Genomic DNA, 131,739 nt, shown 5'->3' with positions numbered 1-131,739 from the left:
ACCAGACACCTAGGTATTTGTAGTTGTCCACATATTCTAAGTCAGAACTGTCTAGAGTAGTGATGCTGGATGGGCAGGCAGGTGTGGGCAGCGATCTAAGTGTCACGTGATCTGTCACATGATCTCAGTATATATACACCTGTTCTGAAAGGCCCCTGAGTCTGCAACAACAGTAAGCAAGGTGCACCACCAAACAAGCGGCACCATGAAGACCAAGGAGCTCTCCAAACAGGTCAGGGACAAAGTTGTGGAGAAGTACGGATCAGGGTTGGGTTATAAAAAAATATCAGAAACTTTGAACATCCCACGGAGCACCATTTAAATCCATTATTAAAAAATGGAAAGAATATGGCACCACAACAAACCTGCCAAGAGAGGGCCGCCCACCAAGACTCACAGACCAGGCAAGGAGGGCATTAATCAGAGAGGCAACAAAGAGACCAAAGATAACCCTGAAGGAGCTGCAAAGCTCCACAGCGGAGATTGGAGTATCTGTCCATAGGACCACTTTAAGCCGTACACTCCACAGAGCTGGGCTTTACGGAAGAGTGGCCAGAAAAAATCCATTGCTTTTGGTGCTCGCCAAAAGGCATGTGGGAGACTCCCCAAGAATATGGAAGAAGGTGCTCCGGTCAGATGAGACTAAAATTGAGCTTTTTGGCCAAAAAGGAAAACGCTATGTCTGGCGCAAACCCAACACCTCTCATCACCCTGAGATCCCATCCCCACAGTGAAGCATGGTGGTGGCAGCATCATGCTGTGGGGATGTTTGTCATCAGCAGGGACTGGGAAACTGGTCAGAATTGAAGGAATGATGGATGGTGCTAAATAAAGGGATATTCTTGAGGGAAACCTGTTTCAGTCTTCCAGAGATTTGAGACTGGGATGGAGTTTCACCTTCCAGCAGGACAATGACCCTAAGCATACTGCTAAAGCAACACTCGAGTGGTTTAAGGGGAAACGATTAAAGGTCTTGGAATGGCCTAGTCAAAGCCCAGAACTCAATCCAATTGAGAATCTGTGGTGTGACTTAAAGATTGTAGTACACCAGCGGAACCCATCCAACTGGAGCAGCTTTGCCTTGAAGAATGAGCAAAAAAACTAGGCAAGTTAACTAGGCAAGTCAGTTATGATCAAATTCTTATTTTCAATGACAGCCTAACAACAGTGGGTTAACTTCCTTGTTCAGGGGCAGAACAACAGATTTTTCCTTGTCAGCTCGGGGATTCAATCTTGCAACCTTTTGGTTACTAGTCCAGTGCTCTATCCACTAGGCTACCTGCCGCCCCAAGAGACATATCCCAAGAGACTTGCAGCTATAATTGCTGGAAAAGGTGGCTCTACAAAGTATTGACTTTGGGGGGGAGTGAATAGTTATGCACGCTCAAGTTTTCTGTTTTTTTGTCTTATTTCTTGTTTGTTTCACAATAAAAAATATTTTGCATTTTCAAAGTGTTAGGCGTGTTGTGTAAATCAAATGATACACAGTCCCCAAAAATACATCCATTTTTATTTATTTAAAATACCTAGTACAACATACACATTTTCTGGTAGGAGGACTGTGCCAACAAAAATAAGCCATTGGTTCCCATTAGGAGCGGGGAAACACATACACACAGGGGGCTGAGTGGACAAAAGGCCCAGATAGAGGGCCTGGGACCGGCACAGACACTCCACCCCACATCCCTGTGCATGGCCCTCTCCTCTACCGGCCCTAAGCTCCTGTTGTTTCAGTAATTCTTGCTCTGTTGAACTGTCACCAGCATGCTGCACGGAACTACATTTACATCAGCCTCCTTAATGTCAAGAGCTGTGAAATAAAGTAAGGCCTATTGGTTTGCTTTTGAGTTAAGTTTTTATTATGGTATACACCGTCCAATGAATTGCTTACTTGCAGGTTCCTTCACGACAATGCAACAACAATAAGAAAATAGTGCTGAAGCAGCAATGCCGGTGTTCAGCTGTGGGACCACTGTGTCACCCTAAGACAAATTGGACACATGGCCCTATGACGAGCTACTTCTGTACTGTTTACCACTCTTGCCAAATATCAGAACTCAAAATCAAACTGATCATGCAATATATTTTTTATGTATTTTGAACAATTTGTAATGATACTTTAAACAGCATTTCCAGAACCACTGGACAGATCGGCACCAAAATGCAATATTTTCCAGCTTGCATTAATGTTTTTTCCTGTCCAATATCACCACCATGTGGCCAAAACTGAACCATACTTTCAGGATAGCTAGACTCATGATCCTGAGCATGTGTGCCAAATTTGTGTCAAACAGATCAAAAGATACAAACATGTGCCCATTATTGCGCCACCATGTGGTCGATCTGAGTCTTCACAGTGTTTGGAAGACGTATAACAATTTGTTACAATTCGAATATCCGTGACTGATTTCTATGTATTTATGTGCAAGATCACGCCCATGTGAATGCATATTGATCAATAGCGGCCATGTTGTTTTAGTTACAAGTCTGGAAAATATTGGGTTGGGAGAACTTTGTCCATAGATGCTACATATCACATTTTGTAGCAGACCGGTCATTCAGTGCCAGAAGAGTAGCGTTTTAAGTGTTCTTCACAAAATTCAAAACGGCAAAAAATCCATCATGAGGGGCATGACCTTTCAAAGCTTGCATTTTCAATCGCTTTGCTATAGCACCACCATCTGGCCAATTGTCATGGCATTGCATGAGAGGGTGTGGCCCTTGGCCCTTTACCGTTATGGAAGTTGCACCTTACACAGAACCCAAACCGGCTGAGCGCATGCGCCATCGTGCGCTATAGTGCATAAATGTATTTTGCCCCCCCACACCAAACGCGATCACGACACGCAGGTTAACCTGTTGGGGATGGGGGCGCTGTTTAGACTATTTATGCTAATTGGGTAATTTTTGAAACGGCTTCCCACAAAATCCTTGATCGTACAATATGCATATTATTATTATTATTGGATAGAAAACAGTCTATAGTTTCTATAGGAGTTGAAATTTTGTCTCTAAGTGGAACAGAGCCCATTCTACAGCAATTTCCCTGACATGGATTCAGATTTCAGAAATGTTGGCCACTGTTCTGAAGTCAGTTAAAAGGGCACTGATATTGCTATGACTATACGGACACTTCTTACGTCTTCCCCTGGATGCCTTTACGTGATGACGATTCCAATGGGGTCGATTGCGCGTTCACAGGCCCTATAAATCAAAAAACCCTGTAGCTAGCAAGTCTTTTCTTGGTGCGTCACGCGCGTGGAGGACACCGACCCTCTCCTGTTCCAAGCGTTAGTTTAGCCTGTTATATTTCTCCGGTCATCTTTTCACTCGTTATAGGAGTTAAAAACATCATAAGGTAGTTAATTTAAAGCGTTTTATAGCAATTTATATCCGTTTAGTGCGATTTTGGGACATTTATTTTTGCAACGATGTGAATAGTTGGGCACGCTTTTCAGTTCATCCCGAACGCAGTTGGCATTTCCACATGGCAAGAGGACAGCTTTCCACCAAAAGACGATTACTCCCAAGAAAGGATCCTTTGCCCAAGATACTGATGGAAGAACAGCTCAAGGTAGGACATTTTTATTATGATAAATCGTGTTTCTGTCGAAACATTTTAGTGGCTTAGGACGCCATGTTTTTTGACGTAGCTTCGCTTGGCGCAAACTGTATTGAAAAGTAAGGATAAATTAAAAAATGTAATTCCGCAATTGTATTAAGAATTAAATTGTCTATCAATCCCTGTCCACCCTATATTTTTTAGTCACGTTTTTGAGTATTTATGTATAAGAGTAGATCACTGTCTAAGTGGCGCAAGGACATTTTCTGACCAGCTTGTCTACATTTCACATTGTCTAACCATGATTTTGGTGGCTAAATATAAACATTTGCGATCAAACTCTATATGGATTGTGTAATATGATGTTACAGGAGTGTCATCGGAAGAATTCTGAGAAGGTTAGTGAAAAAATTAATATCTTTTGGCGATGTTGACTTTTATCGCTCACTTTGGCTAGAATCAATGCTGGGCTGCTATGTGCTATGTGCTATGCTAATATAACGATTTATTGTGTTTTCGCTGTAAGACACTTAGAAAATCTGAAATATTGTCTGTATTCACAGGATCTGTGTCTTTCGATTTGTGTATGCTGTGTATTTTTACGAAATGTTTGATGATTAGTAAGTAGGTAAACACGTTGCTCTAAGTAGTTTTTCTATTCCATTTGTGACGGTGGGTGCAATTGTAACCTATGCCATCTACCTGAAATATGCACTTTTTTCTAACAAAACCTATCCCATACCATAAATATGTTATCAGACTGTCATCTAATGAGTTTTTTTGTTGGTTAGGGGCTATAAATATCTTAGTTTAGCCGAATTGGTGATGGCTACTGGTGTTGGTGGACAAATAAAAGATGGTGGATTATGCTAATGTGTTTTTAGGTAATAGATGTACATCTTTACATATTGTGTCTTCCCTGTAAAACATTTTAAAAATCGGACATGTTGACTGGATTCACAAGATCTGTGTCTTTCATTAGCTGTATTGGACTTTAATGTGTGAAAGTTAAATATTTTTAAAAAATATTTTTTTTTGAATTTCGCGGCACTGGTTTTTCAGTGGGGGGGGGGGGGGGGGGGGTGTGCCGCTAGCGCCACGCTGATCCTAGACAGGTTAAAATATCAAAACAAACTCTGAACCAATGACATTAATTTGGGGACAGGTCGAAAGCATTAAACATGTATGGCAATTTAGCTAGTTAGCTTACACTTGCTAGCTAACGTTAATTTGTCCTATTTAGCTAGCTTGCTGTTGCTAGCTAATTTGTTCTGGGATATAAACATTGAGTTGTTATTTCACCTGAAATGCACAAGGATCTCTACTCCGACAATTAATCCATACATAAAACGGCCAACCGAATCGTTTATAGTCATCTCTCCTCCTTCCAGGCTTTTTCATCGTTTAAATTATATGGTGATCGCATCTAAACTTTCATTGTATTAACACGACTACCGGCAAAACAGTTCGTCTTTCAATCACCCACGTGGGTATAACCAATGAGGAGATGGCACGTGGGTACCTGCTTCTATAAACCAATGAGGAGATGGCACGTGGGTACCTGCTTCTATAAACCAATGAGAAGATGGGAGAGGCAGGACTTGCAGCGCGATCTGCGTCAGGAATAGGAATGAGTTCTATTTTAGCCCTTGGCGTCGCAGACGCTTGTTGGCGCGCGCGAGCAGTGTGGGTGCAATAATTGAGTAACATGGATTTCTACATTTATTTTGCCACGCTCGCGCACGCGACGTGTCCGGTCTGGTCAGCATGTTACTAAGCATTTCCATTTCATGGGAATTTGCATGTGAATGTGCCATTACGGAAGAAGAGGAATAATAATCAACGGCAACAAATACAATAATAAAATATAAGAATACGAACATAAAGTAAATGGCTCAGTAGAATAGAGTAAAAATTTGGGCATAAATACACTGAACAAAAATATAAACGCAACATGTAACGTTGTACGGAGAAGCAGGATGCAGGTGCAGTCGGTGAGTTTAATAGGAACGAACATGGAGTGAATACAAAAACAAGAGAAGTGTCAGGCTTCCAGAGTGGCACATCGGCAGTGCTTGATGCGTCACTACAAACCAGGGTTCAATCCCAGGCTGTGTCGCAGCCGGCCATGCCCAGGAGACCCATGAGGCGGCGCACAATAGGCCCAGCGTTAGGGGAGGATTTGGCCGGCTGGGACGTCCTTATCCCATGTTTCATAACCTGAAATAAAAGATCCCAGAAATGTTCCATACGCACAAAATGCTTATTTCTCTAACATTTTGTGCACAAATCTGTTTACATCCCTGTCAGTGAGCATTTCTCCTTTGCCAAGATAATATGACAGGTGTGGCAAATCAAGAAGCTGATTTGGGTGATTGTTCCCAGGACCTGTGTAAATAAAAGGCCACTCTAAAATGTGCAGTTTTGTCACACAACACACTGCCACAGATGTCAACATTTTTGAGGGAGCGAGCAATTGGCATGCTGACTGCAAGAATGTCCACCAGAGCTGTTGTAAGAGAATTGAATGTTAATTTCTCTAACATAAGCCGCCTCCAATGTCATTTTGAAGAATTTGGCAGTACGTCCAACTGGCCTCACAACCGCAGACCACGTGTAACCACGCCAGCCCAGGACCTCCACATCTGTCTTATTCACCTGTGGGATAGTCTGAGACCAGCCACCCCAGACAATTTATGAAACTGTCAGTTTTCAGAACCAAATAATGTATGCAAAAACTGTCAGAAACCATCTCAGGGAAGTCTTGACCTGACTGCAGTTCCGTCATGATACACTAGCACAGGATACCACGCGGTGAAACATCGCTTCCCATTCATTTTAATGGAAGAAAAGTGGTGAGAAGTGGAGAGGGCGGGGGACCTTTGGGCGGTGCGAAGGTGGCGTGGGAGGCGGTGAAAAATAGAAACTTTTGCCAACTTTATGCAAATCACCAGCGGCGACCGTTGGGCGATGACCAGTCATATCGAGTGGTTCCCATGATGAATTTGACGCTATGCGACCCAAGGCTGGAGACTTTCTTCGGCAAAGATGGCTCACAAAAATACTAGGATAGAAGCAAATGTAAGTGATTATAACGTCATAATGAATCATTCAAAAAATGTACAGTTGACAGGAATATGTTAGTTAATGTAGAGACAAACGATTAAGCATATTTTTTTATCATAAAGTTAATTTACAAAAATCGCGATTTAGCAAGCTAGCTTACTAGCTAACATTAGCCAGCTAGCTTTGTGGGTGTGTGACATGAGTATGAAATTGTAATTCTGGTTGTTTCATGTTTTAGGGACTCCTGAAACAACCGGCAAACCAGGCTGTCGTCTTGTAAAACAGTGGATGTAAAGAATCTAGCTAGCTAAAGCATTTATTGCAAATTGAATGTACAATTTTGTAAGCTTGCATTGCTGATATTTGCCATGCAATGCAGATAGATGAAATAACGGAGCTAGCTATGTTCTTTCTTATGGTGCAGTGGAGGATAAAAATACCTGTATGCCTATGGATGTGTAGCTAGCTATCTAGCCGATCTGGGTATGGACCCAAGCATTTGGTATACATATTAGTTCAGAACTTGGCTATGAACCTCAGCTATCATAGCCAGTTGTATCAACTTCAGAGCAGTCTGAATGACATTAATGAAGTCTATGGATTGAGTAGAATATAATATAACTTTGTGCCAACAATGCAAGACGTATATACATGTAGTTATTACCATGCATGAGATTCCCACATTGTAGTCCGTACATTGAATATATTCACTGATCATGTACTCTACCTTGGCAAATAAAGGTGCAGTTCAGGTATGAATGTCTTTGAGATTATTTTTCAGTCATATCCAATACCAGAAGTATCAATTTCCAGTCTTTGAATGATGCTGTGTCTGCATGTATGTATTACAATTATACACTTCAACAGTGTTTACCAATCTTGGTCCTGGGACATCAATGGTTACACATTGTAACCAATAGACTAGAAACACGATGTAACTAGTTAACCTGTTGGGGATGGGGGCGCTGTTTAGACTATTTATGCTAATGTGGCTAATTTTTTAAACGGCTTCCCACAAAATCCTTGATCGTACAATATGCATATTATTATTATTATTGGATAGAAAACAGTCTATAGTTTCTATAGGAGTTGAAATTTTGTCTCTAAGTGGAACAGAGCCCATTCTACAGCAATTTCCCTGACATGGAGTCAGATTTGAGAAACGTTGGCCACTTTTCTGAAGTCATTTAAAAGGGCTCTGTCGTTGCTATGACTATACGGACACTTCTTACGTCTTCCCCTGGATGCCTTTACGTGATGACGATTCCAACGGGCTCGATTGCTCGTTCACAGGCCCTACAAATGAAAAAAACCTTTAGCTAGCAAGTCTTTTCTTGCTGCGTAACGCGCGTGGAAGACACCGACCCTCTCCTGTTCCAAGCGTTAGTTTAGCCTGTTATATTTCTCCGGTCATCTTTTCACTCGTTATAGGAGTTACAAACATCACAAAGTAGTTAATTTAAAGCGTTTTATAGCAATTTATATCCGTTTAGTGCGATTTTGGGACATTTATTTTTGCAACGATGTGAAAAGTTGGACACGCTTTTCAGTTCATCCCGAACGTAGTTGACATTTCCACATGGCAAGAGGACAGCTTTCCACCAAAAGACGATTTCTCCCAAGAAAGGATCCTTTGCCCAAGATACTGATGGAAGAACAGCTCAAGGTAGGACATTTTTATTATGATAAATCGTGTTTCTGTCGAAACATTTTAGTGGCTTAGGACGCCATGTTTTTTGACGTAGCTTCGCTTGGCGCAAACTGTATTGAAAAGTAAGGATAAATTAAAAAATGTAATAACGCAATTGTATTAAGAATTAAATTGTCTATCAATCCCTGTCCACCCTATATTTTTTAGTCACGTTTATGAGTATTTATGTATAAGAGTAGATCACTGTCTAAGTGGCGCAAGGACGTTTTCTTTACCAGCTTGTCTACATTTCACATTGTCTAACCATGATTTTGGTGGCTAAATATAAACATTTTCGATCAAACTGTATATGCATGTTGTAATGTGATGTTACAGGAGTGTCATCGGAAGAATTCTGAGAAGGTTAGTGAAAAAATTAATATCTTTTGGCGATGTTGACTTTTATCGCTCACTTTGGCTAGAATCAATGCTGGGCTGCTAATTGCTATGTGCTAAGCTAATATAACGATTTATTGTGTTTTCGCTGTAAGACACTTAGAAAATCTGAAATATTGTCTGTATTCACAGGATCTGTGTCTTTCGATTCGTGTATGCTGTGTATTTTTACGAAATGTTTGATGATTAGTAGTTAGGTAAACACGTTGCTCATTGTAATTATTCTAGTCCATTTGTGATGGTGGGTGCAATTGTAAACTATGCCATATACCTGAAATATGCACTTTTTTCTAACAAAACCTATCCCATACCATAAATATGTTATCAGACTGTCATCTAATGAGTTTTTTTGTTGGTTAGGGGCTATAAATATCTTAGTTTAGCCGAATTGGTGATGGCTACTGGTGTTGGTGGACAAATAAAAGATGGTGGAATATGCTAATGTGTTTTTAGGTAATAGATGTACATCTTTACATATTGTGTCTTCCCTGTAAAACATTTTAAAAATCGGAAATGTTGACTGGATTCATAAGATCTGTGTCTTTCATTAGCTGTATTGGACTTTAATGTGTGAAAGTTAAATATTTAAAAAAATATTTTTTTTGAATTTCGCGGCACTGGTTTTTCAGTGGGGGGGGGGGGGGAGTGCCGCTAGCGCCACGCTGATCCTAGACAGGTTAAAGGCTGATTTGTAATTCATATAAACAGTACACTACACTTCCTATGCATCAAGTAAATACTCTAAAACCGGTTCATCTCAATATCTAATGCCCTTCATCTGCATTGATCTGATAAACACAGGATAGCTTCAATGCACATCTGTTGTGCACTATAAAAACAGAGGAAGAAAGAGGTGGCGGTGAGATAAGGTGTAAAAGACAGAAAGGGAAAGAGGTAAGAACAGGAGCAGGGAAGGCAGCATATGATTAATGAATCAGTGCTACCCAAATATTCTGTCAGTTCATCACAACTACATAATAGTGTCTCTAGTCGGCCCGAAGGTTATCTTAACCTGTCTAGGATGAGGGTGCCGCTAGCGGCACTCCCCCCCCACCCCCACTGAAAAACCAGTGCCGCGAAATTCAAAAAAAATATTTTTTTTAAATATTTAACTTTCACACATTAAAGTCCAATACAGCTAATGAAAGACACAGATCTTGTGAATCCAGCCAACATGTCCGATTTTTTAAATGTTTTACAGGGAAGACACAATATGTAAAGATGTACATCTATTACCTAAAAACACATTAGCATAATCCACCATCTTTTATTTGTCCACCAACACCAGTAGCTATCACCAATTCGGCTAAACTAAGATATTTATAGCCCCTAACCAAGAAAAAAACTCCTCAGATGACAGTCTGATAACATATTTATGGTATGGGATAGGTTTTGTTAGAAAAAAGTGCATATTTCAGGTAGATGGCATAGGTTACAATTGCACCCACCGTCACAAATGGAATAGAAAAACTACTTAGAGCAACGTGTTTACCTACTTACTAATCATCAAACATTTCGTAAAAATACACAGCATACACAAATCGAAAGACACAGATCCTGTGAATACAGACAATATTTCAGATTTTCTAAGTGTCTTACAGCGAAAACACAATAAATCGTTATATTAGCATAGCACATAGCACATAGCAGCCCAGCATTGATTCTAGCCAAAGTGAGCGATAATGTCAACATCGCCAAAATATATTAATTTTTTCACTAACCTTCTCAGAATTCTTCAGATGACACTCCTGTAACATCATATTACACAATCCATATAGAGTTTGATCGAAAATGTTTATATTTAGCCACCAAAATCATGGTTAGACAATGTGAAATGTAGCCCAGCTGGTGAGAAAATGTCCGTGCGCCATATTAGACAGTGATCTACTCTTATACATAAATACTCATAAACGTGACTAAAAAATATAGGGTGGACAGGGATTGATAGACAATTTAATTCTTAATACAATCGCGGAATTACATTTTTTAAATTATCCTTACTTTTCAATACAGTTTGCGCCAAGCGAAGCTACGTCAAAAAACATGGCGTCCTAAGCCACTAACATTTTTCGACAGAAACACGATTTATCATAATAAAAATGTCCTACTTTGAGCTGTTCTTCCATCAGTATCTTGGGCAAAGGATCCTTTCTTAGGTCTAATCGTCTTTTGGTGGAAAGCTGTCCTCTTGCCATGTGGAAATGCCAACTGCGTTCGGGATGAACTGGAAGCGTGCCCAGCAATTCACAGCGTTTCAGAAATAAATGTCCCAAAATCGCACTAAACGGATATAAATTGCTATAAAACGCTTTAAATTAACTACCTTATGATGTTTTTAACTCCCATAACGAGTAGAAACATGACCAGAGTAATATTACTCCCTCCACTAATGCTTGGAACAAGTGCGGGTCGATGTCCTCCAGGCGCATTACGCAGCAAGAAAAGAGTTCCTAGCTACAGGGTTTTTTAATTTGTAGTGCCTGTGAACGCGCAATCGACCCCATTCAAATCGTCATCACGTAAAGGCATCCAGGGGAAGACGTAAGCAGTGTCCGTATACTCATAGCAATAACTGCGGCCTTTTAACTGACTCCAGATCAGGGGCCAAAATTTCTGAAATCTGACTCCATGTCAGGGAAATTGCTGTAGAATGACTTCTGTTCCACTTGGAGACAAAATTTCAACTCCTATAGAAACTATAGACTGTTTTCTATCCAATAATAATAATAATATGCATATTGTACGATCAAGAATTTTGTGGGAAGCCGTTTCAAAAATTACACGATTAGCATAAATAGTGACAACAGCGCCCCCATCCTCAACAGGTTAAAAGCGGGTGAGGTGGCGAGGATGGGGCTGGGGGTTGGCATCCTCTCACATCAAAACATATCTGCAGACGAGAGAGAGAGCATGTTTAAGCCTTGTTTTTATTTTTTATTCTAACATTGTTAGTCATCATAATAATCAGGAGGAGAAATGCAAAACTGACCTTGGATCATTAACTATTATTAACTATTGCATCTATATCTGTGTTTCAATGTAAAGACTCTCTTTAATAATACTTCCTGTTGATCTGACCAAGTGACCTCTCTTCTCTGATCACGCTGTGCCCTCTATATAGCCAGTTCAGATGTGGGAGGGGTTCACCGACACAGCTGATATAACCTAGAGGATTTAGGGAGAAGAGGAGATAGGGATGAAGTGAAGGAGAGAGACTGTTATTGAGAAAATAAGGTAGTTAAAGTGACAGTGTTCAAAAGGAATCTGTGTGTGTGGCCTCACCTGGTGTCCACACCACACTAAGTGGCTGCAGAGTACTTTATGCCGAAAAACATGAACGGACACATGAGGACAAACAATATAGCGTAGTTATAGAAATAATGAAGTGTCTTACTATTCTCCATGGTTGGCCCTCTTGCCTATTTTTTGAAGGTGGAAGGAGCCAGTTTTACACCTGAGCCTGCTTATTGCACAACACAATCTATCAATCAGATTGATATATGAGTGTGTAGAGGTGTGGGTTATAGGGGGTCTAATTGTTCTTTTTTTTCTTCAATATAGGTGATTGAAAATAGCCTGTTTTGTTTTTGTACAGACATCACACCCTTACCTAAACAGCGCCCTCACCTGAGAAGTAGAAATCAAAGGGAGAGAAACTGGAAATTTAATAACTGCAGTTGACATAGCTAAGTAAATGGAAGTGTACTCTTACTGCAATGTGAATGGCTCTTAAAAGAGCCTTTGGTTGTGCATAGTGTAGTCTATGTTGCCAGGGAACAGCACATATCTGCATGTGTAGCATGTGACAAGAACAGGATCATATCAAGGATAGCATCACAAACAAATACATAAATACCACTTGAAGCTTGATGATGTAAGAAATTGTAATAGGGACTGGAAACTAGTAATAACTACATTTCAACATAAGTCATCTTTTATACAAAATACACATACTCCTCATTTCTCTTGGACATATGCTGGACTTATTAAGACACCAACTACAGACACACATAATTCCCCTCCCCCATGATAACCACAGACACACACAACTCAGGGTTGGAGCTCAAGACAAAGAACTATCTCAGGAACCAATGAAACGTGGACACCAGGCCTGTTCAGGACTACCCAAGACTCAGATCGACCAATCGGAAGGCCAGACTCGCAGATCTACCTACTTTGCTTGTTGTCTATATAATACTGTACAATTGTTGAAACTACCTCTTTTCCGGACGGTTCAATAAGAATCAGACAGAAAGAGCCTTGCTGCAAGATTTTACTAAGATATCTTTACATGTGATTAAACGGCCTTATTATAAAATTATCCACCTCGTCCTATTGTCTCCTCTTGTTCTCCTGTCAACAGTAAACGTTTTACTAACAGACTTGGTAAGCAGAGGATGGTTTCATCTTTGAATTCGGCCCAATAGAAAATTAATCGGACAGGAGACGAGAGGGAGAAAGATTCCAGAGGAGAGGTGACTTTTTCAAGGGAGAATCGCGATTCAACCCACCCAGGAAACTGATCAGAGAGCTCGAAAATAAAAGGTGAGCAGATGCCTGTTTAATCAAAATCTGTATATTGTATTATAGTCAATATCTAAATTCAATGATCAGTAGTACTGTGGTGAGTGTGAATTGTTGCTAAATTTATGTGGAATTGTTTAGAATTTAAGGCATTGTGTACAGATATCTAAGTATTAATAGGTCAAAGACTTATTCACATAGACTGGCACTACGCGGTATGCTGATCGAGTAGGTGTACAGTGAAGAATAAGCTTTATAACGATTCACACAGTCGGGCCATATTTGACAGTCGATCAGATAGGGGTTACCGTGAAGAATCCATAATTAAAAGATGGGATCCAAATAGCCGGGCAGTAGTTAGATTTGGCAAATCAGCTAAGTGTTACCGTGAAGACCCATAAAAAATATAAAAAAATATATATAACGATTCACACAGTCGGGCCATATTTGACAGTCGATCAGATAGGGGTACCGTGAAGAATCCATAATTAATATAATACGATTCAAATAGTCGTGCAGTAGCTATATTTAGCTAGGTGTTACGTGAGGAATCTAATGTGATATTGCATGTGTAAGTTGTGTTGTACAAATACGATTCAAATAGTCGTGCAGTAGCTATATTTAGCTAGGTGTTACGTGAGGAATCTAATGTGATATTGTATGTGTAAGTTGTGTTGTTGCAATGTGGGGGATTGAACGTTCCACGAGACCGATTGCTACTAATTAGCCATATGCTAAGTTGAGGCTGTGCTAGAGTGACCGCCGTGTCAATGTGTATGTTGCTGTGAAGCAACTATTTTCTGCTGATGAGTTGACCTGATTTTTCCCTCTCGTGCTGTTGATAAATCCTTAAGGGTTAGAATTAATTTGACAATTATTTTAGAAGCGCTAGAATATACTAGTATGTTGTCCCCAAAGGAAATTTCTTAAATGTTTTGGCAAAGTATTTAATTAATCGGAAAAAAGTTAAAATTAATCGAAAAAAGTTAAAAGTAATAATATCTTTCGAATAAAAGATCTTATAATTGCCATTCCAATTATATCAGGAGCGCTTGAATTCATTAGTATATTCTTCCAAAAGGAAACTTCTGAAATATTTTGCCAAAGTATTTAATTAATTGAATAAGCGAAAAGCAATAATATTTTTATTATAAGTACCTAAAACTGTCATTCCAATTATATCAGGAGCGCGTGAATATATTCGTATATTGTTTCAAAAAGATATAGCTGAAATATTGTTGGAAAACGAAAATAATTCATCGAATACACGGCAATAAAATTCTTTGTCCACGCGGGTCGAACACGAGACTGGGGGGGGGGGTTAGAGAAAAAATACATCGCTGGTTTCGATCAGTGACGGGCTAAAGTATACAAAGATAATAATAGACCCAGACATAACTTAACGACAAAATGACCACGACTATCGTCCCCAAACACAAATTCAACGAATATTTAGATCAGAGAATGAAAGACAGAGCAGGCGGGAGATTACATTACAAACCCGTTAAAAGAATTTGGGAAGAAGTGAGGCTGAGATGGACGCAAGCCGGTTTCCTTAGTGGAGTCGCCCCATCAAAAGGGCAACTCCTCACTATGGAGAAAGAATTGGAGGAAGCAGTGAAGCAAGGGATAGAATGTGAAGTTGAGAAGAATAAGAGTCACTTATTTAAAAAGGCAGGAACAAAGCAAAGGGAAAAGGCAGAGGCTGAGATGAAAATAGGATTATGGGCGATTGAGGAAATTAGGAAAGCTCTCCCTTACAGGAAACCTGATACGATGGGGGTGGGCACTGGAGCACCAACTGACACCAAAGAGGGCAGGCCCAACAATAATGACGCCCCACTTACCACCACAGCAGCCCCATCGGCCCCAATCCATCTCAGGGGCACTGTGGGGTTAATGGCAATTTCCCAGGCTCAGTTCAACTCCCATGTGCATCACCACATCACCCAATACAATAAGGATAAGGGAGGGGCTGAAACACAAATCCAGTCCCTACAGGTACAACTTTTGAAACTACAATTGAAAGAGGCCCAGAAAGGAGAGAAACCCAAGAAACAGATAGTGGCTGAAGACCAACAAGAAATCTCACAAATTATTGAAAAAACTGTTTCCCGAATGATACAGCAACAACAACTACCCATCTTCACCCAGCAGGGACCACCTATACACCCACCCCAGGAGCAGCCATTCCAACTGCCGTATGCCTACCCGCTTCAGCCATACCCTTCGTCGGAACCACCACTACAACCCTACTACCCACTACCACAATCAAACTATTCACCCACATGGGGACAGCCCCAGAGGTACTCTGGATCTTATGGAAGCTGTCATAATTGTAAACAAGCTGGGCACATGGTGCGACAGTGTCCGCACCCAATAACCCCGGCCCAAAGCCAGTTTCTGGCCAAAAGGGGACGAGGATACGCCCCTAGACCAAGGGGGAGTCAGGCCAATGATGTATCAACCACGTGCGGCCCTTCAACCCGCATACAATCACCCCAATCCAGACCCGAATCAGCAATCACCTCCCCCTTTTCAGGGCATGGCTGACGAATATGCCCCATGGCCCTGAAGCTGCTCACCACTAACCTACACTCATCATTGACCTGGACTACTGAAGCATCAAAGGCTTTTGCACTCTTGAAAACAGATCTCTAAGTGGCAGTAGCCCTAACAGCACCTGACAAAAAAAAAAAAAAGTTCCATCTGGATGTTTCTGAAAAAGAAGGATTTACATCATCCATCCTTTTCCAGAACCTAGAGGGGGAGAGTAGAGTGTTGAGGTATCACTCCTCCAAACTGGACCACATTGAAGAAGGGCAAACCACATGCTCCAGGTATGTGGCTGCAGTGGCAAAAGCTATTGGAAAAACAGCCCACATGATAATGTGCCATCCATTGGAAATCCACACCCACCATGGGGTTGCAGCATATCTGATGAGCAAAGAATTCACGTTCAGCGCTGAAAGGAAAACGAAAATCCAGAATAAATGCACACAATCACACATCACATTTGTCAACACTGACAAAAACATGGCAGACGCACTCAATGCTGAAGGTCTACCCCACTCCTGTGCAGAAAGAGCTGCACAGGAACTGAAACGGAGACCTGACCTGGGGAACGAACCACTCACCAACCCGGACCTATGGTTATACACAGATGGATGCCGCTATAGAGGAGAAGAAGGGAACATAGCAGCATACACAGTGGTGCAGCAGCTTCCGAAGGGATCACACGTGACTTTGGAATCTGCTACCATCCCACAACCTGCATCAGCCCAATTAGCTGAAATCATAGGTTTGACACAAGCACGGAAAGAGCTGCAGGGAAAACTGAACATCTACACCGACGCAGCTTATGCTCATGGAGCAGTCCATACGAATGGATCACAATGGCTGAGACGCAACTTCACCACCACAGGAAACCTTCCAATCAAACACAAGACACAGATGAAAAAACTGATTAAATCGGTCTCACTACCTGAGAAGGTGGCTATCATGAAGTGTAAAGGACATCAACAACTGAAAAACAGAGTCAGCGAGGGAAATGATGCAGCTGATAAAGCAGCCAAGAAAGCTGGCGGATACACCCTGAGACAAATGGTACTACGGACCCAACCAGCTCGGACTGAGCACACAAAGCAACACATAAAAGAACTCCAGGCCACAGCAGGACCCTATGAACACTCAGTATGGGGACAGAAAGGGGCCACCAAAGGACCTGATGAACTGTGGAGATGCCATGATGGCAGACTAGTGGCCCCTGCAAACCTCTGTCCAGAACTAATACGAGAAGCTCATGGGCCCACACACGAAGGCAAACTAAAGACTTTACAGAAGGTGTCCCACATCTGGTGGCACCCCCACATGAAAGACATGACAGATTTGTTTTGTGACGAGTGTAGTATGTGTGGTAGACACAATCCAAAGAAATCATATCAAACGCCCATGGGTTCATACCCAGTCCCAAATGCTTGTTTTCAGGACATCAGCATAGATTACACAGATATGGGGCAAGACAATGTGACAAATGGGAAAAGGTACCTGTTAGTTATGGTAGACAGGTTCTCTAAATGGGTTGAGGCAATACCAACAGCAAGGGAGGATGCAAAATCGGTCATTAAGTGGCTGCAAACCGAACTCATGTGTATTGTTTAATGACAAACGCTCCATGTACCAATAGGGTCGGATGTGTAAATGTCAACTGATTATTGGATGTTGTTTAATGATGGGGTTAGTGTACAGGCCACAATCTCATAAGTCTCGTGGAACGCGCCAATCAAATGTATGTGCAGGTTTGAAGTTGATTTGGGTTGAAGTCCTGCCCCTGGCGTTGCTGGCCATGATAGCCTCTCCAGGTGCAGGCACCCATCTCTCTCCTCATGAGACAATGGCTGGAGGAGTCATGCTGGGTTCACCAAGGGAGGGAGGTCATATGCCCGCCCTTGATGTACAACAAATTGTAATGTCTGATAATTGATGGAACTTTCTGCAGCTCTCTCCACACAGATTCACAAGGTCCAACGGGAAAGCTGACGGGAGATCCGGCACCACTGAAGGAAAAATTGGTGACTGGGTGGGGTGAAAGTCCACAAGAGAAAGTGGCTAGAACCCAGGTGGACTGGACTGTACGAAGTGAGGGAGGTTACTTCACACTCAGTCCAGGTCAAAGGTAAATCAGGCGCACCTTGGCACCACCTCACACATTGCACTCCAGCCCCAATCCCTTCTAGAACACTGACAGAAGTCAGAGCTGATTTAAACAGCTTAAATTCGATTCCAAATGAAGACATTCCTGACTCAGGTGATGCGGATTCAAACTCCGCCTCCCCTGATAAAGGAACCTCGCCCAGTTAGAGGGATATTTCTCCCTCCCTGGGCAAGGCTAGGGATATCTGGCCCCTTATTTGTGATATTCCTACTGATATTTGGGGTGTCCCTGGGCACTTTCACATGGTTAATAGAATAACTATAACCGGATCCCCATGGATGTATGTCACGGACACTCTAGTCTAACTAGGTAATAATAGATTAAAAAATTTAAAAATTAAAAATTAGAAAACAATAGTTAAAATAAGAAACTAATATAGCTCAAATTGAGAAGGTTGAATAAGAGTGGGTGGAGAGCTGTGCAGAGAATGGACAGAAGATGGCAGTATTGCAGCACCCAATGGTCTCCCAGCCGACGGGGGGCCTGGTTGAATGCTGGTGACATAATTTTGTTTTTTGGAGTAAACATTAAGGTTAAGGGTTTCCGTGTTCCCAGAGATAAGATATCTTAAAAGAATACACTCATATTGGAATAGGAGTTTTACTTTCTGAGTTTTATTTAGGCAAGGGACTTTGAGAAGATAAAGGGTTCTTTTGGTATGTATAGATATGGTATGGAATACGAATGTAGGTGTAACCTTTTGACCTATTTTCTGTTTTCATTGCATTTTCCGGCGACTTGATCACTCGCGGGGAAATGTAGTGAGAATAATGAGATTGTGTCATTTGGGATACTAGTTTTGAGGTAAATTGATTATAATAGAGTTTATAACTCTTGACCATAAGGTAAGCATTTGTATTGGCCAATTGAAGATAGAGATAGGTTAATTAAGGTTATGTAAGGACTTTAGAGATTGACACTATAAGACCTGTTGTTATTTTAAATCCATGCAGATAAAGTCAAAACAGTGAGACACTTAGTTAATATTGTAAAGGAACACATAGTTGTTATTGACTATTATTAGAAAAAGGCAGACAGATGGGTCTACCCCGCACTGTTGAGACCTTGAAGGTTTGAGAGCAGAGTGGGGAGGGTGGACCAGGAAATGAGCAAGGTAGGCTGTGAAATAAGATAGGAGAGAAAGGGGTTAACATATATAAGCAGCACAGATACATTTCAAAGTAGATAAGTAACTTGACAGAGAATTGGAAAAGAATAGATATGAATATACGCCCAAGGGAGAATTGGATATGCGGGGAATAAAAGGGACGTTCTTATAATATGATGTACTAAGTCATTATTTAGAGTAGGTAAGGTTGATACCTGGCCAGAGCCAGGTATCAAACGAAGGAGGGTACATTGTGGTCTAGGAAAGGATGGGGCCTATTGGATAATAAACGTATTTAAAATTAAAAATTTCTAGTTAACCAAACCTGTATGTCCAAGAGTTTATGCATTGCAGGTGAATTAAGGGAGAAGGTGAATCACTCGACCTGGGGGCATATCGCACTTGGAGGGTGAGACACACTGACACTGCCGAATGATCACAGAGTTAAGGAGAAGAACCGTTGCTAATAGAGCTCGGGGATCAACTCCTTAATGAAGAATTCCCTGCCCCCGACCTTTCCTCACTGTGTACGTTCATAGAAGTGAAAGTGTTGTTTGATCTCTGGCTGATGATGTGTTCTCTGGGAGAGGGTGGGGTTTTACAGGACTGCTTGTAGTCCTGAGCTGTCTGATTAGGATACAATGGGGATGTTACCATCGCGGTGCTGCCAGAACCACCACCAGTTCCAACGGACCAGGGTTCAGCCGGCCTCCTCCACCACTTCAAGACCAAGTCCCACGCCATCACCTAAGCTCTCCAATCTGGTACAGATAATAAATATAAAAGACATCTCAGATAGTGAACATTTGGGGACTGAAACTGGTTATGAGGAAAGGGAGAATATGTGGTTGGCCTACAAAACACTTAATAGAAAGGACTGTGTCGTATGTGGACATGCCAGACCTATTCTGGCTGCTCACCCATTTGTCCTAAGTAATGGGGAAGGTTGGATGTGCATATTGGAAAGTTCAAGCCAAATTCAACCCTGTGTAAAACTCTGAGTCTTGTGTTCCCAGAAGTCCCTCCCCAGAAGGTACCGTGGGGAGTTAAGGCATATGGGGGACATAACAGCTGTATCACTGGTACAGGTAGAGGTATAGACTATGGAGGGCTCCCTACTACTACCTGCATCACTAATACCACTATTAACTAGAGGTGTTGCTGATGTATGGTGGATGTGTGGACCTGCCAGGCGGTTGACCCCATTTTTGAAAGGAAATTGTCGTTGCTCATGTGTTTTGGCCAGTCTGATACCACCATTGCCTATTATTATAGCTAATCAACTTCTGGGAGCTACACATGACACAGAGGCTTGGGACCAACCCAGGAGACGCCAGAAACGTGACGCTCCTTGGTCCGAGGGTACAGATAACATGCACACCAACCTGTTGGGGGTCCCAATAGGGGTCCCCCACGAATTCCAGACATTAAACAGGAATGATGGCCTGTGGCATCTGATGCCCATCATTGGCCCAGCTATTGTTGATGCTAAAACAAAAGGTCTGGATCAATTATATCTACTATAATTAATGATGATTTGTTAAACACACCCACACAGGACTTACAGGGATGGCTGAACAATTGGATGCTACCTCACAAACCAGTAGACACAATAGACTAACACTGGACATAAGTCTGGCCAACCAGGGAGGTGTATGTAAAAAGATTGTAGAACAGTGTTGCACGTTTGTTCCTAACAATACTAGTCCGGATGGGAGCATTTCAAAAGCTCTGAGTGGGTTGGCAAGGTTATCAGTGGAGATGAAGGGTCTTGCAGGTGTGGAGGAGAGTGGACTGTTCCCCTGGCTGGGTGGTTGTTTTGGTAAGTACACTGCAATGATGATTACTGGATTTCTGATACTAGTTGTTGTTTTTCATTTCTGTGTTGCCTGTATCATACCTTGTTTGAAGAAGTTTGTTACAGATGTGTAAGGGGCCTCTGGTATGATGCCGTTGCTTGATGCTCCAGTTGGAGAGGCTGATACGAAAACGAGCTTCCGCAGGAGAGTGGGCTGACAGAGGAGGACTCTTGATTTGCTGTAGTTGATGTTGTTGAATGAATAAAAAGTGATGTTTGTCCTCCCTGTTGTGAAGGTTTGAAGTTCCCGGGTGGCGACGAGCCCACCTGGTACAGGTTGTATAGAGGGATGGACCTGAGGGTTTAACATATTCTCGTTTTTTGGTTTACTAATGTGTGGTTGGCCATTCCAGGTGTAGTTATTGGAGTGGTCTCCTTTTTGGTCCTTGCTCATTTACGATTCAACTTACATTGATGCTATTGGTGTCCCTAGGGGGTGCCAGATGAATATAAACTGGTGGACCAAGTGACAGCTGGGTTTGAATCTTCTGTCTGTTGGTGGTGTACAGTTAGTAAAAATGTGGACAGAATTAACTACATTCATCTTAATGTCCAGAAACTGGGCAATTGGACTCAACAAGGCTTCGAGGCGGTCCATGGACAATTGGCAGCTACGTCCCTGATGGCATTTCAAAATAGAATTGCGGTTGATATGTTATTGGCTGAACGGGGGGGGGGGGGGTCTGTGCAATGTTTGGTGAACAGTGTTGTACTTTCATTCCCAATAACACAGCTACGGATGGGAGTCTGACTGTAGCATTGGAGGGACTTCGTACCCTTAATGGTAAGATGAAACAGCATTCTGGAGTGGACACTACTATGTGGGACTCATGGATGGATGCTTTTGGTAAATATAAGACGCTGGTTTCTTCCATCCTAGTATCAATTTCTGTTTTTGCGGCCATTCTTGTACTTTGTGGATGCTGTTGCATTCCATGTGCGCGCACGCTTGCTAGCCGTGTTATAACTGCCGCCATAGACCCTAATCAGGAAAGGGCCCAAATGTTCCCATTGCTTGATGATGGGGAAGCTGGACCGGTCTATCTATTCAAGGACTAAGATACTTTTATGTCACGTCTCTTGTGAGACGTGAAGAGAGGGAATTAAAAATTTGTCTTCTGACAAATTTTATCCCTTAGCTTTGTCTTTTTTATACTTTTATGTCACGTCTCTTGTGAGACGTGAAGAGAGGGAATTAAAAATTTGTCTTCTGACAAATTTTATCCCTTAGCTTTGTCTTTTTTATACTTTTATGTCACGTCTCTTGTGAGACGTGAAGAGAGGGAATTAAAAATTTGTCTTCTGACAAATTTTATCCCTTAGCTTTGTCTTTTTTATACTTTTATGTCACGTCTCTTGTGAGACGTGAAGAGAGGGAATTAAAAATTTGTCTTCTGACAAATTTTATCCTTTAGTTTTGTCTTTTTATATACTTTTATGTCACGTCTCTTGTGAGACGTGAAGAGAGGGATTTGTAAGAAATTGTAATAGGGACTGGAAACTAGTAATAACTACATTTCAACATAAGTCATCTTTTATACAAAATACACATACTCCTCATTTCTCTTGGACATATGCTGGACTTATTAAGACACCAACTACAGACACACATAATTCCCCTCCCCCATGATAACCACAGACACACACAACTCAGGGTTGGAGCTCAAGACAAAGAACTATCTCAGGAACCAATGGAACGTGGACACCAGGCCTGTTCAGGACTACCCAAGACTCAGATCGACCAATCGGAAGGCCAGACTCGCAGATCTACCTACTTTGCTTGTTGTCTATATAATACTGTACAATTGTTGAAACTACCTCTTTTCCGGACGGTTCAATAAGAATCAGACAGAAAGAGCCTTGCTGCAAGATTTTACTAAGATATCTTTACATGTGATTAAACGGCCTTATTATAAAATTATCCACCTCGTCCTATTGTCTCCTCTTGTTCTCCTGTCAACAGTAAACGTTTTACTAACAATGATGAGTTGATCATTTGAATCAGCTGTGCAGTGCTAAGGCAAAAAAAAAATGTGCACCCCTTTGAGTCCCCAGGACCAGGACTGATAACCACTGCTCTTCATTGGGACCTCTTCATATGTAGACAGGCTTTAATAGCCCTCTTTATCCGAGGACAGAAAACCTCACAAGACATTCTACTCAAATTACACTGCACTGAATATTGTGTTACAATTATCTCCATCCTCACTTCTAGGGACAGGAACTACACAAAAGTACCAGCCCTATCAAGAATAGCCTACTCTCACTTTGACAGATGGGGTGGCTTTCCTTTCACCCTCCTCCATGGCTGTTAGTTAGCTACCTACAAATGCATTTGGAGTTTGCTAGCTAATATGAAGTTAGGTAGCTGGTGATATTTAATTAACTTAGCTAGCTATCTATACAGTATGTGAAGTTGGCTAGATAGCTAGCTAGCCAACTAGCAAGCTCATTTTGCAGCTGATTTGAGTTAGCATGCACTGTAGCTCGTTAGCTAATAATACATAGTTTTTTTTTTACATTTTCTAAATGTATTTACTTACTTGAATAGGTCCTCTCAGTCATGTGGACAACTAGAAACAGGGCAGCAAAGTTTGTTTGTTACCAGAGCGTTTTAAAGGATATTACTTTTGAACTACAGTTGAAGTCGGAAGACTACATAGACTTAGGTTGGAGTCATTGAAACTAGTTTTTCAACCACTCCACACATTGCTTGTTAACAAACTATAGTTTTGGCGAGTCGGTTAGGACATCTACTTTGTGCATGACACATGTAATTTTTCCAACAATTGCTTACAGACAGATTATTTAACTTATAATTTACTGTATCACAATTCCAGTGGGTCAGACGTTTACATACACTAAGTTGACTGTGCCTTTAAACAACTTGGAAAATTCCAGAAAATGATGTCATGGCTTTAGAAGCTTCTGATAGGCTAATTGACATAATTTAAGTCAATTGGAGGTGTACCTGTGGATGTATTTCAAGGCCTACCTTCAAACTCAGTGCCTCTTTGCTTGACATCATGGGAAAATCAAAAGAAATCAGCCAAGACCTCAGAAAACAAATGGTAGACATCCACAAGTCTGGTTCATCCTTGGGAGCAATTTCCTTACGCCTGAAGGTACCACGTTCATATGTACAAACAATAGTACGCAAGTATAAACACCATTGGACCACGCAGCCGTCATACCGCTTAGGAGATGCGTTCTGTCTCTTAGAGAGGAACATACTTTGGTGCGAAAAGGGCAAATCAATCCCAGAACAACAGCAAATGACCTTGTGAAGATGCTGGAGGAAACAGGTACAAAACTATCTATATCCACAGTAAAAAGAGACCTATATCGACATAACCTGAAAGGCCGCCCAGCAAGGAAGAAGCCACTGCTCCAAAACCGCCATAAAAATGCCAGACTACGGTTTGCAACTACGGTTGCACATGGGGACAAAGATCGTATTTTTTGGAGAAATGTCCTCTGGTCTGATGAGCCAGACCTGCTGTTTTCAACTCTCTAGAGACCGCAGGAGCGGTAGAGATACTCTTAATGATCGGCTATGAAAAGCCAACTGACATTTACTCCTGAGGTGCTGATTTGCTGCACCCTCGACAACTACTGTGATTATTATTATTTGACCATGCTGGTCATTTATGAACATTTGAACATCTTGGCCATGTTCTGTTATAATCTCCACCCGGCACAGCCAGAAGAGGACTGGCCACCCCTCATAGCCTGGTTCCTCTCTAGGTTTCTTCCAAGGTTTTGGCTTTTCTAGGGAGTTTTTCCTAGCCACCGTGCTTCTACACCTGCATTGCTTGCTGTTTGGGGTTTTAGGCTGGGTTTCTGTACAGCACTTTGAGATATCAGCTGATGTACGAAGGGCTATATAAATACATTTGATTTGATTTGTTGTGTGACAAACTGCACATTTTAGTGACATTTTATTGTCCCCAGCACAAGTTGCACCTGTATAATGATCATGCTGTTTAATCAGCTTCTTGATATGCCACACCTGTCAGGTGGATGGATTATCTTGACAAAGACCAAAATGCTCACTAACAGAGATGCAAACAAATTTCTGCACACAATTTGAGAGAAATAGTATTTTTGTGCATATGGAACATTTCTGGGATCTTTTATTTCAGGTCATGAAACATGGGACCAAGACTTTACATGCTGCGTTTATATTTTTGTTCAGTGTAGATAATGACTTGGTCGCCAATAGCAACACCCCAAAATAAAAGGCTTTAGATGTGCCAGGTGCACCTGCAACCACAACAATTCAATAGCACTTGTTCCTATGCTTCCTGGCTGATGTTTTGGTCACTTTTGAATGCTGGCGGTGCTTTCACTCTAGTGGTAGCATGAGACGGAGTCTACAACCCACACATGTGGCTCAGATAGTGCAGCTCATCCAGGATGGCACATCAATGCGAGCTGTGGCAAGAAGGTTTGCTGTGTCTGTCAGCGTAGTGTCCAGAGCATGGAGGTGCTACCAGGAGACCGGCCAGTACATCAGGAGACGTGGAGGAGTCCGTAGGAGGGCAACAACCCAGCAGCAGGACCGCTACCTCCGCCTTTGTGCAAGGAGGAGCACTGCCAGAGCCCTGCAAAATGACCTCCAGCAGGCCACAAATGTGCACAACTGCTTTAAACAAACAACTCTTTTTGTTTGTTTAAAAGATACTTCACCTGTGATAGAGACACCATTGTCCTCAATGGTACTCCCGCTGGCTTTGGTCTTTGTCATGGTAGCAACTTAAGTTACGCTGTTACTCCTTGCAGTTCCAGACGGGGCAGGTCGCAGGGAAGATTGAAAACAACAACAACAAATACAGGGATCTAGACAGCCACAAGCTCGGGATAATCTGTGGTCCTTGCCACAAAGAAAGCCCTGCTAGCTTGATAGGCTGCTAGCTAGCAGCTAGGTTATCTGTTACAACAAACAGCTCCTCAGACCTGGCCTTGGTCGGCAGGATCACTGGACAGACAGTAGCGGTCCCAGCAACTGATGCCAACTGCAGAGTGGGATCCAAATTCAAAACGTAGATAGCTAGTAACCAAACTTTTTCAACAGACTTTCAAAACGTTCCAAAACTACAAACTTTCCAAAACAACTAACCGAGCTCTCCCTCATTGAGAGTTCAAGAGGAAGTGACGAGCGCCGCCGGACGTAAAAACTGAAGACGAGGAGGGAAAGATATTTTTTGTCATTCCCATAAAAGAAATTAGTGTTTACAAAATGACAGCCGTGCCGGGTGTATAAATTGAGCATTATTGTTAGGGCAGGACAATAGTGCTCAGTGTGTTTTGTTGTGGAGTGCCAGAGTGATTTAAAGCTGCTGACTGTACCAGACGCTTACATTGCGCTCGCCTCTCGCTGGCTCTCTCTCCCTCCGTCATTTGTATGGATGAGCACAATCTGTCTGCCTGCACGGTCTGGTCACAGCCTGCCGCTGCCTGTCTGCCTGCCAGTCACCCACAATGGGCACATGCTCTCATTCGCTCTCTCTCAATTCAATCGTCTCTCCCCCATAGCCCCTCTCTCTGATTCTTTCTACTTCATTCACTTACTTAATCTTCCTCTGTCCTCTCCACAAACACACATCTCTCTCTCTCCCTAACTCCTCTCATACGCTCCATACAGCGTCCCACCTGAGTGTAACAGTCCTGAGTGTAAGAGTCCTGAGGGCCTCCTGGTGTTTTAATTAACTAGCTGGTGGCTGTGACTGAGCAAATGAGTCAGGGATGGGAGGAGGTGAGAGGAAAGTAGAGGAAATAGTAGAGAGGAGAAGAGAGAATAGGAAGAGAGGAGAAGAGAGAGGAGGAGGTGAGAGGAAAGTAGAGGAAATAATAGAGAGGAGAAGAGAGAATAGGAAGAGTCATGACAACGATAGTCAGAGAAGTTAGCCAAACAAAGCACATTCAGATGGTACCAGACTATCTGCTGTTATTCACTAAGACATTCACAACAACAGGTGGGTCTGGTCTCGATGGCAGCCAACAGTGATAAAACAGAAGGCACCAGAATACAGGGAGTTGGAGGTACACACACACATCCAGAACAGACTTCCTGGCAACGGGAGGGGTTGCTGACCTGGAGTACCCACCACAATAAACACACACTCTCACAATACATGCATGTAGAATAATCGTCAGTGCAGTGAACACGTCTGGCCGGCTACATTCTGTCTGCAGAACCTTCTGTCTGCATGCCTTTTGTTTCACAGTAAAAACACACAACTGATCTTGTTGTTTGTGTTGTTAAAGTTTTGTTCAGACCAAAACATTTCCTTTTGTTGTTTTTGTTAGAAGTTAAAGGTAAAACAAAACTCTGAGGTCCAGGAAAACTACATAACAATATGGCTGATGGAATATACATTTTTTTGTGTGATATATCGCACCATGTTGATACTCTTGTCTACTGTTCATGAAAATAATGTGATTGGCATTATGACACCCATAACACATTTCCCTATCCATCTCTCACAAGCCTATTTAAAATCATGACAAGCTGCAAGCATATATGATTTTATCCAGTTGGGTTGCACAATGGTAAAGGAATGGGAATATTCTGTAAGAGTCGTTTTGTCCCACCGTCTCTGTCGCTTGGTATTTTCCGGAACATGATCTAGGCCTACTGAAACTATTTTTTGTCCGTTGCCTGCCTCTCCCCTGTTGTTCTCTCAGCCTCTTCTCTCCAGACTGCTTTTTGTCTGACTAGTCTGGGCATCAATAGAGCATGCGCGGTCGCCATGTTAGCAAGTTCTCTCCTCCCCGACGTCACTAGTTACCACAGCCACACATTCATAAACACCGCCCATTTCTGACAATTCTCTTCATATTTTAAACATAACCTCAACCGTAACTACACTCCTAATATTATGCCTAACCCTAACCTTAAATCAAGCACAAAAAGCATTTTTGTTTTCACGAATTTTTACGATATAGCCAATTTCACTCTGTGGCTGGGGTAACTAGTGGAAACCCTCCTCCCATCAGTCTCGTCACACTTCAACGGTTCGAGCCACAGTGCAAGAACAAGAAGGCGGACTGGCTGTGAATAGCTTTTGGAAGAGGGAGTGATACAGCAAACAGTGGACTAGCTAACGTTAGCTATAACAAAGACTTTTCAGAATGGATTAACCCGTTTTGCGAGAGAATTAAGTGGATATATTCTCCCAAGGACAACCTTATATCGGTAAAGGATTGCTTGTTTTCATTTTTTGCTTCTGAGAAATTCAATAATGCAACTCACCACAGTGTGTGGATAGTGATGGAGCTAACGTTGCACTTCTGTATCAGCTCTCGCTTTGGATGCTTGCTGTTTACTCAGTTTGTGTTATAACAATTTATTTTACCCATTGAGATAATATAGTACAACGACGAAATGCTGGCTTGTATGTGAGAACATACGCGTCTGTAACTGGCTAGCAAGTCCATACGCTTACGTTAGACTAGCTAACAAGCTAGTTAGCTTGTTAGCATTTCGGCTCGTCAACTGATTGTCAAACGCGAGCATTCTCCGTCACGAGGGGAGACGTTTTAGATATCCCAAAAAGCTAAATGTTTGAACCTTGTCTTTAAAACAGATTTATTTTTTGTCGGTTGATATTAAGTTATTGTTAAATATCAGTCTTTGTCAAAACGGCGGCCCTAACGAAGTGTAACGTTATCCCCTGGAATCTTTCAATATGCACCATCCTCATTCTGCAGGAGACTCTGGCAGCGTCAGAAAGATGGCGCACCCGGCGAATTTTCCAAGAAGGGGTAATGTTAGCAACATTAACACCGGCGCCGGGACTGTTCCCACGATGTCAACACCGACTATTTCAGCTGTTAGCAAATGCCACGTTCCCACTGAAGACTACCAATCCCCCCTCTTGATGCAGTCTCAACCTCCTGTTGGATCATCCTCCCCTGGGCCTCAGCACCCTCCCCACAGCCTTAACCTGCACTCCCAGCCACAGCCCCAGGCTCTCTCCTCTGGGTCTCAGATGATGATGAAGAAGAAGAGCGGCTTCCAGATCACCAGCGTGACTCCAGCACAGATCTCTGTGAGCACCAACAACAGCATTGCGGAGGACACGGAGAGCTATGATGATCTGGATGAGTCTCATACAGAGGATCTGTCCTCTTCAGAGATTCTGGATGTCTCCCTCTCCAGGGCCAATGACATGGCTGGGGGTGCAAGGAGCTCCTCGGAGGAGACGCTGAATAACTTTCATGAGGCGGACACCCCCGGGGCCATCTCCCCCAACCAGCCCCCCCACTCCTTGCCCCAGGGACCCCAGCACGGAGCAGCACGGATGGTGAACGGAAATGTGCACCACTACCATCACCAGAGGCAACATAATCATCCTCAGCAGGCCCTGGCTCAACCTCATTCCTCTGACCCCCACTTTACCCCCACCTCTGGAGGGGCTGGGGGTGCCCTAAAGATGCCTTCTACCATGGAGGTACATCTGGAGAATGTTTCAGTGGGTTCTGCCAGTGTTGCTACTCAGCCTGTAGCAGCTGTCTCTCTCCCTGGAATGCACAGCTCTGCTGCAGTAGCTTCCGTTAGCATAGCTAATCCCCTGACCAGCAATGTTTGTAATGTGAATATGTACAGCTCTTCCAATGTATCTGTGATGGGAGGTGTTAGCACCAGTGCAAGCAGCAGTGGTGGTGGCTTCCCCCCTAGTGTGATGAGTTGTGGTGGGGGGGTTGGAGGTTTGATGGGGAGTAACTTTGGCAACCCCAATGTCAATCTGATCCAACACCAAAGCTCTGGAACTGTGAACTCGAGCATCAGTATGACTTCTGCTGCTCCCAGTGGCTCTGTGGTGTTGGGGCCCTCCAGTGGCACACAGGGTGGAGGAGCTGCCATACCTCAGCCAGGGATGAGCTCCTCGGGCATGGCTCTAGCCTCAGTCCCCTCCTCCCAGCCCCCCCCAACCCCAGCTCCTGCCACCACTAGCTCCCGTTTCAGAGTGGTCAAGCTTGACTCCAGCTCAGAGCCATTTAAAAAGGGAAGATGGACATGTGCTGAGTACTATGACAAGGAGACCCCAGCTTTGGCCCCTGCCCCCTTGTCCTCTGAGGCTACTGCCCCTAGTGGCCGGGTTGTGGAGAGCATGCAGCCGTGTGGGCCTGAGAGTGTGAAAGGGGGGTCGGAGAGGGAGAGCACCGGTGGGGGTTCAGTGAGCAGCACAGTCAGCACACTGAGTCACTACACAGAGAGTGTGGGAAGTGGAGATGCTGGAGGCCCCCCATTACTCCAGCCCCACCCTCACTACCAGGACTACTCCAACCCCCCTCCGTCCTTCCAGACCTCCCGCCCAGGTTTCCCCATGGTGGTGTCCCACCCCCAGTCTCACCTGCTGACCACTGTGGCTCCCTCAGTCCCTGCCAGCGTTCACCAGCCTGCCCCCATCAACATGGCGGGCCTCCAGACCACCATAGGCCACCCTACCACTCCTATTCACCAGCAGCCGCTCACCTACGCCCAGGCAGCCTCCAACCCGGCTCCTGGCTCAGCTCAGAGCCTAGTGGGGGTGCTCCAGAAGCAGATGGGCTATGCTCTTACACAGCAGCCTTCTGCGACTCCCCAGGTAGCCCCGGTGCACAGGCTGAGCCAGGGAGGGGGCATGCCTCCAGACTACCCGCAGCCCAAGGCAGGCCTAGCCCAACCTGCTGTCCCACAGGCCCTGCCTGGATCCGGGCAGATGATGGGAGTCTCGCAGCAGAAGGTGGTTGGCTCCATACCCCAGCTCCAACCCCAGGGTCTCATCCAACAGCAGCCCCAACAGACCTCAATCCAGGCCTCTGCTGTAGGAGGGGGGTTAATGCCTCAGATGGGCCCAGGAGGAGTGACTGGGTTTGGGCAGCAGCCACAAGGACACTCTCTTCCCCTGGACCACCAACATCATCAACAACAGCAGTCATTCCCAAGCAAAGCCCAAGGACTTGCCACCCAGCTGTCCAACACTGCCCCCCCTAACCAGGGCTGTCTAGTCTCCAATGTGCTTCCTCCTAACCCCCAGAGTGACCCCCAGAACGGCAGTGGCCTGGCCCAGTCTCACCCCCAGGCGCAGCCACCCGGGGTCAGCATGCCCCAGGACTTCAACAGTGCCCAGGCCCACACCCAGGCTGTGGCTTCCCAAGCCAGTGCCCTGTACGCCAGCCTGCCCTCCTTCACCACCACCCAGCTGGAGGATGCCCAGCGCCTTCTCTTCCAGGACCAGTCTGCCCTGCTGGCCCAGACCATGGCCAAGCTGGCTGGGGAGGGTGGCACTGCGGCAGGCACAAGCCTGGGGGCTGAAAGTAATGCAGCCGCCGCCACGGCCGTCAGTGCCTTAACCTCCTCTGCCGGACTCTTCAAAGCCGTGGAAGGAGACGATGATGGGTGAGTCCCAAATCAGTGCCTTTAGTATATGTTTTTGATCGATTGATTGATATTGGAGTATAAAAGTGACAGTATCTCCTACACTAGTAGGCCAGCTGATCGACACATCACTAAAGAGATTGTCCCATGTTGTCTCTTTTTACCTTCAGCATGCTGCTTTTAACATTCCTTCCATAATGTTGTATCTGATGTGCTGAATGACATTTAGACCATTTAAATGTTTAGTCAGCATTGGCCTTAAAACACAGTGTCCTGGACATGACCTTGCATTCTAGCCTGCGGGGGGAGTTCTTCCTAGTGGAGTGATGCAGCCGGCTGAGTGCCTGGTGGTGGTTAGGAATTGTTTGGATTGGGTGAATCCAGGTCGCCACGGCAGCACTGTGTGTGGGTGAGTGGGATGCCAGACAGTGTGTGTATGTGAGATGGCAGACACAACCATGTGTGCGCTCTCACTGTCAGAGAGCTCTATGCTACTCCTTAGACACTAGACAGGGCAGTGCTCAGCTGGAAGTGACATTTTGTATACCTCAAACTGCAGTGACTCTGCATTTTAAAACACACAGACTAGGGATTTAACAAATGGACCATTTTGCTTGATGTTTAAACTACAATGTTTTAAAATCGGTTTTCTGTTAAAAAAAAATCCACTTCAAAGCAGAATAATGGTCCTATTAAGTATGTACAACCGCTATGGCCGGGCAGTCATATGCCGTAGCTGAGGCGCTTTCAAGGGTATATTTGTTCATAAGGGTAAACTACCGGTACTTATTTTTAAATGCCGACATGAAACCTTGTCTGGAGATAGTTTTGAAGCGCCACTGAATGGGCATTTTACTTGTTTGTAAAGGAATGCCGCTTCTGAAGCGGGACTAACGTCCATCGCTAGGCGGACAGAATTTTCCATCAAATAATCTAGACCTGCTTGCACTTGCTACCTGCGTGCAGAGCAGACCACTCTATCCTAAAAAAGTACTTTTAAAATTAGTTAAATACCGTGACTTACCAAGACATTTAGTTGAAAGAAAACACATCTTCTGCTAGCAATCGTCTTCTAAGATTCAGTATTTTTGGAACAGAGGAGACTTAGTTGCTGTACTTTAGAGAACACAAACACTCACATCTTTCATAGCGAGCTAGCAGGTGACGGAGAGAGAGAGAGGGTTCGGCCACCAGGAATGCTGTAATTTGCAGTTTCTTGGCTTACATTGCAACTTCAGTCAAGCAGGGCCTATCATCAATGAATAGGCTAGGATATTTTACACGCAACAGACCGAAGACTGAACATACACACACTAATTAGCGAAGAGAAAGAGCAGGTGAGCCATCTGCACTGTGATTTTAATTTTGTGGGGACAAACCACCCCAAAATATTGTTTTTCATTTGGGTATTTTTCTTAATGTTAACTTCTCTAGGTTAGGGGGCAGCATTCAGAATTTTGGATGAAAAGCATGTCCAAATTAAACTGCCAGCTACTCATCCCCAGAAGATAAGATATGCATATTATTAGTAGATTTGGATAGAAAACACTCTGAAGTTTCTAAAACAGTTTGAATCATGTCTGTGAGTATAACATAACTTATTTAGCAGGCGAAACCCCGAGGACAAACATTCCGATTTTTTTGTTGTTGTTGAGGTCACTCTCTTTTCAATGAGGTTTCATTGGGCAACCAGATTTCTAAGGGACCTGCTTGCAGTTCCTACCACTTCCACTGGATGTCAACAGTCTTTAGAAATTGGTTGAGGTTATTCCTTTTGTGTAATGAAGAAGTATGGCCATCTTGAAGGAGGGTCACTTGAAGTGTCCTGTTTGATAGAGGCGCGAGACCAGAAAGCTAGCTACAGTTGGTTTTAATCCTGTATTGAACACAGATCATCCCGTCTTCAATTTTATCGATTATTAACATTAAAAAATACCTAAAGTTGTATTACAAAAGTAGTTTGAAATGTTTTGGCAAAGTTTACAGGTAACCTTTGAGATATTTTGTAGTCACATTTACATTACATTTAAGTCATTTAGCAGACGCTCTTATCCAGAGCGACTTACAAATTGGTGCATTCACCTTATGACATCCAGTGGAACATCCACTTTACAATAGTGCATCAAGATCTTTTAAGGGGGGGGGGGGTCAGGAGGATTGCTTTATCCTATCCTAGGTATTCCTTAAAGAGGTGGGGTTTCAGGTGTCTCCGGAAGGTGGTGATTGACTCCGCTGTCCTGGCGTCGTGAGGGAGTTTGTTCCACCATTGGGGGGCCAGAGCAGCGAACAGTTTTGACTGGGCTGAGCGGGAACTGTACTTCCTCAGTGGTAGGGAGGCGAGCAGGCCAGAGGTGGATGAACGCAGTGCCCTTGTTTGGGTGTAGGGCCTGATCAGAGCCTGGAGGTACTGAGGTGCCGTTCCCCTCACAGCTCCGTAGGCAAGCACCATGGTCTTGTAGCGGATGCGAGCTTCAACTGGAAGCCAGTGGAGAGAGCGGAGGAGCGGGGTGACGTGAGAGAACTTGGGAAGGTTGAACACCAGACGGGCTGCGGCGTTCTGGATGAGTTGTAGGGGTTTAATGGCACAGGCAGGGAGCCCAGCCAACAGCGAGTTGCAGTAATCCAGACGGGAGATGACAAGTGCCTGGATTAGGACCTGCGCCGCTTCCTGTGTGAGGCAGGGTCGTACTCTGCGGATGTTGTAGAGCATGAACCTACAGGAACGGGCCACCGCCTTGATGTTAGTTGAGAACGACAGGGTGTTGTCCAGGATCACGCCAAGGTTCTTAGCGCTCTGGGAGGAGGACACAATGGAGTTGTCAACCGTGATGGCGAGATCATGGAACGGGCAGTCCTTCCCCGGGAGGAAGAGCAGCTCCGTCTTGCCGAGGTTCAGCTTGAGGTGGTGATCCGTCATCCACACTGATATGTCTGCCAGACATGCAGAGATGCGATTCGCCACCTGGTCATCAGAAGGGGGAAAGGAGAAGATTAATTGTGTGTCGTCTGCATAGCAATGATAGGAGAGACCATGTGAGGTTATGACAGAGCCAAGTGACTTGGTGTATAGCGAGAATAGGAGAGGGCCTAGAACAGAGCCCTGGGGGACACCAGTGGTGAGAGCGCGTGGTGAGGAGACAGATTCTCGCCACGCCACCTGGTAGGAGCGACCTGTCAGGTAGGACGCAATCCAAGCGTGGGCCGCGCCGGAGATGCCCAACTCGGAGAGGGTGGAGAGGAGGATCTGATGGTTCACAGTGTCGAAGGCAGCCGTCACGTTTGAGCAAGTTGGAACCGGTGTTTTTCTGGATCAAACGCGCCAAATAAATGGACATTTTGGATGTATATCGACGGAATTAATTGAACAAAAGGACCATTTGTGATGTTTATGGGACATATTGGAGTGCCATCAACAGAAGCTCGTCAAAGGTAAGGCACGAATTATATTTTTTATTTCTGCGTTTTGTGTCGCGCCTGCAGGTTTGAAATATGCTTCTCTGTCTTTGTTTACTGTTTTGCTATCCTCAGATAATAGCATCGTTTGCTTTCGCCGAAAAGCCTATTTGAATTCTGACATGTTGGCTGGATTCACAACCAGTGTAGCTTTAATTTGGTATCGTTCATGTGTGATTTAATGAAAGTTAGATTTTTATAGTAATTTTCATAGTAATTAATTTGAATTTGGTGCTCTGCATTTTCTTCGGCTTTTTGCCAAGTGAGACAGTAGCGTCCCGCCTAAACTCCGATTTTTGGATATAAATATTAACTTTACCGAACAAAACATACATGTATTGTGTAACATGAAGTCATATGAGTGTCATCTGATGAAGATCATCAAAGGTTAGTGATTCATTTAATCTCTTTGTGCTTTTTGTTACTCCTCTCTTTGGCTGGAAAAATGGCAGTTTTTCTGTGACTTGGCTCTAACCTAACATAATCATTTGGTGTGCTTTCGTCGTAAAACCTTATTGAAATTGGACACTTTGGCTGGATTTACAACAAGTACATCTTTAAAATGGTGTAAAATACTTGTATGTTTGAGGAATTTAAATTATGGGATTTCTGTTGTTTTGAATTTGGCGCCCTGCAGTTTCACTGGCTGTTGACGAGGTGGAACGCTACCGTCCCACATACCCTACAGAAGTTAAGGATCCCAATTTTGTTTTAAACGTTCACACCCCTAACACAGACACATAGGTACATGTACAATAGAGGTCGACCGAGTAATCGGAATGGCCGATTTAATTAGGGCCGATTTTCAAGTTTTCATAACAATCGGTAATCGGCATTTTTGGACACCGATCATGGCCGATTACATTGCACTCCACGAGGAGACTGCGTGGCAGGCTGACTACCTGGCAGGCTGACTACCTGTTATGCGAGTGCAGCAAGGAGCCACGGTAAGGTGCTAGCTAGCATTAAACGTATCTTATAAAAAACATTCAATTTTAACATAATCACTAGTTAACTACACATGGTTGATGATATTACTAGTTTATCTAGCTTGTCCTGCGTTGCATACAATCGATGCGGTGCCTGTTAATTTATCATTGAATCATAGCCTACTTTGCCAAACAGGTGATTTAACAAGTGCATTCACAAAATAATCACTATTTTGTGGAGCGATGGATAACGCTGCTTCGAGGGTGGCTGTTGTCGATGTGTTCCTGGTTCGAGCCCAGGTAGCGGCGTGGAGAGGGATGGAAGCTATACTGTTACACTGGCAATACTAAAGTGCCTATAAGAACATCCAATAGTCAAAGGTATATGAAATACAAATCGTATAGAGAGAAATAGTCCTATAATAACTACAACCTAAAACTTCTTACCTGGGAATATTGAAGACTCATGTTAAAAGGAACCACCAGCTTTCATATGTTCTCATGTTCTGAGCAAGGAACTTAAACGTTAGCTTTTTTACATGGCACATATTCCACTTTTACTTTCTTCTCCAACACTGTGTTTTTGCATTATTTAAACCAAATTGAACATGTTTCATTATTTATTTGAGGCTAAATAGATTTTATTGATGTAATATTAAGTTAAAATAAGTGTTCATTCAGTATTGTTGTAATTGTCATTATTACAAATACATTTTTAAAAATCGTCCGGTTACTCGGTATCGTCTTTTTTTGGTCCTCCAATAATCGGTATTGGCGTTGAAAAATCATAATCGGTCGACCTCTAGTATAGACCTAGTTTTTTCAGTACCTGACAGAGCGTGCTGTAGCAGATGTCAGTAAGATGATGTTGAGTGGCTGTGTCAGTGACACGCCTATACTGCCCAGGCAGCTCCACTGTCAGAGAGTTCATCAGCGCAGGCAGCAGCAATTAATGAATGCTTACTCCGTGTTAACCCCTCATTACACACACTGCTAGGCTGCGCACTCAATCAGGGTGTTACGCCTTTGTCAATGCGTTTTGGTACACCAGAAGTACATTTGTTTCCAATGGAACGCTGCGTTTGCCTTGCAGCATTGCGTTGCAGTGCGTTCTGTGTGGTGCATATGTTAGTTTTATCGAACGTGTGCATCAAACTGTATGCGTAGACAGCTTGACAGAAATGGTAGCAAAAGGTGAATGCTGTTTCCATTTTACCCAATGACGCTGTCAGTGTGATCTAGGCGTTAGTGTTTGGAGATGGATAACTAATGACTGCTTTCTGCCTTCTAAATTTGGGTCTCTATTGTACTAGGATAATTGACATCATGCCTTCCATCGTTTTCCCTTTCGTCGTTGTAATGCTGACCGTGGTCAGATCTTTTTTAGCCCTGAAATGCAAAGTATATTGAGTCATATTGCTGACATACTTTTCTGTTTAGTTGGATCCCCAAAACACACAGGCCTAAGGTTTCATCACGTTAGCATCTTTGGTTGCAACCCCTGCAAGTACCCACTGCTCTCGTCCCTTGCCAATAATTCTCCTTGTTTACATTTTTTTCATTTTCACAGCCCTAACTCTGATGTTGGACACTGATAAAAACCTCTCACAGCGAATTGTAATGTTAGTTTGGACTGTTGTGGTGTTTCTTCTAGTTCACCTTGACTGATACAGGTGACAGTTAGTGTTTTGTAAAGGACATGTCACATAGCCTACCTACACTGAGGATAACGGTGCTGGTGAAAACCAATCAAGGCATAAGAACAAAATGTTACCTGAAGATGACCTCTGGGCTGTTCCAGTGTAATAGATGTGACATTTGCACACACAATGAGAAACAAAATGTCTTACATAATTGACACATCAAGCATACATGTTAATGTGTATATTTGTAGAATGGGGTATTGTGTGTAGATTGAGGAAAAAACACAATTTAATCAATTTTAGAATAAGGCTGTAACGGAAACTAAATGTGGAAAAAGTCAAGTGGTCTGAATACTTTTACATGCTGACCACACCACTTGCGTTGCGTATGCGAGCGTTGCAAAATAAATGTACACATGTTATTCAATCATTGCACCCACACTGCTCGCACACCTTAGCGAGCGTCTGCTAAAGTAGAAATGTGTTCTATTTGTGACGCTCAATGCGCTGCAAGTCCGGCTTCTCCCAATACCTCATTGGTTTTTAAGGTCATATACCCACAGGCCAGCTCCTCATTGGTGTTTCGGAGAATATACCCGCGTGGGTGATTGAAAGATGAACTGACGTCCACACTCCAGTCGGTTGTAGTAATCCACCGTAAAGTTAGTTGCCAACTGCCATGTAAAGTCCAAAGAAGTTAAAAAAAAAAAGCCTGAGGAAGAGAGATGACGAGAAAGGAATTCGGTTTACCGTTTAATCTGTGGATTAATTGGGCTCCCGAGTGGTGCAGCTGTCTAAGGCACTGCCTCTCAGTGCATCACTGCAGTCCCTGGTTCGAATACAGGCTACATCACATCTGGCCGTGATTGGGAGTCCCATAGGGCGGCGCACAATTGGTCCAGCGTCGTCCGGGTTTGACCGGGGTAAGCCGTCATTGTAAATTTGAATTTGTTCTTAATTGACTTGCCTAGTTAAATTAAAAATAATAAATTTTCGGAGTAGAGGACATTGTGCATTTCAGGTAAAATAACAACCCAATGTTTATATCCCAGGACAAGTAAGCTAGCTAGCTAAATTGCCACAAATGTTTAATGCTTTTCGACCTGTCCCCAAAATAATATAATTGGTTCAGAGTTTTTGATATTTCATCCTGCGTGTCCTGATCGTGTCTGGTGTGGGGGTACAAAATCAACATGCGCGCGTCCGGTTTGGCCAGCATGTTACTGTGTTCGGAGTTTGTTTTAACCAATTTATTGATTAGATTATGATATGGGCTATAGGGCAGGCCCTATTGTTTCGTGTATGCGATGCATACATGTCACGTAAAGAGAGCAAGGGTTGAGGGAATAGGGAATGTTTTTCGTAAACAAATTACGGTTTTTGGTAACAGAACTTTTCAGTCAGAAATGGCTGTAATTATGTTGCAGCTTCAGTAACGCGGACAGCATGATAAACACTGATGTTCTGCAGTGGTAGCTGCAGCAGGGAGGAGTGAGTGAGACAACGGGTCCTAGTCACATAGTCACTCGCTGTCATTTATTTTAACACAGTGCAGCAAGTCTGAGCCCGGCTCAATCTAATCAATTGCGGTCGGACCCCCTCTAGCCATTTGTATGTCTTATTTCATCAAGCATTATCTCCTTCTTTTTATCACTGCATGTATTATTTCATCAAACATTATCTAATTATTTTCGTCACTGCGTATAGTTGATTTGATTAAAAAACAGGATGTGTCTATATATAAAACCAAAAAGTTTGTACACATTATAAAACTTGACCATTCTATTGGTCAAAAGAATACTCTGTCGACAAAGATTTTCTTTAGTCGGCGACAGCCCTAATATTTGCCACTGCTCGATTTTAAAAAGAAAAAATATATATATTTATTATTGGTCAGCCAACAAGTCGATTAATTAGGGTCAGTCCTAAAACAAACTTAGCATGACCGGTGAAAGTTTCTTATGGATTAAGACCTAAATTATGTTTATGGATTTAAGACTTTTATTATGCCATGTGATCACATGCAATGCCCCAGTTAGCAGAACAACGTGTGATTGCAGTTCATGTAAGAACGTGAGTAATACCAGAAATGAATCACAATCACACAGAGTAAGATTGACCGCTGGCTAGTTTGGTAACATAAACACACTTCAGAAGCAGTAGGAAGGGCATGAACATTTATCATAATCGCGTTGTGCAGTGATGCTAACTAGTCCATGAACACGCTATGAAGTGTTCATAACTGTCCCAAACGAACAAAATTACAATTCACTGTGAGGTTTTTATTATTATTATGTCCAACAAAATCAGAGTTAGGGCTGTGAATGTGAAAAAGTTAGCTTTGCACAGAAAGTTTGCATACAATCGTACTCAAAATGCATCTACAGTAACATTTACTCAAAAACAATATGGATGAGAAACACTGCCTGTCAGAGTTTGATCTTTACTAGATTGCATAATTTCGTACTCGCACTCAATGGACTAAAATGTATTTGATATTGTTTCATTAACCTTTCGACTTGTCAGAAAAACAGGGGGACAGATGTGAGTGCCAAAAAAAGTTGTGAGCCATTGCCAAAAGCTATGAAATCTGGTTGACTGAAAATCCTTATTTTGAGACTTTGTATTCTACTTTATATTAAAAATAACATTCAATTTGGCAAATATAAAGGCCAAATGTAGCCTGTACTTCAAAAGACACACATTCAAAGTAAATATGAAAGTAGTTTAACCTTTTCATACGTGAGTTCCGAATATATCTCTAACGGTCGTACCAGCGTGAGTTGTTTAATGCACGTGATGTCAGGATGGACTATCTGTTCCAAAATGTGATTGTTACGCATTTAACACACGCTGCCTGCTAATTATGTATAGGCTATGTTTCAACTTGTCAATTTCAAGTTATTTTCGAACAAGTTGTATTTTCTAACAGTTTGAATTGATGGTTGTTCCGCCTCATTCATTCACATAAGTAGCCCATTTCAGTGTTGCGGACAATTTATGTTTGAGGCTTTACTGAGCCGGATAAACTTAACTCTTCGAGGAGAGCCCTTCCCCATTTCTTCCGCACATCAAGTATGCAGACATTTGCTCATTCTTGCATGAACTGGCACATTTTCTGGTTGGTGCTCGCATTGGCTCCATTGTTGTTTTCCTTACAAATAATAACTTAGGACTTGTGTGTGTTCCTATCAAAGTAAGTGCCTTATTTTCTGTATATAGTGTTGTTTCTACTGTAGCATGAAGTATGTGTGTATGTATGCACAGTTGAAGCTAAATTGAAATACTCATTATAAAAAAATTATGAAAACTTAAGTATTTTACATAGGTTTAAAGATTAACTTCTTGTGAATCCAACCACGGTGTCAGATTTCAAAAAGGCTTTACGGCGAAAGCATACCTTACGATTATTTGAGAACATCGCCCAGCAGACAAATCATTACAAACCGTAACCAGCCAAGTAGAAGAGTTGCACAAGTCAGAAATAGAGAGAAAATTAATCACTTACCTTTGATCTTCATATGGTTGCATTCAGAAGACATTCATTTACTCAATAAATGTTTGTTTTGTTCGTTAAAGTCTCTCTTTATATCCAAAAACCTCTGTTTTGTTCGCGATTTCTTCAGTAATCCACAGGCTCAAACGCAGTCACAACAGGCAGACAAAAAATCCAAATTGTATCCGTGAAGTTCATAGAAACATGTCAAACGATGTTTATATTCAATCCTCAGGTTGTTTTTAGCCTAAATAATCGATAATATTTTAACCGGACAATAACGTCGTCAATATAAAAGGTAAACAAGAAAGGCACTCTCTCTGTCGTGCACATGAGAAAGCTCTGTGACACTACAGGGTCCACTCATTCAGACTGCTCTTACTCCCTCATTTTTCAGAATACAAGCCTGAAACAATTTCTAAAGACTGTTGACATCTAGTGGAAGGCATAGGAACTGTAATTTGAGTCCTAAGTTAATGGATACTGTAATGGCATTGAATAGAAAACTACAAACAAAAAAAATCCTGCTACATGGATGGATTTCTCAGGTTTTCGCCTGCCAAATCAGTTCTGTTATACTCACATACACCATTTTAACAGTTTTTCAAACTTTAGAGTGTTTTCTATCCAAATCTACCAATTATATTCATATCCTATTTTCTGGGCTTTTCATCCAAAATTCCGAATGCTGCCCCCTACCCTAGTGAAGTTAACTCCTTTTTCAACCACTCCACACATTTCTTGTTAACAAACTATAGTTTTGGCAAGTCGTTAAGGACATCTACTTTCTGCATGACACAAGTCATTTTTCCAACAATTGCTTAGACAGATTATTTCACTTATAATTCACTCTATCACAATTCCAGTGGGTCAGAAGTTTACATACACTAAGTTGACTGTGCCTTTTTAAACAGCTTGGAAAATTCCAGAAAATGTTGCCATGGCTTTACAAGCTTCTGATATGCTAATTGACATCATTTGAGTCAATTGGAAGTATACCTGTGGATGTATTTCAAGGCCTACCTTCAAACTCAGTGCCTCTTTGCTTGACATCATGGGAAAATCATAAGAAATCAGCCAAGACCTCAGAAAACAAATGGTAGACCTCCACAAGTCTGGTTCATCCTTGGGGGCAATTTCCAAACGCCTGAAGGTACCACATACTATTGTTTGTACAGATGAACGCAAGTATAAACCACATGGGACCAAGCAGCCGTCATACCGCTCAGGAAGGAGATGCGTTCTGTCTCTTAGAGAGGAACATACTTTGGTGCGAAGGGTGCAAATCAATCCCAGAACAACAGCAAAGGACCTTGTGAAGAGGCTGGCTGAAACGGGTACAAAAGTATCTATATCCACAGTAAAACGAGTCCTATATCGACAACCTGAAAGGCCGCTCGGCAAGGAAGAAGCCACAGCTCCAAAACCGCCATAAAAAAGCCAGACTACGGTTTGCAACTGCACATGGGGACAAAGATTACTTTTTGGAGAAATGTCCTCTGGTCTGATGAAACAAGAAATAGAACCGTTATGTTTGGAGGAAAAAGGGGGATGCTTGCAAGCCAAAGAACACCATCCCAACCATAAAGCATGTGGGTGGCAGCATCATGTTGTGGGGGTGCTTTGCTGCAGGAGGGACTGGTGCACTTCACAAAATAGATGGCATCATGAGGAAAGGAAAATTAGGTGGATATATTGAAGCAAAATCTCAAAGACATCAGTCAGGAAGTTAAAGCGTGGTCGCAAATGGGTCTTCCAAATGGACAATGACCCCCAAGCATACTTCCAAAGTTGTTGAAAAATGGCTTAAGGACAACAAAGTCAAGGTATTGGAGTGGCCATCACAAAGCCCTGACCTCAATTCTATAGAAAGGATTGTAGGCAGAATTGAAAAAGTGTGTGTGTGAGCAAGGAGGCCTACAAACCTGAATCAGTTACCCCAGCTCTGTCAGGAGGAATGGGCCAAAATTCACCCAGCTTATTGTGGAAGGCTACCTGAAACGTTTTTCCCAAGTTAAACAATTTAAAAGCAATGCTACCAAATACTAATAAGAGTGTATGTAAACTTCTGACCCACTGGAAATGTGATGAAAGAAATAAAATCTGAAAAATCTTTTTCTCTACTATTATTCTGACATTTCACATTCTTAAAATAAAGTGGTGATCCTGACTGACCTAAGACAGGGAATTTTTTACTAGGATTAAATGTCAGGAATTGTGAAACACTTTAGCCAAATACATTTAAACTAAGTTTATGTAAACTTTCGACTTCAACTGTAAAAGTCTTATTTAGCTATTAACTAGTTTTGCACACAGATTTCTCAACTGCCTAAAAGACTGCCAGTCTGGGCCGAGTCTGTGAATCCACCTTTGACCCAGGCAGCATCTCTGTTGTGAACGACTTCAGATCGCTCTGGACTGAACCTTTTTTAACGGGAGCATGTTTATCTACAATACAATTAAACATTTTAGAAGTGGTTCAGAGCCAACTTTGGGTCAGGTATAGATGCAACACAATCAAAGTGACAAATATAGGTCACAAAAGGCCTGTTCATTGAAATGTTTAAAATGTATCTTTTTGATTAAACGAGGATTGAAGCGAGGCATCCGTATATCCCTGGCACATGCAATGGGACAGTGGTCACTAATATCTTAAGCAAATACCCCACTCCCAGCATATTTCTCTGGAGTATTTGTAAATATGTGGTCAATCAAAGTCGATCTCGTAGGGTCCTTTAAGTTTGGACGAGTGGGCTTTAATCAGCTGTGTCAAATTTTAGATTAGTACAAAAATCATTTAGACAATCAGTAGTACAACAGTTTTACAATGCAAGACGATACCAGTAGCTTCCAGCTTTAATTGTAGTCTTAACTTTCCTTGCTAGCTTACAGCTGAATTCACTACCTTGTAGTACTCTGTTTGCGATTAATATGCAAACCATAATGCAAAATGTGCTAATTTCAAAGCTGACTGTCATCAAAAACTTTAATTCACTTCGTCTTCCTCACCACCAAAAATCATTCACTGACTGCCTTTGCCTCCCGTCTGGTTTCAACTAGATTCCAAAGCCAAAAATTCAGATTCCATAGCCACATTCAACCTCGAATGACGTCATTCATTTCTTAAAAACCAATCAGTCTAAGCCCTGTCTACTGCTATTGAATAACAGATTCACTACATGGATCAAGACGCCCCCCCACCACCACCACCACCAAGGAAGTTTGTTCTGAAGTGTCTGTCCTTTATCTGAGAGATGTAAGAAAGAGCAGGACATCTTGTTTTGTTTTTGGCAACAACAAAAAAGTACAAAGGTTTAAATGTAATGATATTGAACTCAAAAGATGCCCAAAGATTGAACACAACAGTAGCTGAGTTTCTGTCTGGATCAAGTGCCATTCTGTGACTGGCTAATATATATATCTCTATATGTTTTTTGTGTTATGGTATTGAGTATTGTGATACTAAACTTGGTATCTGTATCAAAGTTAAAATTCTTGTATCGTTAAAACACTAGTGTGTGTCTGTTCCTGGAGCTCTGACTGCTTTTGCAGGACTGAAACATGATCTGGAAGCCAAAACGGCATCAGCAGAGTCAGTCTCACTGTCACCTGCCCTGCCTGTCTTGTCCTGTCCTTACACAACCCCAGCTGTCTGTGTTGACAGCAGTATTGAGTTTATTCAGCTGACGTATGTGGTTAGCTACCTCTTGTGTTTAGATCCCTGGCTTTATACTAATTATTCCCCTCTGGTTTATTAGATACTAAAATACTTCTCATGGTCTGCAAGCATTGATTATAGGCCTCCTTATTAGACTACCATAGCAGTATACACATTGCGATTAGTCATAAATAGCAACGGTGGAAAGCGACACAATGATGTTATGTTTATGGTATTAGTTGGGATCCATTAATTCTGGAATATGTATCTTCATGTAGCGTATGTGTTGCTCTCTCTGTTATTATACTACCAGTGTTGGAACCCAGACAACAAACTTGGACTGTATTATTTCCATTTAGCAGTCATTGTAGGCCTAAATTAATTAAGTACTGTTGCAATACTCCACTGTCTGTGCTCCAGAGGGGTATACTACAAAGCAGGATCAACGAGTAAGCCAGCTAACCTTTAATAAATACCAGAAAAAACGATTGGTTTTCTGAATCATTTAAGAAAGCTTAAGTTAGATATGTGTTTTTGGTTGAGTCAATGAGATCACGCCCTTTTCAAACTTGTCCTTCTAAAAAAAAAATATTTTATTTTAGAATATTTAGACAAGTTGGCTAGCCCAACTCATTGGGGTGGCAGGCAGCCTAGTGGTTAGAGCGTTGGGCCAGTAACCGAAAGGTTGCTGGATCGAATCCCCAAGCCGACAAGTTAAAAATCTGTTGTTCTCCCCCTAAACTAGGCAGTTAACACCCCAGTAGGCTGTCATTGTAAATACGATTTTGTTCTTAATTGACTTGTCTAGTTAAATAAAGGTAAAACTTTTTTTTATTTTTATGTAGGGAGTAATATTTTCCCCCAAATCTACCAAGGTTCATTACCGGGAATAATTAATATTTGTTCAGAGTTCTGGGGAAACTCACTTCCGATTTTTGAAATGTAAAGCTTTTAAAACCAAGGTATGGTCACTTGGGGTTCTCCCAAAATAAGATAGTCCCTGCGTTACATTGCTGTCTTGTCTGCGGCACTATGTAAAGATTGCACAGCAAGTGAAACTGATATTTAGTCATGTTAGAGTAACTTTGATCGGCCATAACATTGAATTGCGTAACAGGCCGTTCATAAATTCAGAGCGTTATGTTCCTCAATTCAGAGCATTTCAGCAGTAGGCCTAGCCTATCTCGAAATGGTGCGCTCAGGACGCACAAGACGCACCCCGAGTAGGCTATAGCGTTGTCGAATCATATAAACTTTGTAACGGCAGTCAAACAAAAGTAAAATGACCAAAGTTGCTAAGCTTTCTAGATAACCTCCAACGAATGACAGAATATCTCATATTTGACTAAATCAAGTTGATTATACAGATAAGATAGCAGATCAGCTCATAAATAACGGGGTGATGAAGAGAAATTGTTTAAATATCAAGATATCTTAACAGGGACCAACTATGTTTAAAAAAAAAAATAATAATAATAATTGTTGATCACACATTCTCTACCAAAACACTATGGGCAGCAATACGAGGCAGCGCAGAGAAACGGGGGAAAGGATAGAGGTATTTTGGCATGCATTGGCGAGACGTGCTTTGATAATGCAACCTATGGATAACAGAATAAAGTTAGGAATTTTCATGTGAGACAGGAGTCCGAATTTTGGGTTTCAGTGGGATTGGGACGATAGGAAAATATGGATAAATAATACACTTGATTTAGACTACATTGTTGGATGATCAGTTATTGATGAGCGAACTAATAAATGAGCTACCACTTCCACTTGTCCAGCCAGAGCTCAATTAACCAAATATACAGACAGAGATTCAGTGAAACATTATCACATTGATTGATTCAGACAAGTCACAGGTTTTGGTTGGGAGTAGGACAGGCTACTGCGTGAGTGAAGAGCAAAATCCACTTTAATAACAACAAATGTTCTAATCAGCTAATATATGAGCAAACTAGAATAAAGATAATCATTAGCACTCACCTCAATTTAGCTAACATTTTAGCAGCCTAAGTGCTACTAAATATCCAAACGAAGATTCAGTGAAAACAAAGATCTGACATTGATTGATTTATGTAGACGAGTCCCCCACGCTTGTCTAGAAAGCAGCGTGATTGGGGCTGTCCCAATCAAAACAGTGCTGAAATGATAATCTAGGCGACCACACACGACTATTGTTTTAAATAAGTATAACGGTTGTATATGACTAAGAGTTTCTGTATAAGCAAGAATTTGATACATGCCTTCAATTGCATTAGCCTGCTATTCCAATGTTTTCATAATTCAGTTGATCATAACTAAGGTGAGTTTTCCTCTGTGCTTTTTCTAGGCCCAATGGTTTCCTCATCTCCTCACTTTGTTGCTGCCTGCCTCTGCCACGTTGTTCTCAACAACAGTTGAAATCAATATAGCCTACTGTTTTCTTAATCATTTTATTTTATCGGGTTCAGGCTCATTTCTGTGATGTCGGACCAGGCCTGGGCTTCAGCTTGCCGGGATCGTGTCGAACCGGGAGTACATTTTCAGTTCTGATGAGAACTCTAAACTTTGTTCGGGTCTCGTGTGCAGTCTGGCAGTGTCAATTATGCATGTGCTTTGATTTTATGGTGAGTTTGTGTCAAGTAAATACGCTAGGCTAATGTGCTATTTTATTCTTTGGCAATCTGCTGCTGCACGTGTGTATCTATCTCTCTCCTTCTCTGCTTCCATACTACATAGCCCAGAGAACACTCTGCAGCGACTTGTGTGAGTGGCCAATTAGTGAGTGGCCTCTTTGATCCAGGTGCAGATGTGCCTTTTCTTTCTGACTTTATTTCTCTCTGTTTTGATGATATCTGTTGTTATTCAAGCCGTAAAGGGGATCGATTGGTGCATGTGCGTGTGTCTAGGCCTAGTTATTGCTAATAGGTTATAATGGACTGTTTGTAGTCTACCTTTCATCTGAGGCTTTAGAGCTTTAGATAGCATAACACCCTCCTTCACCAATAGATAGGAGTAGGAGGAACCACCTTTATATCAAGCAGATGTGGGATGCCATTTTAGGCTAAAGCTTTTCAACAGGCACAGATCCTCCTTTTAGGCCTTTTACCTCTTTGAAGGGGTATGACATTGTATTGTAACTTCTAATTTGTGCAGCGTTTAATTTAAACTTCAGTCATTGTGAATGAAACGTAGAGGTAAGTCACTCACTCTGTCCCTCTTTGTCTAACCATCTCTCACCCCTCTGTCTGTCTAGTCCCGTCTCTCCCTGTATTAGTATTGAATGGTGTTGATAGAGGTCGTCTGTTAGCTCTCTGAACACTGATGTGCTGAATCATACCTGGAATTCCTGTGACCAATACGCACGCTGTCTGGTCCTGACCCAGGAATGTACTCGTGCACATAAGAACACACACTTGCAATGGATTACTTAGCACGTCACACAGCGTCTGCCTCAACCTACCCCACCCCCCTCTCTCTAACGCTCTGTCTCTGTGAGCATGCTGCTGCCTTGAGTGAAGGCCCATGTGTCTCTGCTGCTCTAGTGAGCAGGCACAATTACATTTCCCTTCCTTGTGTCACCGGCTGAACAGCCCCAGTCTAACCTTGTCTGTCCGGCCCGTGGGAAATGAGGTCACTGGGGGAGACAATAGCTTGGCACAAAATAATTTATCCCCCTCCTTTCTCTCACTCTTTGTCACTTGCTCTCTCACTTCAGTCTCTTAATTCTTGGATTTTAGTTTTAGATTAATTAACTTCTTATGGCTGCATCCCGCTACCGGGATCGATATGACAGCAGCCAGTGAAAGTGCAGGGCGCCAAATTCAAACAGAAATCTAATAATTTAAATTCCTCAAACATACATGTGTTTTTATATCATTTTAAAGGTAATCTTGTTGTTAATCCCACCAAAGTGTCTGATTTCAAATATGCTTTTCAGCGAAAGCACCACAAACGATTGTTAGGTCACCACCAAACCACAATAAGCACTTCCATTTTTCCAGCGAAAGATAGCAGTCAGAAAAAGCAGAAATAGAGATACAATTAATCACTAACCTTTGATTATCTTCATCAGATGACACTCATAGGACTTCATGTTACACAATACATGCATGTTTTGTTTGATAAAGTTCATATTTATATAAAAATATCTGAGTTTACATTGGCGCGTTACATTCACTAGTTACAAAAACATCAAGTAATTCTGCATAGCCACATCATTTCAACAGAAATACTCATCATAAATGTAGATGATAATACAAGTTATACACATGGAATTATAGATATAACTCTCCTTAATGCAACCGCTGTGTCAGATTTCAAAAAAACTTTACGGAAAAAGCAAAACATGCAATTATCTGAGACGGAGCTCAGAACAATAGCCAAATTAGACGCCATGTTGGGGTCAACAGAAACCAGAAAATACATGATAAATGTTTCCTTACCTTTGAACTTCATCAGAATGCAGTCCTAGGAATCCCAGGTCCACAATAAATGCTTGATTTGTTCGATAATGTCCGTTATTTATGTCCAATTAGCTACTTTGGTTAGCGCGTTAGCGGTAAACAATTCCAAAGTCAAAGTGCATCCACTATAACGTGACGAAATGTCCAAAAGTTCCATAACAGTCAGTAGAAACATGTCAAACGATGTACTGAATCAATCTTTAGAATGTTGTTAACCTTTTCTCAATAGGGGGTGCTGTTTTCACTTTGTAAAAATTGCTTTCCCAAATTAAACTGCCTCGTACTCAATTCTTGCTCGTACAATATGCATATTATTATTACTATTGGATAGAAAACACTCTCTAGTTTCTAAAACCGTTTGAATTATATCTGTGAGTAAAACAGAACTCAAGTTGGAGCAAACTTCCTGTCAGGAAGTGAGATCTGAAATCAGGCAGTCTGTTCTAGGGTCAGTTTATTAATTTGCATGTATTCTATTGGTCGACATGCACTGCATACGCCTTCCCCTAGATGTCAGCAAGTAGTGAGAATTGGAATGGAGTTGCTAGGCAGATCTGAGGCCATATAAAGGGTCTGGCTACGTGGGGTACACTCTTTTCAACATTCGCCATGATGCAAGACAGACCTCAGGATGGCGTTCTGGAAAGCTCTCGTTATAGGCCTTAGATATATCCGGCTCTGATTTTAATCGATATAGGTGTTAAAGACATCATTATGTAGTTATTTTAAACCGAGTTATATCAGTATATTGCGATTTTCGGATATTTCTTTGTGCTGCGTTATAGTGAGTTGGGCACGTCTTCGCCACATGGCTAATGTTTACTGCTAATTCCAAAGTTGAAGGCGACAATCTACAACCGAGTAACGATTCTTCTGGACAAAGGACAACTTGCCCAAGATTCTGATGGAAGCTCATCAAAAAGTAAGAAGTATTTATGATGTTAATTCGTTGTTCTGTTGAAAAATGTCAAACTACTATTCCGCCATTAATTTCGGTGCGGTCTCGCTTTAACGCACGCACGTATGTCGTAGTAAAGTTAATTTTAAAAATCTAACACAGCGGTTGCATTAAGAACTAATGTATCTTTCATTTGCTGTCCAACCTGTATTTTTTTGTCAAGTTTAGGATTAGTTACTGATTAGAATAGGTGCCTCTCCCAAGATTTCTCCCGACATTTTGTTGGCAGCTTGGCTACTATTCTCATTGTATAACCACGATTTGTGCCGCTAAATATGCACATTTTCGAACAAACTCTATATGTATTGTGTAATATGATGTTATAGGTCTGTCATCTGAAGAAGTTTGAGAAGGTTAGTGAAAAAATTAGTATCTTTTGCTGGTTTATTCGTTATCGCTATTGTTGGCTTGAATCAATGCTGTTGTGTGGTTGGCTATTGTAGTAAGCTAATATAATGCTATATTGTGTTTTCGCTGTAAAACACTTTAAAAAATCTGAAATATTGGCTGGATTCACAAGATCTTTGTCTTTCATTTGCTGGACGCTGTGTATTTTTCATAAATGTTTTATGATGAGTATTTAGGTAATTCACGTTGGTCTCTGTAGTTATTCTAGTTGCTTTGGTGAGAGTTGTGATGGTGGCCGCAATGTAAAACTAGGATTTATACCTGAAATATGCACATTTTTCTAACAAAACATATGCTATACAATAAATATGTTATCACACTGTCATCTGATGAAGTTGTTTCTTGGTTAGTGACTATTTATATCTTTATTTGGTCGAATTTGTGATAGCTACCTATGCAGGAAAAAAATGGTGTAGAGAAAAAAAAGTTGTGTCTTTTGCTGTCGTGGTTAGCTAATAGAAATACATATTGTGTCTTCCATGTAAAACATTTTAAAAATCAGAAATGATGGCTGGATTCACAAGATGTGTATCTTTCATCTGGTGTCTTGGACTTGTGATTTAATGATATTTAGATGCTAGTATTTACTTGTGGCGCTATGCTAGTCAGCTTTTTTACTGATGAGGGTGCTCCCGGATCCGGGATTGTGACCAAGTACATCTTGAATAACGTTCCAACCGGAGAATTACATTGACTTCAGAAGAGCGGTGGAACGGAGGTACTCATGTGAAAGCATGGTCAGCTCGTGGCAGACCTGACTAATTCCTGTCTCCTTTGGCCCGCCTTCACATTAGTCATCAGACAAAGTTCTATTGACTGTTGACATCTAGTGGAAGCCGTAGGAAGTGAAAACTCATCAATATCTCGCTGTAATTTCAATGAGAGCTTGGTTGAAAATCTGCCACCTCTTCTCACGTTTTTCCCTGCCATATGAGTTGTTATACTCACAGACATAATTCAAACAGTTTTAGAAACTTCAGAGTTTTCTATCTAATACGAATAATAATATGCATATATTAGCAACTGGGACTGAGGAGCAGGCAGTTTACTATGGGCACCTTTCATCCAAGCTACTCAATACTGCCCATGCAGCCATAAGTTAAAAAGTAAGTTCTTCTGAACTCAAACTCCCATATTCTCACTCCTAAATGAGCTTCCTCAAATCTCCACCTTCCAGCCCAGTAGTACGTAGTCTCACATTCCTGAAGGACTGAGACACATGTTTGGGTTTTAACTTCCATTAGATACTGTTGGAGCCTGGTGCAGGTTAAATGACAGCCTTGGGCTCTAAAACAATCTATTTAAATGTATCCATATCATTGGATAGGTCATATGTGGTGTATAATCCTGTCTCTATGGATTTGATGGCTGTTCCCCCTCACTTTGTGAACTAATCCCATTTTCTTTGGTGACAGAGCTGAATGAGAGCCCATGGGTTTTGTGACTCTGTGGCTAGCATGTTAGCATTAGCATACAGCATGAGCCTTCTCTCAGCCTTTAGTGTAGCCTTTTATATTACCAATAGAAATAGCCCCTCTGTAGCATGCTCATCCCCTGTGCTACCCTTCAGCGCTGAGTAGCCCTTGTTTTAGCACTTAGCTTAGCACTGAGTCATTTCTTAAGCGTCAGTGCCAGAGCTTGCGTGGCTGCCTGGCTCCCTGTGATGTCCTCACCCCCTCACCACACCTCTGGCTGGTCAATGATTCATCCCTTTCCATTCATTCTATTTCTATCAAATCAAATTTCAAATCAAATTTATTTATATAGCCCTTCGTACATCAGCTGATATCTCAAAGTGCTGTACAGAAACCCAGCCTAAAACCCCAAACAGCAAGCAATGCAGGTGTAGAAGCACGGTGGCTAGGAAAAACGCCCTAGAAAGGCCAAAACCTAGGAAGAAACCTAGAGGAACCAGGCTATGAGGGGTGGCCAGTCCTCTTCTGGCTGTGCCGGGTGGAGATTATAACAGAACATGGCCAAGATGTTCAAATGTTCATAAATAAATAATAATAATCACAGTAGTTGTCGAGGGCAACCCAAACAGGAAGATTACGTCAGCGACTCAACCCACTGAAGTGACGCACCCCTCCTAGGGACGGCATGGAAGAGCACCAGTAAGCCAGTGACTCAGCCCCTGTAATAGGGTTAGAGGCAGAGAATCCCAGTGGAGAGAGGGGAACCGGCCAGGCAGAGACAGCAAGGGCGGTTCGATGCTCCAGAGCCTTTCCGTTCACCTTCACACTCCTGGGCCAGACTACACTCAATCATATGACCTACTGAAGAGATGAGTCTTCAGTAAAGACTTAAAGGTTGAGACCGAGTCTGCGTCTCTCACATGGGTAGGCAGACCATTCCATAAAAATGGAGCTCTATAGGAGAAAGCCCTGCCTCCAGCTGTTTGCTTAGAATTCTAGGGATAATTAGGAGGCCTATGTCTTGTGACCGTAGCGTACGTGTAGGTATGTACAGCAGGACCAAATCGGAAAGATGGGTAGGAGCAAGCCCATGTAATGCTTTGTAGGTTAGCAGTAAAACCTTGATATCAGCCCTTGCCTTAATAGGAAGCCAGTGTAGGGAGGCTAGCACTGGAGTAATATGATCAAATTTTTGAGTTCTAGTCAGGTTTCTAGCAGCTGTATTTAGCACTAACTGAAGTTTATTTAGTGCTTTATCCGGGTAGCCGGAAAGTAGAGCATTGCAGTAGTCTAACCTAGAAGTAACAAAATCATGGATACATTTTTCTGCATCATTTTTGGACAGAAAGTTTCAGATTTTTGCAATGTTACGTAGATGGAAAAAAGCTGTACTTGAAACAGTCTTGATATGTTTGTCAAAAGAGAGATCAGGGTCCAGAGTGACGCCGAGGTCCTTCACAGTTTTATTTGAGACAACTGTACAACCATCAAGATTAATTGTCAGATTCAACTGAAGATCTCTTTGTTTCTTGGGACCTAGAATAAGCATCTCTGTTTTGTCCGAGTTTAAAAGTATAAAGTTTGCAGCCATCCACTTCCTTATGTCTGAAACACAGGCTTCTAGCGAGGGCAATTTTGGGGCTTCACCGTGTTTCATTGAAATGTACAGCTGTGTGTCATCCGCATAGCAGTGAAAGTTAACATTATGTTTTCGAATGACATCCCCAAGAGGTAAAATATATAGTGAAAACAATAGTGGGCATAAAACGGAATCTTGAGGAACACCGAAATTTACAGTTGATTTGTCAGAAGGCAAACCATTCACAAAGACAAACTGATATCTTTCCGACAGATAAGATCTAAACCAGGCCAGAACTTGTCCGTGTAGACCAATTTGGGTTTTCAATCTCTCCAAAAGAATGTGGTGATTGATGGTATCAAAAGCAGCCCTAAGGTCTAGGAGCACGAGGACAGATGCAGAGCCTCGGTCTGATGCCATTAAAAGGTAATTTACCACCTTCACAAGTGCAGTCTCAGTGCTATGATGGGGTCTAAAACAGACTGAAGCATTTCGTATACATTGTTTGTCTTCAGGAAGGCAGTGAGTTGCTGCGCAACAGCTTTTTCTAACATTTTAGAGAGGAATGGAAGATTCGATATAGGCCGATAGTTTTTTATATTTCCTGGTTCAAGGTTTAGCTTTTTCAAGAGATGCATTATTACTGACACTTTTAGTGAGTTTGGTACACATCCGGTGGATAGAGAGACGTTTATTATGTTCAACATAGGAGGGCCAAGCACAGGAAGCAGCTCTTTCAGTAGTTTAGTTGGAATAGGGTCCAGTATGCAGCTTGAAGGTTGAGGCCATGATTATTTTCATCATTGTGTCAAGAGATAAAGTACTAAAAAACTTAAGTGTCTCTCTTTATCCTAGGTCCTGGCAGAGTTGTGCAGACTCAGGACAACTCAGATTTGGAGGAATACGCAGATTTAAAGATGAGTCTGTAATTTGCTTTCTAATGGTCATGATCTTTTCCTCAAAGAAGTTCATGAATGTATTACTGCTGAAGTGAAAGCCATCCTCTCTTGGGGAATGCTGCTTTTTATTTACCTTTCTATGCATTTAATCCTATCCGATAGGCAAATTCTAGATAGATAATTTTTGAAAACTGGGGCTCTGGGATTGAGGCTTCAGTCAGCCATGTAACCCCTAACTAAACCAGAAGCCTGTTCAGTCAATCAGCTGGGTCAACCAACCTCTGATGATGACAGGGCTGTTTTGTCAGTATATGTCTGACAGGTTGTATTTACTGCAGTGTTGCCCCGGGTACATCTTACCTTAACTACTTATCTGGTCTCCTTGCCCAATGTTTTCCCTTCCTATAATTAATGACCATTTGTTTGTTAATTCTTTCACTCAGGTTTTTTTCACCACTGCAACCAGGCGCGTGTGTCTGCGTGGTGTTTGGTGTGGCAGGTGCTTTGAGTTTATCTAAATTTAAGAGGCTGGTGACTGCTTCTGAATAACAGGCAGCCATGACAGTCCTTCTGATCTTTGCACTGCAGGGTGTGTGCTTGGGTGCGTGTGCCAGGTCATAAATTGGGAACTCATCGTTGCTTGTTCCGTAGCAAGTGTTGTCTGACTGTACCAAGGTTATGAGCTTTTCATATTTAAAATGAATAAAATCATAGATTATTTAAGCAGTTTGTTATGATGACAGGTTTTCATGGTATCCAGTCTGTTGTGCCACATCATACACATGCGTAAGCAGACATACACTCACACATTGAGCTCCAGTGTTGGTATCATGCAGTATTGATGAATAGCTTTTCCTGTGGACATGCATACTAACAGGCGGGGGTGTTCAGGCATGGCTATTTGATGTTGTCCTGTTGACAGATTAATATATCACGTGCATCATCACTCTGTTCTGTCACAACTGTTTACTGTTGCATCAGAAACACATTTTTTAAACAGTTTTATTTAACCGTTTATTTAACTAGGAAAGTCAGTTAAGAACAAATTCTTATTTACAGTGACTGTCTTCACCGGCCAAACCCGGACGATGCTGGACCAATTGTGCGCCGCCCAACGGGGTGAATGTAGGCTATGTCCTGCAATAACCTCAAAACAGTTTGTTTTATTTTAACCTCCTGGTTAGTCTCAAACACACACTGAGGTCATGGGCAGTGAGTCAGACCTAGTTAAAGTCCTAATATTACACAGATCCATTGTCAGAGATCATATTTTCCACCTGGTTTCTACATGGTGGAACGTGTGGAGTGTGTGTGTGTGTGTGTGTCGGTTTTATCATGTCTCATCAGCTGACAGAACACACCCACAGGCAAAGAGAGCACTGAAGGCACTGGGTTCTTTTCTAAAGCTGCATGGATTGGAGACACTCACAATTACCCACCTAGCTTCACCCACGTGGTCCTGCGGTGATGAAGTGTATGTAGTAGAGGAGCTTTTATCTCTAATGGTTGTGTTCAGAACGAAAGCGAGTCGTTTTAAAATGACTTTGTGCTGTTTTGTTTTTGGGCCAGCTAGTTCAGATTACATTAAACTAACCTTTACATGCTCATGCACACACATACTCAAATAGTTATTTAAATGATAGCTCTGTAAAACATTCATGCATCACCTATATGCACAACACCTCTCATGGACTATTTATTGAAACATTTTTTAAGGCTTATGCGTTACCTTGACTCTCTTTCTAGGTCTGTTACCATAAAGTCTGGGTCAAATGGAGGAACGATTTACCAATTTTGTTTTGAGATGAGCATTTTGCTGCAGTGTAGAGGCCTGGGTGAGCAGAGCTGCTAGTTACAGGGTCAGTATTATCTGCAAACTGTACAGGACTCAGGAGGTAATGGCTCTATGACGGGGCAGAACTGAGGACAGAGAGGTAATGGGTCTATTGTATTGATTCGGCCGTTACGGTCACTTAGTAATGTTAGTCTCTTGCTCCATCTAGTGCCTATTGGCTGTCAGGATTTATTTAGAAGTTTTTGTTTTTTTATTCAGATTTCATATTTCACAAATATTTTACCTACATTCCATGGTATACAATATCAGATCACTTCATATATATAAATATATATATATATATATATATATATATATATATATATATATATATATATATATATATATATATATATATATATATATATATATATATATTTTTTTTTTCATATCGGTCAAGAACATGGACATTTTTACATTGTTGGAGGGAAATGCTTCCCAACTCCTGGCCCTGGGAACCCAAAGAGGTGCACATTCTCAACAACAATTATAGTTTAAAAAGGTGAAAAAAAATTGTGCAGCCATCGACTGCAATGGAGGGTGCACATTTTTTCTCAAGAATTATACGTCTCTTCGCAAGGATAGTAGAGAGCGCGTCCTGCACTGATCTGGACTAGAGGTCAACCAATTAATCGAAATGGACGATTTAATTAGGGCCGATTTTCAAGTTTTCATAACAATCGGTAATCTGCGTTTTTGTACGCCGATTATGACTGATTATATTGCAATCCACGAGGAGACTGCGTGGCAGGCTGACCACCTGTTACGCGAGTGCAGGCAGCAAGGAGCCATGGTAAGTTGCTAGCTAGCATTAAACTTATCTTATAAAAAAAAAATCTATCTTAACATAATCACTAGTTAACTACACATGGTTGATGATATTACTAGTTTAACTAGCTTGTCCTGCGTTGCATATAATCAATGCGGTGTCTGAAATGGTCACTTCTCTTGCGTTCAGTGTAAGCAGTCAGGGTATATGTAGCAGTTTGGGTCGCCTGGCTCGTTGCGAACTGTGTGAAGACCATTTCTTCCAACAACAAAAACTTAATTCATTTTCCAGAATTTTACGTAATTATGACACAACATTGAAGGTTGTGCAATGTAACAGCAATATTTAGCAATATTTAGATGGAACGGTTCCGTATTTCACTGGAAGAATAAACATTTTGTTTTCGAAATGATAGTTTCCGGATTTGACCATGTTGATGACCTAAGGCTTGTATTTCTGTGTGTTTATTATATTACAATTAAGTCTTTGATAGAGCAGTCTGACTGAGCAGTCGTAGGCAGCAGCACGCTCGTGAGCATTCATTCAAACCGCACTTTCCTCCGTTTGCCAGCAGCATTTCGCAATGCTTGAAGCACAGCGCTGTTTATGACTGCAAGCCTATCAACTCCCGAGATTAGGCTGGGAGTTGATAGGCTTGCCTATAAGAATATCCAATTGTCAAAGGTCTATGAAATACAAATGGTATAGAGAGAAATAGTCCTATAATAACTACAACCTAAAACTTCTTAACTTATTGAAGACTCATGTTAAAAGGAACCACCAGCTTTCATATGTTCTCATGTTCTGAGCAAGGAACTTAAACATTAGCTTTTTTACATGGCACACATTCCACTTTTACTTTCTTCTCCAACACTGTGTTTTTGCATTATTTAAACCAAATTGAACATGTTTCATTATTTGAGACTTAATAGATTTTATTTATGTATTATATTAAGTTAAAATAAGTGTTCATTGTTCATTCAGTATTGTTGTAATTGTCATTTATTACAAATATAAATAAAAAATTGTTTGAAAATAAATAAAATGAATTAAAATGTAACTTTTTTTGGTCCTCCAATTTAACGTTAACAACATTGAAAAATCATAATCGGTCAACCCCTAGTCTGGACACCATTAACCCAGTAGGTGGTAGACTAAAAAGGGCCCCAGAGGGCACAGTTATGTTATAAAATGTTATATTGTTGCAAAAACGCTGGACCAAAACGTAATGATCTTGGGACCAAAGCATATGAGTAAGATCTGCAGAAGCCTCTCTACATCGGTCACATAGGTTTGTATACCTTTTTACTTAGCCTGGACATAGTCCAATAGATTTGGTGTAGCAGCTTGACCTAAACAAGTGTATGCATGCCTAGCACAAATAGACAATGAATGAACCCTCTCAACAATACTTGCTTCCATTCCTCATCTGAGAATTCATTGTTCAGATCATCTTCCCATTTTGTTCTGATGTTCAGAATAGGGGAGGGTTGTACCAATAAGATGGAGGCATATATTGTTGCGGTTTTCATCTTTCTTTTCAGGCCCTGGATTAAAACAGTATCTAATAGTGAAGCTGGGGGGAGTTAATGAAAGGTAGTGAAGGTCCTACTTTCAAGTTGCGTACCTGAAGATAACGAAATACATCTAGGAAGATCAATGTTTTTGACTTGTTTGTCAAGGCAAAATTATTGTTCAGAAAAAGATCCAATACATGAACACCTTTCCTCTGCCATACATCAAATGCTCTGTCTTCACATGATGAGGGGAACTTTTGGTTATTGTGTCGGGACATGCCGAGTGAAGCTGAAAATGTTGTCGAAATTAGATCCATATTTTCATAGGTTGTTTAACGATGGGATTAGATGTGTACCTGGACATCTGCAAAGGTAAGGGTGAACATTAGTGTGTCACAGGCTGATTCTTCCATTTACACTGTTAGGTTCTAATTCTCAGAGTGAAACACTCTCAAAGTTTAACCAAGTTTATTATTTCCAGAGGATCAATAGGGCTGCATTAGACAAAAACATTTTCACACAAGCACTGATATTTAACGGTTCCTCATAGGCTGAGTCTCCTCCTACCCATCTGTACAAACATCGTTCTTTACTGCTAGGCAGGACACTAGTGATACAGGCCATAAACTTTTATTTCTCCCTTAAGGTGACCTGACCTCAACCCCCCCATCACCAATCCATTGCTCTCCGCTTATCAATGCCTGCCACATGTAATCGCTTCCCTGCACTCAACACATTCCAAGCTTAGTTGCACACACTATATACCTTCCTCCTATAACCCTTAACTTCTGGTGTAAACCCTCTAAACCTAAGCACTCCCTCACTGACATGAATAAGTATATTTCCAATTCTCAGAACCCAACAACACCAAAGAGGGATGACTTGAATAATTGAGATTCAACCTAGTACATACTATTTCTGATTTTGGCAGACCAGTTGTAGAACTGTAAAGTGAGTGAGGTAATATCTTGAAAGAAAAAACTGTAACACATTGAAATAGTTGAATAAACCTTGGAAAGGCATTCATTTTCACAGTTTTTTTGCTTCCAGATAGCGAAAGGGGAGAAGTGACCAGCTCTCAAAGACAAGTTTCGTATGTTATTGTAGCTTTGTAAAGTTTGCCTTTAGGAGGTCTTTAACGTGGCGGGTAACTGAAACACCCAGATGTGTGAATTTGTTTGACCCTTTTGAATGGAAGAGTAGCCAAACTGGTGGATCCATCATGTGGGAGAATACAAAACATTTCACATTTATGTAGATTCAGTTTATACACATTTTCCTCAAGATTTCAAGAGTATTCAAAACCATTGGTGCAGATACAGTTGAATTCTGAAGTTTAAATGTATTTGGCTAAGGTGTATGTAAACTCCGTTTTTCACAATTCTAGACATTTAATCCTACTCAACATTCCATGTCTTAGGCCAGTTAGGATCACCACTTTATTTTAAGAATGTGAAATGTCAGAATAATAGAGAGAATGATTTATTTCAACTTTTATTTCATCACATTCCCAGTGGGTCAGAAGCTTACATACACTCAATTAGTATTTGGTAGCATTGCCGTTAAATTGTTTAACTTGGGTCAAACGTTTCGGGTAGCCTCCCATAAGCTTCTCACAAATAAGTTTTGGCCCATTCCTCCTGACAGAGCTGGTGTAACTGAGTCAGGTTTGTAGGCCTCCTTGCTCACACACACTTTTTCAGTTCTGCCCACAAATTTTCTATAGGATTGAGGTCAGGGCTTTGTGATGGCCACTCCAATACCTTGACTTTGTTGTCCTTAAGCCATTTTGCCACAACTTCGGAAGTATGCTTGGGGTCATTGTCCATTTGGAAGACCCATTTGCGACCAAGCTTTAACATCCTGATTGATGTCTTGAGATGTTGCTTCAATATATCCACATAATTTTCCTTTCCTCATGATGCCATCTATTTTGTGAAGTGCACCAGTCCCTCCTGCAGCAAAGCACCCCCACAACATGATGCTGCCACCCACGTGCTTTATGGTTGGCATGGTGTTCTTCAGCTTGCAAGCATCCCCCTTTTTCCAACAAACATAACGGTTCGATTTCTTGTTTCATCAGACCAGAGGACATTTCTCCAAAAAGTACAATCTTTGTCCCCATGTGCAGTTGCAAACCGTAGTCTGGCTTTTTTATGGCGGTTTTGGAGCTGTGGCTTCTTCCTTGCTGAGTGGCCTTTCAGGTTATGTCGATATAGGACTCGTTTTACTGTGGATATAGATAATTTTGTGCCTGTTTCCTCCAGCATCTTCACAATGTCCTTTGCTGTTGTTCTGTATGTAATGTAAATGTAATGTAAATGTTCTGGGACTGATTTGCACTTTTCGCACCAAAGTACGTTCATCTTTAGGAGACAGAACGCGTCTCTTTCCTGAGCGGTATGATGACTTCGTGGTCTCATGGTGTTTATACTTGCGTACTATTGTTTGAACAGACGGCCGTGGTACCTTCAGGCGTTTGGAAATTGCTCCCAAGGATGAACCAGACTTGTGGAGATCTACAATTGTTTTGAGGTTTTGGCAGATTTTTTGTGTGTTTATTTTCCCTAAATATCAAGCAGAGGCACTGAGTTTGAAGGTAGGCCTTGAAATACATCCACAGGTACACCTCCAATTGACTCAAATTATGTCAATTAGCCTATCAGAAGCTTGTAAATCCATGACATAATTTTCTGTAATTTTCCATGCTGTTTAAAGGCACAGTCAACTTAGTGTATGTAAACTTTTGACCCACTGGAATTGTGATACAGTGAAATAATCTCTCTGTGAAAAATTACTTGTCATGCACGAGTAGATGTCCTAACCGACTTGCCAAAACTATAGTTTGTAAACAAGAATTTTGTGGAGTGGTTGAAAAACGAGTTTTAATGACTCGAACCTAAGTGTATGTAAACTTCCGACCAACTGTAACATTGGATCAGAGATAAATAAAAGTATGTCATCAGCATAAAGTGAGATTTTGTGTTCGAGATGACCTCTTATCACCTCTTTCACTACCTCACGGCTACGTAGAGCGATGGCTAGTGGCTCTATGGCGATAGAAAAAAGGAGTGGAGACATCGAACAGCACTTCCCAGTGGAACTTTGTAAAGGGAAAGTACTCAGAAAAGAAAGATGCTGTTCATTCTGAAGCGAGTGGAGATTTGTATATTATTTTAACCCATGAAATAAATGCATCTCCAAAATCAATGCCTTTTAATGCTTTGATTAAATAATCCCCTTCTATGCGGTCATGCTTTTTCTGCATCCATCAAAAATAACTATTTCTGGCTTTGCAGAGGGTGGAGTATTTGGCTCACACCTGTCTATAGAATGTCCCACAGTTGACAGTGCATGTCAGAGCAAAAGCCAAGCCATGAGGTTGAAGGAATTGTCCATAGAGCTCCGAGACAGGATTGTGTCGAGGCACAGATCTATGGAAGGGTACCAAAAAAGCATTGAAGGACCCCAAGAACACTGTGGACTCCGTTCTTAAATGGAAGAAGTTTGTAACCACCAAGACTCTTCCTAGAACTGGCCGTCCGGCCAAACTGCGCAATCAGGGGAGAAGGGGCTTGGTCTGGGAGGTGACCAAGAACCAAAGGTCACTCTGACAGAGCTCCAGTTCCTCTGTGGAGATGGGGGAGCCTTCGAGAAGGACAACCATCTCTGCATCTCTCCACCAATCAGGCCTTTATGGTAGAGTGGCCAGACGGAAGCCACTCCTCAGTAACAGGCACGTGACAGCCCGCTTGGAGTTTGCCAAAAGGCACCTAAAGGACTCTGACCATGAGAAACAATATTCTCTGGTCTGATGAAACTAAGACAGAACTCTTTTGGCCTGAGCGCTCAGGACCTCAGACTGGGGTGAAGGTTTACCTTCCAGCAGAAGAACGACCCTAAGCACACGGCCAAGACAACACAGGAGTGGCTTCGGAACTAGTCTCTGAATGTCATTGAGTGGCCCAGCCAGAGCCCAGACTTGAACCCAATCAAACATCTCTGGAGAGACCTAAAAATAGCTGTGCGGCGATGCTCCCCATCCAAACTGACAGAGCTTAACCTGTCTGGCACTGGGGTTCCTCTAGCGGAACTCCTCCCACATTCCACTGAAAAGGCAGAGGGCGAAATTAAAAAAATATTTTTGAGAAATATTTAACTTTCACACATTAACAAGTCCAATACAGCAAATGAAAGATACACATCTTGTGAATCCAGTCAACATGTCCGATTTTTTAAAAATGTTTTACAGCGAAAACACCACGTATATTTATGTTAGCTCACCACCAAATACAAAAAAGGACAGACATTTTTCACAGCACAGGTAGCATGCACAAAACCAACCTAACTAACCAAGAACCAACTTCATCAGATGACAGTCTTATAACATGTTATTCAATAAATCTGTTTTGTTCGAAAAATGTGCATATTTGAGCTATAAATCAGTTTTACATTGCAGCTACCATCACAGCTACCTTCAGAATTAGCACCGAAGCAGCCAGAGTAATTACAGACACCAACGTCAAATACCTAAATACTCATAAAACATTTCTGAAAAATTGATGGTGTACAGCAAATTAAAGACAAACATCTTGTGAATCCAGCCAATATTTCCGATTTTAAGTGTTTTACAGCGAAAACACAATACAGCATTATATTAGCTTACTACAATAGCCGACCACACTACTGCATTCATTCAAGGCACGTTAGCGATAGCAATAGGCACGTTAGCGATAGGGAATAAACCAGCAAAATATATTAATTTTCACTAACCTTCATAAACCTTCATCAGATGACAGTCCTATAACATCAGGTTATACATGCACTTATGTTTTGTTCGAAAATGTGCATATTTAGAGCTGAAATCAGTGGTTATACATTGTGCTAACGTAGCTTCTTTTTCCCAGGATGTGCGGATATTTTTATGACACTCAACTATTCTGACCAAATAACTATTCATAAACGTTACTAGAAAATACATGTTGTATAGGAAATGATAGATACACTAGTTCTTAATGCAATCGCCGCGTTAGAATTCTAAAAATAACTTCATTATGACATCCAGCTTAGTTATAGCGAGAGCGTGCCCAAAATCTGGGCGCAAACTACTAGTACAACATGTTCGACAGATATATGAAATAGCATCATAAAGTGGGTCCTACTTTTGATGATCTTCCATCAGAATGTTGTACAAGGGGTCCTTTGTCCAGAACAATCGTTGTTTGGTTTTAGAATGTCCTCTTCTCCAGTCAATTAGCACGGAAAGCTAGCAAAGTAGGGCGAAGCTCTCCTTCCTGAACAAAGGCACACAACGCAACACGCCTAACGTCCCGAATAAATTTCAATAATCTAATAAAACTATATTGAAAAAACATACTTTACGATGATATTGTCACATTTATTAAATAAAATCAAAGCCGGAGATATTAGTCGTCTATAACGACAGCTTTTCAGAAGGCAATACCAGGTCCCTTCGCATGCGCTCCAGAAAACAGGAAACTGGTGACACGTCATACAAAGAGCTTTTATTCGACCCCAGATCAAGTTATACACTCCATTTCTTCTCTCACTGCCTGTCGACATCTAGTGGAAGACGTATGAAGTGCATGTATACTAATAAATATCAAGGACATTTATAGGCAGGCCCTAGAACAGAGCATCGATATCAGATTTTCCACTTCCTTTCAGGAAGTTTGCTGCAAAAGGAGTTCTGTTTTACTCAGATATTATTCAAACGGTTTTTAGAAACTAGAGTGTTTTCTATCCAATAGTAATAATAATATGCATATTGTACGAGCAAGAATTGAGTACGAGGCCGTTTAAATTGGGCACGATTTTCCCCCAAAGTGAAAACAGCGCCCTCTGTCCTCAACAGGTTAAGAGGATCTGCAGAGAAGAATGGGAGAAACTCCCAAATTACAGGTGTGCCAAGCTTGTGGTGTCATAACCAAGAAGACTAGAGGCTGTAATCGCTGCCAAAGGTGCTTCAACAAAGTACTGAGTAAAGGGTCTGAATACTTATTTAAATGTGATTTTTTTTTTAAATTTCTAAACTGTTTTTGCTTTGTCATGTGCGTAGATTGATGTGGGGGAAAAACTATTTAATATATTTTAGAACAAGGCTGTAGCGTAACATTTGGAAAAAGTTAATGGATCTGAAAACTTTCCGAATGCACTATAACTTGGATAGAGGGAGGGAGAGGGACTTTTTTCCCTTATTATTAGAAGAGTGGTACAAAAATGGATCCAGCACACTGTTGAAGTCTTTGCCTTGGATGGGTATTTAGATCAGGCAGTATAGACACCACATTTTTCAGGAAGTTTATATATCGTCCATATTAGGGGTATAAATATTTGCCAGAACCACCAGAATATTATACAGCATCCCTGAGACCACAATATATCGACCATTTCATGTCTGAGAACTTGGGAAGGTGCCAAATTTGTATTGTGATTGTTCAAATAGTTTGAGATTAAAACCTGCCCAATACAGGATTTTCTCCAGCTTTAATCTGGGAACAGGTGTGTTTCTTGTTACAAAAAGAAGCTATGTTTGCTTTGACAAGTTGTAAGTGTGCCGTTTTACATTCCAACTAATGCAGTTGAGCCCCCCTTGGCCTGTCTTGTATCTTGATTTGACATGTTGTACAGGAAGCTATCTCTATACAAACATTTAAAAGCATAAATGTACCTGTATGCATGTTGCTTTTTTTCTAAGCAAGCAAAATACATTGTTGGCTCAAATAAGTGGTTCTCTAACTGTTCTGCATTGTTACTCATCAGCACAAAGCGCCTTCCAGATCCTCTTCTGACTGATCAAAAAAACAGTAGTTCAAGTTTGAAGCAATAAATGACTCACAACCTGACTGAATCAGTGACTGGTGTACAAATCAAATTGTATTTGTCACATGCGCCGAATACAACTGGTGTCGACCTTAGTGAAATGCTTGCTTACTTAGCCCTTAACCAACAATGCAGTTTTAAGAACCCCCCCCCAAAAAATAAAATAAAAGTAAGAATAACAAATAATTAAAGGGCAGCAGTAAATAACAATACCGGGGCTATATACTGGGGGTACTGGTACAGAGTCAATGTGCGGGGGCACCGGTGTCTAGGTACTTGAGGTAATTATGTAACTACAATGTTGTTCAGACGCTATCACTGTTTGTATAAGTGATAGGTATTGTTACCCCAGGAATTGGTATTATTAACTTAGATAACTGTGCTAAATTAATATTTTACTGATCTGGTGCTGAAGTATACTGAACAAAAATATAAATCCAACATGCAACAATTTCAAAGATTTTACTGAGTTACAGTTCATATAAGGAAATCAGTCAATTGAAATACATTTATTAGGCCCTGATATGTAGATTTCACATGACTAGGCAGCAGTGCAGCCATGGGTGAGCCATGGAGGGCATAGGCCCAACCACTGGGGAGCCAGGCCTGGCCAGTCAGAATCAGTTTCCCCCACAAGGGCATTTATTATAGACAGAAATTCTCTTCCGCAGAGTTGAATGGCTGTGATAGGAGAGAACTGAGGGCGGATCAACGACATTGTAGTTACTCCACAATACTATCCTAATTGAAAGAGTGAAAAGAAGGAAGGAAGCCTGTACATAATATACACTGTAGTTGCTTACCAAGATGACATTGAATGTTCCTGAGTGGCCTAGTTATGGTTTTGACTTAAATCGGCTTGAAAATCTATGGCAAGACTTGAAAATGGCTGTTTAGGGGCCTGAGGGCACACACTTCATGCGTTGTTGAAGTGTGTAAATTTATTTTTTGCTTCAATTTTATCTCTAAATAAGCTTTGTTGTACAATTTTTAAAGGTCAAATGCACTGCATTTCAAACAGTCAGCAATAATCTAATGAATTCAGAGCTTGTGAATTTATACCTCCACAACCATAAGACCCATTGAGGGCACACACTTAATGTGTTGTGAAATTTGTTGTGAATGTATTGTAATGTTTTTAAAATTGTGTAACTGCCTTAATTTTGCTGGACCCCAGGAAGAGTATCTGCTGCCATTACAAATACAACCAACTTGACAGAGCATGAATAATGTTTACATTTGATGCACTCAATAAGGCTAATCTTAAAGCACTTAAAATGAACTTTTATCTAAAAAAAAAAAACATTTTTTTTATAAAAGTGAGTTTATAAGATTATAATTGTTTGCCATTTGTTTTTATACTGATTTTAGGAAGAGTAATGGAAATGTCTGGCCCCCCTGGAAATAACCTTAATCTAATCTGACCCTTGCCTATAGCCCTTGCCTATATCATTATTTTGTTTGCCATTGTCCTCTAAAACCCCAATTTGTATGATTGGCAGTAATCTAGTAAGCATAGGGCCCTAGGCTATTTCTGGCATATAGCTAGAGATCAAAATCTATGTTGACGAGACAACCATTGTGCTGCACACATCTGAGACCTGTGAACTATGCTGTTACCTCTGATGTCCACCAGTTGTCAGTGTCACGCCTCTAATCAGCCTCCTCCCTCTACTGCCCACTTGACAATTTCCCTGATAGGTGGTTTGTCTGCAAGACAGAGACACACACACACAGAGACACACACACACAGAGACACACACACACAGAGACACACACACACAGAGACACACACACACAGAGACACACACACACAGAGACACACACACACAGAGACACACACACACAGAGACACACACACACAGAGACACACACACACACACAGAGACACACACACACACAGAGACACACACACACACAGAGACACACACACACACAGAGACACACACACACAGAGACACACACACACAGAGACACACACACACAGTGTATTATACAGACATATTTACTGTAAACCTATGGGAAATTCCATGGCAATGGAATTACGCTGAAACTCAGATTTTTCACTTTAAAATGTATACCAACAAAACCATTGATTTCAAAGTTTAACAAACCACACAACTCTATGAACAAGGAATACTTTTAACAATTTTCACTGAACATTTTACAAAAACACATTTACATGAATAACTGTGCAGATATACATTTGGTAACGGAATTAATTTTCTGTAGAAATTGTTCAAAGTAGTCCTTGTTCATAGAGTTGTCAGATTTTTTGACTTTGAAATCAATGTTTTTTTGTTTGGCATACCTTTTTAAAGTGAAAAATCTGAGTCTCGGCATAATTTCGTTGTTCAGAAGTGGCTTGTGGCACAGTCGCACAATTGTAGATCCGTGTGTGTATATGTTAATCTGTTTGTCTCCCTCTCTTTTTTCCATGTTCTCTCCTGACCTGCCCTTTCGCTACCCATCTGTAGGTAAGAGTTCTCTTCCTCTGCCATTACATAAAACTGTGAAGTGTGTTTAATGGTAATTTAAGACTTCACTTTGAACACTTGACAGCGTTGACCAGTAATGGCATCAGATGGTGGACCTCAGGCCCCATGTGTTTACTACTGCAGGCCTCTAGCTAAAGCATTCTAACTGTCCTGCAGGGATGCATTGCTGTAAAAGGGGCTGTCCTTTCGACACTCAGTAAGAGTCACAGCTGACCGGTTCAAACCGGTCGCATCCACCCACGCACCACAGCTACTCTCTCGCTCCATCCCTCTGGCTTTTTCTTCCTTTGTTATTCTCTCTTTCTCTGTCCCATAATATAAACACACTCATATGCGCACAGCAACTACATTGGCCTCAACAGTAGGCTGTATCTGTGAGTGTGTTACAACTCAGGACATAGGACACAGGCCAGTGTCTTGAGTTAATTAGCAAAGAAATACCTTTTTGTGGTTTTCTGTGAAAGTAGCATACCGGTAGATGGACTCATTCTCTCACTGTGTTAGTGGTCCATAAATACACACTCAAGGTAAATATACAGTTTAAGTGTGAAGTTTACATACACCTTAGCCAAATACATTTAAACTCAGTTTTTCACAATTCCTGACATTTAATCCTAGTAAAAATTCCCTGTCTTAGGTCAGTTAGGATCACCACTTTATTTTAGAATGTGAAATATCAGAATATATCAGTGATATATTTCAGCTTTTATTTGTGATTTGTGATGGCCACTCCAATACCTTGACTTTGTTGTCCTTAAGCCATTTTGCCACAACTTTGGAAGTATGCTTGGGGTCATTGTCCATTTGGAAGACCCATTTGCGACCAAGCTTTAACTTCCTTACTAATGTCTTGAGATGTTGCTTCAATATATCCACAATTTTCCATCCTCATGATAACATCTATTTTATGACGTGCACCAGTCCCTCCTGCAGCAAAGCACCCCCACAACATGATGCTGCCACCCCCGTGCTTCACGGTTGGGATGGTGTTCTTCGGCTTGCAAGCCTCCTCCGTTTTCCTCCAAACATAACGATGGTCATTATGGCCAAACGGTTCTATTTTTGTTTCATCTGACCCACTGGAATTGTGATACAGTGAAATAATCTGTCTGTAAACAATTGTTGGAAAAATGACTTTTGTAATGCACAAAGTAGATGTCCTAACAGACTTGCCAAAACTATACATTTGTGGAGTGGTTGGAAAATGACTTTTTAATGACTCCAACCAAAGTGTATGTAAACTTACGTAGACAATGTATGGCGCTGCAGCCACTGAGCTGTGTGTGTGTGTGTGTGTGTGTGTGTGTGGAATCACGCACTTCTTATGTTAGCCCTCTGTCGTCACTGCCTTTGGCCTGACGCAGTCTCTAGTTAATCCACTCAGTTCTTCCTCTCTCTCTCTGGACATCTAATAAGATACAACGCACACACGGAGGAAGGGAGGAATGGGTAAGGTCCTATAGTTTTACAAGCCAGTGTTTAAGATGGACGGCCTCCCAGAATGAACTGCAGATTACAGATCAACAAAACTCATTTCTTTAAGTCAATATTCAAGTGTTAATCAAATCAAATTGTATTGGCCACATTGACGTGTTTAGCAGATGTTATTGCGGGTGTAGTGTACCAGTTTTCACTCTTCCACCTGCTGTTTGTTTTCTACAGGTCCAGTTTCTCACACAGTGAACACTGGAGGATTTGAGAGGGAGCAGTGACACACAGACACATGTGTAAATGATGTAATTTCTCCTATATTTTGGCCTGACAGACCTATGGAGACTGGGTGTATTGGAGCATGTAATCAGGAGCTTCAGTCGGCTCGTTCAGTGAGAACTATTATTATGAAGACCTTTTCAACTGTCAAAACAGTAGCAAGTTCTATATGCACGCACAACCAAGAGGTTCCCCAGTAAACATTAGGTGCTGCGGCACTCCATCATTTCTAGCTAGTTAGTTGGCTTGCTAGCACAAAATGACAAAATTCATTTTTCTTGAGCCAACCAAAAAACTGAACAAACGAGTTATATACACTGACTTGTTGCTATCAGATATACTAAACAAAATCATCCAACTATTTTTATTTCCTGTTTTATCTGTTTACTCTGCTGGTGTTGGCTACATTTGGCTAGCACAGAAATAACCACATAGCTTGCGTGATGTGACGGTATAGAAAGCTCAGCTTAACCTGGTTATTCAGCTAGATAGATAAAGTTCTCTCACGACAGCCAACAATATAATTAATTGTTTACATCAAAAGTTGGCTAGCAGCAGTACAATCAACCTCTTCCCCCCCCGTCACCAATCTCTCAAGTCTTTGTTTGCGTCTTCCAAAACGCAACTATATTTTACCCAGGTGTATTGCCCACTTAGTTTCAACAAACATACTGTAATTTTAATGAACTGCTAGCTTGTGCTAGGCATGTATTATCGACCTCACGTTACGAGACCTAGCTAGTGGTAATAATTGTAAACTGCATAATAATTACACCAGGATGATATATAACACGAAGCAAACAAATTACAAACTAACCTTAAAATATTCCATTCTGCACACCCTCATGATAGTGATATTTGCTAATGTCTCTCTCCTGAGCAAGTCATCCTTAAGGCCTACCTTCATTACAAGGGTGGGGCTTGCACTAATCGATTTCATGACGGCGTGTACAGTGGCTGGCGTCCTTCAACATGGTTAGCCTCGTTAATTGTCTGATAAAAAACTAAAACCCACAGTGATCTTGCCAGTATCAGCAAATTATTTCCCCCACGCACACAAGTTCTCATATGTGAGTGCTTTTCCTATTTCTAATTGTATTATTTAAAATGGAGAAAATGTAAACCATGTGTGAGGATTTGTTAATCCTGTTTCAGTATAGAAATGACAATCCACATGTACAAGTGCATTGGACATGCCCACAAGGCCAATAAAAATCCCATCATACAGTGCGTTCGGAAAGTATTCAGACCTCGTGACTTTTTCCACATTTTATTACATTGCAGCCTTATTCTAAAATTTATTAAATAGTTTTTTCCCTCAATCTACGCACAATACCCCATAAAGAAAAGTCGTTTTGATTTTTTTTTTTGTGCAAATGTATTCAAAATTAACTGAAATATCACAGAAGTATTCAGACCTTTTACTTAGTACTTTGTTGAAGCACCTTTTGGCAGCGATTCCAGCCTCGAGTCTTCTTGGGTATAACGCTACAAGCTTGGCACACCTGTTTGGAGTTTGTCCCATTCTTCTCTGCAGATCCTCTTAAGCTCTGTCAGGTTGGATGTTGAGTGTTGCTTGCACAACTATTTTCAGGTTTCTCCAGAGATGTTTGATCAGGTTCAGGTCCGGGCTTTGGCTGAGCCAGTCAAGGACATTCAGAGACTTGTCCTGAAGCCACCCCTGCGTTGTCTTGGCGGCGTGCTTAGGGTCGTTGTCATGTTGGAAGGTGAAACTTCACCCCCAGTCAGGTCTTGAGCGCTCTGGAGCATGTTTTCATCAAGGATCCCCACAGCATGATGCTGCCACCACCATGCTTGGTGCCAGGTTTCCTCCAAACATTACGCTTGATATTCAGGCCAAAGAGTTAAATCTTGGTTTCATCAGACCAGAGAATATTGTTTCTCATGGTCTGAGAGTCTTTAGGTGCCTTTTTGGCAAACTCCAAGCGGACTGTCATGTGCTTTTTACTGACGAGTGGCTTCTGTCTGGCCACTCAACCATAAAGGCCTGATTGGTGCAATGCTGCAGAGATGGTTGTCCTTTTGGAAGGTTCTCCCATCTCCACAGTGGAACTCTGGAGCTCTGTCAGAGTGGCCATCGGGTTCTTGGTCACCTCCCTGACCAACGCCCTTCTCCACCGATTGCGCAGTTTGGCCGGGTGGCCAGCTCTAGGAAGAGTCTTGGTGGTTCCAAACTTCTTCCAATTAAAAATGGCCACTGTGTTCTTGGGCATCTTCAATGAGGCAGAAATGTGTTGGTATCCTTCCCCAGATCTGTGCCTCGACACAATCCTGTCTTGGAGCTATACAGTCAATTCCCTCGACCTCATGGCTTGGTTTTTGCTCTGACATGCACGGTCAACTGAGATCTTTACATAGACATGTATGTGCCTTTCCAAATCATGTCAAATCAAATTAATTTTTCAAGGATGATCAATGAGGATGGAAAAAGGATGCACCTGAGCTCAATTTCAAGTCATAGCAAAGGGCCTTAATAGTTACGTAAATAAGGTATTTCTGTTTATTTGTATTAAATTTGCAAGCATTTCTAAAAACCTGTTTTCGCTTTGTCATTATGGGGTATTGTGTGTAGATTGAAGAGTTATTTAATTTAATCCAATTTAGAATAAGGCTGTAACGTAACAAAATGTGGAGAAAGTCAAGGTGTCTGAATACTTTGCGAAGGCACTGTATGTCTACGTTGGTTATGCAGGCCATAAGAAAATCTTACATCCACTTTAACCAAGAGGGTAGAGCACGCATAGTGGAGGCAATAGAAAAATAACCTGGAGAGTGATTACAGTGAAGTGTCACTTTTTTCCATGGTCTGCAAAGTAGCCATGTAATGTATGAGTTCCATCCCTGTATGGCTGGCCGGGACACAAACCCTGACTAAATTACACTTGTAGCTAGCATGCCAACCACTGGAGAGTGTAGCAGAATGAAGATAATCTGAGCAAATTTGTAGCAGAGATGCTTAGGCAGGGGGAGACACTACTTCAAGTTTCAGGGGGTATTACATCACAGTGGCTACTAGAACTCACCTGCAGCTTACCTCTGTGTGCAGTCACACCCCTTCACCACCACCTATGCTACGGACAGTGTAACTCAGCTACAGACTATGTGATCTGAGTCAATGTAGCAGAATGAAATACCCACAATGTATTCTGTGGGTGCTATATTTGCTCTGCTCTGCTGGCTGTTTAGATTGATGCGGAGAAGGTGAGTGAGTGTAGCAGAGGGGTGAGTGTATAGTACATGTGAGCTAGTTGACAGGTGAGTGCTAGGCTCTTTCTTAATTCATCCTTCCTCTATTCCTCTCCTTGCCTCATTAGTGAAGAATAATTGAAGGGAGAGACCTTGTACCTTCTCCACCAATACAGTTGCGATACAATACAGGCGAGGAGATGGGATGCAAGTAATAAGGAAAGACCAAGTGAGACAACTCTAGGAGCCTTCATTGTGGTGATGTCACCCGCTCTGAGACCTAAAGTTATGTTATTCTTGCCCAACCAAGGCCATAGTTTTGGTAGGATAATGGACGCTGCTTTGTGGGTGCTGTTGTGGACAGAGGTTGCATCCTAGGTCAGCCATACAGGGATTGTAAAACCCACACCAATGATCAAGGACATCAGCTGCAAATCTGTGCAATATCACCAGACAAAAGGAAAGTGAATGACAACCAATTAAAACAGATACACAGGGAATGTTCGATGACCAAAAAAGGACGCCTATGTAAATGGTTAGTGGGTTTAGACATTCATCTTACTCCAAAACAATAGACAATTGAATAGTTAAATGATTATTTTCTAATAGAAATAATAAGCAGAATGTCAGGGTTGAACTGGAACAGAAAAATCTGCACCCAGTAGCTAGGTTGCCATCCATGTTTTATGTCTATATATTGTTACTTTTAACAGTATTTTTGTAGTCCTACAACCAATTCTAACAGTAAACCAATAGCATATATATAACCCATTGGAGATATACCCTTCAGTCTCTCCAGGACTTGGGACTTTCTTTGAGGCCTTTATCCACAGACAGGTTTTAACAGCTTTCACAGGTCTCTGTATCTGAGGTTAGGAAACAGAAATTAGACCATGACACAAGCATTTCGCTACACTCGCATTAACATCTGCTAAACATGTGTATGTGACAAATACAATTTCATTTGATTAGCTAGTTTAGCTGGCTAGCTGTTTGTAAACGCACAGGAAGTGTTTGGGTTTCCGCAGTTAATTTCTACTGCTCTTCAAAAAGTTGTTAAAAAGGTCTACAACATGGACCACAGCTTATTACATAACTTTATGCTAAGTACTGCTTGCAGTAGTCCCATAGTTAAACCGCTTTATGTAACGTCCTCGTCCAATAATGTGCAGATGGATACGTATTATTCGGCTATACTGTAGAATTTCAGAGAACCGGTGAGGAAAAGCCATATTGAGACCCTTTGGCTCAGAATTTCGACCCTTTGGCTCCGTTAAGCGTGTTTGTGTCTCTTGGTAGTAGCCTATCTTTGTTTTCTCTGTGTACATGAGTATTCAAGTCTGATAGAGCGAATGAAAAGTGGGTATATCACTGAGCCCCAGTAGTTAGTGTAATGTGTGTCTGTGAGAGGGCATGGATGGTCAGGGCTGGGTGATTGCTGCTGCCCACTGCCATCTTATGTCCTCTCTATACCCTCTACCTTCAGCTCTCTGCTGTGTCATGGAGCTGTAGGTAGGAAAGCTATTTGGCTGTCCTTCTCTCCCTTTCTCTCTCTCTCTCCCTCCATCCAAACTGGATTGTACCGGTTTCCCACTACTGTTCCAGTCAGAAGTAGGACACGACAGGGCCATTCCACGGTGACGGAATTACGCTTTGACTCATTCACTTTGAAATGTATGTCACACAAACATTATCAAAGTTTAACAAACCATACAAATCTATGCACAAGGACTAACCATTTAACCATTTCTACTGAAAATTTTACAAAAATGAATTTTGCAAGAAATGTACAGATGCAATCTTTGGTAACGGAATTACGGTAAAATCTCCCTCTGGTTTTTTATGCAACCACGTTTTCCAAAGACTATTAAATATCTGCTCTGAATTAAGATTTATAGATGTCTGCAGAAAGAATTGGATGTCAGCTATGACATGGCACCTTGAGTTTGAAGAAATTGGTTTTGGTTATTAAAGTGAAGTGGATTTACACCATGTAATGGAATTATGGTAATGGATTACATCATGGATCCCTGATCTCTACTACACAGAAATGCATAATTATGGATATGAATGTCATTCTCATGTTTCACAAATCTGGACATCACAGCAGATCACAGTAGACTACAGTGCAGTACAATACAGCAGAGTAGGGTAGAGTTTAGTGCTGTACAGTACAAAATACTGTACTCTACTACTTTTCTGTACATTATTGTACTATATTTTACTGTAGTATTGTACTGTAATGTACTGTGCTATCCAAACTTGTGAAAATTAATTATTTGTTGGGTTCAGATTTGGTCCAGTTCGGTTCGTCTGTAGACATTAACATCAAGGCCAAGGTGGAGTGACCATATTTCAACTACTTTTCAACGTCCATGGATGTCCGGTGTTGGTCAGTGGGTGTGGATGCTGGTCACAGTGAATGGAAATAGTGGGCTCATGGGTAGGTGTCAGTAAGAGCTGGGAAGAGGTGATATTAACTGGAGAGAGGGAGGGGTTGTCCAGACTGTTTTAACTCTCTTGGTTTGACAACCAGACAACAGAAAGAGTAAGAAAACAGCGATGAGCTGAACATAACAGCATGCCAGTGGAAGGGAGGACATTAGCAGGTGACCCAACTGTGGTTTGTGACTTATGATTTCCCATTGTAGCCAATTCAGTTGCAGTAATTCCATTCGTTTTTTGGGGTAATTCCATAACCCAAATTGTTAATGGAGTTACGAGTTTTAATCACTTAATAATTCATGAATAAAATTGATATCAGTAAAATCACTATGATTGGTAGGTGTTTCATTTTGTTACTCAGTGAACTTTCATTATCCTCCCTCATGGAGAGAAATTAGAAAATATCTTAAAGATATGCAGGGTTTTGGTAACGGAATTACAAGGCAATATTTCTTAAAGAAGGCAATCAATTTAACTAAATATGTGTGTTGATATTCCGTGAACATTATTGTGTTTTGAGGGATTTCTGATGCCTTTTTAACTTCTTGGGGCTGCAATCCCGTTAACGGGATGCTATGACAACAGCCAGTGAAATTGCAGGGCACCAAATTCAAAACAACAGAAATCTCATACTTAAAATTCCTCAGACATACATGTGTCTTATACCATTTTAAAGGTAATCTTGTTGTTAATCCCACCAAAGTGTCCGATTTCAAATATGATTTTCAGCGAAAGCACCACAAACGATTGTTACCAAACCACAATAAGCACAGCCAATTTTCCAGCCAAAGATAGTAGTCACAAAAAGCACAAATAGAGATAAAATTAATCACTAACCTTTGATGATCTTCATCAGATGACACTCATAGGACTAAATGTTACACAATACATGTTTGATAAAGTTCATATTAATATAAAAAAGTCGGAGTTTACATTGGAGCGTTAGTCACTAGTTTCAAAAACATCCAGTGATTTTGCATAGCCACATCGATTCAACAGAAATACTCATCATAAATGTAGATGATAATACAAGTTATACACATGGAATTCTAGATATACCTTTTCCATATGTTTATCCAGAAATCAAAGCCTTTACTTATGCCTCATTTTTCAGATGGGGAAAAGGGTAAAAAAATGTAAATGCTTTAATTTCTCAAAAATCTATACTCTTAGCTTTCATTTGACACCCAATTTGATATGCCGGACCGGTCAGATGAAGAGAGCGATGGAGGGGTGGGAGGGCAAGGGGAGTTTGAGACGTAAATCTGGTAGTGTAGTAAGTGTTCTTTTTGGGGATCTCCATGAGCTGTTGTGATAGCAGCAGCTACTCATCCTGGGTCCAGACAAAACATGACGTGATACAGAACATTAATAGACCAGAACAGCTCAAGGATAGAACTACATACAAATTAAATCCCCTAGTTCGGACACAGAGAGGCTATATTGTGGAGAATTGGGATTAGAATGGGGATGTTCTATTTGAAGAGGTTAGAGATTAACACGAACATTATGTATGGGGAGGTTTGGCCTTGCTTTTCTGAAATATCACACAGTTCTGACTACAGTCTGTGTACTTAACTCACTTCACACACTATTCTTTCTTCTCTCTTGTGTATGTCAGTGGGGGATGGGTTGTGTTTTTTTATTGCTGTTTTGTGTTCTGAAGTCTCCTTGCCAATGCCAGGTAAAAGCTGCTCAGTAGAACATGAGCTGCACAGGGGTACAGAGCACATCACACAAATGCATCCACAGACACACATGCATGCATGAACACACTCCCCTCTAACAGAGCAACAGTCCACAAGAACACAATGCCCCCAACTTATAGTACACTTGACACGTGTGTTTGTGTTTGCTCTAGTTCTAAAGAATCTTTGGGAAAAGCACAAACACATAGCCTGGCCAATGCATTTAAAAGCAGGTGGCTGGTTTACACTCTACGTCAGGCATGGGCAAAGGCCGGCCCAGGGGCCGTATGCGTAATCATGCTCCGGTCACATAAAGAATTTGCGATTGTAAGGTTTTGAAGAATGTATTTGTTATTCAAATTAAAAGCCCAATGAATACTCACCTTTGTGTAATGATTTAACTCCCACCGCTTGTGGGCATTTATTTTGAAGGCACTTATAAATAACAACTGAACGAGGACAGACAGTGATTGACAGGCTGACACACGTCATAGTTACAAATAGTAGCTAGCTAGAAATTGTGCAAAAATTAGTTTTTCAAAGATTTCAAAGAAAAGGAAAGTCGACAATGAATGTAGGGTGTTCCAGCAAGAGTGGACATCGAAATATGTATTTATTGACGTATCAGGTTAAGCTGTGTGCTTAGTGTGCAAAGATAGCATCGCTGTTTTGAAAGACTACAACTTGTCCTGACACTTCCAGACAAAACATGCAGAGAAATATAGGAATATGTCTTCTGAACAGAGGGCATCGAAAGAGTTGCTTTCTCAGTTGCAGAAGCAGCAAGACTTTTCACAAAACTGCATTCAGCAAATGACGGAATTGCGAGAGCTAGCTATGTACTGTCCCACAAAATTGATAAACGTAGCAAGCCATTCTTTGAGGGTGAATTCATTAAATAATTTTTTATTGACTGCAGCAATACTTTGCCCCGACAAAAAAACGAGCTGTTTGAAAATGTTTCTCTGTCAAGACGAACAGTGACACGGCGTGTTGAGGACATCGCAGAGAATATGGAACAACAGTTGAAAGACAAGGTAAAGGATTTCACCTATTTCTCCTTGGCCCTGGATGAGAGCAGTGATGCATGTGACACGAGGCATAACCCCAGACTGTGAAATTACAGAGGAGCTTGCTTTAGTGCAGTCAATGAAGAGCACAACCACAGGGAAATATTTTATTGGAGGAGGATAAGTGTGTGGCAAAGCTGGGACTGGGTTTTGAAAGGTTATCCAGTGTGACCACTGATGGGTGCCCAAACTTGACAGGAAAATCAAGTAGCTGAGCTGAACCCAGATCAGAAAATAATTTTCCTGCATTGCATTATTCATCAGGAGGTGCTCTGTAAATGTGTTCTGAAAATGAGCCATGTTGTGGATAGTCACTAAAGTGGTAATCTTTTTAAGAGCAAAATCTTTCAACCACAGATAGTTTGTCTCACTGTTGGAAGAGACCGAGTCGGGTCATGCAGATCTCCCATTCCACACAAACGTGAGATGGCTGAGTTTGGGGAAGGTGCTTAAAAGGGTGTTGGACCTGAAGTCGCAGATTGCTGAGTTTTTGCAAATGAAAGGAAAATGTGGATTTCCCTCAACTGCAAGATAAAGAATGGTTGGCTGATTTTGCCTTCACTGTGGACATCATGGCCCTCATGAATGAACTGAATTCCAAACTACAAGGGAAGGACCTTTTTGCACATCAGATGTACAGCCTTGTCAAAGCCTTCAAGGGAAAATTACTCATCCTGACCCGCCAAGTAGAAGCCAACAATCTCACCCACGACTAGTCTGTTCCCTATCAGATGACCAGCGGGAGAAGTATACATCGCTGCTGCGTGCTTTGAACAGTGAATTTTGAGGATTTCAAAGTGTTTGAAAATGACATGCTGTTGGTTTCCTCTCCTTACAACTTCAATGTGGATAATACTTCTACTGACCTGCAACTTGAGCTTATCGATCTTCAGTCTGATGCAGTGATTGGAGAACTATTCAAACAATGTCACTGACGAGGTTCTATGCATCCCTGGATAAACAAAACAAAACATTCTAAAGATTAGGAGTTCTGCTCAGAAGATGTTTGCACTGTTTGGGTCAACCTATGTATGTGAACAGAATATAACACGTCAAGGCACAGAATCTCTTACTGACTCTCACCTCTCAGCAATCCTGCACATAGCGACGTCAGAAACTGTACCTGACTTCACTGCTCTAGTCAATGCCCATCAGAGAGTTGATTGAGTAGTTTAAATGTAATGTTGAGCGCTCTCTCTCGTGTTTTTGTGCATACCCGTTAACAAGAGTTCTGTCCGTGGTGCTGAATGCACAGTGTACTTTTCCCTCCGTGTAGTTCATTGCATGTTTAATAATTAAAAATACCTACCAAAAGGAGAATGTGGATGTGGTTTATTTCTGTGTTTAAAAAAGTAAAATAAGTAGCATATATGGATGTGATTTACAGTAGATATATCTGCCAACACATGATGTATAATTATGTAATATGATTCTGGCCCGCGATGGCAAAAGTATATTCTGATTTGGCCCTCCATGGAAAATAATTGTCCAGGCCTGCTCTACATGAATGGTACACATCTGCCCTCAGCTTAACCCTTCTGTTAACTGTGGCAGGTCATATGGCTGTGTTCTCACAGGCAGCCCAATTCTGATCTTTTTTTCTCCATCAGATCTTGTTGGCCAAAATACCTATTTGTGAAAAAATCTGCCTAATTGTGTGTGAGAGCTTGTATGTGCTTAATTTGGCATTGTTGCTTACTGACACACTGTTCATTTAGATATCTAGTTTATACTGACAGTATATTGATAAGGACCTGTACTAGGTTACTTCACATGAATACTGTATGATTATTTTTTTTTAAATATGCATTTTTATCTAGACTTATCCAGTATAATTTCCCAGTAAAGAAAAACATTTGGTACATAATTGATTATGGATTATGATCTATTATCTGGTTCAAACCAGCAGGTAGTGTGAAGGCCTGGTCTGGGTTTACAATCACAAACCATCCATCTGCCCCATCTGTCTTTCTGTCTCGTGTGTGTGTGTGTGTGTGTGTGTGTGTGTGTGTGTGTGTGTGTGTGTTTCCCCAGGTTAATAGTGTGGAAGGGCCAACCAATCCTGTTTGATTAAGCTATCACGCAGGGGTCCATATAATGCACTATAACATGTGACTGACCCCTGACACTTGATGAGTGTGCAGTATTATACATCCAACTCAGCTTAGCCCTCCCAATCCCCTCAGCTGCTGCAGTGGAAGTAATGTTCTGGTTTGACTAGCCATCTGGAGTTAGAACATCATGTTCTAGGCCAATGTATAGAGCCCCCCCCCCCCTCCTCTTTTCCCTCTCCTCCTCTTCCCTCTAGCATCATCGTCACCTCTTTCTCTCCCATCACCCCAAATTGGACAGCTCTGCCATTTGTCTCTGTGGATAAGCTCCAGTTCATACCACACACACATTGATGTGGCCTAGCTGTGTTGGTGGTTGCATGTGGAGGGGAGCAGCAGTTGGTTCTAGGCTATAGTAAAGGCCTCTCACATCACCCCCCCCCTCGTGTCACTTCTCATCAACAGCCCAGTGGCTCCACACAGACTGACTGGAGGGACACCACTGTTCTGTGTGTGTCTCTGTCCCTCTCTCTCTTTCTGCTTTCTGTCTCTGACTTCTCTGTCTTCCCTCTCTCTGTTGCCCCTCCTCTCTTCATGGTTCATGTAAGAATTGGCAGCTCTTCCGCCCCAGGTCTTTCTCTTTGAGCGCTGTGTGTGTTCAACAGGTCTTTGAGCAGTGCATCATGTGTTTGTGTTTTCAGAGTGTTAGCCCTGCTAATACCAGGTTTCACACCACATTAGTCATACCTGCTGCTCTTATTTTTCTTACAAACACCTTTGTAGTGACCGCTGTGCGGATCAGCACGCACTTTCAATCAGACACCTCTCCATTAATCTCTATTAGACCATACATGCGCCTAGCAGAGCACCTATGTGATAACTCAGCTTATTAGACCTGTACTGATATTAGTAATGTTTGAGCATACTTGTTGAATGGCGGGCTGTAAAGCTCTATCTGAACCTATCAAGATGTATTGGATCCAGTTGACCACATGATGTTTAGTGATGGGGACGGGGGGGGCAGGTTACTGTATAGTCCCCATCACAGTATTATTTTGGACGATATTATATCGATACTTGACTCCATACTTGTTTTTTTCACTAGGTAGAAATATTGAATGCTGGTAGGGTGTACCTACATCCAAACTCCGGTATTTATCATCATATAGCTTGTAATCCATAATAATAATAAAAAAATAGTGGGCCAACATGTTTTCAGCACTTTATTTCCATGAATACTCATTTTATCATTCTCGTCTCTCTGCAGCAGACATAGTTTGTAACATCAAATCACAATAAAATTGCAGTATCGAATCTCAATACATTTAGAATCGTGAGAATTGCAATACATATCGTATCAGCACAATACCGTATCGTGAGGTCCATGGCAATTCCTATCTCTGGCTCTCTGAGACAGAGCAACGTGCTGAGGCGGTGTATCTGGTCCATACTCCCCTGGTGAGAGCCGGAGAGAGCAGGACTCAGCTCTGTTGTTTGACCTGCTGCTGTCAGCCCAAATGTTCAAATGGCACCTCTCACCCTCTCCCTTTCTACCTCTCACGCCACAACGTAATGCCAAAATGGCTACTCATCATTTTGCCACAGTGAATTACTCTATCCATAGTTGTCCTATCCAGGCTTGAAACTTCCGGTATAGTCTGCATTATTAGGCTATGGAAATGAGAGCCTAGATGTCCCATTGGTGATATGACAGTATAAACTGGGGGATATTCTTAAAATAGACCTACATGGAATCACCATGAGACAGTGAATGTTAAGACTTGCTATTTATAAACTGGGAGTTGTGTAATAAGTAGGCTATTATATATGGTAGGGATTAGACTGAAAGGACAGGGGCAGCATCTTTAACCCGCGGTTTCCCAAACAAATACAATATGACTGGATCAATCCCCTCAGGGTTAATTTGGCCAGGCATAATTAGGAGAACAATTACAATAAAAATACAGTATGATGTTCTACAACATACTATTTTCCACCAGATAACCATCTGCAGGCCTCACTAGTCCTCCATAACCGTTCACTTGAATTTACCAAACAATCAGAGCACTTGTAGCTCTAAAAGGTGTCGTAATCAATATAAGTTATTGGATAGCGCATGAAGTATGTGGTCAGTTGTGTATGATTTAATGTCTCATCATGGGTCAGGTCAGTGTTTTTTAGGCTAAACTGCCACAGTTGGACATGTGACCAACAGAAAGCCCCGCTCTGACTCAGCCCTCAGTGTATTTGAACAGGTAAGCCCCCCCTGCTTTGTCCTTGTCTGTGGTGTTCCCCTGACCCAGGCTGCTGGATGACAGTCTGCAGTCGTGTGTGGTGTACTCGTTCTGTGCGTGCAGGTGTTAAGCCCACTGTTAGCCCACCCTACTGATGAGAAGTGACAGGAAAAGACCTGGCTCAAGTACAGAGGCCAGACTCCCTGCCTTAAATAAGGGGGGAGTCCGTCCTAAACACAGAGGGCGCCAAATGTACCCCACTCTGGAGGGAGAGGAGGAGAAGCGGTGCTCATCAGGGCAGAAGCTAATCTGTGTTGATGCTTTTATGTAACACTAGGTCACATGACCTCGTAGTGCTGTGATGTCACGTCTGCCCTACACTTGTATTTGCTCAATCAGTCGCTAGTTCTCCTGCCTTGGAGACGCATGCAGAGGATTGACACACACACACCAACTGAAACACGCAGCCCTGGCTTGTCCCCTCATCTCTACCAATGCTCTCCACACTCCGGTGGGACTCGGAGGATAAAAAGAAAGGGAGTGAGGGACTAGAAAAGAGGAATATCTGATTCTATTGGAGGAGAGTGAACAGACAGCCCGATGAGAGAGCGGGTGGTCCGGGTGCAAGGCCAGGACGAGATGGCCATGAAGCTGCTGTTCTGGGAACTGGAGCAGCACCTCAAGAGGTAAACTAAGACTTAAACTGGAGATAGACAATATCGACCTTGTCCTTCCTTACTGGATCTAGTCTACTGTTGACTATACTGACCCAGTCCCCCCTTACTGGAGCTAGTCTACTGTTGACTACACCGACCTAGTCCCCCCTTACTGGAGCTAGTCTGTTGACAATAGCGACCTAGTTCCCCCTTACTGGAGCTAGTCTGTTGACAATACCGACCTAGTCCCCCCGTACTGGAGCTAGTCTGTTGACAATACCGACCTAGTCCTCCGCTACCATGTCTGCTAACAGGGTTAGTGTCTTAATACTGTAGTTGAAGAGGTATAGACTGTATGTCTGCTCTTACTGTACAGGAGTCTGGAAACAAGCCAAGGAAGGGATGCACTAAGCTGCATTGTCTTTTGTCTTGGTCAGACTAATGATTGGTCTGACGATTGGTGTTAAGTGTAGGGATGGGCATTTGAAATTATTTCAGAATATGAATAATAACATCTTTTTTCAGATACCCGAATAGTCTAAATATGTTGTTTTTTCTCTCATAAAAACGTCATTTTAAAATGTCAATTGAGACTTGATCACGTGACTTGAGAGAGCTGGTGCGCTCATTTTATCAGAAGGGTGGGGGAAGGGCAAGAGAGGTGCAGGGGCCGGTGTGTGTGGCACAGAGGAAGATAGCGAAAGTAGCCAAACCGACTCGTGCTAGTTTACCTATGGCATCAACAAGTGTGTCTATCATACCATATGGTAGTGCCTGTCTTGACTGCATCAAATCATTGCAAAGAAGCTAGCTAGCTACAGTAGCAAGCATAGCTGCGGAAAGTAGTTTGGGGGTGTTGGTGCAGTTTTTTTTCCTGGTGGGGGGGGGGGGTGTTCTGGAGCAACTTTTTGCGTGCGCTGCAGACTGCTATATTTTTCTCTCTCTACCATTTGTATTTCATAGACCTTTGACTATTGGATGTTCTTATAGGCACTAAAGTATTGCCAGCCTAATCTCAGGAGTTGATAGGCTTGCAGTCATAAACAGCGCTGTGCTTCAAGCATTGCGAAGAGCTGCTGGTAAATGGAGGAAAGTGCGGTTTGAATGAATGCTTACGAGCCTGCTGCTGCCTAACACTGCACAATCAGGCTGCTCTATCAAATTATAGACTTAATTGTAATATAATAAACACAGAAATACGAGCCTTAGGTCATTAATATGGTCAAATCCGGAAACTATCATTTCGAAAACAAAACTTTTATTCTTCCAGTGAAATACGGAACTGTTCTAAATATTGCTGTTACATTGCACAACCTTCAATGTTATGTCATAATTCTGGAAAATTAATGGTCTTTGTTATGAAGAAATGGTCTTCACACAGTTCGCAACAAGCCAGGCGACCCCAAACTGCTGCATATACCCTGACTGCTTACACTGAACGCAAGAGAAGTGACACATATTCAGGCACCGCATTGATTATATGCAATGCAGGACAAGCTAGTTAAACTATTAATATCATCAACCATGTGTAGTTAACTAGTGATTATGTTAAGATTTTTTTTTTTTATAAGATAAGTTTAATGCTAGCTAGCAACTTACCATGGCTCCTTGCTGCCTGCACTCGCGTAACAGGTCATTTTGCAGGGCTCTGGCAGTGCTCCTCCTGCTCAAAGGCGGAGGTAGCGGTCCTGCTGCTGGGTTGTTGCCCTCCTACGGCCTCCTCCACGTCTCCTGATGTACTGGCCTGTCTCCTGGTAGCGCCTCCATGCTCTGGACACTACGCTGACAGACACAGCAAACCTTCTTGCCACAGCTCGCATTGATGTGCCATCCTGGATGAGCTGCACTACCTGAGCCACTTGTGTGGGTTGTAGACTCCGTCTCATACTACCACTAGAGTGAGAGCACCGCCAGCATTCAAAAGTGACCAAAACATCAGCCAGGAAGCATAGGAACTGAGAAGTGGTCTGTGGTCACCACCTGCAGAATCACTCCTTTTTTGGGGGTGTCTTGCTAATTGCCTATAATTTCCACCTTTTGTCTATTCCATTCGCACAACAGCATGTGAAATTTATTGTCAATCAGTGTTGCTTCCTAAGTGGACAGTTTGATTTCACAGAAGTGTGATTGACTTGGAGTTACATTGTGTTGTTTAAGTGTTCCCTTTATTTTTTTGAGCAGTATATATATATATATATATATTTCCAAACTTTTTCACTCGGGGGCACCCCTTTCCAGATTTGGGGAACATCCTGCGCCCACCCTGCACTCACGCCATGTCTATTTCTATGGGCACAGGCACTGTTAATGACACAAACTGTTCACACACATCTTGTTGGTGGAGAGAATTTTGCAGGTTTAAAGCTTATTTCCTGCAAAGAAAATGTGCGTTTGAAAGCTACTTTACTTGCAATTCTATACATTTTGTCATATCTAATGTGTATTCATGTGATATTTGAGTGACAAAAAAATGACAACAATATCTATGGGCTAAAAGAAAAACTAAATAAAAAAATGTTAGAAGACATGTTCTAGTTGATCTGGACATTTCTGGCGAGTTATAAATAGCTCTACGGTATGCAATAACTGTATAAAGTGACAAGAGGAACCAAGGATGCACTACCCAATTTAGTAATTGCACCTTGTACATTCTACTATTACAACTTTCAAGAGTAAGCTTCATGCCTGACTGAGTTCCTTTAAAAATAAACAGTGTTTGCGAACCACTGGTTTCAAGTGTCACTTCATTTGTCAGTTTAGTTGTGTGATGGTTGCATGCTGGTTGCATGGCATTGGTCAGTATGTGGTTGGTGCATGCATGATGTAGGTGAGTGTTTTTCCTGATATTAGATCAGAGAATCACTGACTTCAGTAGGTCTCCAACCTAACTATGCAATATGCAACCATATGGCACTAAAGGCCCTGTTACATAGTGGTCAAAATGTTAGACTACATGGAGCTTTTAATAGAGCTTATCTTAGATCTGTGTTTAGGGAACCTCTACATCTACCTATTGAACCCATACTCCATGCCATCATCCCATAAACTGCTTGTCAGTAAATCACATATTGAATGGACAAAAGAAGCAGTATTGTCAGAATTGGTGCTCAAATACCTGGGTCCGAGCCAAAATGGCCCATGTACGTTAACTACTTATTTTTTTATTAGAATTCGTTTTTATTTAGGATTTTGGGTTAAGGGTGGGGTTGATAAATCACTTCTGTGATTGGAAAATACTGTGCTTCCAGCCTTTCCATTATGCCAGATAGTGACCTCCGACCTCAGCTATATGCTGCTTGTCATTGGCTGCGTATGTACAGGTCAGTGACACAGAAGGTACAGAACATTGGTTAAGCTCAGCTTCCTGAAAGGAAAGCCTGTCCCAGTATGCCCCTGGGTGCTTTATGAATGGAGCCCAGTATAGCTCAGGGCTAAGTAGCTTTGGTCGCAGTGTCACCGTGTTGTGTGTGTTTCAGTAGACTCAGGTTAGGTTGTGCTCTTCCCAGGTGTATATTTGGGTCTGTCTAATAGGTTAAAGACACCTCCAGGCAAAGAGGACAGGAAGTGTAGAAAACATTAGGGATACCTGCTCTTTCCATGACATAGCTTTCACCTGGTCAACCTATGATCACTTATTGTTGTCACCTGTTAAATCCACTTCAATCAGTGTCGATGAATGGGAGGAGACGGGTTAAAGAAGGATTAGACAATTGAGACATGGATTGTGTATGTGCGCCATTCAGAGGGTGATTGGGTAAGACAAAAGATTTAAGTGCCTTTGAACGAGGTATGGTAGTAGGTGCCAGGCGCACTGGTTTGAGTGTGTCAAGAACTGCAACGCTGCTGGGTTTTTCAATTTAAACAGTTTACTGTGTGTATCAAGAATGCTGTTTTCAACACTCTACCGCACCTGCCATTTCAACCTCTGAATGCCCGGCTATGAAAAGCCAAGTGACATTTACTCCTGATGTACAGACCTGTTGCACCCTCTATAACAACTGTGATTATTATTTGCCCTTGCTGGTCGTCTATTAGAAAAATCTGTCCTTAATGACCATGTAATGTTATAAATCTCCACCCGGCACAGTCAGAGCCTGGCTCCTATCTAGGTTTCTTCCTAGGTTCCTGCCTTTCTAGGGAGTTTTTCCTAGCCACTGTGCTTCTACATCTGCATTGCTTGCTGTTGGGGATTTTAGGATGGGTTTCTATATAGCACTTTGTGACATATGCTGCATTTGATTGAATGGTCCACCACCCAAAGGACATCCAGCCAACTTGACACAACTGTGGGAAGCATTGGACTCAATATGGGCCAGCATCCCTATGGAATGCTTTCGACACCTTGTAGAGTCCATGCCCTAACAAATTGAGGGCAAAAGGGTGTGCAACTCAATATTAGCATGGTGTTCCTAATGTTTGTACACTGCGTATATTCACTGTTACTGTTGGATGGACTCAGTACTGAGCACTGGGCTATGTTTGAATCTCAGACTAACACCAAGCCAAGTTCTGCAGAACTAGATAACTTTCTGTGAATTGTGTGTAAAGATGGACACCTTTCCTATGACTGATAGATCTGTGAATAACTGGATGAAAGGGTGGCCTTAATTACTATGTAGTAGACTATTTTGTGTTTATCGTTAATGCGCTCCCAAGTGGCGCAGCGGTCCATGGCACTGCATCTCAGTGCTAGAGCCGTCACCACAGACCCTGGTTCGATTCCAGGCTGTATCACAACCGGCCGTGATTGGGAGTCCCATAGGGCGGCGCACAATTGGCCCAGCATCGTCTGGGTTAGGGTTTTGCCGGGGTAGGCCGTAGTTGTAAATAAGAATTTGTTCTTAACTGACCTGCCTAGTTAAATAAATAAAGGTTAAATAAAATACAAAAATAATACAAAAAATGTAGTACCGGATCTTTAAATGTGGTGATATTGGACCACCTCTGTGTATGCCCAAACACATGAACCTTTTTGCCTTTCCTATGAAACCACACACCCCTACTTCGTGTTATATTTTTCTCTGTGTGTAAGGCTCTAGTGTGTGTCTCTCTAACTCTGTGTCTCTGTTTGGTATTAATCCCTACACCCTGCTGGCAGGATTAAGACATTCTTCAACAGTGGCCACCCTCTCCCTCCCTGTATCCCACCCTTCCTCCTTTCCTCCCAGGTATCCCACCCATCCTCTCTCACTCCTTTCCTCCCAGGTAGGGTGTGTAAAAGAGGGCACATGCATAAATCACCCTAGCTCAGCACACAGCCCTTTACACCGCGGGGGTCAGATTTCTGTCGTATGTGACACTGTGGAATGTAAGATTTGGGATGGGTCGAGTTGTGTGAATGAAATCAGTGTGTGAAGAGTGTTATGGCTGCGTCTAGGGGCAATGTCTGTTTTTGAGTTGTGTTTAGGGTGCGTTTGAGATCTGTGTGTGTGTATGATGTCTTGGATATGTGGATGAGTGTTCCATTCTTCCCCCAGAAGTACTGAGACGGCAACACTCAATCCCCTGTATGTGTGAAGGCTTTGTCTGCTGCACATAGTAGGCCAACTAGGATGCTCATCCACATCCTTGTCTGTTATGGTTTGGTTTGCATTAAAATTAATATAGAAACTAGGTTCTCTATGATTAATGTTCTGGATTTCAACAAGAATGAAACCCTCCCTAGGCCCTGTCTTCTCATGAAATAAACTATGCTCTCATAGCTTTAGGCCTACTTTAGGGACTTGTTGTTCAGAAGTCCTCATAGGGAGAATGTGCAATCCTCTCTCCCCTGGAACGTCAAGTCCATATTCACAGATTCTAGCTCCCTGAGGCAAGTCTGCGCTTGTGTGTTTATGTGGAGTTCACTAAATCATTCTCAGCCAAAACTTTTACGCAAATGAACAGAAGCTATTTTTTTGTTGTCTAACTCTAAGCTATTTTACTGACAGTTACTGTAGATGGATCACCATAAAAGACAACCTTTAGGCCTTTACGGTGTCTTCTGTGACAAGCAAGGCATGTGTCCATGTGTATTCTGTACATCCAAGTACTGAAATTGTATAACAAGAGAAAGTATATTTCTTTGATTTCAAGCTATAGTTTGGTATAGTTCAGACGCCAATGTTTCAGCAGCACTGAACAGATATCAGCCTGTGATGGCTGATGTGTGTGATGAGCTTATCTCTGGTGCAAAATGGCTGCCATGGCCTCACCCAGTTGCTTGCTACACACAGATAATGGATATGGTGTGTTTCTTTGCCCCATACAATAGAAAGTGCTTGGAGCATCTGGAAAAGCGCTATTTAAAATGAACCCCTTAATTAAGTTGATGGATATCTCCTACCTCAGAATCACAACATCTAAAGGTTCTTACAGCTCTTATTTCAGAGGTGTAGCTTTGGGTCAGGGAGAAGCCACCTCACCAGGCACTAGCCTATAGTGTAGTTTCTGAGTCTGTAAATATGAGGATGTGATCAGTTGAATCCGTGCTCTGGGTCTGATGGTGTGTTTGTGCTGTCTTTGATAGAATGGGTGGTAATTTTATCTTGTTTTGCCATGGTGGCATGAGTAGAAAAAGCCCAATATCTCCAGTAATGGTTGTCGTAAGGTGTGTAGGGCACATGGCAGGTAAATGTCTGACTTAGTGTAGACAAGTTAAGGACTCTGGATGGATAGTCTACAGCAGTGTTTCCCAAACCTCTACTCAGCTGATTTAACTAATGAGAGGCTTGATGATTAGGTGACCATTTGAATCAGCTATGCTAGTTCTGGAATACATAAAATACTGGCTGAGGGTACTCCAGGAGGTTTGGTTAACACTGGTCTACGGTCTCTGATTAGATTTTTCTAACATTACTTTCATAAGGACATTAACAAAACAAGTACATGTTATTATCCATCTTGCCCGTCAATTCACTTACCCACGCCTTAGTGTTTTGCTTACAGTCAATAGGTATTTTGTGTGGCTAAAATTAGTTTTTTGGGGGGACTGACACAACAGTTCTTCTAATTTCTGGAGCACTAATAAAATGAGCAAATGCGTCCATCTAAAATAGAGGCATGGTGCAAGGAGCATTTCAAGTGAATTTGGTTAGTGTCTGACTCATCTATGGTTTGAGGGGCCTGTGTCCCTGGCACATATACAAAACGTGCTGGAAGAGTTCTGAGTGCATTTGTTTACTTGTTGTAATTGGGTATTCTTAAATGGTTTGAGTAAACCCTGTGTGGACTGGAGTGTTGTTATCCTTGTTTGGGTCTGTGCTCATAGTAACCGCTGTGCTCATAGTAACCGCCAGGGGGCGGTATGTTGACGTGCAGAACTTGTATACAATTCAGATATGTTCAGTTTTTGGATCTACAATGATCTTGAAAGGTTATTTTCTACTGTGTGAATGATTGATTCGTTTTTGTTCATAATATACACTTTCATCGCGTTTAGTCGTTTTGGTTGTTGTAAATGTACCAAATACATCATTTTTCATTGTCCATTTCTCTGTATAATTCCTGGTATTCGGACAATTCTTGGTAGCCTGATTCTCGACAAGTAAACATGTCCCATCTTTGTGTCTTTGAAGTACTGTAGTGTTCCTCACCATCTCATCCGGTTTTTCCCAGTTTCGGCAGAGGGTGCATCCTCTAAATAATTTATGAAAATTAAATCAGCTGAGCCGCAGGTATGGGCGTTTCCTACATAGATTATGCAAATATTAGTATCCCTCCACCAATCGGGTGCATCGGAGCGCTCTTTTTCTTAGATGCATTATGCAAATGTCCCCGGGCTGCAGATTTTCAGCCGAGCGGAGATGAGCTGACCTTGGAGATTCTTTGTGCTGCAGCGGTAGATAGATGTTCAGGTTTCCCGGGATACGAGGCTTTTCTGAAGGGACATAAGGTGCCTGCTTACGCCTCCGAACCACGGAACTAGATAATGTGATTTGTGATACACGATAATCGTCGAGAGAGGAGTTTTTCGTTGCTTAAAGCTTGGTTTATATCTGTGATATAGCATGAATAGTCCGTACTATACAACAGTGGCGATGGATCTCGGTGTTTGCCAGTTAAGGAATTTTTCTATCTCGTTTTTATCTTCGTTACTGAGCTCGGATAGTTCACCTGTCAGGCTCGACAATAGGTAAATATATTTTACGATGACATTGTGCTGCAAGGAGGATGCCTATTGCTGGCAGCTAATATTCTTTCTGTATTCCCGAAAGAAGCGCTGCTTTATACACTGATCATACAACACGGAGTCTATGTATTATAGAGAACTTGATTATTGAAATAAAAGTATAGCCAAATGCCTTTTGTATGACGTTAATGCTGAGGCTGCCATTTTGATTGGGCTCAGTGAGAGAAAATGCACTTGTCGTGATGGGGCATCACTAGGATGGCTTTGCTTATTGCTGGCCCAGGAAATGCTGTAGCTAACCCCCTTAGTTGATTTACATTGAAGATAGTAAAAGAACATTAGTTGATTTACATTGATGACAGTAATAGAACATGTACGGCTTATTTGTGGCATTTGAGAGGAATATGGTCTGCGGTCTATTCAATACACTCTGAACACTTGGCTCTAGAATGGTCTTCAGTCGAAGTGATGTCACCTGCATAAGGAGATTTATACTGTATTTCATTGTATTGAAATGACTGGTGTTAGACCTGCAACATCGACAGTACTTGCTTTCATTCATTCTTACCGATGCAGTGTATTAAGACTTATTTTCTTTTCATTCTTGCAGTTCGTCAGGAGCCAGTGTGGTGGCCATAGACAACAAAATTGAACAGGCTATGGTAAGTTTATGCAATCTAAAACTCACTTTATCTGCAAACTATACTACACAAATCACATGCGAATATAACTTATTTCGAAGAATACATTCGGAGAATGATCAGTTAAAAGAAAAGGTTGCTTCAGTTAGCGCAATGAATGGATTACATAACCATGTAACCAGCGACAACTGGGAAGTCACGCAACATGCAGCCTTTTGCTGATTGTCTTTCTAAACGCTACTGGATTTGAAAAACCTCGATTCACTTTCGATTTGCACGTTACTTTGTAACCCATTTAATTTGGCGCTGTTACATAGCTCGAGAATAGCTTGATGCTCTGGCAACAATGTAGCAGCATATGGTGTTATGCGCCTTGACGTCAATGTAATATTTAGTTTGCCAAAGTGTATTTATGGGGGCCTAGACGTTAGCCAGGTTTGTCATCACGCAAAGTCGTATCCAGATTAGCATGGTAGCACATGGGCCATATGTACATTCATGTTATGTGTACTATCCACAACTGTAAAACACTGTTTCGATTTCTACCTGAAGCTACCATTTATTTGAATAGACACGTTGACACAAGGAAAACGAGATGAGCGCGCGTGCATTTTATATTAATTTCCTCAGTATTCTAATGTTTTATTGTCTCTGGATCCCTGCCCACTAAGGACGTTCTCACTCGCGCCATACTGTGCTTGCCTTTGTTGCTAGGCAAACAGAAAATATTTGACGCCTAGATATAAGATATAAATATCTCAAGCTCTGATTGGCTAAAACGTGTATGTGGGCCGGCCATTTTGTCTGTTTGGTGACGTTGCGTCCTGGCCCTAGAGGAAGGGGAGTTTTAGACCCTGGGAATATTTGGCCCTAAATCTACAGAATCTTTGTCTTGATTTTAACCATATGCTCAAACAGGTTATGTGTTTTAAGATCAGACCCACTTCTTATATTAAAACAAACAGAAGCTAGCTACAATAATTAACATGTATTACATAGTATTACATAGTATTAGTGATTCCCACAGAAAGAGCAGTAGTAATGCTATGCGTACATTATTATAATTGCATCAAGAGTATAATGTATATGTATGGTCATTTAAAAAAAACAACACAAACTTAACATTGTTTTGTATGTCATTTCAAATCAAACTTGATTTGTCACATGCGCTAAAAACAACATGTGTAGACCTTACTGGGAAATGCTTCCTTTACAAGCCCTTAACCAACAGTGCAGTTCAAGAAAGAGTTTAAGAAAATATTTACCAACTAAAGTAAAAAATAATAGAAAGTAACACAATAAAATAACTATAACGAGGCTATATACAGGGGGTACCGATACCGAGTCAATGTGTGGGGGGTACAGGTTAGTCGAGGTAATTTGTAGGTAGGGGTGAAATGACTATGTAACACTATCTTTGACTTCTTTCATATGGTATATTTAATTGTCACGTGTAAAAAATAAAAAAAAAATTAAAAAAACTAGACTAAAGTCTCTGTTCTGTTTGTTGATCTCTCTGTCCCTTTAGGACCTGGTGAAGAGCCACCTGATGTACGCAGTGAGGGAGGAGGTGGAGGTTCTGAAGGAGCAGATCAAGGAGCTGATTGAGAGGAACTCCCAGCTTGAGCAGGAGAACAGCCTTCTGAAGACCCTGGCCAGCCCAGAGCAGATGGCTCAGTTCCAGGCCCAGACCCAGACAGGCTCCCCTCCCACCTCCACACAGCCTCCAGCCCAGGCACCAACCCTACCCCCGGCCCAACCATCACACAACTCTGGACCCTCTGCGTAGCATCACCTCCTACCCCCAGAGAGGGGTAGATGAGGAAGTCTATCAACCAATCAGGGCCTGACTGACTTGACAGTCCTCAGACAGACTCCTGTTCTAACGCTGCAGAACAACCAGGCCTTCATTGCACGGGGCTACGCTGTTAAGACAAGAATTTGCACATATTTAACTTTGAGAGCGGTGATGGGTTGTGTCATCGTTTCAAGACTATTAAAAACACTATCAAAGACAATCTGCCTCGGAGCGAAGGGAAAGGGGCTGTTATAGGAGAATGAACATTGCCAAAAAATTAATGGACTTAGGAGAGAGAAAAAACAAGATTGTCTGACTAAGAAAAACAAAACCAACAAAAAAAGTGGACATGACTTAGTTACTGTACCTGTGTCAATGAATTTCAAGTGATGTCGACTTCAGTGGTAACGATGATGGAGGGAGATAGTAACGGCCATGCTTTGCTGAATCCTGATAATGTAAATAAATACAGCGGTTCCCTTCTGCTTGCGTGCTACAGAGAGACAGACAGAGAATGGAGCACCTCTCATGGTGACAACGTGAAAAATCAGAGGATTATCATGGTGTGATAGTCCCCATCTGGTGAGTGGAGCGGAGGAGGGCGAGGAGATCTGAAGGGAGAACACGACAACATTTCCATGGACGTCATCATTTAAACTGTGGGATTGAATGGAGTATAGTAGCCTACACTTGCTTATTAAAAGAGATGATGATTATGATATTATTTTAATTTGAACCCCACAGCCTTGCGCCCTGTTAAACCTATCATGGCAGCTTCTCTTCTCATGTAAAGGAGCACAGGGGCTGAGATGTTTGGCTAAGCTGCATTTTCAAAGAGGAGTTGATGGGCTTTCTACATTGTGTATATTTCTGTATATGTAGTGTAAGTACTGTGTAATATAGTGACATAAGGTGAGAAGACAGATGCTATTTAGGTGAAGTACAAATGGTGAGTGATCTAGGCCTAGTAATGGGCTGGTCTGAAGATATGTGCTGTCTTTTTAATGCTGTAATTCAGGACAATAGAGAGCTGTGGAGGTTATTTAACTGACAAATATCCAGTATCCATATCTTCGGCTGCAACATTAACGCCTACTGTAAACCATCGTTCACTTGAAATGATTTGAAGTAACTTTATTTTGTTTTCATTTTGACGGTGAAGTACTAACGATGATCAGCTCTTAAACATAACAAACACATTACTCTGAATATCATAAAGAAAAACTGAAATTGATTTTTTGCATTCTATGTATAAGTTGTATGCTCATGTTCCGTGCATGTTTCCTCAAACCAGATGAGGTATTGTAAACATACTTAACACAATTGCACTTGACAGTTTCACTTCACAACTTTCAATAAAAATGTTAAAGGAATAATCAACTTGTTAATGCCTCTTCATATTTACTTTAGTCTTCCTTTACTTCTGTAGTTTAAATAATTAACCTTAACCTGTAGGCCATTTAACATCAACTTCTTACTTAGTGCTGACCTGCCAAGTGAACAAAAGCTGGTGGTCCTCCTTGGCCTACTGGTTGTATGGATACCACATGTTTATGTAAATAACAAACCAGCACCCTGTCCCTGATTTTTATTTTTTTTTTCTCTCCCCTGCAGTCCAATGGTAGTCTCCTCCACCTTTTTTCTAGTCAAGTAAACTATTGGCATCTCTACTTGTAGGATTGGAGGCATGTTATAGCTGCACTGCTGGATGAGCTTTGACACATATTGCCATGGCTAGGTTATGTCATGTCCTGTGTTTCAGGGGTGAGTTAGGGAAGACCTGTTTATATAGGATAGGAAATGCACACACAGAGGGATCTGTGTAGGAAAGGGCCAGGCAGTGTTCTTCATCTCCCCGAGACAGAGAAATGCCAGGCTGAGCATTGACCTCATCGTGTTCAGCAGACAGACCTTTGCTGTGGGTTACTGTTGTAACAATCAGACCAGTGTGTCTGCTGATTACTTATTGCAGTCTCTCTCTGTCCTCATACTGTAGCATGCTTCAAAACTGCTGTGCCAGGGCTGTCAGAAGTAGGCAGCAGTTGAATCTTAGTCTCAACCTTAACCATTATGGAGGGGAAATGTAAAACTAACCTTAGTTTAGTGTCTGGGGCCACATCATCCTACTGTACACTGAAAAGAGAACATATGAAACAGACAGCAACAGAGCACTGCCTGTATACTGCAAGCTGTAGGTTAAGCTTTTCCTCTGCTTTTCACCAGGGTCGGCCTTAGTTAACAGCTGCATAGATTACATGGTCCACAAATCACTCCAATTGAGCAGGAACAGCACCTTGCTTCGGCCCATTACTTCAAGTGAACAAACAGCGATTGTATAACTCCACAACTCACCACACTGGATAAATGTGTGAACAGCATTCCATTCAAATGACGATAAGCTGCCGTCTGCCTTGAAGGATGGTTTCGGGAGACATAAGTTTGAGAGGCTGAGTAACAAGACGTAACCCTGGTGTCATACAGGTATGTTGGAGAAAGGACATGACAGAATCCTGGTAAATAGTTGTGACGGTTAGGCACCTGGAATTTAAACATTAAGACACCTGACATTCCATGAAGCCGTGGTTCTTTAGTGCTAAGTTATATAACACTCACATATGCATGTACACACACACACATACACACACACCAGGAAGCCCCAAATTAACCACTGTTAGCAAGCTGAATCTGCACAACATGCGCTGGGATAGAAGCAGCCAAAGTGGAACTGAAAGCAGACAAACAGACATGTCCCAAATGAGTCACATTTATTTGAAAAAGGTTCTCACACAACACAGATATACACTCACCGGCCCGTTTATTAGGTACTTCCATCGAGTACTAGGTCGGAACCCCGTTCCATCTCATCCAAAAGATTCTCTATTGGGTTGAGGTCTGGGGCCTGCGCAGGACACTCAAGTAAACTGAACTCGCTGTCATGTTCCAGACAATGTTTTTCCACTCAATTGTTCAGTGTTGGTGATCGCGTGTACACTGGAGACGTTTCTTAATATTTTTAGCTGATAGGAGTGGAACCCAGTTTGGTCGTCTGCTGCAATAGCCCATCCGTGACAAAGATCGACGAGTTGTGTGTTCCGTGATGCCATTCTGCACACAACTGTTGTACTGTGCCATTATTTGTCTGTTTGTGGACCACCTGTTAGCTTGCACGATTCTTGCCATTTTCCTACAACCTCTGTCATCAACGAGCTGTTTTCACCCACACTGACTGGATGTTTCTTGATTGTCGCACCATTCTCGGTAAACCCTAGACACTGTCATGCATGAAAAGCCCGGGAGGGCGGCCATTTGAGATACTGGATCCAGCGCGCCTGGCACCGACGATCATACCTCGCTTCAAGTCGCTTAGGTCAATTGTTTTGCTCATTCTAACGTTCAATTGAACAGTAACTGAATGTCTAGATTCCTGTCTGCCTGCTTTATATAGCAAGCCATGGTCACTGTCAGTAGGAGCGATCCATTTTCGTGAACGAGGTGGGGTACCTAATAAACTGTTCGGTGAGTGTATATAGAAACACAGCAGTATTGCACAGCAGCTAGTCACATCATTGACTGCACACACATACACATACACTCAGTCTCACACTCACACATATGAGCAGGTGTAAAACACACTGTACGAGATTGAGCCAGCCATTGGTTGTGGTTTAGACTGTCAGTAGAAAAGCTCTCATCTCCACGGCCTGGAACTCTGTAAACGTGTGATCGAGAAAATCGAGGGGGGAAGGGGTGTGGTCCACTCATCTCTCAGGCCTTCCCTGATGGACACAGAGCTGTCCGGACCTCCAGGCCTCCTGGAGGTGTTAGGGAGGTGCGTAGGGTGGCGAGCAGCCTCAGGTCTGATGAGCGGGTGTGGGGAGAGAGGGGAGAGTCTGTGGGGCCTCTGGATCACATTCCCATCCTGATGCTCTGGATGATCTGAAAGATGGCTTAAAGAGAAAGTGGCTGTTGTTACACAAGAAAACATCCAGTTAAGCAAAATTATTGAGCAGAAAACTGAAGTAAAACTACATTTGGTTTAGGTCTGTGGTTAACCAATGTTCCCTAGGTGAGTAATATCAAGGCTAATGTGAAACAGAATGTTGAACACTGGATGTTTGGGCCTTACCTGATCCACAGACGACGAAGACGAACAGAGCCAGGAGCCACGGCCCCACGGGGTACTTCTCTTCCTGAGGTCGCTGAGAGGGAGAGAAAACAACAAGAATGTTCAACCACTGAGACATACTGTACAGGTCAAATGTCATCCAAATGTCACTATTTATGTCATGTCTTGTCTTAGGACCCCTTTGGAAACAACATGATCCTTCTGAATTAAACAGTTGTTATCGGTGTTCTTCCGTTAGTTAACTATTTTAGTTTTAGAGATATGTAATTTTAGTACCTGATAGGGCCTGAACCCCCAGTGAGCAAGTTTAGTGTAACAATGGCCAGGAAACCTCCACTGTAGAAGGAGGAAATCTTGAGAGGCATCCTCCTCTGACTGGCCACATACACTGGACATAAGGTCGGATGTAAGGTCAGAGTTAGTATGACGGTCAAGGTCGGACAGTTGTTGATCAAGGGCGGTCAAAACTGTGCAGAATATGTGACTACAGGACACAGCTTGGTGGAGGAAGACCAAGCAGGTTGAACAAACATCCATTGGATGAAGTTTCATACAGTGTTATGACCTTTAGGCCTACATCAACAACATGCTGAATAGGACACGTTTCAAACCATGTTAGTCCAGTCAGTCTGACTGTTTTAAACCCTGTTCTCATCACGGTGTGGGTGTTTTGTACCCAGTTACACCAGAATAGACTGGATCTAATAATAAACTGAGTTCTGCAGAGTTAGCATGTAGCCCCTCAGACTCAGCTATGAACACATCTAGTTCTTATGGAAAACAGAAGTGGAAACCAAACCACTGATGTAAAAACACATGATATACAATATGTCTCTGGAAACCCTCAGCCTGCCTGGCTGTCTAGACCAGCAGCATCATAAACCATCACAACCACACGATGTGGTCTGGTGTGGATGATGTCATAATACAGTTGGATAGCACACATGTGCTTTCTGATTGTGGTACGGTATTATTGTGGATGACACAATTGCTATCTAGAATGTACAGCGCAAACCCCAAGTATTCCTTTATTCTAATACAAACAATGAAAACAATCTCTATTCCACAGTGAGCTATTCCATTCAGTGTCACCTTGCACAATGCAGTCATGTTGAAGGCATGGTAAGATTTCTGGTATAGTTTCATAATTCAAGGTTGTCAGAAGAAAAACCGACATCTTAAGGAACACCAAGAGAACAAATTAGCCTGCCATAAAAAGGAATCTGTTAGACGGTGGATAAATTGGGAATACTATAACAACTACTATAACATTATATTCAGCAGTTATGATCATTTAATAAATTATGAACACCTCCCATTTCCCTAAGGCTATTACAGCACAATTATACAAGTGTTTAATGTACACTATTTCAACTAATTTTATTTATTTATTTTACCGTTATTTTACCAGGTAAATTGACTGAGAACACGTTCTCATTTGCAGCAACGACCTGGGGAATAGTTACAGGGGAGAGGAGGGGGATGAATGAGCCAATTGTAAACTGGGGATTATTAGGTGACCATGATGGTTTGAGGGTCAGATTGGGAATTTAGCCAGGACACCGGGGTTAACACCCCTACTCTTACGATAAGTGCCATGGGATTTTTAATGACCTCAGAGAGTCAGGACACCCGTTTAACGTCCCATCCGAAAGACGGCACCCTACACAGGGCAGTGTCCCCAATCACTGCCCTGGGGCATTGGGATATTTTTTAGACCAGAGGAAAGAGTGCCTCCTACTGGCCCTCCAACACCACTTCCAGCAGCATCTGGTCTCCCATCCAGGGACTGACCAGGACCAACCCTGCTTAGCTTCAGAAGCAAGCCAGCAGTGGTAGCAGTGGTAGTGTAACCAGTCCCCATGAGGAAGTGAAACCTACATTCCAGAGTTACATAATAATCAGTATCACTGCCTGTCCTATAATATCTGTGTATGTGATTTTGTTTAACTATCCTTGTGGGTACCAGAAGTCCTCACAAGAATAGTAAAACAAGGAAAATTCAGACAAGTGGGGACATTTTGCCTGTCCCCACAAGAAAAAAAATGCTATTTTAGGCTTAGGGGTTAAGTTTAGGGTTAGGGTTACAATTAGGAATCTAATTAAGGTTAGGGTTCACGTTAGGTTTAGGGCTAAGGTTAGAGTTAGGGTTAGATTTAAGGTTAGGGAAAACCGGATTTTGGGTGGGAATTCTATGGTCCCTACAAGCATAGCAATACAAAACTGTGCGTGTATTTGTGACCCGGTCAGGATACAGATCGACCATAGAGTTCATCAACAACCTCAAGCCTTCTATATGGACTGTTCAACCAGATGATGACACCATCCTTATCGACAATCTCGATCTTTATCTACGTGGCATTGATCTCTCATTAATTATTGATCGGGAGAATACCGGGCTGTAAACCCTGTGGCAAACCGCCGATTCAAGATAATCGACCATTATATAACATACAGCCAACAGTATTGATAAACCACCCAACCAACGGACCATGAATTACAATGAATGGAGAAGGGCTTGAAAACTCATTAATTGCGGCTTGTATGTGTCGTGTGATTGATCAGAATGGTTTGAAATTAATCATATTAGATAGGCTACAACATGCGTTTTTTTTTGATGATACCCAATTAGAACCATAACATCAGATATGCCTACACAATCAATCATTTATCATTATGAAATGGATGGGTCACATTTTTGGAAATCATGCAATTCTCAGTGATGATTAACTGAATCGGTGTCTTGCATCTCCTTTCGTCTGATGATGGAACACACAGCATGAAGAAACGCGTCGCCTCACCAGGGTCTTTGCAACGTTCCCTCTCTGCGTGATGTTTTTGCTGTGCTTTTCGTTTGCCATACGGATCCTTTGTTTTGCTACCATTTTCTGAGAATGTTATATTGATGTCAAATTTTTATATACCGGCGTAATTTCGATGCAGTGATGATGAAGCCGCGAGACCCCCACTGCTCTCTGCACCTGCTGACGTGCGCGCGGACGGAAGTGCTCTTCCATGAAGCGTGGCGCGCGTGATCCGGTATTTCTGCCTTACCTCAATCCAACCAGCCAGTAGTAGTTAGTCAAACTATTTATTCTTCAACATGGAATGCATGAATAGTTCTCTCATTTGCCATAGAAACATACTTTTTAACAGTAGCATAACCCTCAATTGTCACCAGCACTCAATCAGTAGGCTAAAGTTCTTCTACCTTTCTCAATAGAAGCTGTTGCCAGGGTCTTGTCTGTGTGCTGCACATGCCTGGAATTTCTGGAGAAACAGCATCATGTGTTAATCTGACAAATACCTTACATACAGGACATTGAGTGTGGTAGACTAGAAAATGGTGCAAAAGTAGGTTAGAAACATTTGAGTGACCTGTTTTTTATTTATTTTAAAAACAAAAGTATAAATTAGAATTACAACAGCTTACACCACTCATGACTATCAGCTTTTGGGGTTTCTAATACTCACAAAATGATATCATATCTTCAAATGTGATTAGCTTGAGTACAGCGAAAGAGAGGAGAGAGATAATAAGAATAAGATGAGAGAAGAGAAGAGAACAGCAGTGCTGCACTTGGACCCATGGTGCTGATAAGAGTGGTTGCCTAGCAACTGTATCTAGGGGTGGGCCAACCAGGGTTTCACAGCAGCACTGTGCCTTGGCAGGGAGGACTTCAGACATAGCTGGCCCACCCCTAGATGCAGTTGATAGGCAACCACTCTTATCAGCACCATGGGTCCAACAGCTCAACCCATGGATGGATTTCATTATCTTTACTTTATTTACATACAATTAATACACGTCTAATAACATTGTATTTATCTATTAAAAGTCTATTACTGTATGTAAGATTTCCAGTAATTTCAACCAATGAAGTGTGTGTTCTGTGTGCACAGTGTGTAATGTTGACTTCATGCTCTGTTTTACTAATTGGGTTGTTCTGCTGTTGCACAGCACTGAACATTGTGAGCCCAAACACATGTAATCCAGACAGTTCACTTTGCAACAACAGTTTGGCTCCTCTTGCCCACAGTATCTATATTCTAGGCCCATATTCAGCCAAACTGCAGGGCAGTGCAACAACCTCCAATATGACAAACTCAGCTTTGACACGCACAGATGTGTGTGTGTTTATTGTGACCATTCAGTGAGTGTGTGTGGTCTGCCTTGCTCCTGTATGTGTTTACCAGCTTTACACCATGTGGAGGGAATTCTCAGCCCAGCCCAAGGACACACGAGAAGAGGGAAAGAGGAGGGGACAGGGGAAGAGGAGAGGAGAGCAGGGGACAGGGAAAGAGGAGGTGGACAGCGAAAGAGGAGGGGACAGGGGAAGAGGAGAGGAGAGCAGGGGACATGGAAAGAGGAGGGGGACAGCGAAAGAGGAAAGCAGGGGACAGGGGAAGAGGAGAGGAGAGCAGGGGACAGGGAAAGAGGAGGGGACAGGGGAAGAGGAGGGGACAGGGGAAGAGGAGAGGAGAGCAGGGGACATGGAAAGAGGAGGGGGACAGCAAAAGAGGAAAGCAGGGGACAGGGGAAGAGGAGTGGGACAGGTAAGAGGAGGGGACAGGGGAAGAGGAGAGGAGAGCAGGGGACATGGAAAGAGGAGGGGGACAGCGAAAGAGGAAAGCAGGGGACAGGGGAAGAGGAGTGGGACAGGAAAGAGGAGGGGACAGGGGAAGAGGAGAGGAGAGCAGGGGACATGGGAAGAGGAGGGGGACAGCGAAAGAGGAAAGCAGGGGACAGGGGAAGAGGAGAGGAGAGCAGGGGACAGGGAAAGAGGAGGGGACAGGGGAAGAGGAGAGGAGAGCAGGGGACAGGGAAAGAGGAGGTGGACAGCGAAAGAGGAGGGGACAGGGGAAGAGGAGAGGAGAGCAGGGGACATGGAAAGAGGAGGGGGACAGCGAAAGAGGAAAGCAGGGGACAGGGGAAGAGGAGAGGAGAGCAGGGGACAGGGGAAGAGGAGGGGACAGGGGAAGAGGAGAGGAGAGCAGGGGACATGGAAAGAGGAGGGGGACAGCAAAAGAGGAAAGCAGGGGACAGGGGAAGAGGAGTGGGACAGGAAAGAGGAGGGGACAGGGGAAGAGGAGAGGAGAGCAGGGGACATGGAAAGAGGAGGGGAACAGCGAAAGAGGAAAGCAGGGGACAGGGGAAGAGGAGTGGGACAGGAAAGAGGAGGGGACAGGGGAAGAGGAGAGGAGAGCAGGGGACATGGGAAGAGGAGGGGGACAGCAAAAGAGGAAAGCAGGGGACAGGGGAAGAGGAGAGGAGAGCAGGGGACAGGGAAAGAGGAGGGGACAGGGGAAGAGGAGAGGAGAGCAGGGGACAGGGAAAGAGGAGAGGGACAGCAAAAGAGGAAAGCAGGGGACAGGGGAAGAGGAGAGGAGAGCAGGGGACAGGGAAAGAGGAGGGGGACAGGGAAAGAGGAGGGGACAGGGGAAGAGGAGAGGAGAGCAGGGGACATGGAAAGAGGAGGGGGACAGGGAAAGAGGAGGGGACAGGGGAAGAGGAGAGGAGAGCAGGGGACATGGAAAGAGGAGGGGGACAGCGAAAGAGGAAAGCAGGGGACAGGGGAAGAGGAGAGGAGAGCAGGGGACAGGGAAAGAGGAGGGGGACAGCAAAAGAGGAAAGCAGGGGACAGGGGAAGAGGAGAGGAGAGCAGGGGACAGGGAAAGAGGAGGGGGACAGCGAAAGAGGAAAGCAGGGGACAGGGGAAGAGGAGAGGAGAGCAGGGGACAGGGAAAGAGGAGGGGGACAGCGAAAGAGGAAAGCAGGGGACAGGGGAAGAGGAGTGGGACAGGAAAGAGGAGGGGACAGGGGAAGAGGAGAGGAGAGGAGGGGACAGGGGAAAGGAGGTATGGGCAGAGAGAGAGGGTAGTAGAGGAGGGAGCAAGGGAAGTTAAAGGAGAAAAGGCAGCAAGGGGAGATGAGAGTAGGTGAACAGAGAGAGAGAGATTGGAGATTGGCGTCCTTTCATGCCTGCTCCTATGGGGATCCACTATATTGCTTGTCCCAGCCTACCAGCAACCCCTCGAGCAGCACTGAGGACCAATGACTCCTCTCGTGTACAGACGCTGAAAGTGACCTAACACATTCACAAACACAAACTCACACACACAAACTCACACACACACACACACACACTGTTTCCCAGGGCTCTAATCAATGGGAATGAGGATGGATCTCACAGTAACATACTGGGTTGTTATAATGCTAGTAGGACACTCTCACATAGTTTAACAGACACGTACAATAGAACATTCCTTATACAGTCAATGCCTGGGGAAATCATCTCAATGGCAGTCTGAACATTGTCGAAGATGATGGTATGTTGGGCAAACAGAAACTCAACCCTGGTTATGTGGTGTCATCTTTCTCCCTGTAGTTCCCTGTAGCCTTTGTTATCTCGTATCCATGGCTGGGTCAGACGTTTGATTTACTCTCTGACTGCTTTAACCCCATTCTAACCCATCTAACACTATGGAATGTGGCAAACTCTCTGATGGTTCTTTGTCATAGAAAACAAAATACCTGCAGGACAGGAGGTGTATTCTGTTATAGTTGACAATTATGAAGAAGTGGACACACACAGACCCAGCTGCACACACCTGCACACACACACATGCACGCAGACACTGTTGTTAGGAATGATTACATGCTGTGCTAATAACCTATTATACAATACAGTCCAGGCACCAGTGCAACCCCATCCTGACAGTAATTCCCTTTCCACTGCAAGACAACTTTACCCTCTGCATTAAACCATTTATTTCTAGAGAGAAACAGAGAAAATACCTGACCTAGTTTCAAACCTGTTTATATCCAACTTACATCTAAACAGGCCATCTCTCTCTCTCTCTCTACCTCTCTTGCTCTCTGCATTTAAGCATTCTGTGTATTTCAGAATTTTCAAATACACAGCTCAAACAAGTACTTTTATTTCAGTATTTGAATGATTGTTTGTGAAAAAACAAATTGTCTACCAAATTGTATTGGAGTGTCTTTAAATACTTCAAAAACAATTTTCAAATATCGGGGTTAAATGCATAAGAGTGTATTTGAGTATTTTCAAATACTTTTTAAGTGTATTTCCAAATACATAAAACTATTAAACTACTTGTCTTTTCAAATATCTGAATACTTATTTCAAATGTACTATATGTGAAAGTAATTGAGATATTTGAAAGAGTATTTAAACCCAGGTCTGACACACACACACGCACGCACGCACACACACGCACGCACGCACGCACGCACGCACGCACGCACGCACGCACGCACGCACACACACACACACACACACACACACACACACACACACACACACACACACACACACACACTCAACATACGGATCTTAGATACAACTAGATGATGCTCTCAGAGTCCTGTCTAGCACTGCAATCAGGAAGGAGGGAAGGCTTTCTCAGCGTCTGCCTGCTGCACTGTTTGAGCTAATCTTATTCATCATGTCTCTGTGTGCTGCTCTCCTTGCCACTCTCCCCAGGCCCTGTATGGTAGGCTCCTGTAGTGCTACTCTGCTCTGGTGCTGAATAAGAGATGACACATACAGCTCCAGCTTTTACATGCTGCCGTTTTATTCTGTCTCTGAGTGTTTTGGTGTCCTGGGTTCAACCTGCCGCACTACCACACTGGCTCTGCATCCCACTATGCCACCAACCTCGCCAGATCAGGATGGTACGAAGCTACTATGCTACAGCAATACATACATACATTGATTGGTGTATATGTGTATGATCATTTCTTTTAATAATTTACTTGTATTCACTTTCTGAATTGACAACGGAATTAACCCCATGAAAGCCTTGAAGAGAGCCAGAAGGAGAAGGGGAACAAGGGCGAAGAGAGAGGGAGGCGGCGGGAGAAATGGGAAAGGAACAATGTACGTGTGTATCAGGTGCAGTGGTGGAAAAAGTATCCAATTGTCATACTTGAGTAAAAGTAAAGATACCTTACAGTTTTTTTCAATTGCTAACATGCATTAGTCAAAACTGAAGTCACATTATCAAAACTCTTCACACAGTCAGCGAAACAGAAGTGTATGTGTACCAAACTGTGAATCATTTTTCATTGCTTCACACAAAATGCATTCAATGACCACATTCCCCCTGAAATCCATAAACTCTTTTCTCATTCACACTCCACCACCTGCAGAACTATATATTTGCAGCACATGTTTTCAAATGCTAACACAAAACTGTTAATAACACATTCAAAACAGAATGATGGCAAATGTTGTGCATTTCTTCAGTAACCAGATTGAAACATCTCGAAAATCTCAGCAGAATATTTAATCATTGAAACACATCTGATTGCAATTTCAGCTGAAAGCCTACCCAAGTGTCCTCGTTTTAGTCTCGTTACCAAACAGACAAAAGAGGATGGCTTCAGAATGATTTAGTTTGGAAACATGGATCAAGGAAGACAGGTTGGTGGGAAAGAAGAGTGGCAGGGAGAGGGAGAATGCATGGAGGACAAAGGAGAGGAAGACCAAGAGCGGTGGTCTCTGATGAGATAAGGGCCACAACTATTGACCATATTGTAAACCATTTTGAGAGAGGCCGGTTTAATGATTTAATGGACCGTGATTTAACGGTTTAATGCAACCAAATCTGCAGCGTTCAACAGTTGCATCAATAGTACAAATTTTCTGGCAAAACAACAGGTGAGATGTGCATCCTTCAACGATAATTTAACCACATATTACAGTACAATACAGTATGTTCACATTTTTACATGTACTGACATTTTGAAATATATTGATTGTTTTGTGTTTTGCAATAAAACTGTGGGAAATTTAGGACAGAGTGCTGGCAGACAATATCACTTTTGGGAATGTGAAAATGGTCAGCACAACGACAACCAGAGTCCTAGAGAAACATTAAATAAGGATGAAGCAGTTTGAGAGAAACGGTGAATGTGTGAAAGAACTCCGGTATCAATATGTCCAGGTAAGACGTCTGTTCAATAACCAAACAGGGTACATACACAGCTATGCATAATGTAAATTACTGTAAAACTGTGTATTTACTGTATTTTAGAGAGTAGTGGAGATGGAAGCCAGGCAAACTGCACATACATTCATCTTTGTGGATGAAGCTGGTGTCACGACTTTCGCCGAAGTCGGTTCCTCTCCTTGTTCGGGCGGCGTTTGGCGGTCGACGTCACTGGTCTTCTAGCCATCGCCGATCCACCTTTCATTTTCCATTTGTTTTGTCTTGTCTTCCTGCACACCTGGTTTACATCTCCTACTAATTTACATGTGTATTTAGCCCTCTGTTCTCTCCATGTCTGTGTGGGGTATTGTTTATTTGTCAAGGTTGGCACGTTTCCGGCTGGTTTGCGCCGGGTTTTGTTTTATACCCGTGCTTTGTGGCAGCCGATACTTTGTACTTGGGTTTTGTACTTTGTGCTGCCTCACTTGTTCTTTGGGCATTTGTTTTGTGACGCGGTTGCGTTCTGTATTATGATTGCCTAAGTAAAGTGCTTGTCCATTCATCTCTGCTCTCCTGCGCCTGACTTCCATGCACCAGCTACACCCACCACTGACAGCTGGATTCAACCTGGCAAAAACTTACCGCAGGAGAAGAAATGTGATTGGACAGAGAGCAACCGTAGATGTCCGAGGCCAGAGAGGAGCTAACATCACAATGTGTGCATCACTGTCCAATTATGGTTTGCTGTTACACAAACCACTCATTGGCCCCTACAATACAGAGGCTACTTTATTTTCTGGTTGACCTGCATAATCAACTTGTGCCACCGGAGGAGAGAGGGACAAGAAACTCCCCTACCTTCGTTGTTGTGTGAGATAATGTGGCATTCCACCACTCTGCTGCAGTCAGACTGGTTTGCTGCACATCCCAGGATGTCAGTACTATTCCTGCCTCCATACTCCCCCTTCCTAAACCCCATAGAGGAGTTTCTCTGCGTGGAGGTGGAAGGTTTATAACCACCATCCACATGACCAGATGTCCTTACTGAATGCTATGAATGCGGGATGTGGAGACACTTCTCCTGAAGACTGCCAGGGTTGGATTAGACATTCCAGAAGATACTTTCCAAGATGCATCGCCAGAGGAGACATAAGATGTGATGTTGATGAGAACTTGTGACCAAATGCAGGAGAGAGGGAGAACTAGAACCCTCACAGTACTGTACAGTATGAGTGATTATACTATACATGTTGATGAGAACTAGAACCCTCACAGTACTGTACAGTATGAGTGATTATACTATACATGTTGATGAGAACTAGAACCCTCACAGTACTGTACAGTATGAGTGATTATACTATACATGTTGATGAGAACTAGAACCCTCACAGTACTGTACAGTATGAGTGATTATACTATACATGTTGATGAGAACTAGAACCCTCACAGTACTGTACAGTATGAGTGATTATACTATACATGTTGATTAGAACTAGAATCCTCACAGTACTGTACAGTATGAGTGATTATACTATACATGTTGATGAGAACTAGAACCCTCACAGTACAGTATGAGTGATTATACATGTTGATGAGAACTAGAATCCTCACAGTACTGTACAGTATGAGTGATTATACTATACATGTTGATGAGAACTAGAACCCTCACAGTACTGTACAGTATGAGTGATTATACTATACATGTTGATGAGAACTAGAATCCTCACAGTACTGTACAGTATGAGTGATTATACTATACATGTTGATGAGAACTAGAACCCTCACAGTACTGTACAGTATGAGTGATTATACTATACATGTTGATGAGAACTAGAACCCTCACAGTACTGTACAGTATGAGTGATTATACTATACATGTTGATGAGAACTAGAACCCTCACAGTACTGTACAGTATGAGTGATTATACTATACATGTTGATGAGAACTAGAAGCCTCACAGTACTGTACAGTATGAGTGATTATACTATACATGTTGATGAGAACTAGAACCCTCACAGTACTGTACAGTATGAGTGATTATACTATACATGTTGATGAGAACTAGAACCCTCACAGTACTGTACAGTATGAGTGATTATACTATACATGTTGATGAGAACTAGAACCCTCACAGTACTGTACAGTATGAGTAATTATACTATACATGTTGATGAGAACTAGAACCCTCACAGTACTGTACAGTATGAGTGATTATACTATACATGTTGATGAGAACTAGAACCCTCACAGTACTGTACAGTATGAGTGATTATACTATACATGTTGATGAGAACTAGAACCCTCACAGTACTGTACAGTATGGGTGATTATACTATACATGTTGATGAGAACTAGAACCCTCACAGTACTGTACAGTATGAGTGATTATACTATACATGTTGATGAGAACTAGAATCCTCACAGTACTGTACAGTATGAGTGATTATACTATACATGTTGATGAGAACTAGAACCCTCACAGTACTGTACAGTATGAGTGATTATACTATACATGTTGTTGATGTTATTTAAATGTATTATTATTGCAGCCCTGAAATTTCAGGAATTTGTTTTTTCTTTCAACTTTTTATTTTTCACAAGTAAATTAGTACATGCAAAGATACAGAAAAAATAAAGGCTATTGAAGCATATTGCTGCTTTTCTGATTCATTCTTGTGACATATACTTTAGTACAGCCAATAAAGTGAAAAGGTGTTAATCTATTCTATAATGCTGATAATACTGATTTATGTGAAAAATCATTCAAACTTCAAAGAGAAAACTTAATTATTTATGTAATGCTCCCTGTTAGTGTCAGTGTGTTATGAGTGACAATGTATGCTTTCTGAGTGAGAATTGTTTCCAGTGTTATGGTCGAACGAGCTTATTTTGAGACATGTATGAAGTGTTTTGGTGGTTTGAGTGAGTTTTGGAGGTGAGATTAACTGTTTGGCCAAGATGCATGTAATGCAGACTGTGACGAGTTTTGAAAAAGTGGCTTCAGTATTGACCGATGCTTGTTAGCAATTGAAAAAAACTGTATTAGAAAATTACTAAAGTTAAAGTGAAAGTCACCCTGTAAAATACTACTTGAGTAAAAGTCTAAAAGTATTTGGTTCTAAATATACTTAAGTATCAAAAGTAAATGTAATTGCTAAAATATACTTGAAAGTATAAAAAGTAAAAAATATAAATCATTTCAAATTCCTTATGTTAAGCAAACCAGACGGCACCATTTTCTTGTTTTTTTTACTAACAGATAGCCAGGGGCACGCTCCATCACTCAGACATCATTTACACACGAAGCATTTGTGTTTAGTGAGTCCTCCAGATCAGAGGCAGTAGGGATGACCAGGGATGTTCTCTTGATAAGTGTGTGAATTGGACCATTTTCCTGTCCTGCTATCCAATCAAAATGTAACGAGTACTTTTGGGTGTCAGGGAAAATGTATGGAGTAAAAAGTACATTATTTTCTTTAGGAATGTAGTGAAGTAAAAGTAGTCAAAAATATAAATAGTAAAGTACTTAAGTAGGACTTTAAAGTATTTTTACTAAGTACTTTACACCACTGGTAAGGTGTGTGTCAGGTATGACACACATTGTTGTGGTTCTGGCATGGGCCTGCTTTTAATTCCTACAGCTCTCTTTATGTACAGTCCTTTTCAACAGGACACAACTTGTTATTGTCCCTCTTCACAAGAAACTCAACCACATCCTAAGCTAGGGCACCACTTCTAACCACTGCACCTGCAGGCACAGCCACCCAATGTGGCAACATCCTTGTTTGATACAATATTCATCTAACTTGAAAACCAGCAACCTTTCTGAACAGCCAGATATCCCGAGCGAACCCACAGTCTTTCTTCCACCGTCTCTTGACAGATACAGCTGGGACGCAGCAGGCTAGTGAAGGGAAGGGAAGCAGCAGCAGATATATAGGTCAGAAGTGGAAAGTGGCCCAAGCGTTTTCGTCAGACCCACTCCCCTCCCCAGCTTTCTCCCTGGGGTATCTCTCTGCTGTTGATTGTTCCCTCTCATGGGCTACGCTGGCTGGGGCTGGCTGGCTGGCTGGGGCTGGCTGGCTGGGGCTGACTGACTGGATTAGAGCTGGGGCTGACTGACTGGACTAGAGCTGGGGCTGACTGACTGGACTAGACCTGGGGCTGACTGACTGGACTAGAGATGTGGCTGACTGACTGGACTAGACCTGGGGCTGACTGACTGGACTAGACCTGGGGCTGACTGACTGGACTAGAGATGGGGCTGACTGACTGGACTAGAGCTGGAGCTGACTGACTGGACTAGAGCTGGGGCTGACTGACTGGACTAGAGCTGGAGCTGACTGACTGGACTAGAGCTGGGGCTGACTGACTGGACTAGAGATGTGGCTGACTGACTGGACTAGAGATAGGGCTGACTGACTGGACTAGAGATGGGGCTGACTGACTGGACTAGAGCTGGGGCTGACTGACTGGACTAGAGATGGGGCTGACTGACTGGACTAGAGATGGGGCTGACTGACTGGACTAGAGATGGGGCTGCAACCACACACAGCTCTCTACCCTCACACTTTGTTAACAATAGCGCACTTAAGCAAGCACACAAACACAAACAGTATGACAGCTGACAGACAAGACAGGCAATCCAGACAAGACAGGCATGCATACACACCCTTGACCCAGTGGCCCCAGACCATTTGACTGAAGTTCACCTGAAGACACCAGTCACACAAGGAAATGAGGGGAAAGAAAAGGGTGAGAGGAGAAAGAGGGTAGGAGACAAAAACACTCTCAGAAAGGAAAACAGGACATGGGCCAAAGATGAAAGAGGGTAGAGGCAGCAAGGTCTCTGAATTCTAAGCTTTTACAACACAAGTTTTAAACAAGTGTCTGTAGGGCAGGTAACAAGGCGTGGGGATCACAGGCTGAGAGAGAGAAAGATCATTTCACTTGCTTTGGCAATGTTAAGATATGTTCCCCATGCCAATAAAGCCCTTTGAATTTAATTGAGAATAAGACAGACTAGCCCCTCTGGTTGTGGCTGCAGCAGACACGTCTCTCTCTCTCTCTTTCTCTCACTCTCCCTCCCTCCCCTCTCTCTCTCTTTCTCTCTCCCTTCACATGTAACTTATCAAATCACATTTGATTTGTCACATGCTTGTTCAACAATAGGTGTAGATTAACAGTGAAATGCCTACTTACGGCCATTCCAAACTAAGCAGAGAGAAAAAAGGAGAAATTATAGAAAATTAATAACACAAGGAATAAATACACAATGAGTCATGATAACTTGGCTATATACACCTGGTAACAGGACCGAGTCGATGTGCAGGAATACGAGGTAATTGAGGTAGATATGTACATACAGGCAGGGGTAGAGTGACTAGGCAACAGGATAGATAATACAGAAGCATTGAATGAGTCAAACGAGTTAGTGTATAAAGGGTCAATGCAGATAGTCTGGGTAGCTATGTGGTTAACTATTTAATAGTCTTATAGCTTAGAGGTAGAAGCTGTTCATGGTCCTGTTGGTTCCATACTTGGTGCATCAGTAACGCTTGAGTAATAGGCTTGAAATTAAACTTCAGTTCAGTTGAATGTAGTATTGATCCCAAAGAATACAGTGTACCAGACAGGACACACACATCATGCAGGCACGTGTGCACGGATGGACACACACACACACACACACACACACACACACACACACACACACACACACACACACACACACACACACACACACACACACACACAGAACACACACACACACACACACACACACACACACACACACACACACACACACACACACACACACACACACACACACACACACACACACACACACACACACACACACACACACACACACACACATACACACACAGAGAAAGAGAGGGGAGAGGGGTGGGGTGTTTTGGAGGGCGATTGAGGTCAGAGATATGGAGACAGGGTAGAGGAGATCAGTGTAATATTAGTAGAGTCAGCTACTTATTCACTGGTTACTGATTAACTATATTCCCCCAGCCAGTGGCTGAATCAACAGGTGTCTGCTGCAGCCACAACCAGAGGAGCTAGTCTGTCTAGTCTCTCTCACATCTGGAATCAATATTTAATAACAGGAGAAAACACTGAATCAGTCTACAGCTACTCCTTAGAATAACTGCCTGTTTTTAGACTGCCACTAAAAGAGTGAGAGAGAGAGAGGGAGAGAGAGAGAGGGAGAGAGAGAGAGGGAGAGAGAGAGAGAGCGAGCGAGAGAAAGAGAGAGAGAGAGGGAGAGGAGGAGGAGAGACGAGGGTGAGAGAGAGAGGGCGAGAGCGAGGAGGAGAGATGAGGTTGAGAGAAAAAAGGGGGAGAGAGTGAGAAGGATAGATGAGGTTGAGAGAGAAAAAGGGGGAAAGAGCGAGAGGATAGATGAGGTTGAGACAGAAAAAGGGGGAGAGAGCGAGAAGGATAGATGAGGTTGAGAGAGAAAAAGGGGGAGAGAGCGAGAAGGATAGATGAGGTTGAGAGAGAAAAAGGGGGAGAGAGCGAGAGGATAGATGAGGTTGAGAGAGAAAAATGGGGAGAGAGCGAGAAGGATAGATGAGGTTGAGAGAGAAAAATGGCGAGAGAGCGAGAGGATAGATGAGGATGAGAGAAAGTGGTTAGCAGCAGTACTTCGCCATTTGAGCAGAAGCATGGGCTCAGAGACTATAATCAGCTAATGGTGAGAGGGAGAGAGAGAGACAGAGTGAGCGGTGGTGGCGACAGTGAGAGAGAGGGGGGAAGAGAGTGAAAGAGAGAGAGTGGGAGAGACAGAGAGAGGGGGAGAGAGAGATGTACACTACTGATGTACTACACTGTACATAGGCAATAATATAACATTGTAAATGTCTATAGTTATTTAAGTGTAATGTTTACTGTTTATTTCAGATGTTATATTTCCTTGTTTATTTCCTTTTTGTTATAGTCTATTTCACTTGTTTTGGCAATGTAAACACGTTTCCCTTATCAATAAAGCCCTTTGAAATTAATTGAGAGATCGGGGGGGACGGAAGGGAGGGGGGGGGGGGGGGGGGGGGGGGAGTGAGAGACAACAGACAACAAATTCCAATTGGCTATACTTAAGTTCTTTAACATCATCCTTAACTCTGGCATCTTCCCCAACCAAGGACTGATCACCCCAATCCACAAAAGTGGAGACAAATTTGTCCTCAATAACCACCGTGGAATATGCATCGAAAGCAACCTTGGGAAAATCCTCTGCATTATCATTAACAGAAAATGTCAAATTGGCTTTTTACCAAATTATCATACGACAGACCACGTATTCACCCTGCACACCCCAATTGACAAGCAAACAAACCAAAACAAAGGCAAAGTCTTCTCATGCATTGCTGATTTCAAAAAATTATTTGACTCAATTTGGCATGAGGGTCTGCAATACAAATTGATGGAAAGGGGTGTTGGGGGAAAAACATACAACATTATAAAATCCATGTACACAAACAACAAGTGTGCGGTTAAAATAGGCAAGAAACACACACATTTCTTCCCACATGGCCATGGGGTGATACAGGGATGCAGCTTAAGCCCCACCCTCTTCAACATATATATCAACGAACTGGCTAGGGCACTAAAACAGTCTGCAGCACCCGGCCTCACCCTACTAGAATCTGAAGTCAAATGTCTATTGTTGGCTGATGATCTGGTGCTTCTGTCACCAACCAAGGAGGGCCTACAGCAGCAAGTAGATCTTCTGCACAGATTCTGCCAGACCTGTGCCCTGGCAGTAAATCTCAGTAAGACAAAAATAATTGTATTCCAAAAAAGGTCTAGTCGCCAGGAACACAAATAAAAATTCCATCTAGACACAGTTGACCTAGAACACACAAAAAACGATACATACCTTGGCCTAAACATCAGTGCCAGAGGTAACTTCCACAAAGCTGTGAACGATCTGAGAGACAAGGCAAGAAGGGCCTTCTATGCCATCAAAAGGAACATAAAATTCGACATACCAATTAGGATCTGGCTAAAAATACTTGAATCAGTTATAGGACCCATTGCCCTTTATGGTTGTGAGGTCTGGGGTCCGCAAACCAACCAAGAATTCACAAAATGGAACAAACACGAAATTGAGACTCTGCATGCAGAAATCTGTAAAAAATATCCTCCGTGTACAACGTAAAACACCAAATAATGCATGCAGAGCAGAATTAGGCCGATACCCACTAGTTATCAAAATCTAGAAAAGAGCCGTTAAATTCTACAACCACCTTAAAGGAAGCAATTCCCAAACCTTCCATAGCAAAGCCATCACCTACAGAGAGATGAACCTGGAGAAGAGTCCCCTAAGCAAGCTGGTCCTGGGGCTTTGTTCACAAACACAAACAGACCCCACACAGCCACAGGACAGCAACACAATTAGACCCAACCAAATCATGAGAAAACAAAAAGATAATTACTTGACACATTGGAAAGTATTAACAACAAAACTGGGCAAACTAGAATGATATTTTGCCCTAAACAGAGAGTACACAGTGGCAAAATACCTGACCACTGTAACTGACCAAAACTTAAGGAAAGCTTTGACTATGTACAGACTCAGTGAGCATAGCCTTGCTATTGAGAAAGGCCTCCGTAGGCAGACCTGGCTCTCAAGAGAAGACAGGCTATGTGCACACTGCCCACAAAATGTTGTGGAAACTGAGCTGCACTTCCTAACCTCCTACCAAATGTGTGACCATATTAGAGACACATATTTCCCTCAGATTACACAGATCCACAAAGAATTTGAAAGCAAATACGATTTTGATAAACTCCCATATCTAATGGGTGAAATACCACAGTGTGCCATCACAGCAGCATGATTTGTGACCTGTTGCCACAAGAAAAGGGCAACCAGTGAAGAAGAAACACCATTGTAAATACAACCCCTATTTATGTTTATTTATTTTCCCTTTTGTACTTTAACCATTTACACATCGTTACATCACCGTATAAAGACATAATATGACATTTGTAATAAGTTTATTATTTTGGAACTTCTATGAGTGTAATGTTTACTGTTCATTTTTATTGTTTATTTTACTTTTGTATATTATCTACATCACTTGCTTTGGCAATGTTAAGATATGTTTCCCATGCCAATAAAGCCCCTTGAAATTAATTGAATTGAGAGGGAGAGCGAGCGAGATAGAGAGAGAGAGAGATAGCACAGAGCAGCAGAGGTGGAGAGGAATAGAGGATCCTAGGGGGACAGAGAGAGAGAGATAGCACAGAGTAGCAGAGGTGGAGAGGAATAGAGGATCCTAGGGGGACAGAGAGAGATAGAGAGAGAGAGAGAGAGAGAGAGATAGCACAGAGCAGCAGAGGTGGAGAGGAATAGAGGATCCTAGGGGGACAGAGCGAGATAGAGAGAGAGAGAGAGAGAGAGATAGCACAGAGCAGCAGAGGTGGAGAGGAATAGAGGATCCTAGGGGGACAGAGAGAGAGATAGCACAGAGCAGCAGAGGTGGAGAGGAATAGAGGATCCTAGGGGGACAGAGAGAGAGAGATAGCACAGAGTAGCAGAGGTGGAGAGGAATAGAGGATCCTAGGGGGACAGAGAGAGTGGTACACCCTGGTTTTGGGGCACCGGTTGGTTTTGGGTCTCTGCTTTTAACTCTCTTTGTCCAGTGATTAACCGTCTCTCTCTCTCTCTTTGTCCAGAACTTCTAGTGGTTCTGTAGGGTATTCTGAGCTCATACGAATCCCTGATCCGACAAGGTGAAAAATACGTTGACATATTTGGCACTTAACCCTAATTGGTCCTGTAATTCGCTCTGGATTAGATCGTCTCCTAAATGATGACTATAAAGGTAAATGTAAATATGCACACACACACACACACACACACACACACACACACACACACACACACACACACACACACACACACACACACACACACACACACACACACACACACACACACACACACACACACACACATGGCTATGTCTTACTATACTTGTGGAGGACTTTTTGGGGACCAACAATTGATTCCCATTTTCCCTAACCCCTAACTTAACCCTAACTCCTAACCCTAAACCTAACCACTAAACCCTAAACCTAATTCTAACCCTAAAATTTGATTTGATTTGAAACTCACACACACACACACACACACAGCTCAGCTCATATTGTCCACACTGCAGTGCATTACAAAACAACAGCGCTGCATTCACTGTTTTAGCTGCTAACCTTTACAGGGACAAAGCAGCATTGGATAATAGAACCACAATGACCACAGTTCTGAAAAACCCAGAGAACACAAGAATGAGGTACACATAGGCTGATGCACACACACACACAAACACACACACAAACACACAGGGATTTCTGAGTTCAGCAAGATGTGACATGCACTCAAATGTTGAAATACGTGCACAAAAGCACACAGCACTATATGGAAGGATGAAGCTTGCACTTGCTGTGTGCCTCTCTCCCCCTCTTTCCTCCCTCTATCACTCTATCGAGGGTGAGTGTCAGTATAATGCTGTATAACTCTCTGCTACTTTGTTGTTCCTCCCTCAGTAAGGCATGACATGACCTCCTTTGTACTTGTGTTAACAAAATCATTCCTTTCTCTGTTTTCACTGTATATCTCCTCCCTTCTCTCTCTCTGTATCTCTACTCCGCCCCTTTCTCTCTTGTAGTAGCATCCAAATCAAATCAAAAGTTGTGGCGGGACACAATGCAAATAGACCGGGTAGCCATTTGATGACCTGTTCAGGAGTCTTATGGCTTGGGGGTTAAAGCTGTTGAGAAGCCTTTTGGTCCTAGACTTGGTACTGCTTGCCGTGTGGTAGCAGAGAGAACAGTCTATGACTAGGGTGGCTGAGGTCTTTGACAATTTTTAGGGCCTTCCTCTGACACTGCCTGGTATAGAGGTCCTGATTGGCAGGGAGCTTGGCCCCAGTGATGTACTGGGCCGTACGCACTACCCTCTGTAGTGCCTTGCGGTCAGAGGCCGAGCAGGTGCCATACCAGGCAGTGACGCAACCAGTCAGGATGCTCTCGATGTTGCAGCTGTAGAACCTTTTGAGGATCTGAAGACCCATGCCAGATCTTTTCAGTCTCCTGAGGGGGAATAGGTTTTGTCGTGCCCTTCCTCTCTTGTATCAAATATGCTTAGTTGGAATGACTGGTAAAGGATCCAGCTTTGTTTGAGATGTTACAGTGCCCTCCTGTAACGGAAGATTTTAACTGTATAAAGGCCTAGTCTAGTTTCAAAAACTGTTGATTTATTGGTGTTTTTAGAATGGAGGCTTTGATGATGATGTGGTTAGAGCGTTGGACTAGTAACCGAAAGGTTGCAAGTTCAAATCGACAAGGTACAAATCTGTCGTTCTGCCCCTGTTATAAAATAACAATTTGTTCTTAACTGACTTGCCTAGTTAAATAAAGGTAAAATAAAACGTATCAATTTGTAACAGTGCAACACAGACTCCCAACCCTGCTGTCTGCAATAACATCATTATTTCTGCAATGCTTTCCTGTCACTCTGTGTCTGTGTGTAGATGTACAGTACTAGTCAAAAGTTTGGACACACGTATTCATTAATTATAGAATAATAGTGAAGACATCAAAACTATGAAATAACACATATGGAATCATGTAGTAACCAAAAAAGTGTTAAACAAATCAAAATATATTTTATCTTTGAGATTGCGCAGCAGTAAGACGTGTTTTTTTTCGTCCCATGTAAATATTGTATTTTTCAGGGTTTTACGTATACATTTCATTATATTTTAATCTCTTTTTTTTTTTTTTTAATTTACCTACCTGCAACCCGCCTCACCCAATGTGATATGGATCTGCTATTTTTTTAGACCTTCTAACTGGAACCTACATCAGCAGCTAGCCAGCTAATTAGCTACTAGCAATTTAGTCATTGTTAGCCACTGCTAGCGGTCTTTACCTTTAGCTCGGACTCCAGCCGCTTTAGCCCAGATAGCCAGGATAATACCTGCCAGTCTGCACAGCGCATTATCATCCCTGAGCATATTGGACTGCTTTTTTCTCCACTACATCACCGGATTACTGCCTTAAGCTCTGGATCAAGCTAGCTAGTTGCTACCGAGTGGCTATTGTGGCTAACGCCCTTGTCCAGAAGCATGCACCAGTTAGCCTCGAGCTAGCCTCGAGCTAGGCCCATCTCCCGGCTAGCAAGCGAAGTACACCAACTACAACACCTCTCTTGCCAATTGGCCCGGACCCTTTGTCGACACGGAGCCCCGTCGATCCATCGCGACTGGTCTGCTGGTCTGCTGACGTAATTTGGCCGATGTGCTCTCAACCGGCCTCTGCGTAATGGATGTTGGTGATGATCCATCTGTTATCCCCGGCCCGCTAGCTTCCTGAATGTCGTGTCTCCTGATCGTCTAGCGTAGTAATCGACTACCGAACGGCTCCCTGTTTTCATCTATTGCTGCTTATTGGACCCTATGATCACTCGGCTACACAGCTGATGCCTGCTGGACTGTTCATTAACACGGTACTTCATTTTGTTTATCTGTCGGCCCCAGCCTTGAACTCAGACCCTAAGTGTAACTAACTGACCCTCTCTGCCCATTCATCGCCATTTACCTGTTGTTGTTGTCCTAGCTGTTTACCCTGCTGTTGTTGTCTCACCCGTTGTTGTCTTAGCTCTCCCAATCAACACCTGTAATTGCTTTATGCCTTTCTCTAATGTCAATATGTCTTGTATATTGTTGTTTAGGGCAGCTCTCATTGTTTTATTTTACTGCGGAGCCCCTAGTCCTGCTCAACATGCCTCAGATAGCCCCCTTGTCCCACCCCCCACACATGTGGAGACCACACCTAGCTTAACTGGCGCCTCCAGAGATGCAACCTCTCTCGTCACTCAATGCCTAGGTTTACCCCCACTGTACTCGCATCCTACCATACCATTGTCTGTACACTATGCCCTGAATCTATCCTACCACAACCAGAAATCTGCTCCTTTTATTCTCTGTTCCCAAAGCACCAGACAACCAGTTCTTATAGCCTTTAGCCGTACCCTCATCCTACTCCTCATCTGTTCATCTGGTGATGTAGAGGTTAACCCAGGCCCTGTGTGTCCCCAAGCGATCTCATTTGTTGACTTCTGCAGCCGTAAAAGCCTTGGTATCATGCATGTTAACATCAGAAGCCTCCTCCCTAAGTTTGCTTTTTTAACTGCTTTAGCACACTCCGCCAACCCTGATGTCCTAGCCGTGTCTGAATCCTGGCTTAGGAAGACCACCAAAAATTCTGAAATTTCCATCTCCAATTACAACATTTTCCATCAAGACAGAACTGCTAGAGGGGGCGGAATTGTAATCTACTGCCTGCAGAGTCATACTAATCAAATAAAATTACATTTTATTTGTCACATACACATGGTTAGCAGATGTTAATGCGAGTGTAGCGAAATGCTTGCAAAGAAATAATACATTAAAAAAACAAAATATTGTATAGTTTCCTAGGAACGCTAAGCGAGGCGGCCATCTCTGTCGGCGCCGGAACAAGATCTGTCCAAACAGTTTAAGCTTCTACTTTTAGAGATCCATCTCTCCAGAAATAAGTCCCTCACTGTTGCCGCTTGTTATAGACCCCCCTCAGCTCCCAGCTGTGCCCTGGACACCATATGTGAATTGATTGCCCCCCATCTATTGTCAGAGTTCGTACCGCTAGGTGACCTAAATTGCGATATGCTTAACACCCCGGCCGTCCTACAATCTAAGCTAGATGCCCTCAATCTCACACAAATTATCAAGGGACCTACAAGGTACAACCCCAAATCCGTAAACATGGGCACCATCGTAGATATCATCCTGATATCTTGCCCTCTAAATACACCTCTGCTGTTTTCAACCAGGATCTCAGCGATCACTGCCTCATTGCCTACGTCCGTTATGGATCCACCCCTCATCACTGTCAAACACTCCCTAAAACACTTCTGCGAGCAGGCCTTTCTAATCGACCTGGTCTGGGTATCCTGGAAGGATATTGACCTCATCCCATCAGTAGAGGATGCTTGGTTGTTCTTTAGAAGTGCTTTCCTCACCATCTTAAATAAGCATGCCCCATTCAAAAAATGTTGAACTAAGAACAGATATAGCCCTTGGTTCACTCCAGACTTGACTGCCCTTGACCAGCACAAAAACACCCTGTGGCGTACTGCACTAGCTTCGAAAAGTCCACGTGATATGCAACTTTTCATGGAAGTCAGGAACCAATACACACATTCAGTTAGGAAAGGAAATGCTAGCTTTTTCTGCATTCTGCAGCACTAATTCCAAAAAGTTTTGGGATACTGTAAATCCCATGGAGAATAAGAGCACCTCCTCCCAGCTGCCCACTGCACTGAGACTAGGAAACACTGTCACCACTGATAAATCAATGATAATCGAGAATTTCAATAAGCATTTCTCTACGGCTGGCCATGCTTTCCACCTGGCTACACCAACTCCGGCCAACAGCGTTGCACCCCCCGCAACAACTTGCCCAAGCCCCCCCACTTCTCCTTCACCCAATACAGAAAGCTGATGCTCTGAAAGAGCTGCAAAATCTGGATCCCTACAAATCAGCTGGGCTAGACAATCTGGACCCTCTCTTCCTAAAATTATCAGCCACCATTGTTGCAACCCCTATTACCAGTCTGTTCAACCTCTCTTTCGTATCATCTGAGATTCCTAAAGATTGGAAAGCAGCCGCGGTCACCCCCCCCCTTCAAAGGGGGAGACACTCTAGACCCAAACTATTACAGACCTATATCCATCCTGCTCTGCCTTTCTAAAGTCTTCGAAAGCCAAGTGAACAAACAGATAACTGATCATTTCGAATCCCACCGTACCTTCTCCGCTATGCAATCTGGTTTCCGAGCTGGTCACGGGTGCACCTCAACCATGCTCAAGGTCCTAAACGATATCATAACCGCCATCGATAAAAGGCAGTACTGTGCAGCCGTCTTCATCGACCTGGCCAAAGCTTTCGACTCTGTCAGTCACCGTATTCTTATCGGCAGACTCAACAGCCTTGGTTTCTCTAATGACTGCCTCGACTGGTTCACTAACTACTTCTCAGATAGAGTTCAGTGTGTCAAATCGAAGGTCCTGTTGTCCGGTCCTCTGGTAGTCTCTATGGGCTGCCAAAGGGTTCAATTCTCGGGCCGACTCTTTTCTCTCTATATATCAATGATGTCAATCTTGCTGCGGGTGATTATTTTATCCACCTCTACGCAGACGACACCGTTCTGTATACATCTGGCCCTTCTTTGGACACTGTATTAACTAACCTCCAAATGAGCTTCAACTCCATACAACACTCCTTCCGTGGCCTCCAACTGCTCTTAAATGCTAGTAAAACGAAATGCATGCTCTTCAACCGATCGCGTCCCGCACCCGCCCGTCCGACTAGCATCACTACTCTGGACGGTTCTGACTTAGAATATGTGGACAACTATAAACACCTAGCTGTCTGGCTAGACTGTAAACTCTTCCTCTATACTCACATTAAGCATCTCCAATCCAAAGTTAAATCTAGAATCGGCTTCTTATTTCACAACAAAACATGCCCTCGTAAAACTGACTATCCTACCGATCTTTGACTTTGGCGATGTCATTTACAAAATAGCCTCCAACACTCTACTCAGCAAATTGGATGCAGTCTATCACAGTGCCATCCGTTTTGTCACCAAAGCCCCATATACTACCCACCACTGCAACCTGTATACTCTCGTTAGCTGGTCCTCGCTACATATTCGTCGCCAAACCCACTGGCTCCAGCTCATCTATAAGTCTTTGCTAGGTAAAGCTCCACCTTATCTCAGCTCACTGGTCACCATAGCAACACCCACCCGTAGCACGTGCTCCAGCAGGTATATTTCACTGGTCATTCCCAAAGCCAACACCTCCTTTGTCCGCCTTTCCTTACAGTTCTCTGCTCCCAATGACTGGAACGAATTGCAAAAAGCACTGAAGTTGGAGACTTACAGTGGGGAGAACAAGTATTTGATACACTGCTGATTTTGCAGGTTTTTCTACTTACAAAGCATGTAGAGGTCTGTCATTTTTTATCATAGGTACACTTCAACTGTGAGAGATGGAATCTGAAACAAAATTCCAGAAAATCCCATTGTATGATTTTTAAGTAATTAATTTGCAGAGTAAGTGAACGGATGATCTCCGCATGTGTAGTTCCCACCGTGAAGCATGGAGGAGGAGGTGTTATGGTATGGGGGTGCTTTGCTGGTGACACTGTCAGTGATTTATTTAGAATTCAAAGCACAAAACCAGCATGGCAACCACAGCATTCTGCAGCGATACATCATCCCACCTGATTTGAGCTTAGTGGTACTATCATATGTTTTTCAACAGGGCAATGACCCAACACACCTCCAGGCTGTCTAAGGGCTATTTGACCAAGAAGGAGAGTGATGGAGTGCTGCATCAGATGACCTGGCCTCCACAATCACCCAACCTCAACCCAATTGAGATTGTTTTGGATGAGTTGGACCGCAGGGTGAAGGAAAAGCAGCCAACAAGTGCTCAGCATATGTAGGAACTCCTTCGAGAATGTTGGAAAAGCATTCCAGGTGAAGCTGGTTGAGAGAATGCCAAGAGTGTGCAAAGCTGTCATCAAGGCAAAGGGTGGCTACTTTGAAGAATGTCAAATATAAAATATATTTTGATTTGTTTAACACTTTTTGGGTTACTACACGATTCCATATGTGTTATTTCATAGTTTTACTATCTTCACTATTATTCTACAATATGGACAATAGTCAAAAATAAAGAAAAACCCTTGAATGAGGAGGTGTGTCCAAACTTTTGACTGGTACTGTATGTGTGAGTGAATCTCTGCGTATGCTTTTTCAAAGACCCTGCTCATCATTCTGCACACATGAGGCAGTACACATACATAAACTCTAATGAGGTTGGTAAATTAGTTCCCTCTGCGGCCCGGCCCTGCTGTAAAACGCTGAGGCCTGTTCAAAGACAGCTGGATCACTTACAGGCAGCCAAGGTCAACACACACATAAGGCAGGCTTCCACATGCACGCACACACATGCACACACGGCACGCAGTGTTTCCACAACACACGCACACACGCCTTGCTGAATGACCCACTGTACGTCTGTTAGCGCTGACCCTTGCTGCCAACCCACAGCAGGGAAACTGGGTTGTGCTCTGATAGGCCGAACACACACACACACACACACACACACACACACACACACACACACACACACACACACACACACACACACACACACACACACACACACACACACACACACACACACACACACACACGTCTTGCACGGGTGAGGTGCAGAAATGATCCCTGTTTTATGTGTAGCATGAGGTCCATCCAGTACAGTTGTTATGAAGAGATTATGTATTTATTTCGACCTTCCACCATTTATTTATTTAGCCTTTTATGGGCGGATGGAACACACACTAATGCCACCCCACTGGGCAGGGACATCCATTCAACGTCTATTGCACGTTGGCTCAACATCATTTCATTGAAATGACGTGGAAACAACGTTGGTTCAACCAGTGCGTGTGTTGCAGCATGTGAGGACAACGTAAGAAGGCCACTGTCTCCTCTTATGGTCTTTCTCGCCGGTCTCACATCCGGCCTATGGTTTAAAGAAATAGAACACACCCAGAGGGCAGCTGATTCCAGGTATGCCCCTAACTAAACCGCATCCAAGGATTCTCAGAAACACACAGACTCAACTTCCTCACTTCACATACTTTTTTAAAAATCACACACCATCCTGTCTGCTGAACCAGTCAATCAGATCGACTTTCATGTCTGGGTGCCATGGGTAGAAGTTGCCTGTAGCTGCAGGGGCAGATATAGGATCAGCTTACCTTCCCTGAATCAAGTCTTAAATAAACTCTAAACTGACCATAGATCAGTGTCTGGTAGCAACATCATCCCACTCCCTGATGTGCCTTCTGTCTGAAATGTGTCAACATGTTTGGAAACAACATTCGACCACTATAACATTCTATTTCCATGAAAACATTTCCACCTGTTAAAACATGTTTTGCATAATAATTGTGAAAACAAAGTCTCCAGGAGAAACAGCGTCCCATCTTGATGATGTCATAAGACGGTTTGGATGGATGAGGTCATGGAGCTGGATACCAGACAGGCTCTGTCACTCTCCACAACACCTGCGTGTGATGAACACACAGTCACACACACACGGACGCACGCACGCACGCACACACGCACGCACGCACGCACACACACACACACACACACACACACACACACACACACACACACACACACACGCTTTCTCAGCTAACAGACACTTTGAAGTTATCGACATTCTCTCTGCCAACAGTACCTAGTGCCTGGCCATAGGACTCTGCCAAGGTTTGTCAGCAGTGAGTTAGGAGTTGCTGTTTGGGAACGTTGGTAACGTTGGTAACTAACTCATAAGACACACATATCTGTGCCCTCACGAGTGACATCCGTGAGGTAATGTTTGAGGTGGCCATTTGTTTGTGTGTGCGTTTTTGAAATGTTTGAACTGGACATTTCTCATTGAAGTGTGAGAGCGGGGCCATACGCGGTGTGCCAGTGTGTGTGTGTATGGGACATTACAAAGGTATGTGGCACCCCCCTTCCCCACTCCTGCCTGCCAGCTCCTGTGATGCTACACAGGATAGGAAAGCCGTGATGTACAGTATTTCCACATGAACAGTATTGGAATGTATTAGAATATGAATGGTCTGGAAGTGCTCACCAGGCTGGGACTGATATGTCTGCAAGATGAGACAGAGTGAGTTGGCAGAGAGGCTCCGGCTGTCTCCACTGGTTTCCCTCAGAAGGAATCATCATCCAGTGTAACTGCTAACGGACTTCAGTATCAGGCAGAGCCAGAACAGAATACACGCGCGCACACACAGCCACCTGTGGATTTGATGGTAATTGTATGTGAACCTGAAGATTGCTTAGAACATCCTATTCTCTGCTCAGTAATCTAAGAGGCTTTTCACACACTTTTCACACATCCACCTGAGAATCTGTCTTTTCAGCCATCTATTTCCTGTTTGATGGGAGCAAAATCCACTTGTCACTTAATCTCCCTGGATTGATTGCTTTAATTTTACTCCTGCGACACTTTTATACTCTTGCTTGTACCTGTCGTTTTTCCCCGTTAACATTACACCCCCGGAAATGTTTGTAATGACCTGTTAAACGAATCCCGGTAATGGCTGAAATGGGCTCAATGGAATACATTGTCTTGCCATTGTCTCTATAAGAACGATGAAGCTACCTCTGGGATTTAACGCACAGTCTCGACACTTAAAGTGCCTTCAGAAAGTGTTCATACCCCTTGACTTTTTCCACATTTTGTTGTGTTACTGAAATGTCTTGCCCTTTGTTATGGCAAGCCTAAATAAGTTCAGGACATATTGCATGGACTCACTCTGTGTGCAATAATAGTGCTTAACATGATTTTTGAATCACTACCTCATCTCTGTTCCCCAGACATACAATTATCGGTAAAGTTAGTGAATTTCAAATACAGATTCAATTAAGGCTGTAAGGACCGATGCTGGACAGGAGAAACAGGCACGGGGAGTCAGACATTATTTCAGGCACAGTCATAGAACAAGACAGGAACAGCGTCAGCACACGGGTAACACGGACATATGACAAACAATGCAGCAGAGGCGAACAGAGCTGGGGAACTGACAAATATAGGGGAGGTAATAAACAGGTGATTGAGTGAGTCCAGGTGAGTCCAATATCGCTGAAGCGCGTGACGAAGGAAGGCAGGTGTGCGCAAATGATGGTGGCAGGAGTGCGTAATGCAGGACAGCCTGGCACCCTCGAGCGGGAGCAAGCGTGACAAAGGCAGTGAATTTCAAACACAGATTCAACCACAAAGACCAGGGAGGTTTTCCAATGCATCGCAAAAAAGGGCACCTATTGGTAGATGGATTACACTGGAGTTGTTTACCAAGACTAGATTGAATGTTCCTGAGAGGCCTAGCTACAGTTCTGACTTAAATCTATGGCAAGACTTGAAAATGGCTGTCTAGTAATGATGATAACCAACTTGACAGTGCTTGAAAAATGTACAAAGAATAATGTGCAAATATTCTACAATCCAGGTGTGCAAAGCTCTTAGAGACTCACCCCTAAAGACTCACAGCTGTAATCGCTGCCAAAGGTGATTCTAGCATGTATTGACTCAGTGGGTTGAATACTTATGTAATCAAGATACACTACATGACCAAAAGTATGTGGACAGCTGCTCGTTAAACATCTCATTACAAAATCATGGGCAGTAATATGGAGTGGGTCCCCCCTTTGCTGCTATAGCAGCTTCCACTAGATGTTGTAACATTGCTGCAGGGACTTGCTTCCATTCAGCCACAAGAGCATTAGTGAGGTCGGGCACTGATGTTGGGTGATTAGGCTTGGCTTGCAGTCGGTGTTCCAATTCATCCCAATGGTGATCGATGGGGTTGAGGTCAGGGCGTTGTGCAGGCCAGTCAAGTTCTTCCACACCGATCTCGACAAACCATTTCTGTATGGACCTCGCTTTGTGCAGCGGGGCATTGTCATGCTGAAACAGGAAAGGGCCTTCCCCGAACTGCCACAAAGTTGGAAGCACAGAATCGTCTAGAATGTCATTGTATGCTGTAGCATTAAGATTTCCCTTCACTGGAACTAAAGGGCCTTACCTGAACCATAAAAAACTGACCCAGACAATTATTCCTCCTCCACCAAACTTTACAGTTGGCACTATGCTTTCGGGCAGATTCGTCCATCGGATTGACACATGGTGAAGCGTGATTCATCACTCCAGAGAACGCATTTCCACTGCTCCAGAGTCCAATGGTAGCGAGCTTTACACCACTCTAGCCGATGCTTGACATTGTGCATGGTGTTCTTAGGCTTGTGTGCGGCAGCTCGGCTATGGAAACCCATTTCATGAAGCTCCCGACAAACAGTTATTCTGCTGACGTTGCTTCCAGAGGCAGTTTAGAGCTCGGTAGTTAATGTTGCAACCGAGGACAGAGGGTTTTTACACGCTGAGCGCCTCAGCTCTCGACGGTCTCGTTCTGTGAGTTTGTGTGGCCTACCACTTAGTGGCTGAGCCGTTAGACATTTCCACTTCACAATAACAGCACTTACAGTTGACAGAGGCCGCTCTAGCAGGGCAGAAATTTTACGAACTGACTTGTTGGAAAAGTGAAATCCTATGACACCGGCTGCTGGAGAGAGAGGTCATGAGCAGATGAGATCCCACATTTTCTAGCATGTTTTTGCAAAAAATATAGATTTAGAGTAAGATAAACTTAGATTTTTTGGCAGGGACATGTAAATGATGACACCCTCCACAGCATAACCTTCACTCCAGATCAAAACTCCAAATCTACAACCTAATTTTGTACAAGATTACCTGGAAGGATTAATACACCATTCAACCTGGAACTGAGACAGACCAGACAGACCAGATACAACTTCAATTAGCACTGAAGTGTGAAGTGAGAGGTGTCGAAGCCTTTGAGCCAACAAATGGCAGGCTAACCCACCCAAATCCAGAGGCCTTGAAACCATCCACTGGCATGTTCCAGAAATAAAAGCTTCTCCCAAGTGGGTGTGTTGCCTCCCGTTGCCTTCTACACTGCTGCTTGGATTCCACCTGGCAATCTGTTCACCGTCTGCCCTGGTTGTCTCCCCCTGTCTGGTACAGATACCCCCACAATACTCCACCCTCTCTCCCGCGCTTTAACTCGCCTCCAGCACACAGGCACTGTTGGGACGAGTGACTCTGAATTTACAATGGCTAGCCCCAAGTCGTTATACATTTTTTCTTGTGCATTTTGCTATCTTGCTATTTTCCTCATGACTCCTGTATGCTTTGTTGACTATGAACTTCTTGTTTATCTAACCGTGGGACAGACTATGTTTGTTCCCACACTTAGGTTTCTTTATTATCTTTATTGGTTACACAGACTTTTGGCCTCCCATCCTATTCTAACCACCTCTCACCGGCTTTGTATTCATGTTACCTGATGAAATTGCTGTATAATATGATCTTGTTGCCATCTGATACACATTCAAAAGTCATAAATCCGCACTGCAGAGCTCTCCCTGTCCTCTGCCGTGCCTTGATTGTATTACTGTTGATGATATCTGGAAATGTGCATGTACACCCTGGCCCATCTACTGTTGCTAGCCCCAATTCTGACTTCTGCTCTGATATGTTTCACTGACTTCTGCTCTGATATGTTTCACTGACTTCTGCTCTGATATGTTTCACTGACTTCTGCTCTCGTAAAAGCCTGGGTTTTCTGCATGTTAACACTAGAAGCTTATTACCTAAAATTGATACATTTAAAGTGTGGGTTCACAGCTCCAATCCAGATGAGTTGGTCATTACTGAGACATTGGTTAAGAAAGAGTGTTTTGAATACTGATGTTAACCTTTCTGGTTATAAGCTTTTTCGGCAAGACAGATCTTCCAAAGGTGGTGGAGTGGCAATCTTTACCAAGGATCACATTCAGTGCTCGGTTTTCTCCACCAAGTCTGTCCCCAAACAATTTGATTTGCTGGTTTTAAGCATTAAACTTTCAAATAGCTCTTTGTTGACTGTTGCTGGGTGCTACCGTCCTCCATCAGCATCGGCCTGTACCCTACCTGCCCTAACTCTCTCCTGGCTCCTTACACTAAGTCTGAATTTGTCCGGCTAGGTGACCTAAACTGGGACATGCTTTAACCACCTGACAAAGTCCTAAGGCAATGGGACTCCGTAAATCTTTCTCAGATTATCACCAATCCCACAAGGTATGACTCCAAATACCGAGAAAAGGCTACTCTCCTCGATGTTATCCTCACAAATAATCCTGATAGGTATCAGTCTGGTGTTTTCTGTAAAGACCTTAGTTTAACAGCCTGTGTTCGTAATGGCTGCTCAGTGAAACGACCTATCCTGATTTGTCATAGACTTTAAAAACTTTAATTTGCAAGCCTTCCTTCATGAACTGGCCTCTGCATTAGCGAGGTCGGGCACTTTTTGATATGGTAGACCATTCCATTCTGATGGGCCTTGCTAAGGAGTATTGGTGTCTCTGACGGGTCTTTGGCCTGGTTTGCTAACTACCTCTCTCAAAGAGTGCAGTGCATAAAATCAGAACGTATTCTGTCTCAGCCACTGCCTGTCACCAAATGGTGTACCCCAAGGCTCGATCCTAGGCCCCACGCTCTTGTCAATTTACATCAACAACATAGCTCAGGCAGTAGGAAGCTCTCTCATCCATGTATATGCTGATGATAGTCTTATACTCAGCTGGCCCCTCCCGGATTTTGTGTTAAACGCTCTACAACAAAGCTTTCTTAGTGTCCAACAAGCCTTCTCTACCCTCAAGCTTGTTCTGAAGACCTCCAAAACAAAGGTCATGTGGTTTGGTAAGAAGAATGCCCCACCACCCACAGGAGGGTTTAAAGCTTGAGGTAGTCACCTCATACAAGTACTTGGGAGTATGGCTAGATGGTACACTGTCCTTCTCTTTGAACATATATAAGCTGCATGATAAAGTTAAATCTAGACTTGGTTTCCTCTATCGTAATCGCTTTCACCCCAGCTGTCAAACTAACCCTGATTCAGATGACCATTTTACCCATGCTAGATTACGGAGACATAAATGTATAGATTGGCAGGTAAGGTGCTCTACAACGGCTAGATATTCTTTACCATTCGGCCATCAGATTTGCCACCAAAGCTCCTTATATGATACATCACTGCACTCTATACTCTTCTGTAAACTGGTCATCTCTGTATACCCGTCGCAAGATCCACTGGTTGATGCTTATTTATAAAACCCTCTTAGGCCTCACTCCCCCCTATCTGAGATATCTACTGCAGCCCTCATCCTCCACATACAACACCCGTTCTGCCAGTCCCATTCTGTTAAAGATCCCAAAAGCACACACATCTCGTCTTTTCAGTTCGCTGCAGCTAATGACTGGAACGAGCTGCAACAAACACTCAGACTGGACAGTTTTATCTCAATCTATTCATTCAAAGACTCAATCATGGACACTCTTACTGACAGTTGTGGCTGATTTGTGTGATGTATTGTTGTATCTATCTTCTTGCCCTTTGTGCTGTTGTCTGTGCCCAATAATGTTTGTACCTGGTTTAGTGCTGCAACAATGTTGTGCTGCTGTCATGTTGTGTTGCTACCATGCTCTTTTGTCGTGTGTTGCTGCCATGCTATGTTGTTGTCGTAGGTCTCTCTTTATGTAATGTTGTGTTGTCCCTTTTGTCGTGATGTAGGTTTTGTCCCATATTTTTACCAAATGTATTTTTATTTTTAATCCCAGTCCCCGTCCCCACAGGAGGCCTTTTACCTTTTGGTAGGCCGTTATTGAAACTGACTTGCTTAATAAAATAAAGGTTAAATAAAAACATCAAAAATCATTTAAAAAATGACAGTGCCACGTTGAAAGTCACTGACCTCTTCAGTAAGGCCATTCTACTGCCAATGTTTGTCTATGGAGATAGCATGGCTGTGTGCTCGATTTTATACACCTGTCAGCAACGGGTCTGGCTGAAATAGCCGAATCCTGTAATTTGAAGAGGCGTTCATATACTTTTGTATATGTAGTGTATATTAGTGTTTTATTTTTCATGTATTTTTTGGGGCGAATGTTAGAAGTGTTGTTTCACTTTGACATTAGAGAATTTTGTGTAGATCATTGACAAAATAATTACAATTAAATCCATTTTAATCCCAACTTGTAACACAACAAAATGTGGAAAAGTCAACAGGTGTGAATACTTTCTGAAGGCACTGTACATCACAAGGAAAGAGAAGAAAGATAACTTTATTTTAATGTGTATTCAGTTTTTGTGCAATTTAAAAAAGTTATAATTTAGTTCAGTTGAAATGTTTACCAATTGGAAGCGCTGAAATTAAAGGAACTTCCGAAAATGAACACTCGGATTACGGTGATGATTATGTATGATCTCACAAACAATGTAAAGTATGTTTAGATAGATGTAATCTAGAGCCAACCGTATTGATTTTTAATCCTGCTTATTGACTCACTTGTTGAATTGTGCAAGAGAACGTGACAACAACAGTAGTCTAGACAGCACATGTGAGTGCAGGTAGGGTAGATAGAGCATGTGAGTACAGGTAGGGTAGATAGAACATGTGAGTACAGGTAGGGTAGATAAAGCAGGTGAGTACAGGTAGGGTAGATAGAACAGGTGAGTACAGGTAGGGTAGATAGAACAGGTGAGTACAGGTAGGGTAGATAGAACAGGTGAGTACAGGTAGGGTAGATAGAACAGGTGAGTACAGGTAGGGTAGATAGAACAGGT

General features: G+C 42.5%; 2 protein-coding genes and 1 long non-coding RNA gene across 8 annotated transcripts; 2 read left to right on the top strand and 1 right to left on the bottom strand.

Moving 5' to 3' along the window:
- Positions 1 to 6,487: 6,487 nt before the first annotated feature.
- LOC129821515 (uncharacterized) lies at positions 6,488 to 7,381 on the top strand. The gene is made up of 2 exons (XR_008754341.1): positions 6,488 to 6,643; positions 6,867 to 7,381. It is a non-coding gene; the product is annotated as an uncharacterized LOC129821515 (long non-coding RNA).
- A 20,370-nt stretch (positions 7,382 to 27,751) lies between these two features.
- On the top strand, positions 27,752 to 94,620 carry LOC129820941 (TSC22 domain family protein 1-like). Of its 6 annotated transcripts, none has more exons than XR_008754256.1 (3): positions 27,753 to 31,308; positions 64,169 to 67,613; positions 91,416 to 91,468. XR_008754256.1 is itself a non-coding variant. In XM_055878077.1 (3 exons), the coding sequence occupies exons 1-3, from the start codon at positions 28,613 to 28,615 to the stop codon at positions 93,233 to 93,235; spliced, it is 3,009 nt and encodes a 1,002-aa protein (XP_055734052.1). In that variant the 5' UTR covers positions 27,789 to 28,612; the 3' UTR covers positions 93,236 to 94,620. The 6 variants fall into 6 exon arrangements, 5 of the variants coding, with proteins under 5 accessions (XP_055734053.1, XP_055734052.1, XP_055734056.1 ...); XM_055878077.1 differs by lacking the exon at positions 64,169 to 67,613 and adding an exon at positions 92,975 to 94,620 and having other exon boundaries at positions 27,789 to 31,308; positions 91,416 to 91,467; XM_055878081.1 differs by lacking the exon at positions 27,753 to 31,308 and adding an exon at positions 92,975 to 94,620 and having other exon boundaries at positions 67,476 to 67,613; positions 91,416 to 91,467.
- A 1,374-nt stretch (positions 94,621 to 95,994) lies between these two features.
- Positions 95,995 to 100,399, bottom strand: serp2 (stress-associated endoplasmic reticulum protein family member 2). The gene is made up of 3 exons (XM_055878083.1): positions 100,172 to 100,399; positions 97,371 to 97,443; positions 95,995 to 97,191 (listed from the first exon to the last, which is right to left on the bottom strand). Exons 1-3 carry the CDS (start codon positions 100,253 to 100,255, stop codon positions 97,151 to 97,153), a joined length of 198 nt encoding a protein of 65 aa, XP_055734058.1. The 5' UTR covers positions 100,256 to 100,399; the 3' UTR covers positions 95,995 to 97,150.
- Positions 100,400 to 131,739: the final 31,340 nt, after the last annotated feature.

The sequence above is a fragment of the Salvelinus fontinalis genome, chromosome 23 (assembly GCF_029448725.1).
Source record: "Salvelinus fontinalis isolate EN_2023a chromosome 23, ASM2944872v1, whole genome shotgun sequence".
In the NCBI taxonomy this organism is placed as follows: Eukaryota; Metazoa; Chordata; class Actinopteri; order Salmoniformes; family Salmonidae; genus Salvelinus; species Salvelinus fontinalis.
The sequence above is the reverse complement of the archived record's forward strand: the minus strand, read 5'-3'. Positions and strand labels throughout refer to the sequence as shown.

What these genes read in the sequence shown, in the direction of transcription:
- LOC129820941 (XM_055878077.1), top strand. Translation starts at nt 28,613, where the DNA reads ATGCACCATCCTCATTCTGCAGGAGACTCTGGCAGCGTCAGAAAGATG. An exon ending in GTGGAAGGAGACGATGATGG is followed by an intron (nt 31,309 to 91,415) that starts GTGAGTCCCAAA and finishes TCATTCTTGCAG; the next exon opens with TTCGTCAGGAGCCAGTGTGG. An exon ending in ACAAAATTGAACAGGCTATG is followed by an intron (nt 91,468 to 92,974) that starts GTAAGTTTATGC and finishes CTGTCCCTTTAG; the next exon opens with GACCTGGTGAAGAGCCACCT.
- serp2 (XM_055878083.1), bottom strand. Translation starts at nt 100,255, where the DNA reads ATGGTAGCAAAACAAAGGATCCGTATGGCAAACGAAAAGCACAGCAAA. An exon ending in GGAACGTTGCAAAGACCCTG is followed by an intron (nt 97,444 to 100,171) that starts GTGAGGCGACGC and finishes TCTCCCTCTCAG; the next exon opens with CGACCTCAGGAAGAGAAGTA. An exon ending in CTTCGTCGTCTGTGGATCAG is followed by an intron (nt 97,192 to 97,370) that starts GTAAGGCCCAAA and finishes TTTCTCTTTAAG; the next exon opens with CCATCTTTCAGATCATCCAG.